The sequence below is a fragment of the Cyclopterus lumpus genome, chromosome 12 (genome assembly GCF_009769545.1).
Source record: "Cyclopterus lumpus isolate fCycLum1 chromosome 12, fCycLum1.pri, whole genome shotgun sequence".
NCBI lineage: Eukaryota > Metazoa > Chordata > Actinopteri > Perciformes > Cyclopteridae > Cyclopterus > Cyclopterus lumpus.
In genome coordinates, this window is record NC_046977.1 from 19,011,141 (window position 1) to 19,153,890 (window position 142,750).

At 40.7% G+C, this 142,750-nt stretch overlaps 4 protein-coding genes across 10 annotated transcripts; 3 read left to right on the top strand and 1 right to left on the bottom strand.

Moving 5' to 3' along the window:
* The first annotated feature begins 6,973 nt into the window (after positions 1-6,973).
* On the top strand, positions 6,974-46,127 carry nrg1 (neuregulin 1). 5 transcript variants are annotated; one of them, XM_034547689.1, is made up of 9 exons: positions 6,974-7,202; positions 7,327-8,281; positions 20,171-20,309; positions 25,135-25,193; positions 33,813-33,915; positions 34,863-35,016; positions 35,118-35,239; positions 37,013-37,208; positions 43,547-43,628. In XM_034547689.1, exons 2-8 carry the CDS (start codon positions 7,591-7,593, stop codon positions 37,170-37,172), a joined length of 1,428 nt encoding a protein of 475 aa, XP_034403580.1. In that variant the 5' UTR covers positions 6,974-7,202; positions 7,327-7,590; the 3' UTR covers positions 37,173-37,208; positions 43,547-43,628. The 5 variants fall into 5 exon arrangements, with proteins under 5 accessions (XP_034403580.1, XP_034403576.1, XP_034403579.1 ...); XM_034547685.1 differs by lacking the exon at positions 37,013-37,208 and having other exon boundaries at positions 43,547-46,127; XM_034547688.1 differs by lacking the exon at positions 37,013-37,208 and having other exon boundaries at positions 33,816-33,915; positions 43,547-46,127.
* A 5,931-nt stretch (positions 46,128-52,058) lies between these two features.
* LOC117740850 (thyrotropin receptor-like) lies at positions 52,059-67,636 on the top strand. Of its 2 annotated transcripts, XM_034547476.1 has the most exons (12): positions 52,059-52,244; positions 52,327-52,398; positions 53,919-53,993; positions 56,616-56,690; positions 56,823-56,897; positions 57,062-57,139; positions 60,843-60,911; positions 61,183-61,260; positions 61,457-61,645; positions 65,019-65,224; positions 65,336-66,108; positions 66,186-67,636. In XM_034547476.1, exons 1-12 carry the CDS (start codon positions 52,084-52,086, stop codon positions 66,420-66,422), a joined length of 2,088 nt encoding a protein of 695 aa, XP_034403367.1. In that variant the 5' UTR covers positions 52,059-52,083; the 3' UTR covers positions 66,423-67,636. The 2 variants fall into 2 exon arrangements, with proteins under 2 accessions (XP_034403367.1, XP_034403366.1); XM_034547475.1 differs by having other exon boundaries at positions 65,019-66,108.
* Positions 67,637-73,499: 5,863 nt separating this feature from the next.
* reep5 (receptor accessory protein 5) lies at positions 73,500-83,748 on the top strand. The gene is made up of 5 exons (XM_034547110.1): positions 73,500-73,706; positions 73,933-74,026; positions 77,323-77,461; positions 82,410-82,578; positions 83,468-83,748. The coding sequence occupies exons 1-5, from the start codon at positions 73,589-73,591 to the stop codon at positions 83,515-83,517; spliced, it is 570 nt and encodes a 189-aa protein (XP_034403001.1). The 5' UTR covers positions 73,500-73,588; the 3' UTR covers positions 83,518-83,748.
* A 35,384-nt stretch (positions 83,749-119,132) lies between these two features.
* On the bottom strand, positions 119,133-141,829 carry chd1 (chromodomain helicase DNA binding protein 1). 2 transcript variants are annotated; one of them, XM_034546303.1, is made up of 36 exons: positions 141,454-141,829; positions 139,895-140,010; positions 139,048-139,255; positions 138,138-138,257; positions 137,797-137,993; positions 136,705-136,976; positions 136,192-136,417; positions 134,881-134,981; positions 134,611-134,789; positions 134,348-134,472; positions 133,933-134,149; positions 133,670-133,759; positions 133,327-133,517; positions 132,603-132,791; positions 131,806-131,965; positions 131,034-131,186; positions 130,826-130,897; positions 130,578-130,727; positions 128,585-128,733; positions 128,286-128,382; positions 128,095-128,190; positions 127,828-128,004; positions 127,538-127,698; positions 127,423-127,464; positions 127,206-127,339; positions 125,698-125,836; positions 125,386-125,536; positions 124,943-125,065; positions 124,666-124,809; positions 124,289-124,561; positions 123,997-124,128; positions 123,639-123,817; positions 122,726-122,825; positions 122,585-122,636; positions 122,253-122,499; positions 119,133-120,657 (listed from the first exon to the last, which is right to left on the bottom strand). In XM_034546303.1, the coding sequence occupies exons 2-36, from the start codon at positions 139,945-139,947 to the stop codon at positions 120,375-120,377; spliced, it is 5,382 nt and encodes a 1,793-aa protein (XP_034402194.1). In that variant the 5' UTR covers positions 139,948-140,010; positions 141,454-141,829; the 3' UTR covers positions 119,133-120,374. The 2 variants fall into 2 exon arrangements, with proteins under 2 accessions (XP_034402194.1, XP_034402195.1); XM_034546304.1 differs by having other exon boundaries at positions 120,375-120,657; positions 141,434-141,821.
* Between the last annotated feature and the right edge of the window lie 921 nt (positions 141,830-142,750).

Genomic DNA, 142,750 nt, shown 5'->3' on the forward strand with positions numbered 1-142,750 from the left:
AATGTCATCGTTGATCCATTTATTCTCCTATGAGTGATTGTCCAATAAATATTGCATTTATAAATAACTTGATTATTTGATCTGTGTGTGTATATTCAATAATACGTCACTGTACACCATGAGAAGAACTTAGTAGCAATCCTGATTCTGAGACTTGAGATCAAAGTATTCAAGTATTTTCTGTTTTTCCCAACAATTGGTTGGTGTCCTAAATTTGATCTAATGTTTAAATCGGTCACCTAAAGTAATTGTGTCGTATGTCTGAGTGCCATCACTCTTAATACTAGTTCAGGGGTTTGTTTTTCATAATTGAGATCATGCTTTGGGTGAATGACATCCCACCAGCTATTTTCTGACAATAATTTAGTTTTCTTTATTGGTTTAAATTTATTCTGATGAAAGTCCAGTTATTCTCAGTAAACTCAGTAAGAAGGAGGTTACCCAGATGCATGAGTCATGGTTCCTTCCACATTCAACATAACACACAACAGTGACTAGTGTTTAACTAGTTTTTTTTCTACCAGGGATTCCCCCTCTATGCCCAGCGCACTCCAGGTCCAGCACTTCCTGGGGTTGAGGTTCAGAGAGTACCCTGTGGCAGTGAGTGGGATCAAACCCCTTGTGCATTTTGCCTGGAAAAACCTGAAACTGAATGAGCCAATGGAAATCCTGCCATTTGGAGTAGCCACTAGCCCCTGGTGAGCAACCTTTGCACTGCAGAAACGTGTGAGGGTTCATGTAGCAGGGAATGAGGATGTTGAAGAGTCATTCATGTTGACAATGGTCTCTGGCGCTGCTAAGCGCTAGTTGGACCAGATGTGCAACCTGCTGGCAACTGGTGGGTTCAAGATCTGTCACTGGGCACGTAACTATGGTTATTTCTCATATCTCAGTTGAAGTCAAATACAAAACCACAGAGCTCTGGCTTCTGGGAAAGCACTCTGACCCACAATAACCCACTTTGGGACTGAGCTGGCACTGCTTTTCTGAAAGGCTTGGCTCCAAAATCCGACCGCTGGAGACATTTGTGCCTACCATGTACCATGTGGCCACCCGGCATTAGGTGTGCTCATCCCATACACTACACGTTTGAGGACGTTGTGAGCAAAAAAGAGCTTGGATGATCCCAACCTTTTACCCAATCTCACGTTGGGGATCAAGCTGGGAGAAGGAACTACCAGAATTGGTTAACATAAGATTGCCTAGATATGCACATCGATAGTTGGACCCAGCAGACTCAAAATAAAACCTGCATGAGTTTTTGCCGCATCTAAGCAGGCCTATGGATCTGTGGCCTACCTGGTGATGGAGAGTGCAGGCAAAGTTCATGTCACTTCTCTGGTGCCCGGCTCACGTGTCGCACTAAAGTAGCCACTGTCAATGCCATATCATGAACTTTGTGCAGCATTAACAGGGCTTTCATTCTGCATGAGGAACTCCCAATACCCATCAAGTAAACCTATCTCTGGTCTGATTCGACCACAGTCTTATTTTGGCTGAAACGGCACACTGTATCAGAACGTGTCTCCCCTTTACCGGCCTTGCGTAATGTTTCAAGGCTAGCCACTCTCTCCAGCTCAAGAGCATTGATGTGGCAGAGCTTGTGTTCTCCCCAACGTCCTCCAACTGTTCGAACCTCACAGAACGCTCCCCAACCATAGAGGGAGGCATCAGTTTTCATCACTTTTATTGAGGTGATTCAGCCAGAACAAGAGTGTCTCTCGACACTTATTTCCCAGTTCTGCGGAAACCCCAACCTGAGAAGGTGATTGACCAGTAACAGGTGCTGGTCGGTGTGTTAACATTTGAAAATGAAGTTTCCGTTATGTATTGTTTACTGTCCTCAGATCCAATATTGGACGCCGAGTACAGCGGTCTTTCATGGCAACAAGGAAATACCTGGAATAAAATCCGCAATTCATCTCCTCGCCTACCGGATGGCGCCCTTTTCCAACCAAGAGAGAATTGTTTAAAACTATTGTTTGCATGACACAAATTAAATTGAATTAAATTAAATTCGTATAGCCCAAAATCACAAATTACAAATTTGCCTCCAAGGGCTTTACAATCTGTACACATACGACATCCTTGGTCCCGGGACTTCACATCGGATCAGGAAAAACTGCCCCCTTTAACAGGCATTTGTGAGTCTAATTTATTTGTAAATCCTTCTGTGTCAAAAAAAAACCGTTGACTCATTAGTAAACAAATAATTAAGGCTATGACAAAACAATATATATATATTTATAAATCAAACATATTTGTAAATTGTTCTGTGCACATTTGTAAATCTTTGTATTTGCATTTTTAAGTCTCTCTTTGTGCATTTGCAATTATTGAGACTGATCTGACCCCATAGTGGTGTATATGTGGTTGGTGTACTTGTCGTGCGGCTTTCGATGGCACAAAGAAATATTGTCATGGTGGACTTTTACTCTAAATTAATCTAAACGTGGGTGAAAAAACTAATTAAAAATGGCAATAAATAGCATTAAATTAAAATATATGAACAAATAAAGTGCTGATTTAATACACATTATACAACTATTTTGCATGCGACATCCTCTATCCCAGCACCCTCGTCATCACAAAGAATATCCTAAATTTCTATCTCCAGAAAACAGTATATTCACACCCTCCTAAATTAGTTATTTTTTGTACATAATCAATAGGATGCATTATACACTGATTGTGTCATTAGAAAATCAAATCAGAACTGTCAAATACATCAAAGCTATTTCCCCCTAATTATTTTTCTCTACTTTCCTTCCATTGACATTCAGATCCATTCCAATGGATTGATGTTTTGGAAAATATCTTGTTTATAATATATTGATATGTATATGCAGTATAAAATCTCATGTTTATTTTAAACACAGTTCAAATACAAATGATGTACTTTAACTATGATCAAATGTGCCTCAAACACTCTTTTGCCTCACAGCTGGCCATGTTTGCTTAAAAGTGACTGTGATTCTAATGCAGTGCACTTAAGATAATGTGAAATGCTAATTGGCTTAAAGACATTCAATCCAATTAGTAATCGTCCGTGCATTTGGGATAACAATAATCATAGAAAAGTTCTGTCGATTTGACTGATCGTGGGTATCTGAACAGTTTAACACCAGCATTGATGTATTTTATCACAGTACAGTCATTTGACTTAGTTTACAGCACCAACATATATGTTTGAGGATGCAATAGCCCTATAAATGATTAAAGACCAGTGATCATCACCTCAGTTGTAATAAGAGCATTAATTCCTGTGGCAATATCCCAATTTGATAAGCCAAAGTAGGGTAACGTGTAATATAATAACCCATTTTAACAAACTGTGGAAGGGTGATTTGCAAAATAGGTTCAGAAGGATGTTAAGTTAATTCAGAAACTGGTGCGGACATGCAATACATGTACATATGTGTGTGTTGTTGTCTCTGTTGTTCTGTGTTTTAGTTGTGTCTATATTACATGTATTGTTTACTGTGCCTTGCCACAAATTGCCCCTTCTGGGACATTAAAGTTGTCTAAGTCTCAATTTGTTTGTCTTATGTTCAACTGATGAAACTCAAGCAAATTTCTGGTTGTCTTACTGATATCTGCACACTACCTGAAGCTCAGCCTAATAAAGACTGATCTGATCCATTCATGACCTCTCCACTACTATTGATAACTCTGTGGTCTCCCCAACTCAGATTGCAAAGAAGCTGGGTGTGACATCGGACATCGGATGACTAGCTGTCCTTCACTGTCAACATCACAACAACAGCAAACTCCTGGATTTATTCTCCGCAACATCAGGAACATACATCTATTCCTCACCCGGGATGCTGAGCCAGTTCTGGTCCAGGCGCGAATCATCTCATGCCTAGACTTCTGCAAGTTGCTCCTGGCTGGTGTTGCTACATGGGACATTCGACCTCTGAAGCTTATCCAGAATGCAGCCAGTTCTCTCACACTACACCGCTCATCCACACCCTGCACTGGCTCCCGGTGACTGCTTGAACCGCCCACGTTGCTTTGAAAGGCTCAGGCCCATCCTTCATCCAGTACATGGTGAAACCATACACCCCAGCCCGTCCTCTACGCTCTGCTACTGTGGTATTCCCTCACTGCCAGGGGGGCCCAGCTACTGCTCAACAAAATCGCCACTGTTTGCTATCCTGGCTCCACAAGAATGACATGAACTCCCCATTGACATCAGGAAAAGCAGACACTCTATCATCTGCCCTTGCAGACTGCAACACAAGACTGCACCTTGACTTATAAAATAAAAAAATAAAACAAATATTTACAAATCTCTTATTGTTTCTAATTGTAGCACTTTAAATAGATCAGCATATTTAATGAAGTTGGAAGACTTTCCTGATTCTTGCACTTTTTGAGATGTACCCAGATGGATGAATGCACTTATTGTAGTTCCTTTGGGATAAAAGCGTCAGCTAAATAATATATAAATGTAATGTAATGTATTACACACATGACTGCTCCTCTTGACTTATGACAAGTTAAACTTCATTTGAACCCAAAGAGATCAGCATACACTTGGAGATTAGTGGAAATAGTTAAGACTGCATCTAAAAATATATATTTTTATTTATAGAGTTTGAAAAAGTAAATTTAGCTTTGTTTTGTATTTTGATACACCTCCATATTTCATTTCTATCTGTTAAGCATGTATAAAACATTGGTGCATGTGCTTTGTTTGCTCTTGTGGAAAGTGATTTCTCTTAAGACTCAGGGTCCCAGAAGTGGCAGGAAATTGATAAATGAGCATGATTACTTTTTGTTTGTGCAAATTGCATAGATCAATGGGCAATATAAAGCAAATTAAAGAATATTACGTATTTATTTTCATCACTCATGCTGCATTGATGTATAACACAACAGCATCTAGTGTTTGTGTGTGTGTGTGTGTGTGTGTGTGTGTGTGTGTGTGCGTGCGTGTGTGTGTGTGTGCGTGTGTGCGTGCGTGTGTGTGTGTGTGCGTGCGTGTGTGTGTGCATGTGTGTGTGCGTGTGTGTGTGTGTGTGCGTGTGTGGGTGCGTGTGTGTGCGTGTGTGTGCGTGCGTGTGTGTGTGTGTGCATGTGTGTGTGCGTGTGTGTGCGTGCGTGTGTGTGTGCGTGTGTGTGTGTGTCTGTGTGTGTGTGTGTCTGTGTGTGTGTGTCTGTGTGTGTGTGTCTGTGTGTGTCTGTGTGTGTGTCTGTGTGTGTGTGTTTGTGTGTGTCTGTGTGTGTGAGTCTGTATGCGTGTGTGTGTGTGTCTGTGCGTGTGTGTGTGTGCGTGTGTGTGGCTGTCTCTCAATACCTTCTGTTGTCAAATGAATACAGCAAACAGTTCAATGTTCATTCTCGTCCTATTGTATTTCTATAAGTTCCATTCAGAATTGTGAGCTTCTTGGCTTACAAAGAATACTTTTTGAGAAATCATTTTTTTCCCTTTTCCAACCCAGACACCACTTGGCAAGGCCAATGAGAGCCAGGGGAGATCATACATACATACATATATACATGTGGAAATAAATATATGAATAAATAAATGTGGAAATACACAAATTAATTAATTAACACTTTATTTTGTATATATTTATATAGTCGATCAATTCATTTATTCATTGTTTAATCTCTCATGCTCATTTATTTAGTGATCTATTTCTTCTGTCACTGTTTAAGCCTCCATACAGGATGAAAATGCTGAGAAGATAATCAATGCAGGTCCCTAATTCAGGGCCTGACAGGAAGTCCTCTGCCTCAGATACCATTACTGGTATTAATTCTATCCGCGGATGGGAAAGGGTCACAGCAGTGTCAGTGTTCAGTGTGGCGGTGACCTGACCTCTGTGACTGTCTTCATCTTGTTTAAGCCCTGACTCCTCAAGAAGACTTTAGATTGTCCTGCTAGCCTATTAGCCCGCGTGGTGGGGGGTTGGGCAGTTTATTGGCGGTCTGGGGGATTTCTGTCACACTCGCATGCTATTAAAGGAAGTGTTAGTTTTGTGATCAATATCCCCAGTTTATGTCTGATCAAACTGGACACCAAAATAAATGTTGTAGAATGATCTGGCATATTCTGTGTGTTTATATTTTGATATTTTATGTTATGTTTTAATAACGGAAATGACTAGGCCTGATTTGTATTTTAGTTATTTTTAGCAATTTCTTGGTATTCAGAATATTACAAAAAAAAGTTTATTTACAAATAAAGCACCCTCTCTGATAGTGATTTTGCACTCCAGAAATGTCCTCCTAGCAATGATAATCGAGTATTGAGAGTTATAACAAAACCACGGTACGTTATTTCTACCTTTATCCACGACCATGTGCTCTGTTGCAACCATCTTGATTACTATAGGCTGGGTTCATAGCAGACATTTTGACTTAGAACAGTAGGTCAGGCACAGGTGTTGCTAATATATATATATATATATATATATATATATATATATATATATATATGTGTGTGTGTGTGTGTATCTATTATTTTTCCTCATTATTATCATCTGTGTTATTATGTTATTACACTAATGAATATATATACTTTAGAAGAGTAGAACACAATGGCTGTATCCTCTTGGGGTGGATCATATGTCTGCTTCACCGGCTCCTTCCCCTTGACAAGAAACACACCCTTTAGTATCAGCATGATCAACGGGGAGTGGTGCTGGGGAGGGGGTGTGGGGGGGTGGGGGGTGGGGGGTGGCTACAACAGTTTGCCTCTCTGGGATTCGCTGACATGCACTCTAATTGGATCAAGTATGAACTTGCTTAGCTGGATGCTTTGTGCTGGGATTGGGAGCAGCCTGCAAAGAGAGCACGGACACCACCAGACAGGAAGAGAGGCAGAGAGGGAGGAGACCAAAGACTGCCCTGCTCGCCACTTGGGAAGGAAAGACTGAGAGAGGAGGGGTGAGAGAAGAAAAAGGGGAGTATCCCGTCTTCTCTGCCCTTCTCTGCTACTGCAGCCCTCCCCCTCTCTATGCTTCTCTTTCTCTCTCTTTCCCCTTACTCATCTGTTTCTGTGGCTGTGCTGAGAGGAAGGGCACCTGCCGCTCCCTGATGATTCAGCCTTTCAGCTACTTGGAGCTCCACAGACGAGACAGCATGTCCCTCCTGCCACTGCAGTGCCTGTCCGTCCTGTCCTCTGCACTACAGCTACTGCAGCTGGCCCGTCACATCCACACCGCCTCTTCTGCCCAAGTGCTCAGGTGAGTGAGTGCTACTGTTCCACCGCTGCTCTCTCGTAGACCATGCCGAACATTTAAGGAATCAAATTCTCTGGCAATCTTTTTTTGTTTTTGTCTGCAGCCAATTTGACAGTTCTATTTTTAGGCTGATTGCGTTTCCTGTGAGGGAGCATGAGTAAGGAGCTCTTTTCCCTCTTGCGCAGAAGGCGGTCTACATCCTTTCCAGACTGTTAAAACGGTTCAACTCACTCTGAAGAGCATTTGTACCTTCCTCTAAAATCCCAGCTCTGACTCTGCAGCCTCATGATGGAGAACATACTCGAGGAGACTGGTGGCAGACAGCCACTGTGTGATGCTCTGAGTTAAGCGCTGAGGTACTCAGAGATCCTTCATCCAGCAGTTGGAAAGGATGACTGAGGGAATGGAGGACATCTCTTCTGGGCCAGCTCCCCCTCCTGGATCAGTCTCCCCCGCAAGGTCTACTCTGGACACTGGACAAGTCCCAGAGGAGAAACCAGAGGAGACAGAAGCAGCTGTCCGGGAGAGTGGGGAGGAGGGTGCAGAAGGAGGTGGTGTTGGTGATGGGGAACATTTGGGGGCTTTGGGAATAGTGGCTTTGCCAGGGACCTGCTGCGTGTGCATAGAGATGGAACAGATTAACAATTGCCTGCACTCTGAGAAAATCTGCATTCTGCCCATCCTGGCCTGTCTGCTTAGCTTAGCCCTCTGCACAGCTGGCCTCAAATGGGTCTTCGTGGATAAGATCTTCCAGTACGAACCACCAACACACTTAGATCCCAAACGCATTGGACAGGACCCAATTATAATATCAGTTACACCCACACTGGGACTAACTATGTCCATTCCTCATTCAAGTCCGTCGTTTGCCTCCTTGACCACCGTCACTACTCCAGGACATCCTGATGTTTTAATGGAAGAGAAATCTACCCAAAGTCCGCCCATGCCTGAGCCTCCACGAGTGACTCAGTCTGATCCCTCTGTTACACTGAAATACAACGCGGAACGTCCCACCGTCCCAAAACAGACTCCCCGCCCTCAGACAACACAGGCATTAAACGACATCATCATCCCAACAATATGTAAGTACCCAACACTAAACTGTGAAAGCTCTTTCAGACAATAGGATATATTTATGGGCTATAAGCTGGAGTCCTATATAACCTTGGACTATTTGCATCATTGTTGAGACGAGCTCAGCGTGTTTATGAAAAGGATTCAAATGTTTTGTCTGCTTTATCACTGAGTTTGTCAAATGTGCGTTCTATCAACTGTGCCAGGAAGTGTCAGGACTTTGCCTGAATGCAGACACATTGTGACTTGCAGAGTGCAGCATAGAGGCCCATGACTAAGCCTCTGAAATTGTGCTACACAGATAGGCGTGCTGGAAATAATAGTTTTATTCAAATCTACCTTACCCATACAGTGGTTGAATGTATCATTTCTAATATTCACTCCTTCCTCTTAAAGTATTATCCATCCATTAATGTTCTTACGGTGTTATTTTGAATTTCTTAGCTGATAGGAAGCATAGAATATTAAAGATCCCTAAAATGTGTCAGTGCACATTTTCATTTGTATGAAAAAGTAAAAATCAATAAATGATGAGGGACACAAACTGGAACTGCAGGCTGTGGTACCGGGAGACTTCCTGTTTTCTGTCTGTGCTCCATTTCAAGGTCAGAGCTTGCTGGAGGCTAATTGATGCCCCCTCCATCCCTCCACCGCAGGGAAAAACAACCCACTAATACCGTCTGTCTGCAGCGGCTCGGCACTATGACATGTCTGCTGTAGACACGTCGACGTGTGCTCTTACGCTGTCTCTGGGTCAGCTCAACTAACATGAAAGTAGTGGACGGGGGTCTCTTGGTTTCCTCTGGGAAGGTGTGCTGCTTTCTTACTTTAATCAGCACCACAGAGAGATGATGGGCTAAGGGGTTTAAATGATTATGTTATTAGGGTGGGGGGGATCCTTCTCTTGGAAGAAAATGTGATAAACAAGCTTTATTGATGCTCTCTCACTCGTGCACCTTATTTCCAATGTCTTAATTATTGAAAACATTATATGTTTATGAATAATTAATAGTACTGATTAGAAACCAAAAACGTCCCAACTTTATTGTCTAGAGTTGGAAAACAGTTATACATTTATTTAATCTCACAACAGTGGAATGTAGATTGGTTCAAGTACTGTACTTTAGTCGACTACAATTTGGGGTACTTCATTACATCTTAGATTTACATATGGACAGATTCAAATTTGTACAAAATATACAAAATGTAATCAACTTACTTATCATGACAAAGCCAGAGAAAAATAAAAATAACACCCAGGTCTATAATGTATTATGGATATACTGATAATGCCTCATAATCTGCATATAACGCTGTATACTTATAGTTATAAGCACTCATAAATATCCATATTACTGTACAACAATAATAAGACATTATTTATTATTAGTACACACATCATTTTTTAATGACTTATTAGGTCATATAGCATAATACTTCATAATTGCTGGTCACTTACTAACATGTGTTTGACATATAGTATATTACACATCTCATAGTTGTATACATAATACTCTTTTTATATTAGAATAATTGTTATAATATGCCTAAACCTCAGGAATTTCTTACTTCACTTAAAGCACCACTAAGAGTAATTTATAATCATATTATAATGTATAACAGAGATTATAATGCATCAGATTATAATGTTTTAGAACTAAGAGAATTTTGAAGTATTAAAAAGCGTTTACTTTTAGTTTCACATAGTGAGCGAAAAGTGGTTGAATGTAATAAACGGGTCAAATTAAAAACTTTTCATGGCTGAAGCTTGCGAACAAAACTCATTCCTTCTTCAAGTTGAGCAAAAGGTGGACAAACTGAAAAGGGTCTACTTTTCTTCCTCTCACATTGTCAGTGAATTTGAAAGAGTTCTGTTCCTGGTCAACTTCAGCTTTAATGGGGCCTCAGTCCTCTTTCTGTTCTCACTATAGTCCTTCCTTCGTCATTGCTTTTTTTTGGTCAACCTCTGGTTCTGAAAACTGAAGCCAATGCGAAAATGCCTTAAACCTTTCTCTACTGGCCAGCAGGGGGCGACTCCTCTGTCTGCAAAAATAAATCTGATTGTATAGAAGTCTATAGAAAATGACTATTTCTCTCTTGATTTTATTCCCTCAGTAAACATTGTAAACATGAGTTTATGGTCTCAATCTCTAGTTTCAAGTATTCTTCAATACAGCATGATGTTCATTTAGTAAATGATGGCCCATTTTGAGTAAGATAGACCTTAAAGCAGGGAATGTTTTAGGGCGGGGCTACCTTGTGATTGACATGTCACTACCGCTACCAGAGCCCTACATGGCGTCTCTACATCACTCCTAAATACATGTCACAATACCAACAAAGGCATACAAAGAAAAACTATACATACATATCACTAAAGATACCTCTGTACTTCATGGAAGCCTTTCATGTGGTTGTCGACCATGTGACCATATGATGTGGACCCTTCAATGTTTCTCTTTCTTTAAGGACTATGTCTGTTATCTGCTCTACCACTGAGACATATAGACTGTAGCTCAGTGGTAGAGCAGGGTTGTCCTTCAATCAGAGTATCGTCAGTTCGATCCCCGGCTCCGCTGGTCCAAGTTCGATGTGTCCTTGGGCAAGGCACTTAACCCAAATTGCTCCCTGTGAGTGTGTATATATGATTAGTTAGAGTCCTGATGAGCAGGTGGCACCTTGCATGGTAGTGTTACAGCGCTTTGAGTGGTCCAGAGAATAGAAAAGTACACACCATTTACATAAGAGGCATAATCATTTATGTATCTATCTATATTAATTCATATTATATATACCTATACAGTATCTACATTTATCTATTGTGAGACTTTTTCTTGAGGGACTTAACATATTTATATTCGTTGACAGTCTGTACATATGTTCACTCACTCACACATTGACTCATTTATAGATCCATTGCAGATATCGTGGCCCGGCTGCTTAGTGTTTTACTTTATCTCTATTTTTTTATCATTATTATCTTTTGGTTTGGTCCTGTACTCATACCTGTACCTCTCCTGTGTTTCATTGGAATTGCTGCTATGATACCTGAATTATCTTATCTTGTCTTAAGTAGGCAGCACAGTAAAATCGGAATTGTGGAATTAACTCGTATAGTGTTAAAATTAACACTATACGCCAGTGTTTATATAATCCACTCGGGTTCAGTGTTAAAGTTACACTTTGGATAGTGTTAATATGTTAACTCTTTCATAGTGTTAAATATCTAACACTCACAGTGTTGTATTATGACACATAAAAGTGTATTTTTTACACTAAATTGTGTTGTTTCCTTTCACTAAATGTGTTAACATCCAACATTCACGGTGTTGCATTATGACACATAAAAGTGTATTTTTTACACTAAATTGTGTTGTTTCCTTTCACTAAATGTGTTAACATCCAACACTCACGTTGTTGCATTATGACACATTGTATGTGTATGTGTTTAGATTAGTTAAAATGTGACGTAGCAGTGAACAAATACAACAAATCATTTAAACAAATGTTTCCATTTCTTCAGAAAATGTATTCCAAGCACCATGGGCACAACTTAACTACATACCGTATGCACATTTACAAAGAAAATAAAAGGTACAACATATAGGCTCTCATCTTTACCATAACCACTTTGTAGGTCAAAGGGTTTGTATATTACAAGACTGTCTGCTTTGATTACATCTTTCTCATTACAGTTTGACAAATGAAACACTTTAACATATTTTTAAACTAGTTTAAGACTTTTGCTCTTAACTCATGGACTCTTGGAGACTCATCTGTTGTTGTAACATCGATGTTGTAGACAGTTGTCTGCACGAAGGTGAAGAGTGGGACAAGGGTTTCATCATAGAGGTTGAACACATAGTGGGATTTAAACAGTTCATCAAAAGCACCCAACGAGCTGGTGGCTTTGCACGGGATGAGCTGTTTGTCCACTACGATGTAGAAGGCATCAATTCGGTTTTGGGTTCGGCCAACAGCAAGGATGTATGGTTGTTCAGCCACTCTGCCCTGCAGGTGTTCAACGATGCTGCAGCATGACTAAACAAAACAGAACAAACACCTTAGAGTGGCACTTCAAATTATCAGCCACACATTGGTACTTGCTGTTCCTTGACAGTTTAATAGATCCACCAGTTTGACCAGTCATCTAGCCCCTTGTCTCACAAGCGTAAACTTTACTGGGAGTGTGTTCCTTCCAAAATTAACTGTGACTTCATTTGGGAGGAAAATACTCCCAGTTAAGCATGCGTAAGAATCTGAATTATCACTTCAAAGTAGCATAGAAAAAGGAAGAATTAGCACGTTTTCAAATGATCACTGCATACTTGGGTCTATAAGAGAAAAGAATAGTTGATTTGCTACTGTGTGTGTGTGTGTGTGTGTGTGTGTGTGTGTGTGTGTGTGTGTGTATGTATGTGCACAAAGTCCTTAATGTTTAGGAATTATTGTGAAGTTTGCAACATTGAGTTTCCTTTTTTGCAAACTTGAGTTAATGAAACTGAAAAACTGGCTTGTGGGATCAGATGAGACCGACGTACCTTGTGAAAGTGCAACATTTTGCCCGCTGCACCATTGGGACTTATTTTGATCCTCTTCCGTCCAGCTGTGGGTGGCAAGAGATGGAGAAGGAGCAGCAGAGAAGCCATGTTACTGTCCCAGTCTGCCAGGAGCAAAAACAAGACAACAAAAAGTCATTAGTATGTACTGGAATGCACACAGATAATATCACCAGCCATTTGGAATATAAACCATGCATTTCATGTAACTTACTGCTGTGATCGTTCTCTGCGAGGTTTTTATCTGCCGTCAGAAGTCGGCACAGTTCAGCTGTCTGAGTGAGGTATTACTATTATTATATTACAATATTATTATATTATTATCAATGCTTCCTATTTAGCATGTCAAAATAAACCAAAAGTGCCTGCAGCAAGAAGTATACTGCCTTCTTCTGACATCATAAGACAAATAGCACCAAGTAAAATGATACAAATAAATAAATAATGCACAGCACAGAAAATATCTTGGAAGAAAACTGCCACTTAAACAGTGTGCATGCAGGAGATGTTACTCACCTGCACTGATGAAATCCAAGTATGTGAACTATTGCTGTAATCTGATGTACTTCTTTATCCAGTGGTACTTCACCTTCAGCAGCATGATATCTTGCAGAAACTGCCAATGGTGGAAAAAACTAGCCTATGGTTATTAAAACCACTTGTTTCACTTGAATTCCTCTGTTGGACAGTGCATTTATTTCAACCAGGAGAGACTTGTTTAAAAGAAAAGAAAAGAAAGAAATGTACACTTTTATTGATCCCCGTGGGTAAATTCCTCTCTGCATTTGACCCATCCTCAGTTATTAAGGAGCAGTGGGCTGCAGTGAAGCACCCGGGGAGCAACTGGGGGTTCAGTGTCTTGCTCAAGGACACTTCAACATGAACTATGGGGAGAGCGGGGATCGAACCGGGTACCTTGTGGTACAGCCGACCCCAAAATGTTTAGAATCTAACAATAATTTATTACAATTGCATAACATTTGAATGGCGATTGGTCTCCATCCTGAATTTGGATAATCAAGGGGTAGTGATGTTGAAGTCTGATAAGGTAGAATTCCCCCGGAGTCCAGACACTGGTGGTGAAGAAGGGAGTTGCTGTAATTCGATGAAGAATGAGGAGCATGACTGATGCTGATTGGAGGTGCTTGGGTGGAGGTGGGTCACAACTGTTTTGAACTGAAATGACAACTGACAGCAGCAGAGAGGAGAACCTATTCAAAAGTGTTGACAACAATGTGATTGGCTAAAGGAAACTGCGCAGAAACTGGTTGGTTCATTAAAAGTGTACGCCCCCCAATCAGCTAATGGAGTAATCCAGGGAGAATTAGAGACTGAGAAGTGGCGGTAATGCACCAATAAGATGCATGCCAACCGCTGTTAAACCACAAGAAGAAGAGACTGAGGTTATGAATGAAAAGGAGTGTCGAGAGTGTCTCCCTGAATGAACTTCCGCTTAAGCTTCATGTGTTCAGGATTCGGATCATATTGGGCTCTTAGCTTTATTTTCTGTGCCTTCATTTTGGATGTGAGTGGGTACGTTTTCTCATTTCTGCTTTTAGTAATCGTCACTGTCTCTGATATATGAGACATCCTGGTTTTGAACTGTCCGTGGGAAGAATGACCATATGTGAGTCTGTCCATTCTTAGTTGAAGTCTCTGGTTAAACTGTCAACTTTTCTCTTGAACGCCATGTGAAATAACTTCTCTGACTCACGTATTAGTCGCCAACTACTCTCTCTCTCTCCCCCATGTGTGTAAATCTCACTCGAGTCGGGAAGCTTAGAACTCTGTTTGCATTGTTCTACCAAAGTGATTGCACATTGTATTTGTTTTTGTCTGATGGAGCAATCTGGTTTACTTGAAAGTGATTGCAATTTTATGTATTTTATTATTTGAAAAAGCACAGATGGAAGAGTCACTAAAAGTTATTTCAATAAAAATTCAGCACCTACCATTTTTGTTGAGGCGGTGGGGCGTGACAGAACAAGTTTGAGAACCACTGCTCTAGTGGTAGTTTCCACCATTCCAGATGTTGCACTTACCACACACAATTAATTAAAGATATAATAACAAGTTTTAAATTATATTGAATTGCCGCTTAACATTGAGTACCCAGATTTGCAATTTGAACATTTAAAAGATGATTATTTAATCACACAAAGTAAGGTCTTTAAAATATCATCGCCAATTAGCAAAATATGAGTGCTATAGTATACTGAATTTCAAAGGCTCACTGAAAGAAGATGAAATATAATAGAAAGGGTTGTTTTGTTAATTATCCTGGCAGTGAGATTAGGGCAATACTACTACTACTTGTCCAATGTGGGATTATTGGTATTTTTGTTCTGAGCTAAAGTGTGTCCACTCTGTGGCCACTATGTACTCGCTCTGTCCTTAGGATAGCTACAAAAGCACCTCTTTAACTCAAATGTGTAATGATAATAAAATGATGAATTGTTGTTCAATAAAAATAATGTCACGCATTTAAAACACAAAACGTGCAGACAAATGTCAGAGCCTATTTGGAGATGGATTGGATAATTTACAATAAAGATCTCCTTACCATTCAAATGAGATGATCATGAAACATGTGCAGGAAGTAATGAGAGAGTATCAACATTATTATTACTCATCCACATTAGCTTAGCACTAAGTCAAAAGAGCGAAACAGAAAACAATGTAGCTCATGCTGGTGAGAGAAAATGAATAAAGGTAAGCACAGAGGATTGCTGTGGTGCCGCTCCAGGAAAAATTGTCAAGTAACGATGGGTTCTCTTGTCTTCAGTTGCTAAAAATAAATACATAATACATAAATAAATATATGAATAGATAAAAATAAAAAAAATCCAAGATTATTTTAATTGGCAATCGAGCACAGATTGTCAAAATATCTTTAGAAATTGAGATCCAACAATTTAACAATGTTATTTAGGTAAACAGCTAAAGCTTCGGGTGTAAACTGATGTTAACTTTTTTTTATTTTAAAACCACACTTACAACTGACTGATTTTATTTAGTTTGAATTTGATTACGTTGTGTTCACAAAATGTATACATATAATACAGTATTTGATTCACATTAGATCATTTTTCACTTCCACTGTGATTCCAGTTAAACATGAAGAGAGATTTCTCTGCTGGTGCAGTGCATCATGGTTTGTCCTTGACCACACTTGACAGAAACACCATCCGCTGCAGTAAACTGATTGCCCTGCAAATAGCCTCCAACCAAGTTCTGCCCAAAGAGCCTGGACAGCAATGAAGTGAAGTGGCCTGGTGGCTAAGCTCCAGCCCTGTGTCACTGCCCACTGGTTTAATGTTTCTGATCCACAAGCAAAAACTAAGCAAAGAAATCTGCATGGATATCTGTACTTCATCAGGCATGATGAGGGTGGGAAAAGCTGCTCTGGTTTGAGCACTATAGACACACCATTATGTTGCCCATGCGTGGGCTTATTAACCCAGGGTGTGCATGGATTTACTGATTGACATTGATTTGAATGGCCTCCGAGTGGCATTGCCCTGGAGAGATAGTAGTGTAATAATAGTGTTCTATCTCTCCACACATATTCCATATGTATAGGACTTGGTAAGGCACCTTGTGAGAAGACCAAGTAGACTGATGCAGCTGCAGCTTCTCAAGACACTGGTAATCAAATGAGACGTCCCCACCACCAGAGTGCTCAAACAAACCCCTTATATACACTATACACACACACACACGACAAGGCCCAGGAGGTTGCTATGCCCCGTGTAAAGTGCATGGTCTGGCAGGAAATGACAGTAGCCCTCATGCGCTGAAAGACCCTGTAGCTTCCCCATTTTCTTAGCTGACATCACTATACGCAACCATGTAATGGGACTGGAAGGGCTCCTGTCATAGAGCTGCCAGAACATGGCCTAGGTCCTAAGTCTCTGATTGCCTTTCAGGATCTGAGTGATGAGGCTGCATTCGCCCTCAGCCAGCCTATTAGCCCCAAACCTAAGTATCCTTGATAGCTGCCATCATGCCTCTAAGGGCCGAAAGTGATTTAACAGCCTCAAGTAACCCCTACAGTTACTGGAGCACCTCCAGAGCTGTACAAGCCAGTGTGTCAACTCTGTTAGCTCCATGATACAAAGATTTCCCAGCAATACAAAATATGCCGCTCTTGTTAATGGTGCGAGAGCACTCTGCATGATCTGAACCATTGCAACCCCCACTGACCGGCCCTCTCAGGGACCAGGCCCAGAATTTGAGCCCCTGTGGAAAGGGATGAAACAGAGTCCCATGTGCCTAATTCAGAAGGTCTCGGCGACCCAGATGTTCCCATGGGCTCTCCCCTCCAAGAGAGGTGACAGAGGTCCCTCAGATGAAGCTGGTGGACTGAATGCCACCAACTAATGGATTGATTTACATGTGAGGGGGGCACTCTCTTTGGCAGGAAGGATGGATTTGGGAGGAGAGTAACCCCTGAATCATCCAGGTATCAACAGATGCACATCTGGCTCACTGGTAGGACGTAGAGTTCATTCACTCGCTTTGCTGACGTGATAGCAAGCAGAAATGTTTGTCTATTTGTCCTCAGTTCAAATTGGGGCAGACACAAATACAAATTCAAGTCCCATGATGGCACGACATTGACACTTGATGATCTAAGCCTCTGTGCGCCCTTTGAGAAATGAAACCATAGTGACCACACTGTCTTGTGCATGCCCTGCTGAAATGTCAGCTACATATACTTTCAAGGTTCATTCAGGAGAAGCTGTTGTGACACTTGTAGACCCTGCCTGGACATGGTGATGATTGATATGATATACTGTCGGTCCAGATGCGAACAGAGTGCCAGATACAGTATATTGCTCTGAGCTTGAGCACATTTATATGTTCTAAACTCTGCTGTACGCTCCATCAGCCTTTGATAGTCCTGTGCTGCCAGACTGCACTCCAGCCCAATAGAGAGGCGTCTCCACAACCTCTATATACAGTACCAAGGGGGTTTTCTCTTCCAAGGCTTCCATGTCTGGAATGAAAAGATGAACACCCTGAAGTTCCTTCCCCGTTGCCAATTGGAATCCAAGTGAAGCCTGTTGACCCAGATTTGAAGGGGATGTAAAGAAAGAAAACTCAGTCGGACGACCATGGACTCAGCTGTCAGCATGCCCAGCAGAAGGAAAAAGAGAAGCAAACTAAAGTTTGCTAAATAGTCTCCACTGTCTTTTGGAAAATGAAGGCTCTCATGTCATGGCCAGGAGGCAGAGGGCTGTGGCCGCGAGGATCTGGTCCCCTATTGTTAGGCTAGAGATGGAGCAGGAGATCTATAATCTGAGCAAACTCTGATGAAAAACTGCCAAAGTGTCAACCTTCCCTACTTCTTTTGGTTGGATCAGATGAGACTGCCCTGAGTCTCTTTGATATTGTTGGATCTGCAGCCATACTGGCAGGCGACAGCCCGGTATTGCCACTTCTCGTAGGGTCATCCTTTAATCCTTCAAGTATGAATGCATTATGAATGAGATAATCCCGAAGGACAGATCATTGATGGCACCTTGCATTTACCATATCTGCAATCTACTCCATTTACCATATCTGCAATCTAGCCATTGACTAGGGTCTAAGGTTCTAGGATACGCCTGCCCTGAGGTGTTCATTTCTCAGACAGGCAGGTCGCTGTTCATGGCCATCCTCTGTGTGGAGGGGGACCATACAAGAGTTACAGAGTTACATGTCATGAAGTGGGTCAATCCCAAAAGCCACCGGGCTACTCACCTGTCCAGCAGTAGTTCAGCACAAACTATAACGTCGAGATCACTGCTCCGTCCAAAAGAAAAGAAACGTTAATTAAGCTTGAAAAAACCCCATCAGCTATCAGTTTCCTAAATTGTGAGGAGATAGAAGGAACTGGTTGTGTTATGAAGTGCGGGATTTGTACTGGGTCGTGCCCCTGCGTTATCGCATGGTCACAGGGGACTTTGTTGGTCTAATGACCCGCACATATGCAAAATGGAGATATTGGGTGTAAAAAATAATTAATTAAAAATAAGTCAAATTAATGCAATCAATTTTCTCTTGAAGTAAAGTTTACACAGCAAACTTTATTCACATCTGTGAATGATTTATTGATGCTCCAGCATGAATTTTTATATTCTTATATAGACCCTATATGGAGGCAATATCCACTGTACCCAGTTCCCTTCTTGAGGCTCACTTCCCTTTCTCTTTGAGGAATAGATCTTCACTAATCACATGGTTAATCTGAATTCATGAAAGTGAGTTTATTTCAATGGTGAAGGAAAAGAGGGGCACAAACATAGACTGTTTATAAGAAGTGTAGCATCATTGTGATGTTACCCATCGGTTTGTGGTCTGCCGTTTTGAAGCCTCGAGTACCTCAATTTGTTCGTTGCCTTCAGTCGCCTTCTTGGCTTTTTGCAACCAGTGAACGGAAGTTACCATATTTGGAATGCAGAGGAGTGACGTAGAGACCCCATATATATATATATATATATATATATATATATATATATATATATATATATGTATATGTCTGTATATGTTTAGATATGTATCTATGTATATGTATGTATATATGTATGTATGAAACTTGCGTATTGGCTTCACTCGTCAGAACCAGAGGACACAACTTCCTTGGACACAACTCGTTGATGTATGGAATATTGCCCTTGATCTATGATAATGATTTATCAGGGAATAGGTTCAATACAGGGGAAATAAATAAAACTCTGCTGCCTCACCTCATGACATGAGTGTCAGATGTTGTTGATATCACCAACATGACAGATCTCAGTGCGCTGACTGTCTATTACTGCAGGTTAGGTGAACTGGATAAATAAATTCTCTAAATGAGAGTTCTGAGGTGAAAAAAACATTAATGCCCCCAGCCATTATTGTGTTCAAAGAAATTGAAATTAGAAAAACTCCTGACTGCCTTTTTGTTATATATATATATATATATATATACAAAAAAAAAAATATATATATATATATATATATAGGCTGGATTCACAGCTTAGTGGACTCCCAGAACAGTAAAACGTTTCAAAATATTGTTTACCCACTTCTGCAGCATAATGCAATACAACTACTCATGCTCAAAATACTCTTTTCACCATAATATTTCTGAATGGCTTTCATTTTACATTGGTTCTTGAATGTGGTGTTGAAAGAAAATGAAAAAAATGCTGGTGCACAATATGAGTGTTTTGAACATACTGAACATATGAATGTAGAGTTAGTGACAGTGTTTTGCAATGTTTCTATGGGTATTTTGATATTTTTCATTTGGAGTCACACTGAGTCTCGTTTTCTTGCTGCTCTAATTGCGGGTATCTTCTGCAGCTGCCACCAGCACCACCACTACAGCCAAGACCTCCAGTCATGTGACACGCTGCAGTGACAGACAGAGGAACTACTGTGTTAATGGAGGGAAGTGCTTCACCCTTGAAATCCTGCCAGGCACCACAAAGTTTCTTTGCAGGTATGATAGTAGGTTAAAATACTGACTTTGTTTGAAGTTTTCATCTCACTGAATATGCTATAAAACTGTTACTGTAATTAATGATATCCACTACATGTGGGGTAATGTAAACATAATGTAATCTTTAATCCATGCATAAAACATACTAATTCATTATAGGTATGTAACTTATGTGTTGTGATCAGGGATTTTGCGATTATTTGTCATCAGATAATACTTTAATCAGTGGCTAGCACACAGACATTATACAAACAGTCCAAACATAGATTGTTAGAATCATAAGCTAAAATAGACAGTAACTAGAAAGGTGCAGATCTCCTCCAGCTGTGTCTGCATCGACCACTGCTGTGTTTGTGATGGAATAAAAACAACCCACAATTGGCTATCTTTGCGTCTAGACACCAATGGGCTCTGAAGCTTTTTAAAATACACTTCATTCTCACCAACTCACCAACTCAAAAACAAGCACCAACGTTTGCAGACAATCGGTTCAAACCCATCCTTTAAGACAATCTGGCCAAAAAACTCAAAACTCATTAAGCTGCCGCTACATGTAGCAGCGACTGGTGGTGATGTACTCAGCAGTGTGGACTGTTAGTTAGTTAGTTTGTTAGTTAGACAAGCACTGTGTCTCTGTGTGTGTGAGTAATGCACTCAGCTGTGTGATCACTAGGGGCCCCTATTAACTGAGGGCTGGTTAAAAGTCGTGAGGGAGTCAGAAAGCAGTCAATGGCAGTATAAAACAGGCAATAAAAGGTTTTCAATTTGTAAAAAAAACATTTCAAATGTATTTGTATCACCTAAAATCCCAAATTGGCCTCATTGGGCTTTACAATCTTTACAAGATTTAAGGAGGAGTCTCATTCCCTGGGGAGTGGTGCTCAGTTGGGGGCTCACCAGTATCCCCACACCTTCCCAGGAACTTTCAACCTGGGCAACTCTAGAAAATACAACTCCAGCTCCTTTACAGGAGTTTGGTTTCAGAGCCAGTGCTACGCATCGAGGTGAGCCCAACTATATCTATATCTCCCCCTCCCACACCAGCTCCAGTCCCTTTCCCACCAGAGAGGTGACTATCCACGTCCCTAGATGTAGAGACACACGCTCAGTTCTCCACTGTTGCCTGCCAACCAATACACCCAACCCAAGAAGTGTTGGGCCCACAGGGCAGTGGCTCCATGTTGTCTTTTTGGGCTGTGCCCGGCATATTTGTGTTACAGCACTTACCTTGCACTGTACACAAGTAACAAGTCTTTGAGGAAATGTTCTCAATTAAACTAATATAAAAAGGTAATACCAAATAGGGGTATTGCAAATGCCTGCCACTGTAATCTTTGAGGACTGCTGAGGTGTAGATGAAGACAGACCTCGACACATAGTTGAGAGCCTAAATAAGCTGTTCAAAACATGGTCACGATTCCCAGTGTAAGAATGCTCTGTGATAATTGAGAATCATAGCACACACCTTTTTGACAGCCAATGCTATGAGGAGCACTGTTTTAGTTTTTCTAGAAGATAAAATAAAAGTTACTTTACGTCCAATGACTAAAAAAAAAACTGAAGATGATGTAATCTTTGGTTACAAAGAGCTCCGTCTTTGAAGGGTCGTGTGCTCTTTATCAAAAGCTGAAATCGTCTCTCTATTCTTGACAACAAAACTGCCAAAGAAATGGACAAATTGCTGTTTAATTGTTTGTGGAAGAATTGCATACACCCTAATAAGAAAATCTGTAGTTATCAATTTACATATCCACAAAAAGGTTTTGGAAATGAATATACAAGCACAATTTCTCGTTATTATTATTTGATATAATGGTGATATTACATGTAAAAATAAGTATTTTCAAGAAAATTGGTTTGTCAGAAACATTGTGAATAATCTGATTATGATGATTTACATTTACATTTCAACTTTCCTTCAAGGGAATTTGCTTTGGCAATGGCATCTATTTCTAATGGGTCTGTGACTTTGTGTCAGGGATTATTATGTCAAACTGATGTTTCTTTGGTAAATACAGTGGGCACACCTTGTGGAAAAATGTGTTTCTCACCACCCTGTAAGAAAAATAACTGAGGTATTCAATTATACAAATATAATTTGTGGCTTCCATGTCCATTTTTTTCTTTTCTTTTGATTATTTATTCACGTTTTTCTATTTTATTAACATGTGTTTTTTTTATTTTTTATCTTCTGCGGTTGCCCCCCTGGCATGTTAAGTTTGAATGTATATATTTTGCTTTGGGTTGTTTTGGGCATCCGTACAGACTTATCTGCCTATGTTTGGTTGTTTCTAAACCTGAGTATGATGTAAGTTATACCCCTCGCTCATATCAAAATGACATTTGAGACATTGGACTGGCTACTGATTATTCCCTGTTAAAGATAGTGCATTTGTGAATCGTCGGGGAGAAGACATTTTCAAATACATGTCGTTGTGGATTTAATTTACATTTATTTAAAATTTGCCCACAATATTTTGCCCACAATATTTGTGTGGGCATCAGGAATATATTTGTGATTTTTTTTTATATGTGGATTTTTATTTTATTTAACTAGTTTGTGTGCTATTTCAACTATTTGTATTTATATATACGAATCACAAAATACATTTGTCAATCCTTCTTTGTGCATTTCTTAATACTGGGACTGATCTGACCCTATCCTATCCTTTTGAATTTGTATCAGAGAACATTACAGGACTCTTGAATGTGTGGGGTGGTCAGCAAACCTCCACCAACTGTTTGAAAAGCCTCACTTGATAATGAGGAAGTCAAAGCAAAAGTGGGAATGGAATGGCATTGTGTTGAAAATACAACAAACTTAATTTTGAATAACGTTTAATTTTATAAAATTACATTGAGTAAAACAAATAGTGTGGCTATTTTAGGTGTCCAAAGGAATTAACTTTTAAATTGGACAATACTGCACCTCATGATTGAGCTACAATACCATCTTCAGTGCCAATGCGGGAAGTAGTGTACCCTTTAGCGAGGTGGAAGTACAGTAAGGGCATGGCGGTCAGGTGGTGGATCAGTATGAAGCACATCTGTGTAGCACATCTGACTCCAGCAGTAAGCCAGGAGTTTTTGGCTAACAATTGAAATTTGCTGTTTTAGTCAATGTAGCCACAATATTTTTCTAACCGTAAGTGGGTTAGTTGACAACATTTAAGGTAAGGACCTTAAATGTTGTTAATTTTCCATGATGGCAATTTTTGCTTTACCTTCCATGTGCCACTTGTCACTCGTGACCCTGCGACTGGAAGGTAAAAAAGGATTCCCAAAAGGCAAAAAAAATCAGGAAGCTATGCTAGTCACATTAATACTTAATTTAAACACACATACTGTAAAAGGCATTAATTTAAAAAAACATTAGAATTGGATATTAAAAAACTTAGTTGACAGCATTGTTGGTTAGCAATAAGGTTATATTGTGGATCCTTCCGTGTTTTGTGAATGAATGGATGTCTTTGTGTTTGTGCATGTGTTCTCATGTCTTTTATGTAAAATGTCAGTACTGTTTATCTCTTTCCTTTCTACCCACCAACCAGGTGCTTGGCTGGATTCACTGGGCACCGATGTGAACAAGCTGTGCTTAAGAAAGTCTCTGACCCAAAACGTATGTGAATACAGCTGTAATCAATCCCACATGTCATTGCTGGTGTTTCACCCGTGCCATGTTTTCTCCAAGAATTGGTGGAGAATTCCATTTTTTTTATCTGATGATAAGCTAGGCATTATACCTGCAATTCTATTTCTTTGAGCTCAGGGGAAGCCCTCTAAATGGGTCTAAAGTCTAGCACACTCATGTGGAGTAGTGCACTACAATATGCATGTACTTCACATCTCATCACACCCCATCCATGCTGTTCAGGGCAGAAAACTGCCTTCATCTATGGTTGAAGTAGCCTTTCTTGTCAGAAGGTATGACATACTATCTACTGTTCTTCCCATTCAGCCCCACCACTTAGCCCAAGAGAACACTCTCATAACAGGTATTCCCTGCATCCCCACGTTTTCTCAATGGTCCAGTGCTAGACTGACCACTATGTGGTTGGTAAGGCAGTGATGATTTTAATTGTTAATACTTGCTTGGTCATTGCCCCTTGGCATTGGAGAGAGATGTATGGAGGCCCGCTCTAGCGACTGTCTGCATTGCGCTGAGCTCGCCCCGGGAGTAGCTTTTCATGTGAGTTGTCAGTCACTCTTAGTGACAGTTGCTGGTGAGTCAAATTAACGTCAACCACACTTGTTTCCTAAGTGCTTGTATTGCCTAAACCTAACTTCCTTTGAAGACGGAAGCCTATTTTGAAAGGACACCATGCATGTAATGCCGTCCTGACATGTTTAAAACTAATGCTAGAGGGGTACCTGGCGCGTTGATCTCTGATGCCAAGGTTGGGCTGCTGGCACATCATGACTAACAGATTGCCATCCTGTATGACTGCCATGCATCTTGGTCTATGTTGCTATTTTGGATATCGGATTATGTTACAGGCAAGACTAGACTTGTCCTGAATGGCCGCATTAGTACATGCACATTTCAGTCTGCTCCTAAGACAGTATTCAAACCTATAGAGTTTGATGGAGGGCCTGTGCAAAATAGAACTGTTTATCTATATGACACCCTGAACTGGAGACTATAATCCAACGTACTTGTGTATGAAGGTCTGCGATTATTGATAGACTCACAGACTACAGCTACACATATTGGTCAAGCTGGCCCTTCCTGCCAACACCAGTGATGACTGTCGTGGGTTTTGCACAGCTCTATGAACTAACTCCTCTCTTCTCTTCTTGTTTCTTTCTTTTGTTTCCTGCTTAGGTGTCCAAATGAATTTACTGGGGATCGCTGCCAAAAATATGTAATGGCCAGCTTTTACAGTAAGTCTCTTTCCTAATATATTTGTTCTTGGATTGGAGCATGCTCAATTAACAGTTCTTATGCTGTGTATCTGTTCTTGAGATCTGTGATTTATGCAGCCCAAAATATTTTGCATGGTGAAGTTTGTTTCACAACATGTTGTTTATGTTAAAGCTGCATGTGGTATTGTAAAAGTTGTAGACATTTTATGTCCATTTCAAAATACAAGGAAGAGTATTGCAGATTTACATTGTTAAACTGAAAGATTTGTTTACTGTCTGTATGTTTAAATACATATATGTAGTTATATATACAAAATACCTGATTTATTTATATTAGAACACAGTCAAACTTGCCTGGGTCAAGACATTTGAATGAGCGCACTCCACCGAGTTTGAGTATTCTGATTCGTCTGGCATCGTGACATGAAATAGCGGTTTCTCCAATAAAAAGTAATCAACAAATCAGGGCAGTAGTGGGACTAAAGATGAGCCAATCAGCACCAGGGGTGGGACTAACTTTGTTGTCAAGCTGTCGTGAAGTTGTTGTCAATCCGTTGTCAAGCTTTGTTAGCTGTGCGTTGGAACCGAGGAGTAATAATAACAACAATGGAGACCACAACAGGCGGCACTGACGCTGCTATCGTGGCTGTTCTAAATCAATAATGCTGACCCAGCAGCACTCTGCTTTGATGTCTGCGAACAATTATAATGTACCTCTATCACGCTGCTACTAGATGACGGGTTGAGACTGCAGCGCTTTTATTTCTGTAGTGTTTGTTTGCGTATCACGGCCCCTCTTCTTTACTCTTCTCAAGCCTTCCTCATTTGTGACTATAACCATAACGTCACTCCAGCTGCTAATACATTGATACAATACATCAATACATTGTGAAATTCTAACCCTAACAAGTAATCTAAATTAAATAGTCGGTGAGCATTTATTCTAGTATTTATCCTAGCAGTATTGAAGGGTGCTTATGTAATAGTTCTGGCTCACCAATAACACAATAGTGAGATTAATGCCTTTTAATCCAGAGAACACCGATAAATGGGATATGTTCTGAACGTGAAGGAAGTTTTAAACATGAACAGAAGTCCTCCTGAAACCCATATGAGATATTAAAGTCCAGAGGTTTCTTAATTCATTAATTAATCTTTGAGGTTAACAGGTGCCACTTGCACAGAGGAAGGCACCTGAATTTAGTGTTTTTCTCTACATTGACATTTTTTATCATAAATTAATGCAGAACGATTCACCAGAATGCAGAGAACAAGTGTGTTTGACACTTCCCCCAACAATGTAGAAACCAACCTACACCCTTGCCACAATCAAACCAGTTTCCAGATCCGTAGTTCAAATGTATTCCGATAAACAGGTGGGGAAGCAGGTCTTGCAGTGTTCCAACTATGTCAAGTACTTAAGTAATTGTGTCTTTTACGTAAATCAAACAAGGATAAATAGTGTCTTTGATACAAAGCACTTGTAGAACTGCAGTGCCATCTGCTTCAGACCTGCATTCCTGGACATTCATTTCCAGTCCCAGCTATCAACCAATAGCAGCAGTTTAGAACTGCAAGTTTAGACATGCATAAAGTTGGAAATAAGGTCAGTGTGTTGGTAATGTGGGTAAGTTGAGTACACCTGAACCTTTCAGTCAGCTGTAAGTCCCCAAAAACAAACAACCACACAAATAAATGAATGAATTATTACAATATCAAGAGAAACTTTAACTATATATGACAAATCAAGCCATGTATATTGTTATAGTTGCTTTGTTTTAATCAAGTCCCTAGCAGTAAGTGATGAAACCAGGTTCTTTATTTACATTTTCTGAAAGTTTAGCTGTGGTTTTACTGAACCTGTGCTCATTATGAACATTATGAACTTCTAAACTCAGTTTAGAATTGAGAAGAATAGGCAACTGGTCACCAGTTAAGCCTGAACATTATGCCAGTTAACTATCCGTCAACATGAACTAAGGGGCTATAACAGATTGGCGATGATGAAACTGACGTGGATGTGGTCATGTTTGTCTTTAGTCTGAAGGTAGGCAACAGCACCAAACACAAACGCTCAGAAGAATCCCAGAATGTTGAAGATGACACTGATCTGCCTCCATCTGCCTTGTCTGTGAAGCACTTCCATTGTAGGTATCAGCTGTTTGTGCGTTTTGAGAGCCACAGATTCACTGGTAGTGAGAGATGGTTGATCACGGCTGAATCATTACTAACCTGTTGTCTGATGAAACAGAGTTCTCAATTATTCAATGAGGGACATGGCTCTTTGAGAAGAAGTGAAACTTTGGAGGCAGTTATCAACATAAACTGTTTTCAGTGATCTTGGAGATGTTTGTGGTACATGTTCCAAATAGCAAGACTTGCCATTCATGATTACTAAGCTTGTGGTACAGCTGCGGTTGATCTACTTGTTCATTGGGATTCCTTTCAACATGACTGTACAAGCTTAATCCGTTCCTCTTGGTATCGGTATAAGACTTTTTACTGATAACATGCCTTTCACTTGGCTGGTTCATAGAAGAAAGTTCAAAAGATAAAGGTGTTTTGTTTATTGCACGCAATTCTGTCTCACTGTGCATAATGAGATGGTTTCAGGCCGAGTTGTAAAGACACTGAACAGCTTTTGGGAGCACCATCATCAAGGACTGCATGTCTTTCCAGGGTCCTTTTTCCAATGTAGAGACATACATTGACAACTTTCTACATGGCTTTATAGGTGCAATACGATGTAAACATCACTGTGGCTGATATGTTTGCAAATTGTCTTCATGGAGGATAGTCAGGTGAAGTTCTTAAAACTCAGTTTCACTGTGTGGATGATACTGCTGTGACTATTTTTAATCAGTCCCAGTGCTTTGGATGTTTTGTTGCTGAGAATGTTGAATTTGTCCCTTTTTATTACAAAGAATGTGCACGTTTTCTTTTCCTGTCCAAACCCCACTGACCGGCAATGGAACTTTGGAGCGGAAAGGGTAGATCTTGGTGCTGGTGGGGCTGGACGTGGCATCAGTTTCTCGAAACTTATTTTTACTACACAGTTTGCTGAGGCTCCTGAATCAATTTAAACTAGCATGCTACTGCAATTTATCTTGATGTGTGGCTGTGGCAGCTCTGAGATCTTGTCAGCATCAACTACAAACACATAGGCGTCATCACTGCTGGAAGAGTTGTGTTTTCCGTTTCTTCACCCAGTTAGGTGGACCTTTTTAGGGTGTTGGTTAGCCTTTACTGTGGTCGTTTTGTGTTAATGTCCTTAGTTTTAGAACAACATTGTTTAGCAAAATGGTATAGCTTACCACAGACTCTGCATTGTTTGCTTCTAGCGGGTTAGGGTTAGGGATAGGGGTTCACCCTCATGAGGATATTTACCTCCACAGTTCCTGCAGCTGTTGTCGGAATGTTTTTTTTTTTTTCGATGCCTCTGCAGTCTTTTGACTGTTGCTGTTAGGTAGAGCAGAAACATTGCTCCATATATATCTAATGAAATATTCAACTTTAATCCATATTCGTTGCCGTTTCGACGGGGCGTTCAGGCAATTCAGAAAGCTCAAGCTTAGTTCGAAAATAACATTCAGAACAGTCCTTTCAACGGACTTAATTTCAATGTACTTTTGAAAAAGTCTAATTTAACAAATAATAGGCTACAGTAAACCACAGCCACAATCTGATCCTTTGTAGCCCGGGGAGAAAACGTTGCGGTTGGTTTTAGCCAGGACCCAAGTGCAGACACGTAGACGGCAGGGTAGGTGAAGGAATGGGTTTTATTGAAAATGCTGGGCATTTTGTAGAGCGGGAGGTAAACGCAGGTCGGGAGGTGGGTGAGGTGGCGTGAGCGGCGGTGGCTGGGCTGCGGGGGCACACACACACACACACACACACACACACACACACACACACACAGACAACTGACAAATGACACCAGGGACAAAGGGAGGTGAAAGGAAATCTCCAATCTCACTGTTTTGTTAGTTGTTGAGTTCAAAGAAACTTGATCAACTTTGGCATTGGTACTGGTTCCCTAATTTCCCCTAATATAACAAAACCCAACCCTAGACAAAAGTGATTGCAGAATCATTCTTGGCCAGATTCTGTGTTAAACATGAGCTATGTTTAAAAGATAACATAAAAACAAAGACAGATAAACAAATAAGATCCCTAAAAGATTATAAAACAAGAATGTCTTTAGTCCAATGGCTCTTGACAGAATGTTCCAGGTGAGTATCGTTAATCTTTTTCGCAGTGAAGTTGTAGCCTCCTTTAACACATTTGAAAGAGTAAAAATGTAATACATTTACACACCTGACAAATGACATACACATGCCAGTGTCACTGTAGCAGATGGTAATGAACTGATAAATTGTCAATAATGAGTCCTATGTATTCGTTGGGAATTTTGCATGATCGTCATAGCATGCTAAGTTTAGAGTGTTGACTGTTGAGTGTATCCTTCTTTTCCCACTAACTTATTGTCTGTTGACTGTTTGGCATGGTGTCAAGAAATGCAAGCACACTGATGGAGGTGCATGCACCAAGCCACACTATTGCAGTAGTTCTGCCTTTATAGGTGGAAACATAATGTATGATTGTATTCAGTTCATTATAGGCACCTTATTACAGGACACAATAATTTGTATGAAAATGCATTCTTTCACCAGTATTTTAAAGGTACAGGAAACAACAATTTTCAATTTTGTAATTAACTAGGTATCAAGCACTGAAATAAATGCATTAATTGCTTTTAACATTCTTATATGTTGTTGTTTTATTTAAACTTGATCATCTTCATTTCCTGGTTCATTCTCTGGGATTTATAACGGTTTGGCAGTGTTCATCACACACCCCAAAAAGGTCCAGGGTGTCTCCTTTAAAGTGTAATTGATGGTCATTAGTGTTGAGAGACGCTCCCTTCTCTGAAGGGTTGGCCAGTGAAGGATGATTACATGTGAAACATTAGGCAGATCAAACATTAGGTAGATCTTTCACCATAGCATTTGTAGTGAGATAATTCCAAGTTCAAGAGAAAAAGTATTATTTGTGTGCAGAGTGAATTTCAGTCAGAACTGGCTACAAAACAAACTGAGCTGATCATTTAGTGCAGAAAATGGGAGCTCTGTTGTTGGAATATGTCTGACAAAAAGAAAGATCTTTCTCCAAATGAAAAATGAAACGGATATGAATTAGCTCCCCACACATTTTTCAGATACAGCTGTAGCTTTGAGCAGACTTGAGCAGCTGGTTGTACATGTATTAATGTATTTCTCTGCCAGAGTCAGTGTGTGGGGAGGTTAGTGTGGTGGATGGCTGTGTAGCACTACTGACATTTATGCAAGAGCAACACGTTCTCATTCCAACTTGTCACATTCAATGTCAGACCCCCTGGCCTCACCTTTGTAACACAATGGGTAGCCCAGCGCACGGTCGCAGTAAAACTCTAGCTTAGATTTAGATAAAAACACACTTTTAGGTTTAGGAAAAACATTATAGTTGGGTTTAAAATAAGTAGTTACCTGCAATTAACATCCAATATTGTATAAAACATTCATTAAAAAAGGCTGGCATTTGATTCAAAATGATTAAAGTTGTCCATTATGAACTTTTTTGGGGATGCATTAATTTGGTTGTTTACTTATGATGTATTGGTATATCAGGTGTGTATGTTTAGTTGTTGTCATTCCTGAGGTGCAGCGTGTTCATACTAAATGAGTGTTTAGCAACTCTCTATTTGGTTTCGTGTGAACTGTAGTATTTTTGGTTCAGGTTGCCAAATGTTTATCTGCCTTAAACTTACAGTTTATTACTGTAAGATATTACCTTTACAATGTGTGCCATGTTTATGCCAAAGCCACCTACGCCATGTGGTTTTGTCGGTTTTTTTTGCACATACCATGTTAGGAAATCTTTGAGAAAAGTTTGTAGAAACTCTGTTGATTTTTAGGTCTTAATTGTTTCCTGTACCTTTAGGATAGATTTAAGCTAATTAATGGTCAAGTTCATATAGAAAGTCTAAAGTGTATAATGTGTGTATAATGACTGTTTTACCCATTCCGTCAAGCTAAATCTGACTACATCTCTTTTACCATAAATACTGTGACAACTACAAATATTATCATCTCATCTGAAAAATCAAATTTTCTTTTTGTGTCACCTTTCTGCACTGACAGAACATCTTGGGATTGAATTTATGGGTATGGATTATTCCTTCCTCCTAGTTTGCAGATGTAAGACTGTAAGCTAAAACCCTCTAGTAGAGCTAGTTTTCTCTTGCCAGGTGAACGGATCATACAGCCTTGACCATCAGCATAAATAACATATAACATTGAATACATATTATAGCAATCAAAATGAACAACAACACATCAACATTATTGAAGATAAAGCACTATGATGCAGCTACAAGCTGTCATTTTGATGCCAAATGTGTACGTGTTTTGATTCCAGTAAACAGTCCAAATGCTGCTGATTTATTTGAGTACATAACGAAAGCCAAAAATGGCTGTATATTTCTAATGCTGTATGTTCACACCCCTTCAACTATCCATTCCTGCATTTTCTGTTGCCACTAGTGTTCAGCATGAGACAATAGAACAGCATCACTGTCCTCCTAACTTTACGCATCTCCTTCCATCTGCCTTCCTGTTTCCACAACATGGTTTCACTCCCAACTTGTCAAATACTGGTGCCTGAACAGTGCCCCTCGGCGGCAAGGTACAGAGGCACCCTTCTGTATGCGACGCACCAGGCTTTCAACTTAGTCCAATGTAAACTATTCCACGTTATAATTAGATGCTCAGAGCAACTGACGCAGTATAAAGTGCACAATAAACCGCAAAGGTGCGGCTGTGGCTCAGAGGTGTAAATGGTCATCTTTAAATTGGAAGATTGGGGCTTCAATACCCAATTCCTTCTGTCAGCATGTCAACATGTCCTTGGGCAAGACACTTTTTAAATCCTAATTTTTCTAACTTAGTTTCTAACTTGGTTATGTTTCCGAAACAATTATTCTGATGAAGTTTATTGTGAAAAGACATTTAACAAGAGTTTTTTGACACTTCCAAAACTAACGCTAGACATCATAGTTTGAAGCTTAGGCCTTCTGATCAAGTGTTGGTATTTGACGAATTGGGAATGAGAACGTGGTGGTTTCCAACTTTCTTATATTCCCTCTACAGCTCTCTAGTTTCTGCCTCTTATTATCACAGGGTCAGATTAATGTTATAACTTAAATTATGTAAAAATGCACTTAAGTGGGTTATATCAACCTGCCCAAAGAAAACAAATGACAATTTGCCTGCAGGGTCCTTTCAGGTTCTCCATCATGGCTGACCGGACTAATTAACCGACACGTTCATCAAACCGTTATAGGCACAAGCACAAATTTAAACAATCCTCTCTTCGGCTGCTTAATGAAATACTGATGTCATAAATGGGCAGTTTATTATTTGATTGCACTTTGGTAAATTGCATGCAGCTGTGTAAAAAAATGTAGCCACACCCAATTTCCTACTTTACGGATGATTTAAGTGGGTGTGTTAAATCTTAATTAATTCATCAAAAGGCATTGGGCTTCACCATAATTACTGGCTGACATGAAACAGTTAGCTGGTGTTCCTCCATTAAGACCCTAAGAGGTCAATGGAATTTCCAATATGTATTGAATGTTGTATTTTGAAAATATCACTTGGTATGGAATGTGGAAATGCACTTTTATTGTGTGTTTGTCACTATGTAGAACTCTCTTAATATTAGCCTGCTAAAATACAGTTGGAAAACATAACTTCCCAGGCCCAGAGAAAATCAACAGAGAAATGTAAACTTACTTCAAAAACGTTTATTTGAGCTTCTGATTTGACAGAGTAAAGACATAATTTACAGAAATATGCATATATGGGATTCAAGCTCAGCGCTACAGAGTCAGCATTGATGAACAATGGAGGACAATTATAGAAATTAAGAAAGGTGGAGAGAAAAACAAGGAGTTCACCTTCGAGAGATCAACATAACCAAAGTGTTAAACATTATACTTTGTTGTTCCTTTAATATAATGCACCACTGTCTCCTACATTTTAAGATATGAGCACTTCCCTATCATGGTTGAGCGCTGGATTTTGGTGAATTCCATGTTAGAGTCATTTGTTTTTGATTGCTGACTGGAGCCCTATAGATTAATTAAGCCAATACCGGTATCAATATTTAAGAGTTACAAATAACTTATGTCACAATGTTACATCTCCGGATAATCCAATTTAAACATAAAGACAAACTTAAACAAACATGTTTGATGTGATCCCCCCAAAATAATTTGTTTTAATAATTGTGACCATCATCTAAAGAGAAACACTGTTTCTAAATGGTCTCAAACATATCTTTGACATTTCTGTGCTGACTGTTACTTGACGACAATGAAACAAATGCACCTGCATAAGCTTAAACAGGGCAATGTATTGGTTGGGCTGTCAGTGTTATGAAAGCTTAATAGAAGGAAACATTTGGACTGTTGATTGCTTTAAATGTAAAAAAAACGTTCTTATTGTTTGGGTTCATTGCTGGAATGTTCTTAATGTATGTGTATGTGTGTATTGTACACCTGAAGTTTTAAGATTGTACTGTCCTCTTTTTCAGAAGCTGAGGAGCTGTATCAGAAACGCATTTTAACAATAACAGGAATCTGCATTGCACTCCTAGTCGTTGGAATCATGTGTGTGGTTGCCTACTGCAAAACAAAGTAATTAATGTCACATTTTATTAATGACTTAAAGGTACACTCCACCATTTTCTTTTAGTACCCAATAAGTCCCCAAATCTCCTCAACTATGAACTGTGTTGTCTTTCAAAAAGCAAAATGAATTGTCTGCAAACATGTTGAGTTGAGTATTAGAGATAGGGAGAGTGTTCAATAACCTGTGAGTCAGGACAGCAATAGCAAAAGGTCAGCAACCTGAACTTTTAACTTTTAACTTGAACTGAGGGTTGACTGAACATTTTAAAACACAATTTAAATGACAAAAAGGTCTTATTATGATGTATACACTGATCTTTGTCTTAGTTAGTCCTTGTGCTTGGACTTCTTACCTTGAACTTGATCTACAAGACATTACAATAGTCAAGATTACATTAAATAAAATAACCAGTGGTTTTTGGAAACAAACTTTGAGTTAGTAGCCAGATATGGAGTGAAATTCATCTTAAATTGGTTTAAAATGTGTATTACATGATCTACAAACAAATTTGTAACTCATATTTTTTGTTTGTAGACTCATGTAAAACACATTTGTGAACATTTTGAGATCAATTTCACTCGAAATTGTCGAATGTAACATTTCAAATGTCTAATTAGGGTGGGGGTTGTGATCTAGCTGCAGAAGACTAAGATACAGTACATCAAGGTCATTGACCTTTTTCAGACAAATTATGTAAAGTAACCAGATTAGAACATTTCCAGGGATTTACAAATAGATAAGAGATACAGACAACCTAATGAGGTGATACCTTTGAGGATGTTGAAGTACTATTGGAGGCAATAATGTGATGTGTATTTTGTACTGACCTTAATATGTAAAAATCTATTACTATTACTAAAGTCAAGCTATAATAACATTAGATGAAATTGGGGTAAAGGTATCTCTTTAACTACATTTGGAACTTTCCCGTCTCCTGTTTCTTCACAAACAGAAAGCAGAGGAAGAAGCTCCATGACCATCTGAGGCAGAGTCTGAGGAAAAAGAGGAACAACAATTCCAATACTGGTATTGGCCCCAACCTGACAAACTCAGCCAGAGGACGTCAGGTTTCTAACCTGCCTCTTCAAGATTTGCAGCTCATCAATGTATGCTGTTACTTGTTGCTATCAAATAAAAGGCGTCAAAACCTGTTACATCTGTACACGCAAGTCAATTGTCAATGTGTTTTCTCCTCCTCTTTTCATAGCATTGTAATGGGACAACTATGCTGCATGCAGCTGAGGGGGAGACAGAAACAAACTTCTCCACAAGCAAAAAGGCTTTATTGGTGCATGAACCTTCCACATTAGCTGACATGTCCAGCAAGAGGTAAGGAATAACTTAAACGTATTTTGTCAGTTTGGTACACTTGGTTTAGTTTTAAGCAGATACACCACATTTTAGGTCATAGTTTTAGTGGTGAGAACCAACCCGTTCTGAATCCAAATTCATCAAACACGGATACTTGATCAAAGCCCCCCAGCAGTCATCTGATGCGGAGTTGGTATAATGGCATAATAAGGGTTACTTACACACAAAACTCATATAAAGTGAAAAAAAGAAGAAGAACAAACACAAAGTAGACACAGTAATACATTTAAACAGGATGGCTTACTTACTGTCCTGAATATACTCTATGATTTGTGCATATGTCATATATAAATAATGCTTGTGGCATCCGCCGTGGTGTCCATAGCCCTTGTTTATTGTCAGAATAATTGTCTGAGTTTTGTCCTCTTTACTGGATAGCTAAGGCTATACTGAGGGAGACGGTTATATATTTATAACTGATAAGCAGTTTTTTGTTTAGGCTTCTGTAGAAGAGGATTTTACTGTTGGTTTGGTTATAAGGGATTCTGGTGCAGTTCAAACCCAGCGATGCTGCAATGCTGTTCCATTGTATACATTGACACTGTAATGCCCTTTATTTTCTAGCCTAGAGGTGGTCTTTGATTTAATAGTTCTATCATATCACATTATCACATTACCCCTGCACCCCCCTTTACTGAAAACAAATATTTAAAGTAACATGACTTTTAACTGGTTAATATTATCTACTACATCAAGGTACAATGCCTACTAAACAGCACTATCTCTAACAGACAAATTATTTATTTTCTTAAAATCTGCAAAAATGTCACAAACTTGAAATATGCGAAAGAGCTTGCTACAACAAAGCAGCAACATGTCATTGCAAGTGACAGTGGCATGGACCAGCATGCTGCCAAACGCTTTAACTATTTAATCTCATTAGCAGCAAGTTCAACACACTAAACACGACACGCTGTGAACGGATATTGAAGAGAAGACAGACAACATATTTTAAGAAACCATGAAGGTTATATTTCCTTACTGCTTTAAAACTACATGGCATAAAACTAAATATTGCTTTCCTTAATTTCACACAAGCCTAAAATATGTTGAAAAATGAAGGTAATAATTAAGGAAAAATTGCCAGGGCAGTAATATGATAATGCCTCTTACTGAGGCTTTATTGCACTGTAAGTACAGATATGAGACTGTGATATGAGATAGTGGGGTGTTGAACAGTCAAAAACAGTCTTTATGGATACTCAGGAACCTTCATAATATGACAATCACATGGATATTAAAAATACTGATTGCCAAGTCAGTGGCATACTATCATCGAGCCACAACCTCAGCGTTTTAATGCTTTCATTACCTGGAATGTTTCAGCCTCCGGTTGTGCAAGTTGTGTATCTTAGTCCTGTCACAGAAAAACTCCAATGAGACAAGTTCTGGAAATAGACTGATATCTGTTAACATGAAAAATCCAACATGGTCTATCGACCCAAAAAGCCGACAATTATCTGTGCTTTTCACCGGAATGTCTGTATCTAGAATCCCATCCTCTGGGTGTTTGCTAATACTGATTGGCTGTACTTGCACATTTGAAAGGAGTTCCAGTAGCTATAATGAGCTGCTGTATCAGTAAATAAGAATTAAGAACTGTGAGAGCTAGATTGAAATACACTAAAAGACTAAGGTACACAAATTTGACCCACAATATATTTATGTCACGGTCTAGAGGCCTGTCTGAAATCTGTCTCCATCTAAACGACCCCCTCCCTGTCTCTGCAGCTGGACTAATGACCTGAGCAACAGTCTTCTGTCTGACACTGAGTCTGTCTCTGTGATGTCATTGCCGGAGAATAGCCAACGTGCCACACAGGGCACCCGAGGTCGTCTGTATGCCACTGGTGGCAGCAGAGACTTAATTGCTCATTCAAAGAAGTGCTGAGACACAGCCACCTCCAACAGGGACTTAAAGTACAAGGTAATTGGTTGATACATTTGAACTTTGCTTCATAAATAGAGAACCAAGAGGCTCATTAAACTGACAACAATGTAGCAAATACTCTCAGTAAGTACATATACAGAAATTAAAATTAAATCTAAAAACATGTCGAAGGCTAGATATTTATATTTAATAGTATATGCCACAATATACTGCACAATTCTACACTATTGGGCAAAACATGTTATGATGAATAACTTAACTTATAAATAAGTAGATATGTTGGTAATAAGCATGTGTAAAATTAGAATTACATGAAAATACATCAAGAAGAATCTGATCTCCATAAATAATATTCCCCTCAATTCAGATATTTCATTTTACAACTCAACACAGTGGTGTCTGAATTATTGTTAACAACAACAAACCATCCACACATCAATAATAGACCCAGGAGGGTGATATAGGACTTTAATGTGGTTATCAACAATACCGACTAAACACTTGCTAATTTGGCCCAAATAAATAAATCCTTATTCATTATTCATTGCTTTCTCTCACACAATAGGTGGCGTCATTAATCTCAGTTAGGACACATCTGATAATATATGTATATTATCAAATTGCAACTTTTACAATCTTCAAATATAGTCAAACATGAATGACTGGGGCTTCTGCAATACTATATAAGTGGGGTTGACACGTCAACTTATACTGTTAAAGTAAGGCAAACACTAGCTTTGATTATAACCAACTCACGGATCGCGAACTACAGACAAATATCCATCGAAACGTGTTTCTCATCAAGCCATGATATTTCCCCAGCAGTCTGACGGGAAGTCAGGCAGAGCCGCTTGTGCTCCGTGGGGCACACACCTCAGATTTGACGGCTCCTCCATTCCATCTGCCCAAACAAGATCTCTCGAACGCTCTATCAATCTCAGGCTTCCTCGTGATTGTCACATGTGATGTCACTGGGACCCAATCCCTTCCAGGGCCACAGCAGATCATGCTGGTTGCATTTCCAGTTTACTTTGACATTATTTTCACCTCTGTGTTCACTGACTTCACAATATGACCATGTCTTCATCCCTACACACCTTCCTCTACCCTTCCTTCATCCGTACACATCACTTCCTTTTCATAAAGTGTGTCTCTTGACAACCATCCAAAAGCCCCACCCAACCACTGGCTAACTAAATTGCTGCTTCCTCCTCCATTCATTCATTCTATTTGAATTCAATCCTATACTATACTGGAGAACCCGGTGTGTGAGAGTGCCTTCCTGAGACACAAGACAAACGTGTTGCCAGAGTGATAACATTCCATGATTAGATGGAGAGTTAGGATACAGAGTGAAAGTTTCAGCTGCTCACCGCAAGCAGAATCTATTGCTAGCTAGCATCAGCATTCTTAACCAGAGTAGTGATCTGGCTAAAGGGCTGCTAGATCACCAAAACCATCCTCTAAGTGGACAACTTTACAACCTTCTACAACAGAACAACTCTCTTTAAACATCATTGCCTCCATCCAAGTCATGAATGATCTGGTCTCCTTCCTATTATCATTTAACTCACACTAAAGGCCTGCTAACCCTTCACCAGTAATAAGCAAATCAGACAATCCCAGAGATTTATTAGTGGACTTATACTAACTCCTCTCTGTCTGTACCTGCAAATACTGATATTCTGAAACTTCCACTGCACTGTTAGATCTCTCAATACATTACATACATTACATATCATTTAGCTGACGCTTTTATCCAAAGCGACCATGAGTACAAACTCAAAACAACAAGAATCAAGAAAGTAACGTTTCTTCAAGAAAGCCAAACTACAAAATGCTATAAGTAAGTGCCATTTAAGTGCTACTGAAGTGCTAATCTGTTTTTATTCAAGGTATAGTCTTCCGGCAGAAGATGTAGAGACTTTCTGCTGTCCTGATGTCAATGGGGAGCTCGTTCCACCAATGAGGAACCAGGACAGCAAACAGTCTTGATTATGTTGAGTGATTAGCTCGAAGTGACGGAGTCACAAGTCGAATGGTAAATGCCGAGCGGAGTGAACGGGCTGGGGTCTAAGGTTGGACCACGTCCTGGATGTAGACGGGACCCGATCCGTTCGCAGCACAGTACGCAAGAATATGGAGCCAAATTTGAACCTGAATATTCAAGTTTTGGTCTTGAACATTGAAAAATTCAACAATGTATTCGAAATAAAAATAACTGTATGAGCTCATGGGGAGCTCATTCCACCAATGAGGAGCCAGCACAGCAAACAGTCGTGACTTTGTTGAGTGTTTAGCTCGTAGTGACGGAGCTACAAGCCGATTGGCAGAAGCCGAGCGAAGTGAACGAGCTGGGGTGTACAAGCTGGGGTGTACGGTTTTACCATGTCCTGGATGTAGACTGGACCTGATCTGTTCGCAGCACGGTACCAATGTTTTGAAGCGGATGCGGGCGGCCACCGGTAACCAGTGAAGGTCGTGGAGTAGTGTGGGTAAATTTCGGGAGGTTGAAGACCAGTCAGCAGCTGCATTCTGAATGAGCTGTAGCAGTCGAATGGCATTAGCAGGTATACCTGCCAGGAGGGAGTTACAGTCGTCTAGCCATGAGATGACCAGAGCCTGGACCAGAGCCTGGACCAGAAGCTGTGCCGCCTTCTGAGTGAGAAGAGGTCGTATTCTCCTGATGTTGTACAGCGTGTACCTACAGGAGCGTGTTGTTGCGGTAATGTTGGCAGTCAGGGAGAGTTGACTGTCGAGTGTCACACCGAGGTTCCTGGCAGTCGGAGTCGGGGCCAACACTGAGTTGTTGAAGGTAATAGTCACGTCGTGGGTGCAAGAGCCTTTTCCTGGAAGGAAGAGAAGTTCAGTCTTGTCCGGGTTAATTTCCAGGTGGTGTGCGGACATCCACTGAGAGATGTCAGTCAGACAGGCAGAGATTCGTGTTGCTACCCGTATTTGAGATTGGGGCAACGAGAGGATCAATTGGGTGTCGTCAGCGTAGCTATGGTAGGAGAAGCCATGCAAGCGAATGACAGCCGAGAGAGTTGGTGTACAGAGAGAAGAGAAGAGGACCAAGGACTGAGCCCTGAGGGACCCCAGTAGTGGCAAGGCTCTGACACAGATCCTCTCCAGGTTACCCGGTAAGAGCGGTTGGTGAGGTAGGATGAGAAGAGTGAGAGTGCGGTGCCTGAGATACCAGGTCCTGGAGGGAGGAAATAAGGATCTGGTGGTTCACTGTGTCAAAGGCAGCGGAAAGGTCTAGAAGGATAAGGACAGATGAGAGAGAGGCTGCTCTAGCAGTGTGAAGTTGGTCAGAGACAGCAAGGAGGGCAGTCTCTGTTGAGGCCTTGAATCCAGACTGGTGAGGGTCAAGAAGGTTGTTACTTTGGAGATAGAAGGACATTTGGTTAAAGATAGCTCGCTCAAGAGTTTTGGAAAGAAAAGGAAGAAGAGAGACAGGTCTGTAGTTGTTGACTTCAGACGGGTCGAGAGTGGGTTTCTTCAGGAGAGGATTAACTCTCGCCTCCTTCAGAGAGTTAGGGAAACAGCCAGTTGAGAGGGAGGTGTTAATAAGATGGGTGAGAAAGGGAAGAAGGTCAGGAGTAATAGACTGGAGAATGTGAGACGGGATGGGGTCAAGGGGGCAGGTGGTCAGGCGGTCAGAGGTTACCAAGGTAAGAACTTGATTAGGAGACAGGGGGGTGAAAGAGGAAAGGGATGAAGAAGAAGTTGATGGAAGTGTAGTGATAGAAGATGGATTAGTAAAGGAGGAGCCGAATGTCATCTATCTTGTTTGTAAAGTAGTTGATGAAGTGGCTTGATAGAAGGGTGGAAGGAGGTCAAGGAGGTTGGAAAAGATAGAGAAGAGTTTTTTGGGGTTAGAGAAAGAAGATTGAATTTTGGTTGCTAAAAAGACTTTCATTGTTAATGACAGCTACTGTATATCTCCAGGTTTTACCCTGCCTTCAGCCTGTCGGCTGGAATTGGCTCCAGACCCCCATGAATAGGATAAACGGTTACAGATAATGGATGGATGTTTATTCAATTCAATTCAGTTTATTTTGTATAGCCCAATATCACAAATTACAAATTTGCCTCAGAGGGCTTTACAATCTGTACACATACGACATCCCTGACCTTTGACCTCACATCGGATCAGGAAAAACTCCCCAAAAATAACATTTCACATGGAAAAAAGGGAAGAAACCTTCAGGAGAGCAAAAGACGAGGATCCCTCTCCCCGGATGGACAGATGCAATAGATGTCATGTGTACAGAATGAACAGCAGCAGTGTTTATGACACCATTACTACTCACAAACTAGCGTTTTCTAACTAAAATGTAGCTTAATCAAACTGTTAATACTCATAAATTCATACACTGCACTGGGACTGATATACTATTTTTAGCTGTAAATCTGGCAATTACCTGACTTTTGAATATATAGATCTAGGTATTAATTCCAGATATCCTGTTGCACCAACTATTGCTCTTTTATCATCCTCAACTGAGACAGGGTTTCCTGAAGGAAAGGAAATGCTAAATGGATTGTACTTGTATGCCGCTCTTTTAGTTTTCCAACCACTGAGAGCGTTTTAACACATTTCATCATTCACTCATTCACACACTGATGACAGGGGCCACCATGCAAGATCCCACCTGTCCATCAGGACTAACTAACATTCATACACCATAGGCACAGCTACCAGAGCAATTTGAGGTTAAGTGTCTGGCCCAAGGACACATCAACATAAACTAGCGGAGCCGGGGATCGAATCACCGATCCTCTAATTTGAAGACAACCCTGCTTTTCCATTGAACCACAGTGAAAGTGGTGCGCTTTTATCTAAAATCGTAATAGATATAAAAATGTTGGGTTAGGGGTAAGGTACATTTTGATGAAGGCAACAGCTCATATACAAAATATTGCATCAGTTCACTAGAATAACAAGCCAGGCTGGTATGGAGGGAGAATAGTCTGCAAAAAATAAACACAGCAAGGTCCCATGCAGCACATTTTCTAGTTTTCCGACCACTCAAAGTGCTTTACACTTGCCCTCAGCACATTGCTGCCAAGCCAGGTGCTGAGGGCCCTGTTACCTAACATAGCATCCACAGATTCCAATTCTGACAGTGCACATCAGCTCCATCCAACCTCTGATGAACTCTTTAAAGGTGAACTCTGTCCTGCAAGTCAACAGGGGCTGGCTGGAGATTGATGGAAAACAGAAAACACATTATTGACTTTGTCTGAGAGGTGGCTTCAGTAGAAGTACATTTTGAATGAATTGTAAATTGGCCACTATGTCATGAATCCATATTTTAGGAGCCATGATGGTTCAGTGTTCTGCACGTCACCTCAGCAGGGCTCAAATCCATCAACCAGTTTGGCCTTTTCTGTGTGGAGTTCTTTTGTTGTGGTATAGGTTTCCTCTGGGTGCTCTGATTTTCTTCACAGTCCAAAGGCATGCAGGTTAGCTTAATCTATACTTGTGCATTAAGGTTAACAGCATAGCTATCGACCCTAGATACACAGTTGCCGTAGCTATGCGATAGCTGATGTGTGTTATGCGATTATGATGCTATGGTATTTACGAAGCTACTGTACCATGTGGGGACAACAATAACAGTGATTGGGGTTTCTGATTGCAATGGAGATTGTTGTGGCATCAAGACAACATGAAGCACTTTTTAAAATGCCTTAGTTATTGTCTCGTTTTCCTGAAGACACATCTAACAAAGCAGTTTCCACTTTACACCCTCGGCTCAACGTGATGACACTGTATTAATTTAAACTCTGCAATTTCATGTAAATTAAAATTGCAATGAATGATAGTAGAAATTAAAGCATGATATCGCCAGATAACTGATTCTGTCTGAGTGGTAGTGTTAACTGGGGGAATACACAGTAGGTGTCTAGTCAACCCCTCATGTCAAGTATACATTAAGATTTAGGTGACATTAGTTACTCTAAATTGCACATAGATTTGAAAGTTTAATAACTTTCTTCCCTTCTGCTATAAGGGCTCTGGCTCCTCAGTCTTGAAAGAAGATAAAAGTTTCCCTACATCTATGCACAATATGCTCATATACATGCTTCTTTCACTGTCCACTGAGTAATACTGTGGTTATAAATGTGTGTGATTGGGTAAATTGATGTCATTGAGGCAAACTAATCTGACTGGCAAACCTTTCTAGTTTCTAGTTTTTTTACGGTACACATGCAATGAAAGTTTGAAACCACTGACCTTCAACACAGAGTAAGTCGGTCAGAAAATGAATTGATTGACTTATTGTCCACAGCCTTGTGGGCATTTCTTTTCCTTGAGAATCTTTTAACAAAAAAGTGTTGTAATTGTACTTCTGTTGTAGGGGTGTACCTGCCATGACAACCCAGAATCCGCTGTCTCTCGTGTCCCAGACCTCTCCTGCAACTCCAGGGTCTCCTCCATCAGAGATGTCTGCCCCCCTGTCCAGCCTGGCCATCTCTGTCCCGTCTTTGGCTTTAAGCCCCTCTGGTGAGGAGGAGCGCCCCTTGCTGTTGTCAAACACACGTCGGCCATGCAGGTCTGTGAGCCGAGATGAACAGAAGAGGGGCTCTGCCCACTACAACCATGGCCATGTGGCAGATAGCTTACCACCTAGCCCACTGTTTCCTATGGAGAATGGTTACTACATAGATGACCATGACAACGCAGATGGCAGCCATATGTTCTCAGCATTACCTGAGAAGCTACTAAATACGAACAACAACATCAACAGCTGCAGCACCAAAAGAGTCACCAATGGCCATGTGCAGCATATTGTGGAGTCCTGTGGTGACAACATGCGAGTGAGGGAAAAAGAGGTGCGTCAGGGTACTGATAGCACTACAACCCTGCTGCTCAGGGCTATGGACAGCAGCAGGACTAACCCAGCATCACCAACTAATGACGTGCAAGACAAGTCATCCAGTTCCCCCACCAAACAAGATCCAGTTGCTGTGTAAAGTCAAAAGAAATGGCTGAGAATCCTTTATGCTGAGGGAAACCAAATGAATAGTCACTATTAAACCTTTATTTTCTATAAACTATTTGCTTTATAAAGACTTTTAAAGATAAATAAAAATGAAACTTTTATTTTAGTGATGTAGTAAATAAAGAGTTTTATAAAAAAAAAAAACATTTACAAATGTGTTCATGTCTTGTAGGTAAAGTGCCATACTTATGTATGTAGCAACGGATGACAGTATATTTCAGTGCAGAAAAATATCAATGGTGCCTTTCTATTTAGTGTGCATAAGGGAACTGCAACATTGCATACTGGGATACTGGGACATATATTCACCATCTTAACAATCCAAAATAACTTGCTGGCTGCTTTTGATGTCCTGCAGTTGGAAGTGCCCACTGACACAACAGTTTGTGGTTATATTCATACGAGGTGCATGCTACGTCCTTGAATGCTGTGACGGAATACACAGTTCATGTGTTTTCCTCTCTAACCATTTGACCTGGTACTAAACTTCAACACTTTGACTGATGTTTATGAATAAAACAATCAATCAGCTTATAACCTGCATTTGATGAGAGATGGAAAAGATGGTTCAAATCATAATGGTTTAATTGATCATCCTCTTCTCTGGAATCCTGCTGGTGAACAATTCTCAGAGCTGATAGATAAAGGTGCCATTACTAAAGTCTGGCTCTGTAGTGTAATACTAATACTGTCACTTATATGCTTAACGTAATCTTGTAGATATTTAATTTAATTTAATTCTATATTGTGATTTGATTTACACATTTCAAGTTTACTATTAATATTAAATGGGTACTGCACTGATGTAGTATTGCACTTACATAATGTTTAGTTACTGACAAGATAGATAAATAAAATGAATACAAATACAGAAAGAATGGTTATTGAGACATCAGAGGTCTAATATCCTGACTTACGCAAAATGCTGGATCCTACATTTCCCATAATGCTTGAACGGATCATTATGAAACTTAAGTTTCATGTCTTTCTTTGCTGGCATGTATCCACATCTTCACAGAGTGCAAACTGACTCAGATAAGGTGGTGCCATCAAGAAAATGATTAGCATGAAGACCAGCAATGCTCTTTTTCGAGAACACTCCAGTTGCTTGTGTCCTCCATCACCAGTATGATATTGCTGATGGCATCTTTAAATGTAAGAATAGCTACATAGTGTGTACTGAATGGAAAATTGAATATATGACTCATTTTTTCCTTTGTAAAGAAATCCATGTGTTTCTAATGCATTTTGGGGATTCAATTCAATTGCTAAATATATACATGTTTAACTGCTGTAATTTTTTCAGTCTTATCTATGGTATGATAGACATTGTTTTCCAAAATTGTTACAATTCTGAAGAAAATAAATGCATATGCATGAATGCGTATGCACTTATTTTTATGTTACTGCCCCAACTTGTGTTCACATATGCAGTCTCATTGTATGTGTGATTTAGAAAAAGGTTTTATAATGTCGGGTAACATAAGCATATTTTATGAAAATCTGCCAAAGACTGTCTCCACTTCTAGACTTTAGAGAAGAAAAATAAATGTAGCAAAAGTAAATCACCATTATTGGGCTCTGTAATTAACCATAGTTTCTTAAAAATGTATGTATGTAGAATCAGCGGTGAGCCTAGTATATGAGTAAGTACTATGACATGTGCTGCTCAATGATTAGTGTTTTAATGGTGGCCATACTTCTGTGTATTAAGTTATTTTAAGATTATTTATCCTTTATTTAGAAATGTGTGATCAATTACAGATTTTAGTGTATACATTTATATTTTAACAAAGTGGAGTTTAGGATGTAAAATATATATAGCCATTTGTCACATGGTTATTAGTCCAAAATAGAACTTGCATATTTTGTCACTTGTATGCTAAACATAACTCACAATGCATTGCTTTTAGGTGTAGGAGTCTTTAAATTATGTAAATACACCATTAAAACCTTCAACCCTGTTGATTCTTATTAAATATTAAATATTTTTTGTTTTTTTGTGCCTCAAAGTGTCAACATATTTCAACTTTAAAAGTGCTTTTGGCTTTCTTTACCACTGAAGAATGCAATGAAAACGATTATTTTGAGAGACAATTTATGAAGTTTCAGATTTCCTTATAAATGCAAACATTTAAAAAAGAACATTTTGTGAAATCATATTCCCGTAGATCATCCACAGACTGAATAGAGTTGCAGTTGAATAGAGATCTAAGGCAGGCACAGGTTGGCTCATGTCAGTCTGAGTCTTACATGCCACATGAACTTTGCCCGCAGGGATGGCTTCATTTCTTTTTAGGCTGGCCCTAACTCTTGTGGGAAATCAGCCAATATAGATGTAGGACAATCTACGTGGAGTCAAAGATTAGCAAGATTAGTCGGGGATGTGTCCAAATACATATGGTGTAGGATGGTTGAGTTAGGCTTTGTAGTGGAATAGTTAAAGGTTATGAGATTGGATTCTATTGCCTTTTTTCCTGCGGTTAGGAATAAAGAGACAGGGGTTGGGATTATCCATTCCGGATGGTTCAACAGCGGCGGGTCTCTAAGGCAGGCAATGCCAAGTCGACCCAGGTCTAACACATACAGTACACAGGCTTGTTAGGGGGTTTGGGGATTGAATGCTGGCACGGTGAAACGGCAATGAAAAGTGACTCTGAACCTGGGAATGAAACAGCCTAACCCAAAATGGGGCTTCCCTTTTTCCAATTCTCAGACTTTAAAGGCTCGACAAGCACAACCACACAATAATCGCGAGCCTCTTCGAGCTGGGCGGACATGATGGATGCTGAGTGCCCGGAAATGCCTACACATTTCGAGGAGCTCCTCGAACTGGAGCCGGGTTGGGAGGACGCAGAGGGCAATGCCGACTCTGACCTCCTCGACATGGACATGGAAGAGGAGGAGGAAGACTCCACATTTCCTGTCCAGCTGCCCAGACCCCCTAGTGCATCCGACATTGTCCCCCCCAGTGGACAGCGACTTATATGTGGTCTGCAAACGAGCTGCGTCCAGATTGGGCATACAATATCTTAAACAAAGTCCGTTTAAGAGCAAGCTTCCCACCAAGGGCTACTCTAAACTTGAAGTGGAGGGGATGGGAGAGCTGGTTCTGGCTGGGCCACCAGGAGTGAAGCCGTCACTGGCTTATCACCTCCACCCAGACCGGTGCTCTCTCTCGGCTTCCTCAATCTCTCTGCCTAATAAAATGGAGCGCCTCACTGCCTCTGCAGCACAGTCAGTGTGCTCACTAAATGCGATGACTCTGCTGTCCGCGTACTAGGGGGAAATCCTGGAAGAGATGGGCAAGCAGCTGGACTCAGGGTCACCTAACCCAGTCCTATGGGATGAGATATTTGTGTGGTTAACGATCTCATCCTACGCTCATCTCTCAGTGCAGTACAAGGCTGTGGCCGTGTAATGGGCCTTGCTGTCTCAGGTGAGAGGGCCCTGTGGCTAAATCTCTCAGGCCTCAGTGAGACGCAGAAGGCAGAGGTAATGGATGCGGCATATGACCCAGCCAAAGGTCTATTCGGTCCTGCTCTGGAAAAAATGAGGGAAACCAGCACCCTCAGGAAAGAGGAAAGCGAAGCCTTTAACCTCTGCTTAACCCGGAAGCACATCCCTCGTACCCCACAGGTACCCAGGGCTGGCTTTGCAGCTACAGCCGCAGCTGCAAGGGGGAAACAGGGAGGGGCCAGACCTCACAGACAGGCAGCGAGTCAGCAGACTAACCAGCAGCCTGGGACGGGGAACCCTAAGACATGGGGCAAACACTCCTTTGCGTCCACGGCAGCAAGGAACCGCCCGTCCCACCCCTGGGAAGGGAAGAAGAAGCGCACGACCTAACCGGCCTCACTTCTCCCCCTCCATTCCATCTTCAAAAAAAAAAAGGAAGGTGGAGGTGTGACTGAACTTTACTCTTGCTGCTTCCTCATTCCAAAAAAGGGGAGCGCATCCCTGCGCCCCATTTTAGATCTCCGTGTGTTAAACAGACACCTACGCAAATACACGTTCGGGATGTTAACACACAAAGGGCTCTGTCGTTCGATTCGTCCGGGGGATTGCTTTACAACAATCGATCTCGCGGACACTTATTTTCATATCGCCATTTATCCAGCACACCGGAAGTTTCTCAGGTTTGCTTATCAGGGCAAAGCCTACGAGTACCAAGCCATCCCATTCAGACTCTCGTTAGCCCCGAGTGTGTGGAAGCCGCTGTCTCCGTTACGGAACTAGCGCTGCCGCCTCCGTGCCGCAGCCCACGTCAGTTCCCGCTCTCTCCACTGTGCCGCAGCTCAGAACAGTTCTCGCTGCAGCCTCCATGCAGCAGCCCATTTCTGAACCATCCAAAAAAACACCACCACTTGCCAGCGTACGCGACAACAAGGGAAAACCCAGGACCCTGAGGTGCTCATGCTGTGGACCTCATCATGCCTGGACCAATGAGGTGCTCATGCTGTGGTCCCGCTCTTGTTTGGAGGAACTATTTGGATTATAAGGGACCCTGTAGACCGCCCTGGGTGTCCACAAGGCGGTCTATTTCCAGTTCCCTCTGCCAGTGAGCTGATCATTTAGAAATTGAAGGTGGAGGTGTCTGGTCTTAAAAAGAGGCATGTTGAGGTAGTGGATCCTTGTCTTAACACAAGCTCAATGATTACCCCATAACAATTATAGTTGAATACGAGGGACTTGTCTGGGTTTTCCCTTGTTGTCGCATGCACCGGCAAGTGGATGTTCTCATACTGGATTTGTGTGTAAGAATTAAAGATTTCATTTAAAATCTCCTCTACGTTCAAAAATTATGCCATTCTTGTCATCTCACCCAATCACAGGAACACAGGCTTAAATGGGCTACTACACGGAGGCGGCAGCAGGAGAGCATCCACCAGCTGTTTTGCTATGGTAAGTGGGGGACAGAAAGAGACATGGAGACTGTGAGATATTGTGTGGACACGTAAACAGAGACAGGTACAAACAAAACATGTAAGCTTCTTACTTTAGCTTCATTCAAAGGCAGGGAATAATCTCTTGAGTTGATGAAGTCTACTAGGTCTTGCTGGCTCTTTCAAGACTCTCCTCAGACTTCCTCTTGGAGGTCTTCCCTCTTCCATGTGAGATGATGGGGTCAGTGTGGCGCCCTGCAAGGACAGAAAAAGATCATTTAGTTTGCTGCATGTGCTGATATGATCTACTATATGATCTACTGTCTGTGCTACTAAAGGAAGAACCAACATCAGTGATCAATAGCTGCTAAATCAGATGTATCGTCAGCCCAGATTCACCAAGTGATGTAAGTGTATGGTTGTCTGTCTCTATATGTGCCCTGTTATGGATGGGTGACCTGTCCAGGTGAAACCTGTCCAGTTGAACCCCGCCTTCATTCAATGTCAGCTGGCATCGGCTCCAGCGTCCTGCAACCCTAAATAGGATAAGCAGTTCAGATAAAGGAATGTTCAATGACATTGCAGATTTATGCATATAAATAAATTTTAAACACGTGTTTTTATTCTTTTAAGTATTGCACTTAAAGGTCTTCTTTTTAAACCTGAGCACTTATTTAAAGTTCTACATTTTTGTTACAATTCTCAGTGTATAGTTTATATAGTATTGTGTCTCCGATTCAGATCTTCTCGCTTAAGACAGAAACCATTCAAATGTATCAATTTTTACGAGTGCATTCACAAATGTAGGGACCTTCATAAATGTCCTTCCTTCGGTCAAAATGGCTGAAGGGATTCTGAGTGACATGCTCTTGCACTTGCCTTGCCTGAACTATACACACTATATCCCATGGGACAGAGATCCAGTGCCCTCCATCTGGTCACCACCTCTTCCAGCCCTGTTATTGGACAATACCTTGTCCTGTTGTTCCTTATCACTCTCTCCATGTTAAGTGTTGGTCAACCCAACCCTCGTCCGCAGAAACAACAGTCCTCTGGCCTTAGGCCAAGCAACCTTCTACACATTCCCTGTCATCCTGCTCCATTCTTTGGGACAGGCTGTGTCCTTGAATTACTCGCATACGATAACTTATTTTGTGGGGGCTTGATATTTTCTGGATTCCTTCCACAATCACTTAATCCATCCCATAATTCTAATTGATATATTTGCATAATAAAATCAGTCCTACTCATTTGATATAATTGCATAATACATAGAGTTATTTATCTGACTTCACCCTTCAACATGTGATCACATTATAATACACATTCGCTATCCCTAGGAGCGCTATTAAGCATAGTTTTCTTACAATCCTACTGTAAATAATTGTTGCTGTAAATCACATTACAGTAAATTTGAGCTGGATTTTGTTTCAGCAGTATAAACATGTATCAGTTTTAATTATCTTTAGCATTATTTCTAATACAAATGTTAGTTTTTGCTATGATGGACACTTCTCTCAACACAACCAGAATCCACACTTTGACTTCAGCAAGGTAACGAAGCTCATTATTATTATTTCTTTGTAATTCATTTTTGCCAGGCCTTTTGCAAATGTACGTTAATTGTGTAACATTCAGGGGGAAACATTAATTTGCAGAAATGGAGTATAATATGCATCATTTGGTTTTCATTGCCATTTATATCTAAATCAGGAGTGAGTTCTCTTCCACGGAGTCGCACCGCCATGTTTCTACAGGTAAATTTGATGGGAAGATAATATGGCCTGCATCTTAGCATTACACATTTGACATCAAGTAACATTATTGATCAACTTTGATTAGGTTTGAGCACCAAGCATCATTGATGTAAACACAGAGTCCTTCTTACTGGAGTCTTGCGGTTTTTTTCGGACAGTACACTGTCCGCCCGTTTCAGCAGTTAGTTGGACCCAAAAGTAGACCAGTAAAATGATTGAGGGAATGTATTGTCAAAAAGGAGGAGGAGAGAGCGAAGCTAAAGGGAAGTTGATGGAGATTGGTAGATGTTGGGGACTGGCAGAATGGTTGGGGAATATGGCATGGCAGGCAGTTTCTGGAACACAGGGAAACAAATAATTACTCAAGATCAACAATGCGAGGAAGTAACAACACCGACTGAATCAGAGCTTGGTCAGGAGCACATATTACCACTGAAGCAGACTAAATAATCTGGCAATGAGTGACTGGAGAACCAAGGTAGATATACAGAGTCTGGCGAGAGGGATGAGATAGATGTATGGTGTCAGCAAGCAACCAGGAGGTAAGGGGGGAAAAGCAGCCACTTCCACAGGGAGACAGACCAATAATGGAACAGACGGAGAGGGAAAACACTGTGAAGGCCGTGGCCATGGCGAGATGGAGCCAGGTTTCTGGAAAGATGTGTGCACAACAATCTCGGATTTCCCGTTGCTGGGTCAGCCTGACTCCTATTTTATCCATCTTATTTTCCAGCGACCCAACGTTAGCTGAGAGCAGGCTAATTTCTTATACATATACACACACACACACACACACACACACACTCACGTATGGTGTTGGCAGCTCTGGACACACAGACACCTTTGCAGGTGTCCCGACAGGCTGTGGCCTATGGGCTTCTTTTTTATATATCTAGCACTGATGTGTGTGTTGAAACAGAATGTTCAGTACAACCACTTTGTTGGACACAGCTGATCAACTAATCATGTATACATTGCATAATGACTATGATGACTGTACTTTTTTGGGAGAAAAGCCCATGGTGGATAGATAACTAGCAAATGTTATGTCACTTTTGCTTACATTATTTGTATTACTCATGTTCATCAATTAGGTTTTTATTTTGAAGGTCTTGACCAGAAGTACCAGTGTGTAAGCTTGCTTTACTTCCGGTATTGGCAAAAATCCAAGACAGCCCAGCCTCTTCCTAAACCGCCCTCACTTTGCAGCGTAACCTGGGAATCTCCACCACTGAATACCACTTTTACAATGAAGCCTGATTTGAATCTAGTTTTTTTCATTTTCAGTACTTTCGAGGTCACTCTCCTGGAATATTGTCCGACTCGTTGCCAGTGTGACTGGGAGATCTACAGTGTGTCATGTGTTGGAGCTGAGGTCATGCCTGTATTCCATTCTAGCACACAGGAGGTGTAAGTAACCACATCTTTCAATTCAATTTTAGCTTGTGACATTTTGATGAAAACTGAACAATAAGGTTTATTTCGGTTTTAGGTGGCTTGTGGGGACCAAACTTTCTTCTCTTCCTCAAAATGCATTCTCCAACTTGGCCAACATTGTTCACATGTAAGATTCTCTTTTTTCCCTTACACTTTTCTTTCAAACCAGCAACATGGGCAAGAACTCTCACTTACCAAAAAGAACAACTATACACAAAATTATAAAATTAAACCAGGTGAAACTAGCAAAGAAAACACCTACACCAACACAGTTAATCATCACAGTGGAGTATTGACAGACTGTAGTAAAAAACAATGAATCATAATAATTTGGGGTCTCCTTCTAATTCCACCGTCACGCTTTGCTTGCTGTCATATCATTTGTTAAAATTACAATAGCTGCATTTTAATTTTGGCAATCCATCCAATAGTTGACATAAGACATTTCACTAAAAACCACAAATGTCAACATAATAGTAGCACTGTAAGAAAAGTCTGAGAATCACCAAAGTCAATAAGCATGAATGTCTCTCACAAAATGTGTGCAAATCCATAAGTAAATGTTAAGACATTTGCAAACAGTTGAAACATTTTTGATTACTCCAAATTAACTGCTGAGATAAAGACATAGCTAAAGATAGATCCAACAAACACAAGTAGTACATGATGATGATACAGGTTGAAACACACTCCCAGGTCAGTAAAAAAAATTAATGTTAACGTGCAACTTCCACTGTATAGTTAGGAAGTGTTTGCAATTAAATTCTACATCCATCTGTTAGTTTTGTCGATGCTTGTTGGGTTTTATATTTGGATAGAAACATGTGGTTTTCTAATTTGTAATTAATCACAAATAATGTACTATAACAATGGGCAAGACTGGTTTTCTTTATTTACTGTTTACTGAAAAACATAATTGGCCCCATCCAAAATATTTTTTTTTGAGAAAGACATAGTTTGCTTTAGACTTGCAAGGTAGGCCTGAATTATTAGTATACTTTGTTCATATGTAAGAGAATGAGAAAAATGCACCCTTCACTAAGTTCCGCCCCTTGGAAGCAAACTAATTAATTTATAGCTTAGCACAGGCCAGCTCCCACCAGGATCCTTCAAATATCTTGCTGTGCTGCATAGACGTATAATTGTTTCATATTTATTTCATATTCAGACTTTTCACACTTGTGACGGAAGAGGATTTACGTTTCTAAAACATTACGTTTCAACATAAAACCCTGTGAACATTAGCAGAAACATTAGCACATCATTAACTAGCGTTAGCACTCCTATGCTATGCAAGCTTCTGATACTGAACGTTTACACCTGCTGCTTTTGTTTTTTAATGATTTGAACAATGACTAAAGATCTATCCAGCTTTACAGGAACAGTGTTTAATGTCATTGTCTTCTATCGCCATCACCAGGTGATGTGGTGGTGAACTTTTACACTGTGATCTGTGGTGGTAGCTTGACATCTTGATGGAGTAGCAGCAGGGGGCAGGGTCAATTGGTGAAAGTGACAAACTCTTAAATCCGCCAAAGAACACATTTGTTTGTACCAGTTGTTGCATGAGGCCCAATAAGAGCAAACCACTGCAAATCCAAATATAGTATTAGTCTCCTGATTGTATTTTGTCTGTGTTTTTTTCAGAGACATCTCTGATGATGATACTATAAGATATCTTGAGAGGCATTCTTTCCACAACCTGCCCATGGTAACTCACATGTATGTAACCTTTGAGCAGTGCGACTTGACTTTGATTAAAATGACGCCTCCCAAGTATGCCACAATGAATACACATTGGGGTGAATATCAACTTGGCAGCTGTGATGATAATAATAGCCATGTTTGTTTCATTATGATGTTTACTTTCATAAGCATCATTTGGAGGGGGTGGTTTGGAGAGAGGCCTGAAGGGATGGGCTGTCGGTGTTGCCGACTTTGCTACTTTCTTGGTAGATTAGAGACTTTTGCAGCCAGTGTTGCTTGCTACTATCACTGGAAAAGAGTGGGCAACACTGGGCAGGGTTTTTCCTGTTGGGTCATTTTTAAACTTGAAAGTACAATTTCTAGTTTCTCAGCATTACCAACCCCAGCTTTCATATGTGATGAATGGCAAGTCTGAACGTGACACCCCTTACACATTTGATTCAGACCCCCACCTCTCTGAAGACAGCAATAATTCCACTGTAACTGTGTATGACGATTAGCGCTAATACTTTTGCAATGAGGGTCATTTGCATAAGAAGGGGCCAATTTTGCACCTAATGTATGCACACAAATAGCACAGGAGCACCCAGGCAATTCATGCTTGGCAGTGTAGTTGGGGATCCATTGGCTTTGTGAATTAGACGGTTTATGTTGTTTCATATATTAGTAGATTTAGTCACTAAAGCCACATCCTTTTCTGGATTAGTCTTTCTGTGTAATCTTTATAGAAGGGTCATATCATGCCGCCTGGTTTCTGGAGAAGCACCATTGTTATACGTTCCAAAAGTGGACCTTCAAGGAATCAGTCCGTCAGAGAGGTTTCCACCTATTAGCAAGGGAGGCACAAAATAACTCACCTACGGCCTAGGGTGTTGTACTAATGGTACGAAGGTATGTTTTATTTAGGTTAAAGGTTTGGAGGTGTACTACATGAAGCTAGATTGCTGTGTATGTTTGGGTTTGGTACCATCTAATTCCCTAAAAAAGAGTAATTCAGCAAGGTGGAGGGGTAGTGGTTTGGAGAATGCCATAGGTGGACTCCAATCAAGCTTTAGCTACATGTCAAGGATAATTAAAGTAATCATAATTCACCAGATCACAATTTAGAGTGCCACAGCAAAGGGTCTGAATGTGTAAATTAGTTTTAGAAGACATTTAGAAGAGTTTTAAGTGAAGACTAACAGGGGCAAAACTGGCAATTTTATCCACTTAGAATTATACCTGAAACACAATAGTGTGCAAAAGGTGAAGGGCTCTAAATATTATCTTAAGCCATTATATATGGAGTCAGGACAGTGACAGTATATTTGGCATTGAAAATCAAATTTTCCATTTAAAATGAGGAAACAGGAAAACAGAAGGCAATACAATACTGAAACAAATATTGTCACTGAAAAATGGTCCACTGGAGAAGAAAACAGGCATTACATTTCTTTATGTATTATTTTTTTTGTAACATACTGATTCTGTTTACTACTCTCATTATATGAATCATGTATATCATATGCATTGAATGTGTTGTAACTCTTATGTTGTTCATTCTGTACAAATGACATACCTCACACTTCTGTCCATTTAAAAAAAAAAATCAGAATGAAAGAAAAAGATTCAATAATTATAAAAGATTATAGTTTTATTTTATTTTTCTGTGGAACATTTTCAGTGTCAATACTAGTTGCCGAGTGTATCATATAAGGTAGTGCTAGCACCAGCTTGGTAAGCGAGGTGCATCAGAATCAGAACCTTTTATTGCCATGTATGTTTTCACATACAAGGAATTTGTCATGGCGGGTGGTGCAACAATAGACTATAACATTAACAACAATCAACAACAATCAACACAGTGCAAGGATTAAGAATATAACATATCAAATAAAGTGCACAGACAGGCAGGTAACAGTACTTTAAACAGTGTAAATAAGTGTAGGTTTAAAATGACATGTGTATTTAAAGTGAAGAGTTAATTCAATTCAATTCAATTCAGTTTATTTTGTATAGCCCAATATCACAAATTACAAATTTGCCTCAGAGGGCTTTACAATCTGTACACATACGACATCCCTGACCTTTGACCTCACATCGGATCAGGAAAAACTCCCCAAAAATAACCTCTGACAGGGAAAAGAGGTAAGAAACCTTCAGGAGAGCAACAGAGGAGGATCCCTCTCCCCGGATGGACAGATGAATAGATGTCATGTGTACAGAATGAACAGCAATCACAGTTAAGTGATCGGTAGGAAATTATCCTGGGGAGTCATTCATTATAATTAACTGTGATATTAATTGGGATGCTAATTTGGCTTGTGAAAAACAGGTTTAGAACTAAATGTGCCCTCTGGAAACAATGGACAGCTGACTCTTGAGAGTGTCTTTTAGTAAATGTTGCACAATGCCATGGTAGCAATGTTATGGTAGCATCTTGAATGTTGACAAACATTCAAAAAATTGAACATTGTACGGGAGATGTGGTCAGAACACATGTTTTGACCAAAATACATATTAAACTATTATGAGCTTTTTCCTTCAAGATAAAAAAGCAAATGTTGACATAAGAATTGTGTGTGTGTGTGTGTGTGTGTGTGTGTGTGTGTGTGTGTGTGTGTGTGTGTGTTTGTGTGTGTCTTGTGTGTCCAATAGACAACTAACTGGTATCAAAACACTGTCATACATCAACCAAGAGGCATTTAAAAATCTGCCTAATTTAAAGTACCTGTAAGTAAAATTACATTTTTCCAATTTTCTATTCCTTGTGTATCATCATATTTTCACTAGGAAACATTGTATAATTTCTATGTGCCCCATTAACTGTTAACTGGCTGCTGACTGAGATTTATCTCCATACAGTGGGATCACCAACACCGGTCTCACCTCCTTTCCTGGGCTGCAATATATTCAGTCCAGCAAAGATGATTTTATTTTGTATGTACCATTTAAATATACATATATATATATATATATATATATATATATATATATATATATATATATATATATATATATATATATATAATGTCAATTGTTTTGCTAACATTTATGATTTTTTAACTGGTGTAAAATATGTTATGTTCATACCTTTCTGACAGGGAGATAGTGGAAAATGCCTTCCTACAAGTTATACCTGCTAATTCTTTCATTGGAATATCTGAGAAAACGTTGACCATGTAAGTATGATTTATAGTTTAACAACGACTCAAATGTCAGACCCACAGGAATTAAAATTGCAATTCTATAGTTGTTTTTGCTCATTTTTTCCGACAGCTTTAACGTATGATTTGATCTCTTGTCATCTGATAGTGCTTTCTTTGTTTATTAGTTACTTACTTAGAATTACTTCTTTTAAACAAATATTTAAAACAAAGTTATGACAATGTCAAGGTATAATTCTAAAATGTTTATTTGCTTCAGTCAAGTCAGACAGCATAGACCTTTAGTCAATGCGGTGTCCAAAAGGTTTGTTGTGACAAATAATAATCTATGAAATAATAAACAATGAAAATAATTTGAATCTGAAGCTATTTATGGTAAAAGGCAAATGTTAAGACAAAGGCCATTACCTGCTGCATCTCCCAATGTTGCCAATTTGCTCTGCAGTTATCATTGGCAGAGACCTGGCAACTTTAGTCTGTATATATATGCCGTAGGCACAGCTATGGGAGCAATATGGGGTTAAGTGTTTTACCCAAAGACACATCGACATGAAATAGCAGCAGCAGGGATTGAACCCCTGATCCTCTGATTGAAGAACGACCCGCTCCACCACTGAGAGGTAGCAGCAAGTTCATCTTCCCTAAATAAAAACTCGGGAAGGCTACAGACATACTCACAGAGATAAGAACCTATGAAACATGGCCAATTGATAACGGCTGAAAGATACATTTGTTGCAAGATCTGCAAAAAAAAACGGGGCTGGAGAGTACTCTGCAGAGCACAGGATCCATTGCTGGTAAAACTTATGAAGAGCCAGGCTGGGAGTCACCACAGTGCCCATAACCTTTAATCCCCAGAAGCTCTGCAACCAAAGTAGTTCAACAGTGCCAGGTAGAGTGGTTTCAGTCTGATATAACTGAAACACTATCTCAGACAAGTTTGGCTGGAATATTTAGACTTTTACAGTTTGTACATTTTTATTTGCATTAAAGAAATGGCTTACTTATTCAGCCTACAATAAATACATTTTAAAATTGAATCACAAAATTCCTTTTGAATTCAACTTTTTCTGTTTTATTTATTTGGCAAATTTGCCTCTCTCATCTGGCAGTGAGAGTTATTACACAAAGACTGTGCATGCATTTTGAACGGGCGCTGCATTAGTATCTTACAAGTACTAACCATCCTTATTTGCCCTCAGTCTCTTCTTTCAGAGCTTTCTAACAAGGAAAAGCTACACTAACCATATCTTTCTTTACTGTCCATCCGTTTCTTTGTTTTACTTTAATCCCTTTTCTTTTTTATCTGGAACATCATCACCAGATACCACAACTCCGGTATACTGTGAAATAGAGAGCTGTACGTGGTGTTGGAAGGCTTGAAAAGCATTGTGTGAACTTGTTTTGGCAAAGGCTTGATTGTATGTAAGTCCTTCCAAAGTAATCAAAATCCTCAGTCAGTTGAAAAATAATTTAATTCCCTCTTGATTAACGCGGGGAAAATATTTATAACAGATGAGACGGACCATAAATACTCTGCAAGTATGTCTCTAGTACTGATCGAGTACATCAGGATACATAGTTGTATTTTAACTCCACACAGCAAGTATGTAGCAACTGATAATGTAACTGCGAAGCATACAATATAATTATACGATATATTAAAATACAAAGGGGGCCCTTTGCGTACTCATGATTGGAGAAGAGTATTTCCAATAAAGTCCAGTAGAGGGCTCTGTCTGTGCTTATAGAACTGTGAATACAATCTTTTTAACTCCGCCCTCTACTGGACTCTATGGGTGGTGCCTGATGAATGCAAGAAGATGAATACCAAGGAATAACAAGATGAAGAATATTGAAACGTGATAATGTGGATGATGACCATCTTAATTCTTAAAACGTCTTCCAGTCCGTCCCCATGGCGCTGAGGGACAAACCCTCAATTTACTACATGGCCTGGATAAAATCACAGAGGAGAGATGACACATCTGATTGTCAATCTTAAACCCAAACCATTTATGACGTATAGACCAAGTTAAGGGCTAAACCTCCAAGGTTTATGACCCTATCTTTCTCTTTTTTACAACCATCTTCAATCCTGAGAGATAAGCAGAAAATAAACTAAGTTGTGAATAAATAACCAAAGGAAACCATGAGTTAACATGTTTAATAATGTGAGTGCTTCGAACCTTCCTTTGACCACTTTCCCATAGACTCATTTGTTCAGATTTAATACACATTTTTAATTAAATGTGTTTTCAATTTCAATTTAAATGAAAATGACTGTGAGGAAGTAAACGACTATCAGTGAGAAGATTGTCTATGCTATATATTGATCAGTTATTCTCTGAACTTAGCCTTCGAGGTCTTCAAGATAAAAAGAGACCAATGTCCACACATCTGCTGAAGTGCAGGTGACCAGGACATAGCCGGATGCCAGTCTATTGCACACAAATGCTAACCTGTTGGATGGCGAGACTCACAAGTAACCATGGTTTCAAAGCCACCTCAACCTGAAAGTAAGCACCTTTAAGTTGATAGTGGTGAACCAATTGCACAGTAGAACCAGTTCTGGTACCCGCTTGATGGTTAACCAGTTTAAGATGCGGAGATCCAAAATGGGTTTGAAATCTGCTGTCTTCTTGGGTACCAGGGAGTTCGCAGAGTAAAACTGTTTGTCGTGAGTGGGGACAACAGACTGTTTCTGTCACAGGTCTTAGATCTGTACTGAGAGATGATCCATCTCCTTCTGGGGGGATAGAGTCGCCTCTTTGACGTCCATAAAGGGAAGAGCAACCACGTAGAACTTGAGAACAACCCAGTCAGTCTCCTGTCCATCCATTCCATAACGACGCAGTTGTGTGGCCACTCATAGTAAAACTGTGTTCAAGGACAATCGACCAGCTGTGGTATCCTGTTTGTATCACAGGTGACTTAGTGGTAGAGTGGGTCGTCCTTCAAACAGAGGATTCGTGGTTTGGACCCCTGCTCCGCTAGTCAAACACAACAATAACTCACACATTGCTGTCTGAATGTGAGCTAGTTTTGATGGGCAGGTGGCACCTTGCGTGTTAGCCCTGCCATCAGGGTGTGAATGAGTGAATGACAGTGTAAAGTGCTATGCATCGCCACAAGCCTGCGTTTTATGTCTGTACCATTAAAAGCCATATTAAAGGAACTGGAATAATTATGGATGGAATTACCCAGTATATTAGATTCAGCTTTATCTCCTTAAAGGCTAATTTTTCCAAGTCACTGCATATTGTGTACTCCTGGATTTGTTCACACATTCACCATTGAGAATGTCTAGAATGTCCTCTTGACCAAACAGACAAAATCAAGGTGCTTTCATTTTAGGACTCCTCCACTTAAGTCAAACTAGGAGGGTTCGATGTTTAAAGAAGACAAGGAGAGTACTCCTTTTAAAACAAATATTACACTATGTGCTGAACTGATTCATATTTGACTTTATTCATAATTTAACTTTTCTCATAAGGTTAAACATTATGCACAAAATTGTTATGAGGTTGCGCTCATGGATTTCTTACATTATGTGCTGTTTTTTATATTATGAGCCATTATTCCATTTAACTTATTCCATTATGTGCAGTTATCACATAATGCACAGTTATTAAGTTTCTACATTGTTCACAAATAGACATAAAAAAGGAATGAATGGAAGTTTCACGAGATATTCTCTTTTTCTCCCCTTTTTTAGCATGCTGAATGGCAATGGTGTGAAAGAGATCCAGCAATATGCCTTCAATGGGAGCAGACTGGAGGAAGTGTATGCCATCTTGAATAGTTGCAGTGAACCAAAAACAAAAGCTCAAAGTCAACACAGAGGATAGATCTGACCAATATTTAACAACTTTCTTTTTTGGTCTCTTTATCCATGTGTGTCAAGCTTTAACAACATGGCTGGCTGACATGTTGAACTACTATTGAGTTAAATTAAATATTTTGAGAAAGTAAAAAAGTGGTGTATGTCTGTAAAAAAAAACTGAAACATTTTGGCCACATTACATTGCGCCTATAATCTATTCTCAATTCGACAGGTATCTCCACAGGAATATGGATCTGGAACGTATAGATGAATTTGCATTTGATGGCGTTATTCAAGGACCGACACGCTTGTGAGTGAATGTAGAGAATTGGTGTTCTTCTTTGAAAAAAAAGAACAAATAACTTTACTTGTTGTTTGTTTTCTTGTCAAATAATATTCAAACATCAAATCTTCTTTTTTGGAACTGCCGTACATGCTGAGGTTGAATACAGGAACTGCCTCAGCTTTGTATCCAAATGAATAATCTGAACTATTTGTCTTTTCAGAGACCTTTCAGAAACCAAAGTTAGCTCTCTTCCTTCAATGGGTATGGAGACCATTGAAAAACTCCAAGCTAAAAACACTTGGACCCTCAAAGTACTGCCCCCCTTTAGGGCCTTTCTCCATTTACAAAGTGCTGAATTGACCTTCCCATGCCATTGTTGCGGTCTCAAAAGGTTGAAAAGGTGGAGAGGGTAAGTAAGAGAATTGAAAGTGTTGGGAAATATTTTCCCACTGTAATTCTTTCTGTTAAGCATTTGTCCTTAACATACCAAATGGCTGGCCCTCAGACCCACGGTATAGTGGATGTATTGGGGTACTCGAACAATATGGGTCAATCTAGAGTGATTTCAATTCATTCAGTTACTGGGAAAAGATCATGTGCACTTTATCAACAATGTTACAGCACTCAAACTAACGAGAGAGTGCCAGCAGCATCTCTAGGCAACCATACAAATAAAAGTTAATGAGCTCCTTCAACTGTAATAATCAAACCCACATGAGATCAAAAAGAATACATCTTATGTTGTACACATTGTGATATTTTTGTGATTGCTGATCTTTGACCATTGTGATAATTATGATCTTGGATTATTCTTTTTTTATTTTATTTTAGACAATATTGGCCTGTTTCCATGTTTTTCAACCTAAAGTAAAAAACTTTTCATAATAATGTGTGCCTTGCGATAAACTGGTGAACTGTCCGGGGTGAACCCTGCTTCCGCCCAATGTCAGCTGGGATCGGCGCCAGCGCTCCGAGACCCTAAATAGAATAAGCGGTTTGGATAATGGAATATCAAAAGTATCTGCCTTTTAATTAACTTATTATTTATTATATATATATATATTCATCTTTGTATTATACTTTGTAATCGTATCATCTGATCTGCGGCCGTATGTCTTGGACACTCGGGTGAAGAGAGGAGCAGAGCTGTCAACTGATCACCACCTGGTGGTGAGTTGGATCAGATGGCGGGGGACTCGGCTAGAGAGACCTGGCAAGCCCAAACGTGTAGTGAGGGTGAACTGGGAACGTCTGGCAGAGGATCCTGTCCGGGAGGTCTTCAACTCCCACCTCCGGAAGAACTTCTCACAAATCCCGAGGGAGGCTGGGGACATGGAATCCGAGTGGACCTTGTTCAAAGCCTCTATTGTGGACGCGGCTGCTCGGGGCTGTGGCCGGAAGGTCATCGGTGCCTGTCGTGGCGGCAACCCTAGAACCCGGTGGTGGACACCGGGGGTGAGGGTAGCCGTCAAACTGAAGAAGGAGGCCTTTCGGGACTGGCTGGCCCAGGGGTCTCCTGAAGCAGCTGACGGGTACCGGCGGGCCAAAAGGGCTGCAGCGACGATGGTCGCGGAGGCTAAAACTCGGGCATGGGAGGAGTTCGGGGAGGCCATGGAGAAGGACTTTCGGTTGGCCTCAAGGAAGTTCTGGCAAACCATCCGACGGCTCAGGAAGGGAAAGCAGGGTCTACCCCAGGCTGTTCTCAGCAGGGGGGGGGAACTGCTGACCCGGACTGGGGACATCGTCGGGCGGTGGAAAGAGCACTTTGAGGAACTCCTAAACCCGGCCAACATGTCCCCCGGAGAGGGGGCAGCGCCGGAAGACTTTGGGGTGGATTCACCCATATCCCTGGCAGAGGTCGCTAAGGTAGTCAAAAAGCTCCTTGGTGGCAAGGCGCCAGGGGTGGATGAGATCCGCCCTGAGATGCTGAAAGCGCTGGACATTGTTGGGCTGTCTTGGTTGACACGCCTTTTCAGTGTCGCATGGGGGTCGGGAACAGTGCCCATGGACTGGCAGACCGGGGTGGTGGTTCCCATCTTCAAGAAGGGGGACCGGAGAGTGTGCTCGAACTATCGTGGTATCACACTGCTCAGCCTCCCGGGAAAAGCTTATGCCAGGGTGCTGGAGAGGAGGCTCCGACCGCTTGTCGAACCTCAGATTCAGGACGAACAGTGCGGATTCCGTCCCGGTCGTGGAACAGTGGACCAGCTCTTTACCCTCGCAAGATTACTGGAGGGGTCCTGGGAGTTTGCCCAACCAGTTTACATGTGCTTTGTAGACCTGGAGAAGGCTTTCGACCGGGTCCCTCGGGGGTTTTTGTGGGGGGTGCTGCGGGAGTATGGGGTGCCGGACCCGTTGGCACGGGCCATCCGGTCTCTGTATGCCTGCAGTAGGAGCTGTGTTCGTCTCCTCGGTAGTAAGTCAGACACGTTCCCGGTGGGTGTTGGCCTCCGCCAGGGCTGCCCTTTATCACCGGTCCTGTTCGTGACCTTCATGGACAGGATATCTAGGCACAGCCAGGGGGCCGAGAGGATCCGGTTCGGGAGTCTCGGGATCGCCTCTCTGCTGTTTGCGGATGATGTGGTCCTGTTTGCCTCCTCGGACCGTGACCTCCAGCATTCACTGGGGCGTTTTGCAGCCGAGTGCGAAGCGGCAGGGATGAGAGTTAGCACCTCCAAATCTGAGGCCATGGTGCTCTGCCGGAAACCGGCGGATTGCTCCCTCCAGGTGGGGGCAAACTGCCTACCCCAAGCGAAGGAGTTCAAGTATCTCGGGGTCTTGTTCACGAGTGAGGGTAAGGTGGAGCGGGAGATCGATAGGCGGATCGGTGCGGCTGCAGCAGTAAAACAGGCGCTGTACCGGTCCGTCTTAGTGAAGAGGGAGCTGAGCCGGAAGGCAAAGCTCTCCATTTACTGGTCGGTCTACGTTCCAACCCTCACCTATGGTCACGAACTCTGGGTCGTGACCGAAAGAACGAGATCTCGGATACAAGCGGCCGAAATGAGCTTCCTCCGTAGGGTGGCCGGGCTCAGCCTTAGAGATAGGGTAAGGAGCTCGGACATCAGGGGGGAGCTTGGAGTCGAGTCGCTGCTCCTTCGTGTCGAAAGGAGTCAGCTGAGGTGGTTCGGGCATCTAGTTAGGATGCCTCCTGGACGCCTCCCATTAGAGGTTTTCCGGGCACGTCCAACTGGTAGGAGGCCCGGGGAAGACCGAGGACACGCTGGAGGGATTATATCTCCCGGCTGGCCTTGGATGAGCTGGAAAGTGCTGCGGGTGAGAGGGAAGCCTGGGTCGGCCTGCTGAACCTGCTGCCACCGCGACCCGACCCCGGATAAGCGGGTGATAATGGATGGATGGATGGATATTCATCTTTTATCTATTGACATTGAAATTCTGTATCGTATGTGTTCCTGGTTCTCCCTTGTAAACCGGATTATTCTGTCAGATTAAGTACCTAGTTTATTTTTTGATCTGTGTAAACGTACTATGCTTGTTAACAATTGGAAGAGCCCTTCACTAGTTTGTCAGGGAGTTGCTGCTGGTGGCCTCTGACAGGTGTTTTTTCTTCATTAATAAAGTTATTACAAGTTAGCGGTAAATGCATTTTTGCTTTTTTCCCCAGTCTGGAGGTTTTGATCCTGTAGAAACTTTATGGTGTCAAAACAATTTTGTAATATAATATTTCAACATTTGAATGCATCTAAAAATGCATTCAAATGCATTTTAATGCATACCCAAAAAAAATAATTTCTGATTACTAATCCATATCATCTGTTTTCAAGAAACTCTGAAGCAGTTATTTGCAACCTGACCCGGACTGCTTTGGGAAAGCTGCAGGAATCCTCCAAAGTTCTCTCTCAGAGGTGTCATGGACACACATTCGACCATCATCTGAACGACAGCTTCGGTCTCCAAACTGCCGAAGGCCGAAATCTCAATAATTGCTATCACAGCCCCATTTGCCCAACTGAACAGTCTCAAAATGAGGGTTTGTTTTATGTGGAGTTACCAACAGAGCATCCCAATGAAGGTTTCGACTTTGCTCTGTGTGATGAACCTCACATAGATAATCATGAACTATTGTGCACCCCTCTGCCAGATGCCCTGAACCCCTGTGAGGATGTGATGAGTCAAGGCTTCCTGAGGGTGTTGGTCTGGGTGGTCAGTCCGTTGGCCATTTCAGCCAACTTCCTGGTGATGTTCATCCTGCTGACAAGCCAACAGAAGTTCTCCGTTACCCGTTTCCTCATGGGTCACCTGGCATTTGCAGACTTTTGTATGGGGATATACTTACTGCTCGTTGCGTCTGTCGACCTCTACACACGCTCCCATTATTACCACTATGCTATCGCCTGGCAAACAGGAGGTGGCTGCAATCTAGCAGGGACAATATCAGTGTTTGCCAGCGAGCTATCTGTGTACACATTAACTTTAATCAGTCTTCAGCGCTGGCATGCTATCTTCTACGCTATGAGGGCAGACCGAAAAATCCGCTTACGCCATGCAGCTGTGCTGATGCTCGTCGGCTGGTTGCTGTGTGTGATACTAGCAGTGCTTCCATTGGTTGGTGTGAGCAGCTACCAGAAAGTGAGCATTTGCTTACCCATGGACACTGAGACACCTGCTGCTCAGGCCTATGTGGTCTCTGTGCTGATGCTTAATGTCATTGCTTTTATAGTGGTATGTTTATGTTACCTCCACATCTACTGTATGGTGCACAATCCCCAGCACCAGTTCAGCAGATGCGATACCAGCATGGCCAAACGCATGGCTGTTCTAATTTTCACCAACTTTCTGTGTCTGGCTCCCATTTGCTTCTATGGCTTGTCTGCGGCTCTTCATCAACCATTGATAACCATCACAGATTCCAAGGTGTGACTCTCTCTTGAGGTTCAATCCAATTCCTTTTCTTTTCAAAATAAAGACTAATCTAATGTTTGTCTCCATAGGTGCTGCTGGTGCTTTTCTATCCTCTCAACTCTTGTGCACACCCATTTGTTTATGCTATCCTGACAAAGGCATTTCACAGAGACATCCTGATGTTGCTGAGCCGGATGGGGCTGTGCCAGCGGCAAGCACACCTCTATCGAAGCCAACTTGTCAGTATTCCGCCCTACAGCCCAGCCCCCATATCCCAAAATGTACAGGAATTGCCAGGCTACAAGATGTCCCCAAATTGCTTCTAATTATTAATTGATGATTAGTATTTTTTCTTGGAGTCATAGATTTAAAAAACTATAATTTAGTCTTTATACATACTAATTCACCGAATTTAACCATTACACAATATACCGTGGCCTCTTAAAATTTGTGATCCATGAATTTCTTGTATCAGTTTGCATAGTCTAATCTGCTGGTTTTCTCTTCCAAAATAATGTTAAATAATAATCTTTAGGTAATGACAGCAAATGTTTAGGCTTCATCTGTGGGGGAAAGATGAGTGGAAATGTGTCTAAAACTGTAAAGATGAGAAGAACTCAGAGATAAGAGCATAAAAAAGTAAAGGCGTCAGTGTCCTTCAAATGAAAAGGTTTTAATAGCAGCGTCTGAAAACCCCTCAGCCCCCTGAACATTCCAAATAAGCACTATCATATTTTTACCCACTTTACTATTTTGTTTGGTCACATGTTTGAAGGTAGACGTGGTCACTTTTTGATGGTACAACCAAGTGCAACACCATGAATATATAATTATTTATGTTCATAAAAGAACATAAAAGAAAACATGTATGTATCTTTCAGGGTCTTTGCTTTGCTCAGAGACCAACCATCATTATCGTAATAACACTACTTATGGGCAACGGAATTCAGACGGTTATATATCAATGTATGTAATGTTGCTTATATTTTAGAATATTACCCCCTCCCAGGCTCCTTACTTATTTTCTTTAACCTACAATGACCCTAATATAGTACTGTGCACACTTAAGGCCTGAATTAAAATTAGTAAAAGAAAATGTTGATGTTGTTTTACACCTTAATAACTCTACTTTAAGTGAATATTGCATTCTTGTTTCCTTTAATATTCTCTATATTGTCCTCAGAGAGAGAATTTTCGTTTTCTTTTTGTGTGACTTCTCTCACTCAGAACTTGTGTTTTAATCGGAGAACAGTAGGGCATAGAGCTCCCTTTGCAGGTGAAAACATTTAGGTTTGACCAGTGATGAGTTAGCTAGTCAAAATGCCTGGATTTGCCTCAGTTTCTTTAATTCCAGAGGAAATATCCCGGTTTCATGGTTTTCACGATAATTAACCAGAATATTTGGAATAGGCCTACAGCTGTCATTGTCAACTACTATAGCCTTTTACTTTGTTATTAGTTATCTACAGTGGTTATTTGCATTAAAACACTATGGAGAACTAGGCAGAAACTGTGCAAATACATTGTCTACTAAACTTGAACTGTGTTCAACTTTTGCATTTGAATTATGCTGTAATAAAAAATGTAAACAATGATGGACAAACGCCCCACTGTAGTTTATTGCACAGTACTGTGCTTACTTTTATGGTAAGCATACTGTGATTAATTTTACAGTATGCTAAACATGTGTTAGTTTATAGTAACTTCACTGTGGTGTGGGCAGAACCCAGGAGCAGCTTCAGACACAGCCAGGTCCAATGGACTCTGTGAGGCGAGAAGGCACAAAGACTCCAGGGAAGAAGTAGAGTTAGTAATGTGGAATGAAGAGACGTAAATTCTCCATAAAAAGAGAGAGAAGAGGAGATAGGTGCTCAGTGTATCCTAAAACATCCCCCAGCAGCCTATAAGCCTATAGCAGCATATCAAGGGGCTGGACCAGGGCAAACCTGATTCAGCCCTAACTATAAGCACTATTGAAGGATGGAACCAGCTTCCACTTTCAGTCCGGGAGGCAGACACAGTCACCTCATTTAAGAGTAGACTTAAGACTTTCCTCTTTAATAGTGCTTATAGTTAGGGGTCCAGCCCCTAGATATGCTGCTATAGGCTTATAGGCTGCTGGGGGACGTTTTGGGATACACTGATCACCTATCTCCTCTTCTCACTCTCTCCTTTACATCTCATCATTGCACATTACTTACTAACTCTACTTCTTCTCCAGAGTCTTTGTGCCTTTTCGCCTCATATTGGACCTGGCTGTGTCTGAAGCCGGTTCTGGCTCCTGGTTCCTGCATCTAGCTCCTGGCCTGGACCTGGCCTCCTTCCCAATGGCCCTGCCTCCTTCTCTGCCTCAATGGTCTGGCCTCCTTCGCGATGCCTCATGCCTGGTGGGCCGGCCTCCTGCCTCCGTTGCCCTGCCTCCTGCCATGGCACTGCTGATGCCCCACCTCATGGATTGTGGAAATCTGAATCGTGGTCCATGCCTACTAATTATTCATACATTTCTGTCATATTCATTGAACACTGTTCATTCTGTACACATGACGCTTCTGTCCATCCGGGGAGAGGGATCCTCCTCTGTTGCTCTCCTGAAGGTTTCTTCCCTTTTTTCACGTTTTTTGGGGAGTTAAAGAATTATGTCATTGAGCAACTGTTAAGAGCATGAGAGGGAGGGGGGAATGACACTCCGCTGGAAGATAAACAGAGAAGACTCAAAGCAACAAGAGGAGATTCTGCTTATTGCCTGACACTCAGCCGAGGGCATTGTCCAGCACAAGCATGGAAGGACTCTGTCACTGGTCGCGGCTCAGAGGATACCGATCGTGGCTGACGGAGGTTCTCATATTCCCCCCTGCCAAAATTATAAGGATTGGAGGGATTCTATTTTCTGTGACTCTGTACGGAGTCTGGAGGATCGCAGACGGTACTTCTATTCCTGGCAGGAGGAGTTGGGTGTCCCGCTAAGACCGGACGGGTCAGTTCCTCCTTGACCACAACCAAAAGGACTCTTCCATCCAGCCTCAGTAGTGAGCAAAGCAGTGATATACGCCGTTACGTTTTATTTCATACACACAGTGTGTCTTATTTCTCTGTTAAATAACCATGAATCGTAAGTCTCGCATGACGTAACCACTTTACGTGACTACGTACGCCATCTTGCTCTTTCTCCCTCCCTCTTCTACAAACACACACGAGCACTCCCCTCATCACGTGATTGCCTGATGCTTTTAGGATATATATTTGTATTTGTATAATAGATGTTTGTTGATTCATAATATGATATCAGTATTGTTGAAGATAAATAAACTGTTACATTTTAAAGAGCAGTTTCCTGTGATTATCTAGTGTATATGTGTTGTGATCGTTATCGTCAGTTCTCGGATTCAAACCATCACTGTTAATAAATGTGGAATAGTACTTTAAATGGTAATTGGTGCTTTTCTAATCTCCACCACTCAAAGCTCTTAAACACTACATGTCATCATTCACCCAAACACTGATGGGAGGAGCTACGGAGCCACCTCATCTTCCCATCAGGACTATCTAACATTCATACAACGTTCACACACCGTAAGCACAGCTACGGGAGCAATTTGGTGTGTGCCTTGCCCAAGGACACATCGACATGGACAAGCGGCTCGAACTGCAGATCCTCTGAATGAAGGACGACCCTTCTCACCACTGATCCAGTCACCTTTGACTATTGACATTTTGAGTGAACACCACTTTTGAGACTTGATTCACAGTTTGGTTATTGGTCCCTGTTCCCAGGGTGCTGCCCCATTTTTTAATAATATATGTTAACTATCCTATTGATATAAATAAACGTGTCATTCTCAATTTAATTTTCATAAGCAAACCCGGTCCTGCCGGATCCCAAAATGGATGATGTTGAATTAAACTATTCTTTCCTCTTTGTAATACACCTTGATGTTATGATATGACAGTGAATCTGTAATGTTTTACAGCTGATCTGAGTGACCGTTGCTGCTCGGTCCTGAAAAAAAACCTTCAGTCACATAATCTGGACAGTTCACATTCAAGTTAATACTTTTTGAATTATGTGTACCCAATTTATATTTCAATGCAACTTAACTATGAATAAAGAGTGTCTTAGTTAAGTAGGGTTTATGTCATTTAAGAAATTACAATTAATGATCCTGTGGTATTAGACACATATAATATGTTCAATTCAATTCAGTTTATTTTGTATAGCCCAATATCACAAATTACTAATTATCCTCAGAGGGCTTTACAATCTGTACACATACGACATCCCTGTCCCAGGACCTCACATCGGATCAGGAAAAACTCCCCCAAAAAAGTTCTGTCTCCAAGGTTGAATGTAATTACTCTATTTAAACAGGTGATATGAAAAATGTATTTGATTTAAAGCATTCAGAAGACGGTCCATTTAATATCCTGACTGTAATAAATGTAATCCTTAATCCTTTGCTACAAGTAGTAACACATGTATCTGTTTCAGTCAGACAGATGCCAATATGAATTATAGCATAAATAAGGCAATAACTGACTACTGTTTCACATCTATGTTCCACCACCAGTCTGTTTATGATTCATAGAGCCTGCTTACGTGTTCCTCTGTATCTCACATGGATGCACAAAGATATTGTATTTCCCCACATCAAATACTTTCTTCTTCACTGAGCTTTCAAAATGTGTCTTTTCACATTAAACATGCATAACGGAAATCCTGAGCTACGACAGAGAGACGAGCAGCGTTATTTAGAGGAAGAGCTTGCTGTGTTTAGTTTTTGATGAATGCTTTTTATGATGTTATTATTCACGGTAGAAGTGCTCCTGAACCTCCGTGTCTACAGGGGAGCTGCTCCGAGAGGGAGCCCAGCATGTCCGGGTCCTAATCAGAGCCGCCGGGGCGTTTCCGGTAAGGGTCTTAAAGAGACAGGCCAGAATAAGAGGGTACATGCAGGCATGTCATATGCAGGCAGACAATATGAAAGGAATAAAGTGTTTTTTTTAAAAACATAACTGCATGCACACTAGTAGAAAATACAAGTATGAACGTGAAAATTAGAATAATTTGAAGGAGCCATCTTTAAAGACTGCTCTTTATTGCTCCTAACTTTAGGCCCTTTGCTATCTGGGCCCTGGACCTGAAGAGAAGAGGCTCTGCCTCAGACCTCTACTCAACACCCTGATATCAGAATCAGAAAGTGCCATCATAGTCAAGCTGCTGCTGGTCTCTGTGGGTCTTCAGCCTTTAGGATCCACTGATTATTTAGACTTTGCAATGAAATAAAATATAATGGAGTACACAAAACAGCAGTCTTCTGAACCTGACTTAACTGTGTAGAGAAAATTAACATTAAAAATGCACTATAGATTATCAAATGGACAATTATTAAACCACTAAAAGGTACTCATCAGAGTTCTTCTCCCCCTTACAAAATGTCAGAGAAGCAGATGGCGGTAGATCAAACGCAGCAGTGTGTTTTGAAATAATGGCATCTGATGCCAGCAGTTGTATTTGCAATGTCATCAAAGGAAGGAAGGGTGTGGCTGCAGTGGGCTCAATGTTATTGGAACCTAAAAATGCCCTGACTTTAATCTCTCAGGAGTTATTCCTCTACGGTACTCAGTCAGTTCTTCAGCAGCCTTGAGGTTCCCTAACCTGACCATGAGGTTGTCTAATCCCCAAACCCATGAGCTAAAGGATGCGATTGTTTGTAAAAGCACTCAGTTTGGGCGTATACAAGCCTGTGAGATCAGAGTCAGGGAGCTAAACCCACTCTCTCGATATAATGATTGAGCACAAGAGGCATCAAGCTGCCCACAGTTACTATCGATGTATGAGCACACATTTACTTCCACTTACCTTCAAAGTAAATTCTCACACAACACTTATTTGGGGTGGGATTTCCAAAATGCAATGAAAAGTAAAGTCGGAAGGCCAGACAGATGAAACCACATCAAGAATGTTTTTCTTCTTGCTACGTGAGTCATGTAGGGTAAACATCCATGACGGGAATTTTTTTTATAAAAAAGTAGCACAGCCAAAGACCAAAAATATCTACTGAGATACTGGGGTCTGTTCCTGAATATCTGGGCCTTGTGCATGAACAGTGAGCCGTATTCCTCTTATATAATACAACCTAGGCTCGTGAAGAAACATGGAGGACCCACTCCGGATGTAGACAGCTCATTCATTAGGAAACATCATATTTAATTTCTGCCAATATGTGGGGTGTTTTTATCGCACTACATTAGCAAGCCTGTGTGTATTGTATCGTATGGCTTTATTCACGTAATATAACTTTTTTCTCAAAACAATTCAAACTCAGAGAACACAGGTATGCGGTTATATTTTGAATGTCGAGAAAGTTTTGAATATGAGCAGAAATCTTCCGCGACACATTATATATTGAATCAAATTAATTCAAGTGAATTGGTGGCCCATGAACATTGAAAAACAAACAAAAGACACAAAATGAGAAAAACTAAATAAATATTTGTCAACCTTACATTACACTTTGCTTCTGTCCATCCGGGGAGAGGGATCCTCCTCTGTTGCTCTCCTGAAGGTTTCTTCCTTTTTTCCCTGTCAAAGGTTATTTTTGGGGAGTTTTTCCTGATCCGATGTGAGGTCAAAGGTCAGGGATGTCGTAAGTGTACAGATTGTAAAGCCCTCTGAGGCAAATTTTTAATTTGTGATATTGGGCTACAAAATAAACTGAATTGAATTACAGAGAGCCTTGTTGCATATTGTTATCTTGTAAATTGTCCCCTGCCACCATACTCCAAGACATTTCCACCTTAAATGAAAGCAGAAAAATCCCCCAGAATACGGGAAATTAACTATTTGGTGCTTGAAATTTCCTGGCGCTTAATATGTGCCAAATGTACACCATTGGTAAGTATAATCCTGGTCATTCAGAAAAACAGAGCTAAAGTGAATGAACTACGCTTCCGTAAAATACATCCCAATGAACTGGATGAACTCCATCTGCTGAGGTATGTGATATGCGGTTCAAAGATCTTGAAAAAGTCGACCTTGAGTTAAGATTTAGTGTCAAACTACTGTTTCCAAGATGAACACAATAAATTAATTAATTCATAAAAATATGTTGTTTACTCAAACATATACCTACAACTCTGCGACAGGTAAATATAGTACAAACATAGCACTTTCCATGTCTGTGCCCTGGTTAGTTAAATTAGCTTAAAGTTATCTTAAATTACATAAGGAACTATCCTTATGTAATCTAAGCCATGTATGCAGTCCTATTGCCAAGTATTTGCCAAATGTGGGACAAACACAATTTTAAGATTTGTTTTCATTGACTAAAATGTACAGAATCAAAAAGAGCCCGTGCTTTTATTTCGAAGCTCGCGGTCGGAGGCGATGCTGCACATCCTGTCTGCCGGACTTGACGCCTCGCAGGACGGCGATGTGTTCGGTCTACGCGGTTGTCGCAGTTTGATCAGCATCGCTGAAGAAGGAAGTGCAGCCATGGCGCAGGGGCTCAAAGTGAGATTCGATAAGTTCCTCCACGAGAAGAACCGCATGACGGACTGTCTGGGAAAGCTCGAGGAGAAGACCGGAGTGAACAGGACGTACATAGCTCTCGGTGAGTGTGTGCAGGGGCGAGGATGGGAGAAGAGACCGCATTACACCGACAGAAGGACGCAGTCACAGCGCGTGGCAGAGCGCCGTCACGCTTTAGCTACTGAAGGAAAAGGCTGTCGCAGTAACCCGCTGGTTGTACGGAGCGGCGACGTGTACCGTGTGTTTGTGTACCGTGTGTTTGTGGACAAAGAGCGTGACATAACAACATGTGGTGTGATCTGTTGCAGCTGTCATCGGTGTCATCGCGGTGTACTTGGTCATCGGCTACGGAGCCTCCCTACTGTGTAACCTCATCGGCTTCCTTTACCCAGCCTACATATCGTAAGTGTCGTATTCTTGGAGCACTTCTAAGGAGGGGCCTGCGCAGCAACCCCACCCAACACACACACACACACACACACACACACACACACTCGATGGAAAATTTAGGAGTTTAAATTATTTATTTTTTTACCATGATTGAATTTTTAGCTAGTCATAACCACAGTTTAAGATTTATAAAGAGAAAATACCATTTTAGTTATCTTGTTAACCAAAACGGGTATCTTTTTTTTTCTTCCCACTTTATTTTGGGAAAACCAAAACCTATATATATATAAAAAAAAGAAGAAGCATGAAACGAATGTAAATATGAAACCAGTCATGATGTTATTATCTCAGCTACTGGTGCTCCATGTAGGCTTGGCTTGTTTTCCTCTTGGACGCCTCTTTGTCTCAAGGCTGCCAGGAGCGACTCCATGATGAGACCATATAGAGTGACCAGGATTATCTACAGCTGATGACACTTAGTATGATACTTTGATGGCAACACAAATAAAGCGTTGGCTATCTTTAGTTCATGTTATATTCAGATATTTATTTTGGGAAGTTGAGTTAAACATGTTATTAATATAATATAACAAAAACCTTTTTGTCTTCTTGAGTTATGATCTCAAAAGAAATTCAGTCTAATGAGCACAATCATGAGTGTTTTATGTGATCAAAAATCTTTGTTGTTAAGAACCTAATGCTGCTGTGTCATGTGACTACATGACACAGCAGCAGTGGCATTAGGTTCTTAACAACAAAAAATGGTTTCAAAATTAGCAAAAGTAACTTATCCTCAACTCATCTCATACATACATATCCTGTGATTAGTAGTGGGTTGGATAGAAGAGCTTTTCTAGCTTTTTATATAGTTTTATTTTTGATCCCTGCTGAGGAATAACTAAAGTCTAGAACTGAGTAGAGCCTGGAAGATGCCAACATTTAGATGATATAAGAACAAAATCCAAATAATAAATCTGTTAACTGCTATTTGACGGTCTGAAATACAGTTTTTAGTTTGGCTTTCTAGCTGAAACTAACTCAGTTAGTTACACTGTTTGAAGCCTTCAGGGCGGTTCTGACATATTTGTCCAAACTCTTTTGGTTTGGTGTGCTGTTAAACTGTATTATGTTATACTGAGAGGTGTTTCTAATGTTCTTTAGAGATGGGCCAATAGTTTAATGACAGGAAACTCGCTGTGAAGGTTGATACCAACTAGTTCCTGTTTAGTTTTTTTTCTGCTGAATAATTTAGCACATGTCCTGCAGCCTGCTTACACATTCTTTTGCTATAATCAATAACAAGTGGCACATTTATGCTTGTTGTTCGTAATCACACGAAACTGGAAGTAGTTTCATAAGCCCACTTAATAAACTGAGACACTGTCGTAAACATATCTGATTATTCTCAGCTGATGCAGTGTCTGTCCCCAGATGTCAGCAGCTGGAGGTAAATGTTAGCTGACAGAAACTTTGACAAGGTTCATGGTGTCCGCAGCCGAGATGTCTGGTAGAGGGACGGCCGTGTTACCACAGAGGCTGCAGTATTTATTCACTGAACATGTTCCGACATCTTTTCCAGACTTTGCCATATAACTAGTAAAGCCCAGGCAGCTCGATATTTCCTCCCGCTGTGTTGAGGTGTTTGTCAGCATTGCTGTAGAACACCAGGTTATCCATGTGACTGAAACACAGAACAGCTTTCATACTGAGAAAAACAGGCCTCAGGGAGAATCAATCAATGACAAAGACTTCTATTGGAAACAAACTTCAAGAGAAAACTAATAACCGCTCACCAATCATAATTCTTTTTTTTTCTCCAATGCTGTTGCACACACCCTTTTATTGCGTCTGTGTGTTTGACAAGAGGGAAGATTAACCAACAGGAACAAGAGAACAGGAAACCACCGTGTGTCTCTGTAACCCTCCACGATAAGGCCCAGAATCATGGCATTCACAAACTGCCCTCGCTCAGCACAAATATATTGCCAATGGAATGTCAATTAAGAGCTTTTAGTTGTGTGATTTGACACGCAAATGAAATGCATTCACATGACTAAGCAGCAGTCAGAGCATGTAACTTACTTTCTAATATCCAAAAGGCATGTATTGTTGTGCGCGAGGGGAGGTGGATGGTCCAACAAGCAGTTTTCCTCAGTGTAGTTACATGGTTTTATTGTTACCTAAACTTAAATGTTGGTGGTTCTCTTTCATAGCATTTGTTTTGTGTCTCACATTGGGACCAGGGCTGCCACTTATGTCCCTTTTAGAGCAGATGAGAACACGTGGGCACGAGCCTACCCTTGCGGGGTTAAAATATCGATCTTGGATACTCATCAGATGTATGTGATGTGTCTTGGCCTGAAACATGCCCAACACTGTGGCCAATTCTCCCTCAAAGTGCTACCTTGCCGTCTGGCTTCCACCGCAGCAACTCAAGAGCTGATGGCGCTAGTGGAGTTGATGGCCCCCAAAGCTGGGGCTGGACTGAGCTGGAGGGGGTCAACTGACATTGCAGACCTGCTGACCCAAGAATTTGCCAAATTTGAACTTTTTAAACTCTCTACCGAGGAGGCTGCCTCCCACTTTCAGAATCCCTTGGAGGCCACCTCCCACTTTCAGAATCCCTTGGAGGCCGCCTCCCACTTTCAGAATCCCTTGGCTGCTGAAACCTCAAGCAGCCCCTCAGGCTCCGTCGATGGCATCAGTTCCTGAAGAGCCCGTGGCAGAAAAAGTCTTTTCCCTCAAGAAGGGACCCGGTCTGACCTTAAGGAGGAAGAAATGGCTAGCCTGATAGCCACCGTGGATGTGATGAGCGAGGCGGCTCTCGCCCACCCTCTGGCTTCACTCACTCCAGCAGCCCTGTTCACAATAGTCACAAAGTGCCCTGTTGGTCCTTTGCATATCTCGAGGACCGCTTATCAGATCAAACTAGGCGGGTCTATTGCTGGGTACCCTATGGAGGGTCGTGTCCATTTTGTGCAATGTGGACACAAGACAAATTTAATCTATTTGTATAGTTCAATTTCCTAAATCATGAATGTGCCTCAGAACAGAAGGCTTTACAATCTGTACAACATCCAACAACCTTCTTCCTTGGACCGTTGCATCGGTATTTTGAATTTTGGTTCCCTTTTCTCTCAAGATGGTCCTCTTTTATCCATGGCTAACGCTCACTCACTGGCCCCTTCACTTTAGAGATGACGGATCAGCACACACTCGAAAACAAAGGATAGAAAAGATGGGACGAGTAATGTTAACTTTACATATGAATCTTTTCTCTTACATGTTGGTCCTCTCTCTCTCTCCAGGATTAAGGCCATTGAAAGTGCCACCAAGGACGATGATACTAAATGGCTGACCTACTGGGTGGTGTATGGACTCTTCAGTGTGGCCGAGTTTTTTGCCGATATCTTCCTCTCCTGGTTCCCATTCTACTATATCGGAAAGGTAATCCAGCCGGTGTCTGTTGTGCTTGTTTGTTTTTTAATCAATGTTCTGTGCTGAAAAAATTAGGAAAAAAAAGAATAAGATGAGTTAAGTGTGCAGCTTTCCCCTCCGGACTTAGATATCTTACCAGTGAGAGCCAGCTCCTCAGTAGAGTCAAGCATCACTCTCCCATCCTCTCCCAAAGATATTTATTAGCCTTACTCTGCCTCTGATCCGCCCTAAACTGCATCTGCTTACCCAGGTATTCTTACCTCGGCAATCTCACAAAGGCAACGAGTACAAGCCAATCAGAGGCGGAGAAGGGCGAGTCATGCCTCCGCCATAGTAGGATTCTTAATTTGGTGTCCCGTCACAACCTGTCCCATTAATTTAATTCAATTCAGTTTATTTTGTATAGCCCAAAATCCCAAATTACAAATTTGCCTCAATCTGTACACCTACGACATCTCTGCATGAGAATCACCTGTAGCAGTAAAGCCATATTTTAAGTAGGGCTCCTGATATCGTCTTTTAAATATATCTTTCTTCTTGGAAGCCATATGGTGCGTTCACACCAAACCTCTTGTGATTTTTTTTCGCGCGACCCGATCCCATGCAAAGTCAATGCACAGATGCGTTTAGACGCCGAAAAATTCGCCTCGGTTTGCGGACTCCCCAAGCTCTTTAATACGACTACAGGTTAGCCTGAAGTAGCGCTGGAAGCCGCAGTTCCTGGAGAAGACGGTGAAATTCACCGAGCGGTGTGCGGCGACGGATAATGTTATGAACCCAAATACGAGGACGTCTGATGTTCTGACGTTTGTGGTATTTCCAGAACAAGTATAGAGTAGAAATAGTTGTTATTTCCTTAAAGGTGGATGGTGGAAGTTATAACTGTTTTTACGGAGACAAGCCACGGAGATAAGCCACGCCCCCTTTTCACGTCTAACCGTCTGTGCATTGACTTTACATGGGATCCACTTGTGTGTTTGGTGCGAACACAGCACAACTTGTCAGGCGAGTAAAGCGTTGCGAATATTCGCAACGCTTTTGGTGTGAACGCAGCATTAGGTTCTTCTCCTCTTTGGGCCTTATCCTCTTTCTAAAGAAGCTTCCTAAAGACATTTGTTTTTTACTCATTTTTGCTTGCGGGCTTATTTTTGTGGTAACTATCAGCTGCTTTACAGTCAGATTATTGCCGGTGTTACAGAGACCATGGCTATTAAATGATTAGCACATCACAATCTCGTTTTTTTTAACTAAATTAAAATAAACACGAAAAGAGCACCCATAGTCTGTACGTTTCAGGCAGCTTCTTTCACACTGTCTTACTCTCTCCCTGCCTGTCAGTCCTCTGTGAGGGAACATATATATATATATATATATATATACACACACACACACACACACACACACACACACACGTTCCTTAAAGCAAACACAGGCTCTCGGCATCATAACTGGTTGCTGGTGAACTTGATGACACAGTTGTCATCACTCAGATACTAATTATCATCATTGCATTGTGCTGCACCCTATATGGTCCATTGTTTGACTCCACCCACATTTAGCAGCTCCCTTAGCCATAGACTGTATATAAGAAGTGGGCGGAGTCAATGTGATGTCACCCATTGAATATGGTTTTGAAGCCTCGAGATTGTCATTTTGGCTGTCGCTATCTTGGTTTTTTGGAACCAGAAGTGACACAAGATGGATTTAAGTACCACCAAACTTTCATGAAGTGAAAACACACTAAAAGGGATCCAGGTTTTTAGACGAAAACATGGAAAACTCTGGTTGTGACCTTTCAATAAACACACTCTTGACATTTTTTTGCAGTTTTAATTATGAATGTATAAGCTGCTTAGAGCTAGTATTAGGAAGTTAAAAAGGTAATAGTTTCCTCTCTAAAATCTATTTTATATTGCTGTGAAATCTGTACACCGTTCAACTACGGTCCGTTACACCAGTGGACTTAACTACAGAAAGAATGAAGGGAAAAAATATTTGATTGATTTATGAAGGTCTGAAAGATGTTTATATTTTAAAAAATGACCGGATACATTCTTCTCTGCATCTCGTCTCAGTGGTCCACCACAGGTACACTGTCAGACCTCATTAAATCTGTGACTATTGTTCCCCGTGTCTGGTGGACAACGAGGTGTTTGAGTTTATTCATCCATAAGGAGAGAGAGAGAAGATAGGAGCTCAGTGTATCCTAAAACATCCCCCAGCAGACTATAAGCCTATAGCAGCATATCAAGGGGCTGGACCAGAGCAAACCTGATTCAGCCCTAACTATAAGCACTATTAAAGAGGAAAGTCTTAAGTCTATTCTTGAATGAGGTGACTGTGTCTGCCTCCCGGACTGAAAGTGGAAGCTGGTTCCATAAAAGAGGAGCTTGATAACTGAAGGCTCTTGCTCCCATCCTACTTTTTAGGACTCTAGGAACCACAAGTAGCCCCGCATTTAGTGAGCGCAGCTCTCTAGTGGGGCAATATGGTACTACAAGCTCCTTAAGATATGATGGTGCATCACCAATCAAGGCTTTGTAGGTGAGGAGAAGAATTTTAAATGTGATTCTTGATTTTACAGGGAGCCAGTGCAGAGCAGCTAATACAGGAGTAATGTGATCTCTTTTCTTAGTTTGTGTGAGTACACAAGCTGCAGCATTCTGGATCAACTGGAGGGATTTAAGAGACTTATAAGAGCAGCCTGATAATAAGGAGTTGCAGTAATCTAGTCTGGAAGTAACAAACACGTGAACCAGCTTTTCTGCATTGCTTTGAGAGAAGATGTGCCTGATTTCTTTTAAATACTTCTGAAGTTGGCTGCAAAGACGCTGGCACTGCGCCACCCTTTATGAATCGCCCAGATAACCTGATATGGAGAGGGCAGAAAATTGTACCAGCAGCTTGTGAGAAGTGCCTATGTGCATGAAAAGGCCCGGTATGCCAAAGAGTACAAGGAAGAAGTGAGTACCAGTATTGGACTTTTACCTTCACTACATTCATAATATTAGGCTACTTTGCAGATTCTGATTCTTAATACAAGATATCATTCAGCTAATAAACTATGATGTATAATTATGTCCTATATAACCTAACTTTTACGTATGTAAAGTAATAAATTAGCTTCACCTTTTGCAACATCAAAGTGCCTTCTGTAGCTCAGTGGGTTCATCCCTGCGTCCCTCAGTCTGCTTTTGCGAGTGATGGATAGATAGATAGATAGATAGATAGATAGATAGATAGATGGAGCCATAGATACCTTATTAATCCTGCAATGGGAAATATGTTTGCTATAATATAAGCAATAAAATGAAAAATGCACAATATATAAAAAAATAATACTAATATTAAATGAACCAAACAAACCGTGCCCTGAGCCCTAAAGCGCTAAATGCTAAAGATGGGTTGAATGCAGGGTCAGATTTCATCTACATGTGCATTGGAATAACATTTTAAGCTTAAATATAATCAAATACATTATTTGAATTGAGCCATTCTGAATAATAAGTATACTTTCGCTTTTGGTACTTGAAGTATATTTTGCTGATACTTTTGTACTTTTACAGAAGTACTATTTTGTATGCAGGACCTTTACTTGTAACAGATCATTTTTACACTGCGCTCTACTTTATGATTTATTCATAAACATTGTATAAATGGGAATGGTGTTGGCAAAATAGGCCTACTCGTAGAAAATTGTGAACAAAATGGAATCCCATTTTTTCTGTTAATGTCGGCACAGAATGGTTATTCAGGGGGCACAAATGAAGTGAGCAAGAACAGGCGTGAGTAAATCATACGCAGAATGCACAACAGGGGTTTCCACCTGCCGGGTTGTTGTTGTTGTTGTTGGACCTCGGAGGGTTGTAAGAACTTTGATGTAAGGAGCCGCAAGAAATATCCTTATGTCTGCTGATTATAGGTAATATCAGACTGATAATTTGGGTTACGGTGAGATCACAAAGTAGTTATTCTATGACCATAAAAACTAAATAAAAAGAACATTTTCCTTTTGCTGTTTGGAAAAGAATTGTGATAATATGGTGATGCCATTTCTAAGCATGCATCTTCATCTCTTTTGAAAAATGACTTTAAAGTGTGTCATGCTGCCCTGTGGCGTGTCACTGGTGCAAGCTTCCAGACACGCCCTTATTGATAAATGGATTTCACAGACCCATATGTTCATTGTCATTACATATATGCAGTTTACCGTCATGTTATTCCAGTAGCTATAACACTATATATGTTATATAACAGTATCAGGGGAAATGCTCCTCATGGTTCCACTCACACAAACAGCGCCGCATGGTCAAGCTGCCTTTTCCTTGCAAACTTGGGACGATATATATGTTATCTTAATTGGACTTAAATACAGGATGATTAAAAAATAAATACAAAACCGTAATCAATATTTACGCCTATGATTCCTCTGGCCTTTTATGGTATACCACGATTCAGTCCCATCTGTTCTCTGATGAGTGGAATAAAGACGTTGGTGAATTGTCTACTCGTCTGTGTAAAGGTGCACACTTTCTGTGGACTTATGTGTACTTAAACATACATTGTAGTAATGACAATGAAATACAATATTTCCGTTGCACCAACAATTAAATACAATTTCTTTTCAACTGGATATGCAATGAAACACTGTTTTGTAGTTTCATCATAGCAGCGCAGTTCAAAGATAGTTCTGGCAATAATGTGACGGAAGAGTCAACTTACATGAGGTTCTTTCTTTTTGTTCATTGTTACAGGTTCTTCCTTTTTTTTACGATTTGAGGGGGAAAAGACTATCAGGCAAATTTGTGATTTTTGATATTGGCTATACAAATGTATAAATAAGAAATGACAATGTAGTAGATTTTTCTTATAAAGTGGAGCATTTGACGGCTTTAAAATGAGACCTTGATAGTTTGTACAGCCTGTAAATAACTGTTGACGTTCTCTTTTCCCCCAGTGTGCCTTCTTGGTGTGGTGCATGGCTCCGACTTCCTCCAACGGATCAGTCCTGATTTATAACCGCATCATTCGGCCATTTTTCCTCAAGAATGAAACCAGGATTGATGATGCGGTGAAGACGCTCCAGGATAAGGCGTCAGAAGCTGCTGACAAGATCAAAGATGAGGGTGAGTGGATCAACATGTCTGTGTAGTTTACTGTCAGTAGAGTCGACCAATACTGGAATTATCAGCCAATATTCCAAAATAAACAAATCCTTGAATAAACATAAATGTAATCATTTCTAAATGTAAAATAAATGTTCCGGTAAGGAAATACTCGGCTTCAATCCCCATTTGTCGGCGTTTAGCCTTTCAAGAACGTTTTCACAGCAGAAAACCGCTCACTTTTTTGCCAGCTGCAGGCGCATCTAATTTTAAAAGGGAATGGGAGACAACACTATGATGGGTTTAATTCATGTTACACCCAAAACACACCTATGATTAATTAAGGGACTACATACCCCTTGCGCTTTATTTATTCTCCCAGATTACGTGCCATTTAACTAGTTGGCCTTGCGATGCTTTTTAGATAATTTAAATGAGGCCAATAGCCACGTTGGTCTACTTTACTAACTTGCGTCAAATGGAGCAGAAAGCAAAGTATGGCCCCTCTAGATGAAGCCCAAATACACGTTGGCTCATTTAAAGCGGCAGTCAGGATTTAGTGGCATCTAGTGGTGAGGTTGCAGATTGCATCCAACTGAATACTCTGCGCTCGTCTCCCGTTGCAAGCGTGTAGAGAACTGCGGAGGCCTTCGTGTAACTTTAAAAGATAAAGGCTCTCACTAGAGCCAGTGGTTGGTTTGAATCATGGTGGTGCGACGCGGCGGACTCTGTGAAGGAGCTCATTCTAAGCTACCGAAAACACACGATTCTAAGTTTCAAGTGATTATACAAAGTTAGTTGTGAAGATTTTTATCCCATTTCTGCCAAAAAGTATGGGATTGGGATGTTCGTAGCTATTGCACTCTAGATACCGAACAAGAGATGTGACGTTTGTGTACTTTGTCCACAGCCAAGAGAGCCACAGCAAACATCATGTTCGAGGAGAAGAAGAGCTCTTAGGAGGCTTCCTGCCCACAGCGTCGCTCGGGAGCTGTACGAGAAGAAACACCGCCTTGAAAATGTTTGTTTAAAAAGATCCTGTTACGTAGGTAGTCCTCATCTCGCTGTAATAGATGTCACACGTGTCACATGCATCAATCAAGCAGTTTTTCCAGGTCAGCGTTTTACTTAAGATAACTGCACGCTGGCCCTGATGACCTTTATGAACCAAATAAAACCAACCCTCCTGAAGTGGTCTCTTGTGATTAATCTGAGAATAATTGGTAGATTAAGTTTTCATTTCTTAAGAAAATAAACGGGTCCATGTGGAGCATTTCACACTTTGGAGTTGGGTTTGACTGTAAGAAGCATTTGCAATTGAAAGCCATGATTGAAGGTTATTTCTACACTTTATAATCATTTATCATAGGTTTTAGAGAACAAGCTGTTAACCATATTTAGGACAAAAGAGAAAACCGTAGACTTAAGGAGGAGACCCATAAACCACTTCATCTCTGAAGCACTGTATCCTCTGCATTATTACCAGAAGCTTGTTTTCATGACTGGTTGGGATTGTTACCAAATCTAGTTTCATCAGCATGATATTACATTTCATGTTATCAGAGTGTGTAACAATCATGTTACATTCATACGCCGTAGACACAGCTACACGGAGCAATTCAGGGTTAAGTGTCTTGCTCAAGGACACATCGACTAGGGCGGGGATTGGCGGTTCAACCCCCGCCCTAGTCGATGTGTCCTTGGGCAAGATACTTAACCCTGAATTGCTCCCCGTAGCTGCGTTGTATGAATGTAACATGAATGTAAGTCGCTTTGGATAAAAGTTGAATGTAATAATAGTGCAAACATTTGTATTGAGTGTTCAAGTTGAACATGGGTGTGTAGACAACACGCACATACTCACTTGCATGTATATAACTATACATAGATATATACACAAGGTATATATTATTTGATTTACCATTAAATATATATATATATATATATATATATATATATATATCTTTTTTTTATTTAAAAAAACAAAAACACATACAATATCTTCCCTGTGATGCTTTGGAAGCATCACAGGGATCTCATTGTTGACCGGTATCGGTCAGGAGAAGGGTACCAAAGGACTTCCAAGGCATTAGATATGGAACACATTGAAGACAGTAATCATCAAGTGGACATTAGTGACATTACTAACAACTGGACGTCCTTCCTAAATGGATGAAAAGATGAGAAGAAAAATGTTCAAGGAGGCTTCCAAGAGGCCTACAGCGAGATTATGGCAAGTAGACTACTGGCTGTGTGTCAACAATCTCACGTATTCTTCAATTAAGTGTGTGTGTGTGTGTGTGTGTGTGTGTGTGTCCCTGTCTTATATTTTAGTTTTCCAGCTAATTCAATCATGATTTTTTATAAATGATGTATTCAATTATTCGTTAATATCTTTCTATGTAATGTATTTATTGTTTTGTGTTTTCATGAACCCCTTTTTTAATTTGTTCTATTTCTCAATTATCTAACATATTCATTTGTAAATTTTGATCATAATAATACCCCTTTGTGTCAATTTAAATAAAACTAATTAATTTTCTTTATTGAATTATTACATTTTCTTATATGTAATATTTTACTGTATTGTATATATTGTAACCTTGTTTGATGCTGCTACAAACAAATTTCCCCCTGGGGATGAATAAAGTATCTATCTAAATCAGCCAATGCCATACTTGGTAATATACACAGTTTCTTTATGGATTGCACATGAATTAATTGAGCGAATGGTGGAGATGGTTCTAAGGTTGTTTTTTTATTCCCCGTGAAATGTTTTTTTTTTCTTCTGTTCTGTTGTTGTGAGGTCCTAGAAGAGGGATGTCATATGTTTACAGATTGTAAAGCCCTCTGAGAGGAGTTTGTGATTTTGTCCTGTATAAAATCCAGAATCAAATTCTTCTCCTCACCTACAAAGCCTTGATTGGTGATGCACCATCATATCCTAAGGAGCTTGTAGTACCATATTGCCCCACTAGAGAGCTGCGCTCACTAAATGCGGGGCTACTTGTGGTTCCTAGAGTCCTAAAAAGTAGGATGGGAGCCAGAGCCTTCAGTTATCAAGCTCCTCTTTTATGGAACCAGCTTCCACTTTCAGTCCGGGAGGCAGACACAGTCACCTCATTTAAGAATAGACTTAAGACTTTCCTCTTTAATAGTGCTTATAGTCAGTTATAGTTAGTGGAGGTCTAGGTCGTGGTCAATGCCTACTCATTATTCATACATTTCTGTCATATTCATTGAATTTGTTGTAACTCTGTAACGCTGTTCATCTACACATGACATCTATGGCTTCTGTCCATCCTGATATAGGCTCAATGTGTTGTATCTGAAAATATCTAAAACTGTGCAAAACTAAACTCTGTTCAAATAGTCATTACTTATTAACTCACTTATCTTTTGTTTTGATTTCATTATCTTCCTTTTCTGCTTTTTATTGCACTTTTTTGTGAAGGACTGTAATATTGAATGTGAAAGGGGGTGTGCATCATTTATTTTGGGGGTGATCTGAATCTGTCGCCTCTGATCTACAAGTTTATACTTTGAAACAACTTAATTACCAATGGCCTGGGATCGAACCGGGGCCCTGTGCAGGAAGGAATTATTATTATTATTATTATTATTATTGTAGTCGTCCTAACCTGTCAAAGGAATCGATAAAGCACTGATCTTATAGAATATATGAATCTATGAGACACATCCTGTAAAAAGCCAGAAGGAAGAGCGGGTTATGGAACAGTTATTGAAATGAAACCTTCTCAGATGTTTAGAGGGGAAATTTGTTCTAATAACTCATTAATATCAATAATATCAATTACTTTATTGTAAGAGCTCATGGTTACATATTATTAACTATGTGTAAGTCTGTAACAAATATAAAAGCAGTTTATTTGAAAGGAACCGTACAGGAAGCCAGCCAGATGAAACAGATGTTGCTGCGCTGCCAGGTGGAAAGTATGTGCAACAAGTACACATACAAGTACACATACAAGTACACATACAAGTACACATCAGCTGAGAACTTCAATACTTGAGAATTCTGTCCGTAGCGACTTCCTTGAGTCTCGTCATAATTGCTGAGCAACTAGCAGGAAGAAATACTGATCCTCTCGCCTCACTCTCGATAATAAAATGATTAAGCATTTCCATGATGTCCAACTATTCCTTTAATGATGGCTTTGGTTACAGCAATCAATTGATGTATTTGATGAAATGGTATGTCGCTGCTGCTTATCTGGGGGCCGGGTCGGAGTTATTAAAAGTGCATTGCTGAAATTTAGATGATTGCTCAAATACCTATTTCTTCTAAAATTGTAATTATGTCAGTATTTCTGTTTGTGCCTCTCAGGAAAATAAATATTTTTATTCTTTAGTTTTTATCATCAAAGATGCAAAGGCAGAGATAAAGACCAATAAATCAGATGACAAATTAGATTACCACGAGCACATAATGGATTATTGTTTTCAAAACTGTGTGAAATCTCCAAACTATTCCTAATTTGCGCACTAAACATGGGTTTCCTGTGACTTTCAGGCAGATTTCAGAGCAAGAATATAATTATCTTCCGTTGTTCCTGTGATGCATCGAGTCGGCGTGTGACCAAAATCTGTTCCGTTTGAACGGCATCACTCAGACATGTTCATCAACATGCTGTCTTTGTAAAGCCGCATATGTCATTACTTTGCAAACAAAAATGTTGCTGAAATCAGTTCAAATTGTCTAATGTATTTTTTTATTTAGCACAAAAGTGCAGGTCATTGCAGGAGTTATAGTCCGGTAGCACGCAGTGGACATGGACAGTGAAAGGAAGACCGCCAGAAAACAGCTGCTTTGGTCAGCGAGTTCCTGTCAATCACATGATTGACCCTGTAGAGTTGAAGTGTTCTTTGAGGTGAATCTGTAGAGAGTTGAAGTGTTCTTTAAGGTGACCCTGTAGAGAGTTGAAGTGTTCTTTGAGGTGACTGTAGAGAGTTGAAGTGTTCTTTAAGGTGACCCTGTAGAGAGTTGAAATGTTCTTTAAGGTGACCCTGTAGAGAGTTGAAGTGTTCTTTGAGGTGACTCTGTAGAGAGTTGAAGTGTTCTTTGAGATGACTCTGTAGAGAGTTGAAATGTTCTTTAAGGTGACCCTGTAGAGTTGAAGTGTTCTTTGAGATGACCCTGTAGAGAGTTGAAGTGTTCTTTAAGGTGACCCTGTAGAGAGTTGAAATGTTCTTTAAGGTGACCCTGTAGAGAGTTGAAATGTTCTTTAAGGTGACCCTGTAGAGAGTTGAAGTGTTCTTTGAGGTGACTATAGAGAGTTGAAGTGTTCTTTAAGATGACTCTGTAGAGTTGAAGTGTTCTTTGAGGTGACCCTGTAGAGAGTTGAAATGTTCTTTAAGGTGACTCTAGAGAGTTGAAATGTTCTTTAAGGTGACCCTGTAGAGTTGAAGTGTTCGTTGATGTGACCCTGTAGAGAGTTGAAGTGTTCTTTGAGGTGACCCTGTAGAGTTGAAGTGTTCTTTAAGATGACTCTGTAGAGAGTTGAAGTGTTCTTTGAGGTGACCCTGTAGAGAGTTGAAGTGTTCTTTGAGGTGACTCTGTAGAGAGTTGAAGTGTTCTTTGAGGTGACTCTGTAGAGAGTTGAAGTGTTCTTTGAGGTGACTCTGTAGAGAGTTGAAGTGTTCTTTAAGATGACCCTGTAGAGTTGAAGTGTTCTTTGAGGTGACCCTGTAGAGAGTTGAAGTGTTCTTTAAGATGACTCTGTAGAGTTGAAGTGTTCTTTAAGATGACTGTAGAGTTGAAGTGTTCTTTAAGATGACTCTGTAGAGTTGAAGTGTTCTTTAAGGTGACTCTGTAGAGAGTTGAAGTGTTCTTTGATGTGACTCTGTAGAGAGTTGAAGTGTTCTTTGAGGTGACTCTTTAGAGAGTTGAAGTGTTCTTTAAGGTGACTCTAGAGAGAGTTGAAATGTTCTTTAAGGTGACTCTAGAGAGTTGAAATGTTCTTTAAGGTGACCCTGTAGAGAGTTGAAGTGTTCTTTAAAGTGACTATAGAGAGTTGAAGTGTTCTTTAAGATGACTCTGTAGAGTTGAAGTGTTCTTTAAGGTGACCCTGTAGAGTTGAAGTGTTCTTTGAGGTGACCCTGTAGAGAGTTGAAGTGTTCTTTGAGGTGACCCTGTAGAGAGTTGAAGTGTTCTTTAAGGTGACTCTGTAGAGAGTTGAAGTGTTCTTTGAGGTGACTCTGTAGAGAGTTGAAGTGTTCTTTAAGATGACTCTGTAGAGAGTTAAAGTGTTCTTTGAGGTGACTCTGTAGAGAGTTGAAGTGTTCTTTAAGATGACTCTGTAGAGAGTTGAAGTGTTCTTTGAGGTGACCCTGTAGAGAGTTGAAGTGTTCTTTGAGGTGACTCTGTAGAGAGTTGAAATGTTCTTTAAGGTGACCCTGTAGAGTTGAAGTGTTCTTTGAGGTGACCCTGTAGAGAGTTGAAGTGTTCTTTAAGATGACCCTGTAGATAGTTGAAGTGTTCTTTAAGATGACTCTGTAGAGTTGAAGTGTTCTTTAAGATGACTGTAGAGTTGAAGTGTTCTTTAAGATGACTCTGTAGAGTTGAAGTGTTCTTTAAGATGACTGTAGAGTTGAAGTGTTCTTTAAGATGACTCTGTAGAGTTGAAGTGTTCTTTAAGGTGACTCTGTAGAGTTGAAGTGTTCTTTGAGGTGACTCTTTAGAGAGTTGAAGTGTTCTTTAAGGTGACTCTAGAGAGAGTTGAAATGTTCTTTAAGGTGACCCTGTAGAGTTGAAGTGTTCTTTGAGGTGACCCTGTAGAGTTGACCAGTTCTTTGAGGTGACCCTGTAGAGAGTTGAAATGTTCTTTAAGGTGACCCTGTAGAGAGTTGAAATGTTCTTTAAGGTGACTCTGTAGAGAGTTGAAGTGTTCTTTAAGGTGACCCTGTAGAGATTTGAAGTGTTCTTTAAGGTGACCCTGTAGAGAGTTGAAGTGTTCTTTAAGGTGACTCTGTAGAGAGTTGAAGTGTTCTTTGAGGTGACTCTGTAGAGAGTTGAAGTGTTCTTTGAGGTGACTGTAGAGAGTTGAAGTGTTCTTTAAGATGACTCCGTAGAGTTGAAGTGTTCTTTGAGGTGACTCTGTAGAGAGTTGAAGTGTTCTTTGAGGTGACTCTGTAGAGAGTTGAAGTGTTCTTTAAGGTGACTCTGTAGAGAGTTGAAGTGTTCTTTAAGGTGACCCTGTAGAGTTGAAGTGTTCTTTAAGGTGACCCTGTAGAGTTGAAGTGTTCTTTGAGGTGACCCTGTAGAGTTGACCAGTTCTTTGAGGTGACCCTGTAGAGAGTTGAAATGTTCTTTAAGGTGACCCTGTAGAGAGTTGAAATGTTCTTTAAGGTGACTCTGTAGAGAGTTGAAGTGTTCTTTAAGGTGACCCTGTAGAGTTGAAGTGTTCTTTGAGGTGACCCTGTAGAGAGTTGAAGTGTTCTTTGAGATGACCCTGTAGAGTTGAAGTGTTCTTTGAGGTGACTCTGTAGAGAGTTGAAGTGTTCTTTGAGGTGACTCTGTAGAGTTGAAGTGTTCTTTAAGGTGACTCTGTAGAGAGTTGAAGTGTTCTTTAAGATGACTGTAGAGTTGAAGTGTTCTTTGAGGTGACCCTGTAGAGAGTTGAAGTGTTCTTTAAGATGACTGTAGAGTTGAAGTGTTCTTTGAGGTGACCCTGTAGAGAGTTGAAATGTTCTTTAAGGTGACTCTAGAGAGTTGAAATGTTCTTTAAGGTGACCCTGTAGAGAGTTGAAGTGTTCTTTGAGGTGACTATAGAGAGTTGAAGTGTTCTTTGAGGTGACTCTGTAGAGTTGAAGTGTTCTTTAAGGTGACTCTGTAGAGAGTTGAAGTGTTCTTTAAGATGACTCTGTAGAGTTGAAGTGTTCTTTGAGGTGACTCTGTAGAGTTGAAGTGTTCTTTAAGAAGACTGTAGAGTTGAAATGTTCTTTAAGATGACTCTGTAGAGTTGAAGTGTTCTTTAAGGTGACTCTGTAGAGAGTTGAAGTGTTCTTTGAGGTGACTCTTTAGAGAGTTGAAGTGTTCTTTAAGGTGACTCTAGAGAGAGTTGAAATGTTCTTTAAGGTGACCCTGTAGAGTTGAAGTGTTCTTTGAGGTGACCCTGTAGAGTTGACCAGTTCTTTGAGGTGACCCTGTAGAGAGTTGAAATGTTCTTTAAGGTGACCCTGTAGAGAGTTGAAATGTTCTTTAAGGTGACTCTGTAGAGAGTTGAAGTGTTCTTTAAGGTGACCCTGTAGAGTTGAAGTGTTCTTTGAGGTGACTCTGTAGAGAGTTGAAGTGTTCTTTGAGGTGACTCTGTAGAGTTGAAGTGTTCTTTAAGGTGACTCTGTAGAGAGTTGAAGTGTTCTTTGAGGTGACTCTGTAGAGAGTTGAAGTGTTCTTTGAGGTGACCCTGTAGAGTTGAAGTGTTCTTTGAGGTGACTCTGTAGAGAGTTGAAGTGTTCTTTAAGATGACTCTGTAGAGTTGAAGTGTTCTTTGAGGTGACCCTGTAGAGAGTTGAAGTGTTCTTTAAGATGACTGTAGAGTTGAAGTGTTCTTTGAGGTGACCCTGTAGAGAGTTGAAATGTTCTTTAAGGTGACTCTAGAGAGTTGAAATGTTCTTTAAGGTGACTCTAGAGAGTTGAAATGTTCTTTAAGGTGACCCTGTAGAGAGTTGAAGTGTTCTTTGAGGTGACTATAGAGAGTTGAAGTGTTCTTTGAGGAGACTCTGTAGAGTTGAAGTGTTCTTTAAGGTGACTCTGTAGAGAGTTGAAGTGTTCTTTAAGATGACTCTGTAGAGTTGAAGTGTTCTTTGAGGTGACCCTGTAGAGAGTTGAAGTGTTCTTTAAGGTGACTCTGTAGAGAGTTGAAGTGTTCTTTGAGGTGACTCTGTAGAGAGTTGAAGTGTTCTTTAAGATGACTCTGTAGAGTTGAAGTGTTCTTTGAGGTGACCCTATAGAGAGTTGAAATGTTCTTTAAGGTGACTCTAGAGAGTTGAAATGTTCTTTAAGGTGACCCTGTAGAGAGTTGAAGTGTTCTTTGAGGTGACTATAGAGAGTTGAAGTGTTCTTTGAGGTGACTCTGTAGAGTTGAAGTGTTCTTTAAGGTGACTCTGTAGAGTTGAAGTGTTCTTTAAGGTGACCCTGTAGAGAGTTGAAATGTTCTTTAAGGTGACTCTGTAGAGAGTTGAAGTGTTCTTTAAGGTGACCCTGTAGAGTTGAAGTGTTCTTTGAGGTGACCCTGTAGAGAGTTGAAGTGTTCTTTAAGGTGACTCTGTAGAGAGTTGAAGTGTTCTTTGAGGTGACTCTGTAGAGAGTTGAAGTGTTCTTTAAGATGACTCTGTAGAGTTGAAGTGTTCTTTGAGGTGACCCTATAGAGAGTTGAAATGTTCTTTAAGGTGACTCTAGAGAGTTGAAATGTTCTTTGAGGTGACCCTATAGAGTTGAAGTGTTCTTTGAGGTGACCCTGCAGAGAGTTGAAGTGTTCTTTAAGATGACTCTGTAGAGAGTTGAAGTGTTCTTTGAGATGACCCTGTAGAGTTGAAGTGTTCTTTAAGGTGACTCTGTAGAGAGTTATAGTGTTCTTTGAGGTGACCCTGTAGAGTTGAAGTGTTCTTTAAGGTGACTCTGTAGAGAGTTGAAGTGTTCTTTAAGATGACTCTGTAGAGTTGAAGTGTTCTTTGAGGTGACTCTGTAGAGTTGAAGTGTTCTTTAAGGTGACTCTGTAGAGTTGAAGTGTTCTTTAAGATGACTCTGTAGAGTTGAAGTGTTCTTTAAGGTGACTCTGTAGAGAGTTGAAGTGTTCTTTAAGGTGACCCTGTAGAGAGTTGAAATGTTCTTTAAGGTGACCCTGTAGAGAGTTGAAGTGTTCTTTGAGATGACTCTGTAGAGAGTTGAAGTGTTCTTTAAGGTGACTCTGTAGAGTTTAAGTGTTCTTTAAGATGACTCTGTAGAGTTGAAGTGTTCTTTAAGATGACTCTGTAGAGTTGAAGTGTTCTTTGAGGTGACCCTGTAGAGAGTTGAAGTGTTCTTTGAGGTGACTCTGTAGAGAGTTGAAGTGTTCTTTGAGGTGACTCTTTAGAGAGTTGAAGTGTTCTTTGAGGTGACTCTGTAGAGAGTTGAAGTGTTCTTTAAGGTGACTCTGTAGAGAGTTGAAGTGTTCTTTGAGGTGACTCTGTAGAGAGTTGAAGTGTTCTTTGAGGTGATTCTGTAGAGAGTTGAAGTGTTCTTTAAGATGACTGTAGAGTTGAAGTGTTCTTTGAGGTGACCCTGTAGAGAGTTGAAGTGTTCTTTGAGGTGACTCTGTAGAGTTGAAGTGTTCTTTGAGGTGATTCTGTAGAGAGTTGAAGTGTTCTTTGAGGTGACTCTAGAGAGAGTTGAAGTGTTCTTTGAGGTGACCCTGTAGAGTTGAAGTGTTCTTTGAGGTGACTCTGTAGAGAGTTGAAGTGTTCTTTGAGGTGACTCTGTAGAGTTGAAGTGTTCTTTAAGGTGACTCTGTAGAGAGTTGAAGTGTTCTTTAAGGTGACTCTGTAGAGAGTTGAAGTGTTCTTTGAGGTGACTCTGTAGAGTTGAAGTGTTCTTTAAGGTGACTCTGTAGAGAGTTGAAGTGTTCTTTAAGATGACTCTGTAGAGTTGAAGTGTTCTTTGAGGTGACCCTGTAGAGAGTTGAAGTGTTCTTTAAGATGACTGTAGAGTTGAAGTGTTCTTTGAGGTGACCCTGTAGAGAGTTGAAATGTTCTTTAAGGTGACTCTAGAGAGTTGAAATGTTCTTTAAGGTGACTCTAGAGAGTTGAAATGTTCTTTAAGGTGACCCTGTAGAGAGTTGAAGTGTTCTTTGAGGTGACTATAGAGAGTTGAAGTGTTCTTTGAGGTGACTCTGTAGAGTTGAAGTGTTCTTTAAGGTGACTCTGTAGAGAGTTGAAGTGTTCTTTAAGATGACTCTGTAGAGTTGAAGTGTTCTTTAAGATGACTCTGTAGAGTTGAAGTGTTCTTTAAGGTGACTCTGTAGAGAGTTGAAGTGTTCTTTGAGGTGACTCTGTAGAGAGTTGAAGTGTTCTTTAAGGTGACTCTGTAGAGAGTTGAAGTGTTCTTTAAGATGACTCTGTAGAGTTGAAGTGTTCTTTGAGGTGACTCTGTAGAGTTGAAGTGTTCTTTAAGGTGACTCTGTAGAGTTGAAGTGTTCTTTAAGATGACTCTGTAGAGTTGAAGTGTTCTTTGAGGTGACTCTGTAGAGTTGAAGTGTTCTTTAAGATGACTCTGTAGAGTTGAAGTGTTCTTTAAGGTGACTCTGTAGAGAGTTGAAGTGTTCTTTAAGGTGACCCTGTAGAGTTGAAGTGTTCTTTAAGGTGACCCTGTAGAGTTGAAATGTTCTTTAAGATGACTCTGTAGAGTTGAAGTGTTCTTTAAGATGACTCTGTAGAGAGTTGAAGTGTTCTTTAAGGTGACCCTGTAGAGTTGAAGTGTTCTTTAAGGTGACCCTGTAGAGAGTTGAAGTGTTCTTTAAGGTGACTCTGTAGAGTTGAAGTGTTCTTTGAGGTGACCCTGTAGAGAGTTGAAGTGTTCTTTGAGATGACTCTGTAGAGAGTTGAAGTGTTCTTTGAGGTGACTCTGTAGAGAGTTGAAGTGTTCTTTGAGGTGACCCTGTAGAGTTGAAGTGTTCTTTGAGGTGACTCTGTAGAGAGTTGAAGTGTTCTTTAAGGTGACTCTGTAGAGAGTTGAAGTGTTCTTTGAGGTGACTGTAGAGAGTTGAAGTGTTCTTTAAGGTGACTCTGTAGAGAGTTGAAGTGTTCTTTAAGATGACTCTGTAGAGTTGAAGTGTTCTTTGAGGTGACCCTGTAGAGAGTTGAAATGTTCTTTAAGGTGACTCTAGAGAGTTGAAATGTTCTTTAAGGTGACCCTGTAGAGAGTTGAAGTGTTCTTTGAGGTGACTATAGAGAGTTGAAGTGTGTTCTTTGAGGTGACTCTGTAGAGAGTTGAAATGTTCTTTAAGGTGACCCTGTAGAGTTGAAGTGTTCTTTGAGGTGACTCTGTAGAGAATTGAAGTGTTCTTTGAGGTGACCCTGTAGAGAGTTGAAGTGTTCTTTGAGGTGACTCTGTAGAGTTTAAGTGTTCTTTAAGATGACTCTGTAGAGTTGAAGTGTTCTTTAAGGTGACTCTGTAGAGTTGAAGTGTTCTTTAAGATGACTCTGTAGAGTTGAAGTGTTCTTTAAGATGACTCTGTAGAGTTGAAGTGTTCTTTGAGGTGACTGTAGAGAGTTGAAGTGTTCTTTGAGGTGACTCTGTAGAGTTGAAGTGTTCTTTGAGGTGACTCTGTAGAGAGTTGAAGTGTTCTTTAAGGTGACCCTGTAGAGTTGAAGTGTTCTTTGAGGTGACTCTGTAGAGAGTTGAAGTGTTCTTTGAGGTGACTCTGTAGAGAGTTGAAGTGTTCTTTGAGGTGACTCTTTAGAGAGTTGAAGTGTTCTTTGAGGTGACCCTGTAGAGAGTTGAAGTGTTCTTTGAGGTGACTCTGTAGAGTTGAAGTGTTCTTTGAGGTGACTCTGTAGAGAGTTGAAGTGTTCTTTGAGGTGACTCTGTAGAGAGTTGAAGTGTTCTTTGAGGTGACTCTGTAGAGAGTTGAAGTGTTCTTTAAGATGACTGTAGAGTTGAAGTGTTCTTTGAGGTGACCCTGTAGAGAGTTGAAGTGTTCTTTGAGGTGACTCTGTAGAGTTGAAGTGTTCTTTGAGGTGACTCTAGAGAGAGTTGAAATGTTCTTTAAGGTGACCCTGTAGAGTTGAAGTGTTCTTTGAGGTGACCCTGTAGAGTTGACCAGTTCTTTGAGGTGACCCTGTAGAGTTGACCAGTTCTTTGAGGTGACCCTGTAGAGTTGAAGTGTTCTTTGAGGTGACTCTGTAGAGTTGAAGTGTTCTTTGAGGTGACTCTGTAGAGAGTTGAAGTGTTCTTTGAGGTGACTCTAGAGAGAGTTGAAGTGTTCTTTGAGGTGACCCTGTAGAGTTGAAGTGTTCTTTGAGGTGACTCTGTAGAGAGTTGAAGTGTTCTTTGAGGTGACTCTGTAGAGTTGAAGTGTTCTTTAAGGTGACTCTGTAGAGAGTTGAAGTGTTCTTTAAGGTGACTCTGTAGAGAGTTGAAGTGTTCTTTGAGGTGACTCTGTAGAGTTGAAGTGTTCTTTAAGGTGACTCTGTAGAGAGTTGAAGTGTTCTTTAAGATGACTCTGTAGAGTTGAAGTGTTCTTTGAGGTGACCCTGTAGAGAGTTGAAGTGTTCCTTAAGATGACTGTAGAGTTGAAGTGTTCTTTGAGGTGACCCTGTAGAGAGTTGAAATGTTCTTTAAGGTGACTCTAGAGAGTTGAAATGTTCTTTAAGGTGACTCTAGAGAGTTGAAATGTTCTTTAAGGTGACCCTGTAGAGAGTTGAAGTGTTCTTTGAGGTGACTATAGAGAGTTGAAGTGTTCTTTGAGGTGACTCTGTAGAGTTGAAGTGTTCTTTAAGGTGACTCTGTAGAGAGTTGAAGTGTTCTTTAAGATGACTCTGTAGAGTTGAAGTGTTCTTTAAGATGACTCTGTAGAGTTGAAGTGTTCTTTAAGGTGACTCTGTAGAGAGTTGAAGTGTTCTTTGAGGTGACTCTGTAGAGAGTTGAAGTGTTCTTTAAGGTGACTCTGTAGAGAGTTGAAGTGTTCTTTGAGGTGACTCTGTAGAGAGTTGAAGTGTTCTTTGAGGTGACCCTGTAGAGAGTTGAAGTGTTCTTTAAGATGACTCTGTAGAGTTGAAGTGTTCTTTGAGGTGACCCTGTAGAGAGTTGAAGTGTTCTTTAAGATGACTCTGTAGAGTTGAAGTGTTCTTTGAGGTGACCCTGTAGAGAGTTGAAGTGTTCTTTAAGATGACTCTGTAGAGTTGAAATGTTCTTTAAGGTGACTCTAGAGAGTTGAAATGTTCTTTAAGGTGACCCTGTAGAGAGTTGAAGTGTTCTTTGAGGTGACTATAGAGAGTTGAAGTGTTCTTTGAGGTGACTCTGTAGAGAGTTGAAGTGTTTTTTAAGATGACTCTGTAGAGTTGAAGTGTTCTTTAAGGTGACCCTGTAGAGAGTTGAAATGTTCTTTAAGGTGACTCTGTAGAGAGTTGAAGTGTTCTTTAAGGTGACCCTGTAGAGTTGAAGTGTTCTTTAAGGTGACCCTGTAGAGAGTTGAAGTGTTCTTTAAGGTGACTCTGTAGAGAGTTGAAGTGTTCTTTGAGGTGACTCTGTAGAGAGTTGAAGTGTTCTTTAAGATGACTCTGTAGAGTTGAAGTGTTCTTTGAGGTGACCCTATAGAGAGTTGAAATGTTCTTTAAGGTGACTCTAGAGAGTTGAAATGTTCTTTAAGGTGACCCTGTAGAGTTGAAGTGTTCTTTGAGGTGACCCTGTAGAGAGTTGAAGTGTTCTTTAAGATGACTCTGTAGAGAGTTGAAGTGTTCTTTGAGATGACCCTGTAGAGTTGAAGTGTTCTTTGAGGTGACCCTGTAGAGAGTTGAAGTGTTCTTTAAGGTGACTCTGTAGAGAGTTGAAGTGTTCTTTAAGATGACTCTGTAGAGTTGAAGTGTTCTTTGAGGTGACTCTGTAGAGTTGAAGTGTTCTTTAAGGTGACTCTGTAGAGTTGAAGTGTTCTTTAAGATGACTCTGTAGAGTTGAAGTGTTCTTTGAGGTGACTCTGTAGAGTTGAAGTGTTCTTTAAGATGACTCTGTAGAGTTGAAGTGTTCTTTAAGGTGACTCTGTAGAGAGTTGAAGTGTTCTTTAAGGTGACCCTGTAGAGTTGAAGTGTTCTTTAAGGTGACCCTGTAGAGTTGAAATGTTCTTTAAGATGACTCTGTAGAGTTGAAGTGTTCTTTAAGATGACTCTGTAGAGAGTTGAAGTGTTCTTTAAGGTGACCCTGTAGAGTTGAAGTGTTCTTTAAGGTGACCCTGTAGAGAGTTGAAATGTTCTTTAAGGTGACCCTGTAGAGTTGAAGTGTTCTTTGAGGTGACCCTGTAGAGAGTTGAAGTGTTCTTTGAGATGACTCTGTAGAGAGTTGAAGTGTTCTTTGAGGTGACTCTGTAGAGAGTTGAAGTGTTCTTTGAGGTGACCCTGTAGAGTTGAAGTGTTCTTTGAGGTGACTCTGTAGAGAGTTGAAGTGTTCTTTAAGGTGACTCTGTAGAGAGTTGAAGTGTTCTTTGAGGTGACTGTAGAGAGTTGAAGTGTTCTTTAAGGTGACTCTGTAGAGAGTTGAAGTGTTCTTTAAGATGACTATAGAGAGTTGAAGTGTTCTTTGAGGAGACTCTGTAGAGTTGAAGTGTTCTTTAAGGTGACTCTGTAGAGAGTTGAAGTGTTCTTTAAGATGACTCTGTAGAGTTGAAGTGTTCTTTGAGGTGACCCTGTAGAGAGTTGAAGTGTTCTTTTAGATGACTCTGTAGAGTTGAAATGTTCTTTAAGGTGACTCTAGAGAGTTGAAATGTTCTTTAAGGTGACCCTGTAGAGAGTTGAAGTGTTCTTTGAGGTGACTATAGAGAGTTGAAGTGTTCTTTGAGGTGACTCTGTAGAGTTGAAGTGTTCTTTAAGGTGACTCTGTAGAGTTGAAGTGTTCTTTAAGGTGACCCTGTAGAGAGTTGAAATGTTCTTTAAGGTGACTCTGTAGAGAGTTGAAGTGTTCTTTAAGGTGACCCTGTAGAGTTGAAGTGTTCTTTGAGGTGACCCTGTAGAGAGTTGAAGTGTTCTTTAAGGTGACTCTGTAGAGAGTTGAAGTGTTCTTTGAGGTGACTCTGTAGAGAGTTGAAGTGTTCTTTAAGATGACTCTGTAGAGTTGAAGTGTTCTTTGAGGTGACCCTATAGAGAGTTGAAATGTTCTTTAAGGTGACTCTAGAGAGTTGAAATGTTCTTTAAGGTGACCCTGTAGAGTTGAAGTGTTCTTTGAGGTGACCCTGTAGAGAGTTGAAGTGTTCTTTAAGATGACTCTGTAGAGAGTTGAAGTGTTCTTTGAGATGACCCTGTAGAGTTGAAGTGTTCTTTAAGGTGACTCTGTAGAGAGTTGAAGTGTTCTTTGAGGTGACCCTGTAGAGTTGAAGTGTTCTTTAAGGTGACTCTGTAGAGAGTTGAAGTGTTCTTTGAGGTGACTCTGTAGAGTTGAAGTGTTCTTTAAGGTGACTCTGTAGAGTTGAAGTGTTCTTTAAGATGACTCTGTAGAGTTGAAGTGTTCTTTAAGGTGACTCTGTAGAGAGTTGAAGTGTTCTTTAAGGTGACCCTGTAGAGTTGAAGTGTTCTTTAAGGTGACCCTGTAGAGTTGAAATGTTCTTTAAGATGACTCTGTAGAGTTGAAGTGTTCTTTAAGATGACTCTGTAGAGAGTTGAAGTGTTCTTTAAGGTGACCCTGTAGAGTTGAAGTGTTCTTTAAGGTGACCCTGTAGAGAGTTGAAATGTTCTTTAAGGTGACCCTGTAGAGTTGAAGTGTTCTTTGAGGTGACCCTGTAGAGAGTTGAAGTGTTCTTTGAGATGACTCTGTAGAGAGTTGAAGTGTTCTTTAAGGTGACTCTGTAGAGTTTAAGTGTTCTTTAAGATGACTCTGTAGAGTTGAAGTGTTCTTTAAGATGACTCTGTAGAGTTGAAGTGTTCTTTGAGGTGACCCTGTAGAGAGTTGAAGTGTTCTTTGAGGTGACTCTGTAGAGAGTTGAAGTGTTCTTTGAGGTGACTCTTTAGAGAGTTGAAGTGTTCTTTGAGGTGACTCTGTAGAGAGTTGAAGTGTTCTTTAAGGTGACTCTGTAGAGAGTTGAAGTGTTCTTTGAGGTGACTCTGTAGAGAGTTGAAGTGTTCTTTGAGGTGATTCTGTAGAGAGTTGAAGTGTTCTTTAAGATGACTGTAGAGTTGAAGTGTTCTTTGAGGTGACCCTGTAGAGAGTTGAAGTGTTCTTTGAGGTGACTCTGTAGAGTTGAAGTGTTCTTTGAGGTGACTCTGTAGAGAGTTGAAGTGTTCTTTGAGGTGACTCTAGAGAGAGTTGAAGTGTTCTTTGAGGTGACCCTGTAGAGTTGAAGTGTTCTTTGAGGTGACTCTGTAGAGAGTTGAAGTGTTCTTTGAGGTGACTCTGTAGAGTTGAAGTGTTCTTTAAGGTGACTCTGTAGAGAGTTGAAGTGTTCTTTAAGGTGACTCTGTAGAGAGTTGAAGTGTTCTTTGAGGTGACTCTGTAGAGTTGAAGTGTTCTTTAAGGTGACTCTGTAGAGAGTTGAAGTGTTCTTTAAGATGACTCTGTAGAGTTGAAGTGTTCTTTGAGGTGACCCTGTAGAGAGTTGAAGTGTTCTTTAAGATGACTGTAGAGTTGAAGTGTTCTTTGAGGTGACCCTGTAGAGAGTTGAAATGTTCTTTAAGGTGACTCTAGAGAGTTGAAATGTTCTTTAAGGTGACTCTAGAGAGTTGAAATGTTCTTTAAGGTGACCCTGTAGAGAGTTGAAGTGTTCTTTGAGGTGACTATAGAGAGTTGAAGTGTTCTTTGAGGTGACTCTGTAGAGTTGAAGTGTTCTTTAAGGTGACTCTGTAGAGAGTTGAAGTGTTCTTTAAGATGACTCTGTAGAGTTGAAGTGTTCTTTAAGATGACTCTGTAGAGTTGAAGTGTTCTTTAAGGTGACTCTGTAGAGAGTTGAAGTGTTCTTTGAGGTGACTCTGTAGAGAGTTGAAGTGTTCTTTAAGGTGACTCTGTAGAGAGTTGAAGTGTTCTTTAAGATGACTCTGTAGAGTTGAAGTGTTCTTTGAGGTGACTCTGTAGAGTTGAAGTGTTCTTTAAGGTGACTCTGTAGAGTTGAAGTGTTCTTTAAGATGACTCTGTAGAGTTGAAGTGTTCTTTAAGATGACTCTGTAGAGTTGAAGTGTTCTTTAAGATGACTCTGTAGAGTTGAAGTGTTCTTTAAGGTGACTCTGTAGAGAGTTGAAGTGTTCTTTGAGGTGACCCTGTAGAGTTGAAGTGTTCTTTAAGGTGACCCTGTAGAGTTGAAATGTTCTTTAAGATGACTCTGTAGAGTTGAAGTGTTCTTTAAGATGACTCTGTAGAGAGTTGAAGTGTTCTTTAAGGTGACCCTGTAGAGTTGAAGTGTTCTTTAAGGTGACCCTGTAGAGAGTTGAAATGTTCTTTAAGGTGACCCTGTAGAGTTGAAGTGTTCTTTGAGGTGACCCTGTAGAGAGTTGAAGTGTTCTTTGAGATGACTCTGTAGAGAGTTGAAGTGTTCTTTGAGGTGACTCTGTAGAGAGTTGAAGTGTTCTTTGAGGTGACCCTGTAGAGTTGAAGTGTTCTTTGAGGTGACTCTGTAGAGAGTTGAAGTGTTCTTTAAGGTGACTCTGTAGAGAGTTGAAGTGTTCTTTGAGGTGACTGTAGAGAGTTGAAGTGTTCTTTAAGGTGACTCTGTAGAGAGTTGAAGTGTTCTTTAAGATGACTCTGTAGAGTTGAAGTGTTCTTTGAGGTGACCCTGTAGAGAGTTGAAATGTTCTTTAAGGTGACTCTAGAGAGTTGAAATGTTCTTTAAGGTGACCCTGTAGAGAGTTGAAGTGTTCTTTGAGGTGACTATAGAGAGTTGAAGTGTGTTCTTTGAGGTGACTCTGTAGAGAGTTGAAATGTTCTTTAAGGTGACCCTGTAGAGTTGAAGTGTTCTTTGAGGTGACTCTGTAGAGAATTGAAGTGTTCTTTGAGGTGACCCTGTAGAGAGTTGAAGTGTTCTTTGAGGTGACTCTGTAGAGTTTAAGTGTTCTTTAAGATGACTCTGTAGAGTTGAAGTGTTCTTTAAGGTGACTCTGTAGAGTTGAAGTGTTCTTTAAGATGACTCTGTAGAGTTGAAGTGTTCTTTAAGATGACTCTGTAGAGTTGAAGTGTTCTTTGAGGTGACTGTAGAGAGTTGAAGTGTTCTTTGAGGTGACTCTGTAGAGTTGAAGTGTTCTTTGAGGTGACTCTGTAGAGAGTTGAAGTGTTCTTTAAGGTGACCCTGTAGAGTTGAAGTGTTCTTTGAGGTGACTCTGTAGAGAGTTGAAGTGTTCTTTGAGGTGACTCTGTAGAGAGTTGAAGTGTTCTTTGAGGTGACTCTTTAGAGAGTTGAAGTGTTCTTTGAGGTGACCCTGTAGAGAGTTGAAGTGTTCTTTGAGGTGACTCTGTAGAGTTGAAGTGTTCTTTGAGGTGACTCTGTAGAGAGTTGAAGTGTTCTTTAAGGTGACTCTGTAGAGAGTTGAAGTGTTCTTTGAGGTGACTCTGTAGAGAGTTGAAGTGTTCTTTAAGATGACTGTAGAGTTGAAGTGTTCTTTGAGGTGACCCTGTAGAGAGTTGAAGTGTTCTTTGAGGTGACTCTGTAGAGTTGAAGTGTTCTTTGAGGTGACTCTAGAGAGAGTTGAAATGTTCTTTAAGGTGACCCTGTAGAGTTGAAGTGTTCTTTGAGGTGACCCTGTAGAGTTGACCAGTTCTTTGAGGTGACCCTGTAGAGTTGACCAGTTCTTTGAGGTGACCCTGTAGAGTTGAAGTGTTCTTTGAGGTGACTCTGTAGAGTTGAAGTGTTCTTTGAGGTGACTCTGTAGAGAGTTGAAGTGTTCTTTGAGGTGACTCTAGAGAGAGTTGAAGTGTTCTTTGAGGTGACCCTGTAGAGTTGAAGTGTTCTTTGAGGTGACTCTGTAGAGAGTTGAAGTGTTCTTTGAGGTGACTCTGTAGAGTTGAAGTGTTCTTTAAGGTGACTCTGTAGAGAGTTGAAGTGTTCTTTAAGGTGACTCTGTAGAGAGTTGAAGTGTTCTTTGAGGTGACTCTGTAGAGTTGAAGTGTTCTTTAAGGTGACTCTGTAGAGAGTTGAAGTGTTCTTTAAGATGACTCTGTAGAGAGTTGAAGTGTTCTTTAAGGTGACTCTGTAGAGAGTTGAAGTGTTCTTTGAGGTGACTCTGTAGAGTTGAAGTGTTCTTTGAGGTGACCCTGTAGAGAGTTGAAGTGTTCTTTAAGATGACTGTAGAGTTGAAGTGTTCTTTGAGGTGACCCTGTAGAGAGTTGAAATGTTCTTTAAGGTGACTCTAGAGAGTTGAAATGTTCTTTAAGGTGACTCTAGAGAGTTGAAATGTTCTTTAAGGTGACCCTGTAGAGAGTTGAAGTGTTCTTTGAGGTGACTATAGAGAGTTGAAGTGTTCTTTGAGGTGACTCTGTAGAGTTGAAGTGTTCTTTAAGGTGACTCTGTAGAGAGTTGAAGTGTTCTTTAAGATGACTCTGTAGAGTTGAAGTGTTCTTTAAGATGACTCTGTAGAGTTGAAGTGTTCTTTAAGGTGACTCTGTAGAGAGTTGAAGTGTTCTTTGAGGTGACTCTGTAGAGAGTTGAAGTGTTCTTTAAGGTGACTCTGTAGAGAGTTGAAGTGTTCTTTGAGGTGACTCTGTAGAGAGTTGAAGTGTTCTTTGAGGTGACCCTGTAGAGAGTTGAAGTGTTCTTTAAGATGACTCTGTAGAGTTGAAGTGTTCTTTGAGGTGACCCTGTAGAGAGTTGAAGTGTTCTTTAAGATGACTCTGTAGAGTTGAAGTGTTCTTTGAGGTGACCCTGTAGAGAGTTGAAGTGTTCTTTAAGATGACTCTGTAGAGTTGAAATGTTCTTTAAGGTGACTCTAGAGAGTTGAAATGTTCTTTAAGGTGACCCTGTAGAGAGTTGAAGTGTTCTTTGAGGTGACTATAGAGAGTTGAAGTGTTCTTTGAGGTGACTCTGTAGAGAGTTGAAGTGTTTTTTAAGATGACTCTGTAGAGTTGAAGTGTTCTTTAAGGTGACCCTGTAGAGAGTTGAAATGTTCTTTAAGGTGACTCTGTAGAGAGTTGAAGTGTTCTTTAAGGTGACCCTGTAGAGTTGAAGTGTTCTTTGAGGTGACCCTGTAGAGAGTTGAAGTGTTCTTTAAGGTGACTCTGTAGAGAGTTGAAGTGTTCTTTGAGGTGACTCTGTAGAGAGTTGAAGTGTTCTTTAAGATGACTCTGTAGAGTTGAAGTGTTCTTTGAGGTGACCCTATAGAGAGTTGAAATGTTCTTTAAGGTGACTCTAGAGAGTTGAAATGTTCTTTAAGGTGACCCTGTAGAGTTGAAGTGTTCTTTGAGGTGACCCTGTAGAGAGTTGAAGTGTTCTTTAAGATGACTCTGTAGAGAGTTGAAGTGTTCTTTGAGGTGACCCTGTAGAGTTGAAGTGTTCTTTGAGGTGACCCTGTAGAGAGTTGAAGTGTTCTTTAAGGTGACTCTGTAGAGAGTTGAAGTGTTCTTTAAGATGACTCTGTAGAGTTGAAGTGTTCTTTGAGGTGACTCTGTAGAGTTGAAGTGTTCTTTAAGGTGACTCTGTAGAGTTGAAGTGTTCTTTAAGATGACTCTGTAGAGTTGAAGTGTTCTTTGAGGTGACTCTGTAGAGTTGAAGTGTTCTTTAAGATGACTCTGTAGAGTTGAAGTGTTCTTTAAGGTGACTCTGTAGAGAGTTGAAGTGTTCTTTAAGGTGACCCTGTAGAGTTGAAGTGTTCTTTAAGGTGACCCTGTAGAGTTGAAATGTTCTTTAAGATGACTCTGTAGAGTTGAAGTGTTCTTTAAGATGACTCTGTAGAGAGTTGAAGTGTTCTTTAAGGTGACCCTGTAGAGTTGAAGTGTTCTTTAAGGTGACCCTGTAGAGAGTTGAAATGTTCTTTAAGGTGACCCTGTAGAGTTGAAGTGTTCTTTGAGGTGACCCTGTAGAGAGTTGAAGTGTTCTTTGAGATGACTCTGTAGAGAGTTGAAGTGTTCTTTGAGGTGACTCTGTAGAGAGTTGAAGTGTTCTTTGAGGTGACCCTGTAGAGTTGAAGTGTTCTTTGAGGTGACTCTGTAGAGAGTTGAAGTGTTCTTTAAGGTGACTCTGTAGAGAGTTGAAGTGTTCTTTGAGGTGACTGTAGAGAGTTGAAGTGTTCTTTAAGGTGACTCTGTAGAGAGTTGAAGTGTTCTTTAAGATGACTCTGTAGAGTTGAAGTGTTCTTTGAGGTGACCCTGTAGAGAGTTGAAATGTTCTTTAAGGTGACTCTAGAGAGTTGAAATGTTCTTTAAGGTGACCCTGTAGAGAGTTGAAGTGTTCTTTGAGGTGACTATAGAGAGTTGAAGTGTGTTCTTTGAGGTGACTCTTTAGAGAGTTGAAATGTTCTTTAAGGTGACCCTGTAGAGTTGAAGTGTTCTTTGAGGTGACTCTGTAGAGAATTGAAGTGTTCTTTGAGGTGACCCTGTAGAGAGTTGAAGTGTTCTTTGAGGTGACTCTGTAGAGTTTAAGTGTTCTTTAAGATGACTCTGTAGAGTTGAAGTGTTCTTTAAGGTGACTCTGTAGAGTTGAAGTGTTCTTTAAGATGACTCTGTAGAGTTGAAGTGTTCTTTAAGATGACTCTGTAGAGTTGAAGTGTTCTTTGAGGTGACTGTAGAGAGTTGAAGTGTTCTTTGAGGTGACTCTGTAGAGTTGAAGTGTTCTTTGAGGTGACTCTGTAGAGAGTTGAAGTGTTCTTTAAGGTGACCCTGTAGAGTTGAAGTGTTCTTTGAGGTGACTCTGTAGAGAGTTGAAGTGTTCTTTGAGGTGACTCTGTAGAGAGTTGAAGTGTTCTTTGAGGTGACTCTTTAGAGAGTTGAAGTGTTCTTTGAGGTGACCCTGTAGAGAGTTGAAGTGTTCTTTGAGGTGACTCTGTAGAGTTGAAGTGTTCTTTGAGGTGACTCTGTAGAGAGTTGAAGTGTTCTTTAAGGTGACTCTGTAGAGAGTTGAAGTGTTCTTTGAGGTGACTCTGTAGAGAGTTGAAGTGTTCTTTAAGATGACTGTAGAGTTGAAGTGTTCTTTGAGGTGACCCTGTAGAGAGTTGAAGTGTTCTTTGAGGTGACTCTGTAGAGTTGAAGTGTTCTTTGAGGTGACTCTAGAGAGAGTTGAAATGTTCTTTAAGGTGACCCTGTAGAGTTGAAGTGTTCTTTGAGGTGACCCTGTAGAGTTGACCAGTTCTTTGAGGTGACCCTGTAGAGTTGAAGTGTTCTTTGAGGTGACTCTGTAGAGTTGAAGTGTTCTTTGAGGTGACTCTGTAGAGAGTTGAAGTGTTCTTTGAGGTGACTCTAGAGAGAGTTGAAGTGTTCTTTGAGGTGACCCTGTAGAGTTGAAGTGTTCTTTGAGGTGACTCTGTAGAGAGTTGAAGTGTTCTTTGAGGTGACTCTGTAGAGTTGAAGTGTTCTTTAAGGTGACTCTGTAGAGAGTTGAAGTGTTCTTTAAGGTGACTCTGTAGAGAGTTGAAGTGTTCTTTGAGGTGACTCTGTAGAGTTGAAGTGTTCTTTAAGGTGACTCTGTAGAGAGTTGAAGTGTTCTTTAAGATGACTCTGTAGAGTTGAAGTGTTCTTTGAGGTGACCCTGTAGAGAGTTGAAGTGTTCTTTAAGATGACTGTAGAGTTGAAGTGTTCTTTGAGGTGACCCTGTAGAGAGTTGAAATGTTCTTTAAGGTGACTCTAGAGAGTTGAAATGTTCTTTAAGGTGACTCTAGAGAGTTGAAATGTTCTTTAAGGTGACCCTGTAGAGAGTTGAAGTGTTCTTTGAGGTGACTATAGAGAGTTGAAGTGTTCTTTGAGGTGACTCTGTAGAGTTGAAGTGTTCTTTAAGGTGACTCTGTAGAGAGTTGAAGTGTTCTTTAAGATGACTCTGTAGAGTTGAAGTGTTCTTTAAGATGACTCTGTAGAGTTGAAGTGTTCTTTAAGGTGACTCTGTAGAGAGTTGAAGTGTTCTTTGAGGTGACTCTGTAGAGAGTTGAAGTGTTCTTTAAGGTGACTCTGTAGAGAGTTGAAGTGTTCTTTGAGGTGACTCTGTAGAGAGTTGAAGTGTTCTTTAAGGTGACTCTGTAGAGAGTTGAAGTGTTCTTTAAGATGACTCTGTAGAGTTGAAGTGTTCTTTGAGGTGACCCTGTAGAGAGTTGAAGTGTTCTTTAAGATGACTCTGTAGAGTTGAAATGTTCTTTAAGGTGACTCTAGAGAGTTGAAATGTTCTTTAAGGTGACCCTGTAGAGAGTTGAAGTGTTCTTTGAGGTGACTATAGAGAGTTGAAGTGTTCTTTGAGGAGACTCTGTAGAGTTGAAGTGTTCTTTAAGGTGACTCTGTAGAGAGTTGAAGTGTTCTTTAAGATGACTCTGTAGAGTTGAAGTGTTCTTTGAGGTGACCCTGTAGAGAGTTGAAGTGTTCTTTTAGATGACTCTGTAGAGTTGAAATGTTCTTTAAGGTGACTCTAGAGAGTTGAAATGTTCTTTAAGGTGACCCTGTAGAGAGTTGAAGTGTTCTTTGAGGTGACTATAGAGAGTTGAAGTGTTCTTTGAGGTGACTCTGTAGAGTTGAAGTGTTCTTTAAGGTGACTCTGTAGAGTTGAAGTGTTCTTTAAGGTGACCCTGTAGAGAGTTGAAATGTTCTTTAAGGTGACTCTGTAGAGAGTTGAAGTGTTCTTTAAGGTGACCCTGTAGAGTTGAAGTGTTCTTTGAGGTGACTCTGTAGAGAGTTGAAGTGTTCTTTAAGGTGACTCTGTAGAGAGTTGAAGTGTTCTTTGAGGTGACTCTGTAGAGAGTTGAAGTGTTCTTTAAGATGACTCTGTAGAGTTGAAGTGTTCTTTGAGGTGACCCTATAGAGAGTTGAAATGTTCTTTAAGGTGACTCTAGAGAGTTGAAATGTTCTTTAAGGTGACCCTGTAGAGTTGAAGTGTTCTTTGAGGTGACCCTGTAGAGAGTTGAAGTGTTCTTTAAGATGACTCTGTAGAGAGTTGAAGTGTTCTTTGAGATGACCCTGTAGAGTTGAAGTGTTCTTTAAGGTGACTCTGTAGAGTTGAAGTGTTCTTTAAGGTGACTCTGTAGAGAGTTGAAGTGTTCTTTAAGGTGACCCTGTAGAGTTGAAGTGTTCTTTAAGGTGACCCTGTAGAGTTGAAATGTTCTTTAAGATGACTCTGTAGAGTTGAAGTGTTCTTTAAGATGACTCTGTAGAGAGTTGAAGTGTTCTTTAAGGTGACCCTGTAGAGTTGAAGTGTTCTTTAAGGTGACCCTGTAGAGAGTTGAAATGTTCTTTAAGGTGACCCTGTAGAGTTGAAGTGTTCTTTGAGGTGACCCTGTAGAGAGTTGAAGTGTTCTTTGAGATGACTCTGTAGGGAGTTGAAGTGTTCTTTAAGGTGACTCTGTAGAGTTTAAGTGTTCTTTAAGATGACTCTGTAGAGTTGAAGTGTTCTTTAAGATGACTCTGTAGAGTTGAAGTGTTCTTTGAGGTGACCCTGTAGAGAGTTGAAGTGTTCTTTGAGGTGACTCTGTAGAGAGTTGAAGTGTTCTTTGAGGTGACTCTTTAGAGAGTTGAAGTGTTCTTTGAGGTGACTCTGTAGAGAGTTGAAGTGTTCTTTAAGGTGACTCTGTAGAGAGTTGAAGTGTTCTTTGAGGTGACTCTGTAGAGAGTTGAAGTGTTCTTTGAGGTGATTCTGTAGAGAGTTGAAGTGTTCTTTAAGATGACTGTAGAGTTGAAGTGTTCTTTGAGGTGACCCTGTAGAGAGTTGAAGTGTTCTTTGAGGTGACTCTGTAGAGTTGAAGTGTTCTTTGAGGTGACTCTGTAGAGAGTTGAAGTGTTCTTTGAGGTGACTCTAGAGAGAGTTGAAGTGTTCTTTGAGGTGACCCTGTAGAGTTGAAGTGTTCTTTGAGGTGACTCTGTAGAGAGTTGAAGTGTTCTTTGAGGTGACTCTGTAGAGTTGAAGTGTTCTTTAAGGTGACTCTGTAGAGAGTTGAAGTGTTCTTTAAGGTGACTCTGTAGAGAGTTGAAGTGTTCTTTGAGGTGACTCTGTAGAGTTGAAGTGTTCTTTAAGGTGACTCTGTAGAGAGTTGAAGTGTTCTTTAAGATGACTCTGTAGAGTTGAAGTGTTCTTTGAGGTGACCCTGTAGAGAGTTGAAGTGTTCTTTAAGATGACTGTAGAGTTGAAGTGTTCTTTGAGGTGACCCTGTAGAGAGTTGAAATGTTCTTTAAGGTGACTCTAGAGAGTTGAAATGTTCTTTAAGGTGACTCTAGAGAGTTGAAATGTTCTTTAAGGTGACCCTGTAGAGAGTTGAAGTGTTCTTTGAGGTGACTATAGAGAGTTGAAGTGTTCTTTGAGGTGATTCTGTAGAGTTGAAGTGTTCTTTAAGGTGACTCTGTAGAGAGTTGAAGTGTTCTTTAAGATGACTCTGTAGAGTTGAAGTGTTCTTTAAGATGACTCTGTAGAGTTGAAGTGTTCTTTAAGGTGACTCTGTAGAGAGTTGAAGTGTTCTTTGAGGTGACTCTGTAGAGAGTTGAAGTGTTCTTTAAGGTGACTCTGTAGAGAGTTGAAGTGTTCTTTGAGGTGACCCTGTAGAGAGTTGAAGTGTTCTTTAAGATGACTCTGTAGAGTTGAAGTGTTCTTTGAGGTGACCCTGTAGAGAGTTGAAGTGTTCTTTAAGATGACTCTGTAGAGTTGAAGTGTTCTTTGAGGTGACCCTGTAGAGAGTTGAAGTGTTCTTTAAGATGACTCTGTAGAGTTGAAATGTTCTTTAAGGTGACTCTAGAGAGTTGAAATGTTCTTTAAGGTGACCCTGTAGAGAGTTGAAGTGTTCTTTGAGGTGACTATAGAGAGTTGAAGTGTTCTTTGAGGTGACCCTGTAGAGAGTTGAAGTTTTCTTTTAGGTGACTCTGTAGAGTTGAAGTGTTCTTTAAGGTGACCCTGTAGAGAGTTGAAATGTTCTTTAAGGTGACTCTGTAGAGAGTTGAAGTGTTCTTTAAGGTGACCCTGTAGAGTTGAAGTGTTCTTTAAGGTGACCCTGTAGAGAGTTGAAGTGTTCTTTAAGGTGACTCTGTAGAGAGTTGAAGTGTTCTTTGAGGTGACTCTGTAGAGAGTTGAAGTGTTCTTTAAGATGACTCTGTAGAGTTGAAGTGTTCTTTGAGGTGACCCTATAGAGAGTTGAAATGTTCTTTAAGGTGACTCTAGAGAGTTGAAATGTTCTTTAAGGTGACCCTGTAGAGTTGAAGTGTTCTTTGAGGTGACCCTGTAGAGAGTTGAAGTGTTCTTTAAGATGACTCTGTAGAGAGTTGAAGTGTTCTTTGAGATGACCCTGTAGAGTTGAAGTGTTCTTTGAGGTGACCCTGTAGAGAGTTGAAGTGTTCTTTAAGGTGACTCTGTAGAGAGTTGAAGTGTTCTTTAAGATGACTCTGTAGAGTTGAAGTGTTCTTTGAGGTGACTCTGTAGAGTTGAAGTGTTCTTTAAGGTGACTCTGTAGAGTTGAAGTGTTCTTTAAGATGACTCTGTAGAGTTGAAGTGTTCTTTGAGGTGACTCTGTAGAGTTGAAGTGTTCTTTAAGATGACTCTGTAGAGTTGAAGTGTTCTTTAAGGTGACTCTGTAGAGAGTTGAAGTGTTCTTTAAGGTGACCCTGTAGAGTTGAAGTGTTCTTTAAGGTGACCCTGTAGAGTTGAAATGTTCTTTAAGATGACTCTGTAGAGTTGAAGTGTTCTTTAAGATGACTCTGTAGAGAGTTGAAGTGTTCTTTGAGGTGACCCTGTAGAGAGTTGAAGTGTTCTTTAAGATGACTCTGTAGAGTTGAAATGTTCTTTAAGGTGACTCTAGAGAGTTGAAATGTTCTTTAAGGTGACCCTGTAGAGAGTTGAAGTGTTCTTTGAGGTGACTATAGAGAGTTGAAGTGTTCTTTGAGGAGACTCTGTAGAGTTGAAGTGTTCTTTAAGGTGACTCTGTAGAGAGTTGAAGTGTTCTTTAAGATGACTCTGTAGAGTTGAAGTGTTCTTTGAGGTGACCCTGTAGAGAGTTGAAGTGTTCTTTTAGATGACTCTGTAGAGTTGAAATGTTCTTTAAGGTGACTCTAGAGAGTTGAAATGTTCTTTAAGGTGACTCTGTAGAGAGTTGAAGTGTTCTTTGAGGTGACTCTGTAGAGAGTTGAAGTGTTCTTTAAGATGACTCTGTAGAGTTGAAGTGTTCTTTGAGGTGACCCTATAGAGAGTTGAAATGTTCTTTAAGGTGACTCTAGAGAGTTGAAATGTTCTTTAAGGTGACCCTGTAGAGTTGAAGTGTTCTTTGAGGTGACCCTGTAGAGAGTTGAAGTGTTCTTTAAGATGACTCTGTAGAGAGTTGAAGTGTTCTTTAAGATGACTCTGTAGAGTTGAAGTGTTCTTTGAGGTGACCCTGTAGAGAGTTGAAGTGTTCTTTTAGATGACTCTGTAGAGTTGAAATGTTCTTTAAGGTGACTCTAGAGAGTTGAAATGTTCTTTAAGGTGACCCTGTAGAGAGTTGAAGTGTTCTTTGAGGTGACTATAGAGAGTTGAAGTGTTCTTTGAGGTGACTCTGTAGAGTTGAAGTGTTCTTTAAGGTGACTCTGTAGAGTTGAAGTGTTCTTTAAGGTGACCCTGTAGAGAGTTGAAATGTTCTTTAAGGTGACTCTGTAGAGAGTTGAAGTGTTCTTTAAGGTGACCCTGTAGAGTTGAAGTGTTCTTTGAGGTGACCCTGTAGAGAGTTGAAGTGTTCTTTAAGGTGACTCTGTAGAGAGTTGAAGTGTTCTTTGAGGTGACTCTGTAGAGAGTTGAAGTGTTCTTTAAGATGACTCTGTAGAGTTGAAGTGTTCTTTGAGGTGACCCTATAGAGAGTTGAAATGTTCTTTAAGGTGACTCTAGAGAGTTGAAATGTTCTTTAAGGTGACCCTGTAGAGTTGAAGTGTTCTTTGAGGTGACCCTGTAGAGAGTTGAAGTGTTCTTTAAGATGACTCTGTAGAGAGTTGAAGTGTTCTTTGAGATGACCCTGTAGAGTTGAAGTGTTCTTTAAGGTGACTCTGTAGAGTTGAAGTGTTCTTTAAGGTGACTCTGTAGAGAGTTGAAGTGTTCTTTAAGGTGACCCTGTAGAGTTGAAGTGTTCTTTAAGGTGACCCTGTAGAGTTGAAATGTTCTTTAAGATGACTCTGTAGAGTTGAAGTGTTCTTTAAGATGACTCTGTAGAGAGTTGAAGTGTTCTTTAAGGTGACCCTGTAGAGTTGAAGTGTTCTTTAAGGTGACCCTGTAGAGAGTTGAAATGTTCTTTAAGGTGACCCTGTAGAGTTGAAGTGTTCTTTGAGGTGACCCTGTAGAGAGTTGAAGTGTTCTTTGAGATGACTCTGTAGAGAGTTGAAGTGTTCTTTAAGGTGACTCTGTAGAGTTTAAGTGTTCTTTAAGATGACTCTGTAGAGTTGAAGTGTTCTTTAAGATGACTCTGTAGAGTTGAAGTGTTCTTTGAGGTGACCCTGTAGAGAGTTGAAGTGTTCTTTGAGGTGACTCTGTAGAGAGTTGAAGTGTTCTTTGAGGTGACTCTTTAGAGAGTTGAAGTGTTCTTTGAGGTGACTCTGTAGAGAGTTGAAGTGTTCTTTAAGGTGACTCTGTAGAGAGTTGAAGTGTTCTTTGAGGTGACTCTGTAGAGAGTTGAAGTGTTCTTTGAGGTGATTCTGTAGAGAGTTGAAGTGTTCTTTAAGATGACTGTAGAGTTGAAGTGTTCTTTGAGGTGACCCTGTAGAGAGTTGAAGTGTTCTTTGAGGTGACTCTGTAGAGTTGAAGTGTTCTTTGAGGTGACTCTGTAGAGAGTTGAAGTGTTCTTTGAGGTGACTCTAGAGAGAGTTGAAGTGTTCTTTGAGGTGACCCTGTAGAGTTGAAGTGTTCTTTGAGGTGACTCTGTAGAGAGTTGAAGTGTTCTTTGAGGTGACTCTGTAGAGTTGAAGTGTTCTTTAAGGTGACTCTGTAGAGAGTTGAAGTGTTCTTTAAGGTGACTCTGTAGAGAGTTGAAGTGTTCTTTGAGGTGACTCTGTAGAGTTGAAGTGTTCTTTAAGGTGACTCTGTAGAGAGTTGAAGTGTTCTTTAAGATGACTCTGTAGAGTTGAAGTGTTCTTTGAGGTGACCCTGTAGAGAGTTGAAGTGTTCTTTAAGATGACTGTAGAGTTGAAGTGTTCTTTGAGGTGACCCTGTAGAGAGTTGAAATGTTCTTTAAGGTGACTCTAGAGAGTTGAAATGTTCTTTAAGGTGACTCTAGAGAGTTGAAGTGTTCTTTAAGGTGACCCTGTAGAGAGTTGAAGTGTTCTTTGAGGTGACTATAGAGAGTTGAAGTGTTCTTTGAGGTGATTCTGTAGAGTTGAAGTGTTCTTTAAGGTGACTCTGTAGAGAGTTGAAGTGTTCTTTAAGATGACTCTGTAGAGTTGAAGTGTTCTTTAAGATGACTCTGTAGAGTTGAAGTGTTCTTTAAGGTGACTCTGTAGAGAGTTGAAGTGTTCTTTGAGGTGACTCTGTAGAGAGTTGAAGTGTTCTTTAAGGTGACTCTGTAGAGAGTTGAAGTGTTCTTTGAGGTGACCCTGTAGAGAGTTGAAGTGTTCTTTAAGATGACTCTGTAGAGTTGAAGTGTTCTTTGAGGTGACCCTGTAGAGAGTTGAAGTGTTCTTTAAGATGACTCTGTAGAGTTGAAGTGTTCTTTGAGGTGACCCTGTAGAGAGTTGAAGTGTTCTTTAAGATGACTCTGTAGAGTTGAAATGTTCTTTAAGGTGACTCTAGAGAGTTGAAATGTTCTTTAAGGTGACCCTGTAGAGAGTTGAAGTGTTCTTTGAGGTGACTATAGAGAGTTGAAGTGTTCTTTGAGGTGACTCTGTAGAGAGTTGAAGTGTTTTTTAAGATGACTCTGTAGAGTTGAAGTGTTCTTTAAGGTGACCCTGTAGAGAGTTGAAATGTTCTTTAAGGTGACTCTGTAGAGAGTTGAAGTGTTCTTTAAGGTGACCCTGTAGAGTTGAAGTGTTCTTTGAGGTGACCCTGTAGAGAGTTGAAGTGTTCTTTAAGGTGACTCTGTAGAGAGTTGAAGTGTTCTTTGAGGTGACTCTGTAGAGAGTTGAAGTGTTCTTTAAGATGACTCTGTAGAGTTGAAGTGTTCTTTGAGGTGACCCTATAGAGAGTTGAAATGTTCTTTAAGGTGACTCTAGAGAGTTGAAGTGTTCTTTAAGGTGACTCTGTAGAGTTGAAGTGTTCTTTGAGGTGACCCTGTAGAGAGTTGAAGTGTTCTTTAAGATGACTCTGTAGAGAGTTGAAGTGTTCTTTGAGATGACCCTGTAGAGTTGAAGTGTTCTTTGAGGTGACCCTGTAGAGAGTTGAAGTGTTCTTTAAGGTGACTCTGTAGAGAGTTGAAGTGTTCTTTAAGATGACTCTGTAGAGTTGAAGTGTTCTTTGAGGTGACTCTGTAGAGTTGAAGTGTTCTTTAAGGTGACTCTGTAGAGTTGAAGTGTTCTTTAAGATGACTCTGTAGAGTTGAAGTGTTCTTTGAGGTGACTCTGTAGAGTTGAAGTGTTCTTTAAGATGACTCTGTAGAGTTGAAGTGTTCTTTAAGGTGACTCTGTAGAGAGTTGAAGTGTTCTTTAAGGTGACCCTGTAGAGTTGAAGTGTTCTTTAAGGTGACCCTGTAGAGTTGAAATGTTCTTTAAGATGACTCTGTAGAGTTGAAGTGTTCTTTAAGATGACTCTGTAGAGAGTTGAAGTGTTCTTTGAGGTGACCCTGTAGAGAGTTGAAGTGTTCTTTAAGATGACTCTGTAGAGTTGAAATGTTCTTTAAGGTGACTCTAGAGAGTTGAAATGTTCTTTAAGGTGACCCTGTAGAGAGTTGAAGTGTTCTTTGAGGTGACTATAGAGAGTTGAAGTGTTCTTTGAGGAGACTCTGTAGAGTTGAAGTGTTCTTTAAGGTGACTCTGTAGAGAGTTGAAGTGTTCTTTAAGATGACTCTGTAGAGTTGAAGTGTTCTTTGAGGTGACCCTGTAGAGAGTTGAAGTGTTCTTTTAGATGACTCTGTAGAGTTGAAATGTTCTTTAAGGTGACTCTAGAGAGTTGAAATGTTCTTTAAGGTGACTCTGTAGAGAGTTGAAGTGTTCTTTGAGGTGACTCTGTAGAGAGTTGAAGTGTTCTTTAAGATGACTCTGTAGAGTTGAAGTGTTCTTTGAGGTGACCCTATAGAGAGTTGAAATGTTCTTTAAGGTGACTCTAGAGAGTTGAAATGTTCTTTAAGGTGACCCTGTAGAGTTGAAGTGTTCTTTGAGGTGACCCTGTAGAGAGTTGAAGTGTTCTTTAAGATGACTGTAGAGTTGAAGTGTTCTTTGAGGTGACCCTGTAGAGAGTTGAAGTGTTCTTTGAGGTGACTCTGTAGAGTTTAAGTGTTCTTTAAGATGACTCTGTAGAGTTGAAGTGTTCTTTAAGGTGACTCTGTAGAGTTGAAGTGTTCTTTAAGATGACTCTGTAGAGTTGAAGTGTTCTTTAAGATGACTCTGTAGAGTTGAAGTGTTCTTTGAGGTGACTGTAGAGAGTTGAAGTGTTCTTTGAGGTGACTCTGTAGAGTTGAAGTGTTCTTTGAGGTGACTCTGTAGAGAGTTGAAGTGTTCTTTAAGGTGACCCTGTAGAGTTGAAGTGTTCTTTGAGGTGACTCTGTAGAAAGTTGAAGTGTTCTTTGAGGTGACTCTGTAGAGAGTTGAAGTGTTCTTTGAGGTGACTCTTTAGAGAGTTGAAGTGTTCTTTGAGGTGACCCTGTAGAGAGTTGAAGTGTTCTTTGAGGTGACTCTGTAGAGTTGAAGTGTTCTTTGAGGTGACTCTGTAGAGAGTTGAAGTGTTCTTTAAGGTGACTCTGTAGAGAGTTGAAGTGTTCTTTGAGGTGACTCTGTAGAGAGTTGAAGTGTTCTTTAAGATGACTGTAGAGTTGAAGTGTTCTTTGAGGTGACCCTGTAGAGAGTTGAAGTGTTCTTTGAGGTGACTCTGTAGAGTTGAAGTGTTCTTTGAGGTGACTCTAGAGAGAGTTGAAATGTTCTTTAAGGTGACGCTGTAGAGTTGAAGTGTTCTTTGAGGTGACCCTGTAGAGTTGACCAGTTCTTTGAGGTGACCCTGTAGAGTTGAAGTGTTCTTTGAGGTGACTCTGTAGAGTTGAAGTGTTCTTTGAGGTGACTCTGTAGAGAGTTGAAGTGTTCTTTGAGGTGACTCTAGAGAGAGTTGAAGTGTTCTTTGAGGTGACCCTGTAGAGTTGAAGTGTTCTTTGAGGTGACTCTGTAGAGAGTTGAAGTGTTCTTTGAGGTGACTCTGTAGAGTTGAAGTGTTCTTTAAGGTGACTCTGTAGAGAGTTGAAGTGTTCTTTAAGGTGACTCTGTAGAGAGTTGAAGTGTTCTTTGAGGTGACTCTGTAGAGTTGAAGTGTTCTTTAAGGTGACTCTGTAGAAAGTTGAAGTGTTCTTTAAGATGACTCTGTAGAGTTGAAGTGTTCTTTGAGGTGACCCTGTAGAGAGTTGAAGTGTTCTTTAAGATGACTGTAGAGTTGAAGTGTTCTTTGAGGTGACCCTGTAGAGAGTTGAAATGTTCTTTAAGGTGACTCTAGAGAGTTGAAATGTTCTTTAAGGTGACTCTAGAGAGTTGAAATGTTCTTTAAGGTGACCCTGTAGAGAGTTGAAGTGTTCTTTGAGGTGACTATAGAGAGTTGAAGTGTTCTTTGAGGTGACTCTGTAGAGTTGAAGTGTTCTTTAAGGTGACTCTGTAGAGAGTTGAAGTGTTCTTTAAGATGACTCTGTAGAGTTGAAGTGTTCTTTAAGATGACTCTGTAGAGTTGAAGTGTTCTTTAAGGTGACCCTGTAGAGAGTTGAAGTGTTCTTTAAGGTGACTCTGTAGAGAGTTGAAGTGTTCTTTGAGGTGACTCTGTAGAGAGTTGAAGTGTTCTTTAAGGTGACTCTGTAGAGAGTTGAAGTGTTCTTTAAGATGACTCTGTAGAGTTGAAGTTTTCTTTGAGGTGACCCTGTAGAGTTGAAATGTTCTTTAAGGTGACTCTAGAGAGTTGAAATGTTCTTTAAGGTGACCCTGTAGAGAGTTGAAGTGTTCTTTGAGGTGACTATAGAGAGTTGAAGTGTTCTTTGAGGTGACTCTGTAGAGAGTTGAAGTGTTTTTTAAGATGACTCTGTAGAGTTGAAGTGTTCTTTAAGGTGACCCTGTAGAGAGTTGAAATGTTCTTTAAGGTGACTCTGTAGAGAGTTGAAGTGTTCTTTAAGGTGACCCTGTAGAGTTGAAGTGTTCTTTGAGGTGACCCTGTAGAGAGTTGAAGTGTTCTTTAAGGTGACTCTGTAGAGAGTTGAAGTGTTCTTTAAGGTGACTCTGTAGAGTTGAAGTGTTCTTTGAGGTGACCCTATAGAGAGTTGAAATGTTCTTTAAGGTGACTCTAGAGAGTTGAAATGTTCTTTAAGGTGACCCTGTAGAGTTGAAGTGTTCTTTGAGGTGACCCTGTAGAGAGTTGAAGTGTTCTTTAAGATGACTCTGTAGAGAGTTGAAGTGTTCTTTGAGATGACCCTGTAGAGTTGAAGTGTTCTTTGAGGTGACTCTGTAGAGAGTTGAAGTGTTCTTTAAGGTGACTCTGTAGAGAGTTGAAGTGTTCTTTAAGATGACTCTGTAGAGTTGAAGTGTTCTTTGAGGTGACTCTGTAGAGTTGAAGTGTTCTTTAAGGTGACTCTGTAGAGTTGAAGTGTTCTTTAAGATGACTCTGTAGAGTTGAAGTGTTCTTTGAGGTGACTCTGTAGAGTTGAAGTGTTCTTTAAGATGACTCTGTAGAGTTGAAGTGTTCTTTAAGGTGACTCTGTAGAGAGTTGAAGTGTTCTTTAAGGTGACCCTGTAGAGTTGAAGTGTTCTTTAAGGTGACCCTGTAGAGTTGAAATGTTCTTTAAGATGACTCTGTAGAGTTGAAGTGTTCTTTAAGATGACTCTGTAGAGAGTTGAAGTGTTCTTTAAGGTGACCCTGTAGAGTTGAAGTGTTCTTTAAGGTGACCCTGTAGAGAGTTGAAATGTTCTTTAAGGTGACCCTGTAGAGTTGAAGTGTTCTTTGAGGTGACCCTGTAGAGAGTTGAAGTGTTCTTTGAGGTGACTCTGTAGAGAGTTGAAGTGTTCTTTAAGGTGACCCTGTAGAGTTGAAGTGTTCTTTGAGGTGACTGTAGAGAGTTGAAGTGTTCTTTAAGGTGACTCTGTAGAGAGTTGAAGTGTTCTTTAAGATGACTCTGTAGAGTTGAAGTGTTCTTTAAGATGACTCTGTAGAGTTGAAGTGTTCTTTGAGGTGACCCTGTAGAGAGTTGAAATGTTCTTTAAGGTGACTCTAGAGAGTTGAAATGTTCTTTAAGGTGACCCTGTAGAGTTGAAGTGTTCTTTAAGATGACTCTGTAGAGTTGAAGTGTTCTTTGAGGTGACCCTGTAGAGAGTTGAAATGTTCTTTAAGGTGACTCTAGAGAGTTGAAATGTTCTTTAAGGTGACCCTGTAGAGAGTTGAAGTGTTCTTTGAGGTGACTATAGAGAGTTGAAGTGTGTTCTTTGAGGTGACTCTGTAGAGAGTTGAAATGTTCTTTAAGGTGACCCTGTAGAGTTGAAGTGTTCTTTAAGATGACTCTGTAGAGTTGAAGTGTTCTTTGAGGTGACCCTGTAGAGAGTTGAAATGTTCTTTAAGGTGACTCTAGAGAGTTGAAATGTTCTTTAAGGTGACCCTGTAGAGAGTTGAAGTGTTCTTTGAGGTGACTATAGAGAGTTGAAGTGTGTTCTTTGAGGTGACTCTGTAGAGAGTTGAAATGTTCTTTAAGGTGACCCTGTAGAGTTGAAGTGTTCTTTAAGATGACTCTGTAGAGTTGAAGTGTTCTTTGAGGTGACTCTGTAGAGAGTTGAAGTGTTCTTTGAGGTGACTCTGTAGAGTTTAAGTGTTCTTTAAGATGACTCTGTAGAGTTGAAGTGTTCTTTAAGGTGACTCTGTAGAGTTGAAGTGTTCTTTAAGATGACTCTGTAGAGTTGAAGTGTTCTTTGAGGTGACTCTGTAGAGTTGAAGTGTTCTTTGAGGTGACTGTAGAGAGTTGAAGTGTTCTTTGAGGTGACTCTGTAGAGTTGAAGTGTTCTTTGAGGTGACTCTGTAGAGAGTTGAAGTGTTCTTTAAGGTGACCCTGTAGAGAGTTGAAGTGTTCTTTAAGATGACTCTGTAGAGAGTTGAAGTGTTCTTTGAGGTGACTCTTTAGAGAGTTGAAGTGTTCTTTGAGGTGACCCTGTAGAGAGTTGAAGTGTTCTTTGAGGTGACTCTGTAGAGTTGAAGTGTTCTTTGAGGTGACTCTGTAGAGAGTTGAAGTGTTCTTTAAGGTGACTCTGTAGAGAGTTGAAGTGTTCTTTGAGGTGACTCTGTAGAGAGTTGAAGTGTTCTTTAAGATGACTGTAGAGTTGAAGTGTTCTTTGAGGTGACTCTGTAGAGAGTTGAAGTGTTCTTTAAGGTGACCCTGTAGAGAGTTGAAGTGTTCTTTGAGGTGACTCTGTAGAGTTGAAGTGTTCTTTGAGGTGACTCTAGAGAGAGTTGAAATGTTCTTTAAGGTGACCCTGTAGAGTTGAAGTGTTCTTTGAGGTGACCCTGTAGAGTTGACCAGTTCTTTGAGGTGACCCTGTAGAGTTGAAGTGTTCTTTGAGGTGACCCTGTAGAGTTGACCAGTTCTTTGAGGTGACCCTGTAGAGCACCACAAACAATCCGACCAGGCCTCCTCATTAGTGGACCAACAACAATAAACCTCCATGTGTCCCCCAAACCAGCAGACTCAAGAACTTGACAGTGTTTAAAAGAGTTGGTACGAGTGAGTACAGTGATTGATTTTAATGGCTTCATAAACAACTATATAAAACAGTTCATAAAAATTCATGCACTTTCAGTGTAAATTCATTTTGAAATATAGAGAAGATTTATATACAACAGTGTGAACCGTAACAGTGACTTCATTCAGTTGGGTGGTTCACCACAAATATACTTGGCTGCATAGAAACATCGACATTATTGCCTACGTAGAAAAGAAAAAAAGCGTAAAAAGTCGAGCTCAAGATCCATCAGGTGCTTCTATTGGAAGACGACCGTCTTCCAACTTACTGATTTCGACACACTGAGGCAAAAGAGCGAAGCACTGCAGGATAAAACTGAGTCATTAAAGAACTTTCCCTTTACCGAAAGTGATATTCTGAAAGTATTATCATGAAATAACTATTATACAGGAACTCACTTATAGAACGACAAAAAAGCCTGAGTTGATGGGGAAAGAGTCATAATAAATCCAAAAAGCCTGAGGGAAAAAGACCACCGATTTACTATTTTACAAAAATTTACAACAGTGTAACCTCGCTCTCCTAAAATCAACAATCCAGGTTATTTCTTTTTACAACTAAGATATGTTATTAAATAATTCACGCCTGGTGGAAAATAGAAAACCTGCTGAGGAAAATGAGAAATGCTGTAAATGAGGTACTTCAGGTGGTGAGCCTGAGTCCGGACTGGAGTCAACCAGACACCTTTACATCAACGTGTAATGCAATTTATGACAACCGACTTCTCATCGGGTCAACACTTAAATAAGGTAGATAATTACATTAAGCATGATAGAGAAACAGAGACAGACGGACAAACATAGAGAACAGTCATTTACAGGATCCAGTGTCATTGGTTGGTGGGAATATGAGGCAGCACTCAGGGTCAATTGAGTTTCCAGAGTTAAAAAAAAGTTTATAAAAATAACAGAAAAATGCCGCTCGCTGTTGAACACAACGACGCAGCGTTAAACTCTTTAATACAAAAATATGCTTTGAATTTTGTCATTTTATTATTTTCTTCTGCCTGGTTTGAGGCGCCCCCCGGCGTTCATCTCCCGGGTTACCGAGAAGAGCTGCAGCTGAAGCGAGGAGAGGACAGCCATGCTGAACTGACTGGTACACAGTGCTTCAGACAGCTTCCGGTCGGAGTCCACAGTCCCTGTAAGGCATCTGCTGTGTTGATGAGTCTATGGCTGCTACTGGCAGACCCGGGCAGCTCCTGTTATGTCTTGCGGCTGCTCCAGATCTGCTCCGGTGTGCTCTTGTGGTCCGACGAGTAGTCGAAAGGCGAGCGGTGTCCCATGGGCGAGCGGGAGTCGTAGGGCGATCGCTGGTCCCGGGGGGAGCGGGGCCCGCTGGCCGAGGCTCGCTGCTCGGCCTGCCAGTCGGAGTGGTAGCGGTAGGAAGAGCGGTGCTCTGAATGGGAATGATCCTTAACGTCCAGCCGGTGGTCTCTGCTGGAGCGGAACTCCTCCAGCTTCCTGTGCTTACTGTCGTTGTGGTATCTGCACAGACACAAAGCAAGGGTCATTGAGGCAACACAACTAACAGCTGGACTACACTGTATACATTGTTTTGATATGCTCAAAGATTTTGTTGCTGTATTTTTTGAGACAGCAAATGGAGAGATAGATGGATGATAGATACATTGTAAATGGTCTGTACTTGTATTTCTCTTTTCTAGTCTTCCGACCACTCAAAGCTCTTTAACACTACTTTTCGTCATTCACCCATTCACACACTGATGGGAGGAGCTACCACGCAAGGTGCCCATCAGGACTATCTAACATTCACTAGGAACAGCTACGGGACCAATTTGGGGTTAAATGTCTTACCCAACTCCGAAAGGGTATGCCAGGCACACTGCTGACAACCCAGTGGGGACCTACTGGGAAAGTGGCAGCATGCGTACACCTTCCTCCCCAACAGACCCCAGGGAGCTCAGAATGGCAGCTAAAACTCCTCCACGATAGTGGTGTGTGCTCAACCCCCTCCTGTTCAGACTGTTACCCCAAACATGAAGAGAACTACCGTCATCGGGCCAGATTTCAAACAATGAGATTCATATAGAGAGGAAATCATATCACAGTGGAGCTCAGAGAACAACCTGCTGCTCAATGTCAGTAAAACCAAGGGGCTGATTGTTGAGTTTAAATAAGGAGTCAAAGACACACACCCCTGTCGACATCAGTGGAGCAAGTTAACAGCTTTAAGTTCCTGGGAATCAGCATCACAAACAACCTGATATGATCCTCACATCTCCTTCCTGGTGAAGAAAGCTCATAAACAGCTGTATTTCTTAAGGAAACTTAAGAAGGATACATTAAATTAAAACCAACTGGTGTGTACGGTCCAGGACAGGGGGGCTCTACAGCAGTGATGAAAACCACCCGGAACATCATTGATACCATCTAGTGATCATCATGATGTTGATGAGAAGAGGAGCCTGAGAAGAGCTGAAATATATTAAAACCTGTTCACCGGCTGCTATCTGGAGAGATACTGAATGGTAGTCTTCTGACCACTCTAAGCTCTTCAACTTGTCATCATTTAGGAGGGGCTAACATGAAAGGTACCACCTGCACATCAGGGCTCACCCCCAATTTGCCCAGCAGGCTGTTCCTGCGGTGTGTGAATGTTAAAGTGTCTCGGGACACATCGGAATGGACTAGCGGAGCCGTGGATCGAACCGCCGATCCTTTGATTGAAGGACGACCCTGCTCGTCTCCCCAGAAGTATCAGCTGCAGTAATCCATCCTCCACATATAAAATCATTTTTGTTTGTTTGTGTCGCAAAATGGCACTGCAATCCGCATGTCGCTGTTGTACACCGGCCAAAGAGATAACCATGAAGGAAACTTTTAAATATTCAGGTCTGCGGTGGGAACCAACCGGCTTTTGGCTCAGATAGTATGAAGAGAATTCCAAACACATTCTTTGACACTTTTCATTTGTTTACAAATATATGAAACAATGACATTTTAATCTTTTTAACTTAATGGTCTTAACGGGCTTGAGTTTGGTTTCCTGACAGCAGCGGGTCGAACATGTGACAATTACAAAGTCCCTATTGTTTCAGGAAGAGGCACCGGTCCCTCACCTGTCCTGTCTGTCTCTGTCCCTGCTGTCTGGTCTGTAGTGGTCTCTGTGGTCTTTGCCGTTGCTAAAGGAGTACGGTCTTTTCCTGGACTCCCCGGCGGAGGTCTTCCTGTGGGAGTCTGAGCTGTGTCTCTCTTTACTGCTGCTGCTGCTCTCGTGGTATCGACCCGAAGGCGGATGCCTGTCTGAGCTGTAGCTGTCCCTGCTGCTGTCGTCCTGGTGAGAGTTGTCCTTCAGCCTTTCGATGTCTGAGGATGAAGACCACAAATCATCAGTTCTGTGTCAACGTACTCATTATATTGTCCATGTACAACAGAGGGAAACGGGATGTACCTGCATGCTTATAGCCGTGGGTGTTTATACTTCTAGTGTTCTGCTCCATTGCCTGAAGAAAGAATAGTTGTCATGATGAATGTCATTAAGGGATGTCACACTGTACTAAAGAGTAAGAGTTGCTACAGGGCTTTCACATACCTGGGCGTTCTCCTGTCTCTTCTTGATTGCATGCTTATACAGTTTATGTAGCTTCCTGGCGTCAAACTCCGTGAATTTGGAAACAAATATCCACAGGTTTCTGTGAAAGACAAACACCACCAGCTTAACATATGGAAAATATAATAATAATAACTTATTTATATAGTATAAATATCAACCAAGTTTTAGAGCTCATTCAAGACATTGACTCGTGGTGCAACGGATCATTGAAGTCAAGGTTCGCATCAGATCACAGATCAGTTTGATGATCCATATTAACAGATACAGATCCCTTTGTTGTTTGATTATAGCAGCTGGTCTACAAGGATCCAGACCACCATCCAAATAATAACTTTTACTTTGTTATGGTCATTTATAGTATTTTCTATTTATATGAAAACACACAATTCAAATGGTAAGTAAATTAAAATATATATTTTTATGAAATAAACCAAATCTTGTTTTTATGATCTATTTTAAATTCAAACTGAATTTATTCATGTTTCATACTAACAATACATTTTACTAGATTACATGTGAACACATCATAATCACGTTATAATTTACCTACAGCCAGTACTACTTTTCACTGAACAGAGCCTGAACGCATCATAATGTAACGCCAGTGATGCTGCTAACGTTACCAGCTCTGTCAATGTACACTGATTGGTTGTTTACAATGTAACATGAACAGAGACTAGAAAAACATAAATGATGTCCTGATCACATGTTTTACTGAATATTGGAGGATAACGATAGTCAGTAAAACTACATTTCGCACTGTGACGGTTAATGTTAAACTGTGTCATTAATCCTCGGTTTACATGTGCGAAGAACCGACAGTCTGTGACATCACCAACATAAATCTCTGTTGATGGACAGTGTGTGTGTGTGTGTATATGTGTCTACTAACTTTCTCCACTGTTTGATCTGGTCAGGATTGGAATACTCCTTCAGACACTCTGTGATGTGGTCCCCGATCTTGATGAGGCACTGTCTCGTGTGTTCCAGCTGCTCGCGCTCCGACAGCCCTTTCTCCGGTCTGTCCAGCTGCTTCAGGGCCGCTTTCACCGGCCGCATCCTCTCTTTACACTGCAACGTTCAAACTAGTTAACTCCAGCTACAGGATCTTATCTTAGTGATTAAAGTCTGTTTTTATATTCTGGCAATGACAACATTATATGTCAAGGCAATCATTTTGTACATATATAATATACAATAAGAGGCTGTATTTGCCATTAACTGAAGACGTCGTTATCAGTGAAACGTACCACACTGAAGGTCCTCTGGTCCAGTTCCTCAGACTCCTCCGATATTGGCACATTCTCCCCACCTGCTGTAATATGGACCGGCACATCGGAGGCTTTCTTGGTTCGTTCTCGTACCTCAGTCTTTACTTCAATCTGATGAAAAGGATTGAGCATACATTTCAAGCCAATCACTCATCCTTTGTCCTTCACTTCTTTACATTGGCAGACGGCATGATTATGAATGACTTTAATTAATCTAGACTATGGTCCATAGTCGTAAAGGAATAAATCACATATAGAATTATTATTTCACCTTTTCTATGCTCTCCTCCTGTTTATGTACCGCTTCCAGAGGCTTTGTTTCTTTTTTCTCTTTTGGCTCCTTTGTCTCTTTAATGTCCCAACTGTCCTCCCTCTTCTCCTTTTTGCCATCTTTTTTGATATCTTTATCTATGACCTCCCTCTCCCCTGATGAAGAAACGTCCTCCTGTTCAAGCTCCTCATCTTCGTCGTCGTCGTCCTCCTTTACCGCCACCACCCTGTCTGCTCGGCTCCGTCTGCACGGCGCCTTCACTGGTACCACCTCCTAAAAAGGGCCGAGACGCATTACACATCTATTCCAAAGTGAAAAGAGGAATGATCCAGTACATGCCACAGCATGTGAGCTCTGCGAGTGCTATGAAAACGTACCTTTTCCTCCTCGATTTCATCCTCATCATCTGACCTCTTGTCCGACGGGGGATCTGACGAAGTGCTCTTTAGCACTTCGTCGGTCTTAGTTGGCTTCAGAGTTTTGCTCTTTTTACTCCGTGGTTTCCTTTTCCGTGAATTGGCCTACAGACAAACAAAGAGGCATGGTAGACTCTGGTAGACATACATTTGAATCTATCCATATTCAATTTGAAAAAGCCTTGTATATAAGCATCCTAGTTTGTGATGCAGGGGAAATGAGCCATGTCAGACTTACTGTCCCTGCTTGTTTCTGGGCTTCTCTTTTGGCCAGGTCCTTGCTTAGCAACTTGATGAGGTAGTCTGCTCTTGTCTGGAGCTGTTTGGCCTGTGGCTTCTTGTCAGGGTCGTCTGGTAGGAGCTGATCAACAATGGAAACAGTGCAAAAAATTATAATCACCAAACACAAATACATCACACTTTTAAATTACTTTGCTTCTGTACTGACATTTGAATATATATATATATATATATAATAAAAATACAATTATTATTTGTCTGGACCCCACAAATAAACAGGTGAATATGGAGAAACACTTATAATTGTAAATAAAACAAAAAAAGAAAACTAGAGAAGTTGAGGCCTAACAAAGAAAGTCATCCACAGTATACATCATATTCAAAACAATATGCATGACCCTCTACACAAAGACAATAGATATATTTAATGACGGCTCTCACCTTGTGTGTGAGATTGAGGTCTGGATCCATCTTGATCATCTCCCAGCTGCCGTAACCATACTCATAGATTCCTATAAGGAGGCTGGAGTCGTCCTCCTTCCCCCAATCAATGTCAAAGTGTGCTGCCTTTGAATGGCATGGAATCATATACCTATTCCAAAACACACAGAATAAAGATTTAGATATTCAAATATATTTGGTCATTTTTAGCAACATGGTCGCTTGATATATGAGAGTATGTGCCATTAACTTATTGGATATTACACTGAGCAATACAAACACAGACGTCCAATAGTTTATCGGGAACCTTACTTCTTTCTCTCCTCGGGGTCCGCAGGAATGGCCTTGTGGAGTGGCGCCAACTCTTCCTCATGGGAGATGACAAGCTTAGCATTCACTTGGACTCCAGAGATCCTGAACGTTGGGCCCTTCACCTTCCCTCTTCTGCCTCCTGGTGGTCAAATAGCAAAGCACTTTAATGGTGTGTGCTTTATGAGCCATTTAATCATGCGAAAGACGACCAGCTAAATAGATTATTCACAGTACCAATAAACCATAGTTTATTTGCCGTTTTGGAAAATTGCATCCCTGACCTTTGATCAGCTGATGTGTGTGATATGATTCACCTAAAGCATAAAAAAAAACTCTATGAGGCTTGTTTTCCCAAGCTGTATTCTTGAAAAAGCTTCTTCAATGTGAAACACTAGGTCTTTCTGTTGTATATCATTGTCAATTAAATATATTCAACATGTAACATATGGTGAGTCTAGGCTGAATGCAAGTTATATACATTTTTTTCTTCAATGTTTACAGGATATGCAATCTGTGTTCCTTTATAAATGTAGTATAGTAGACCATAAATATATGATATCCGTGGCCTTGTGTGGTGTGGTTTGGTTTATGGCGTCTTGCTTCTTCACAGTACATTTTGTTTGTACGCCCTCTGCCATTTGAGATTAATACAAAGCGAAGGAGGGACGCCGTAGTAGAGACCCTGTATATCACAGTAGCCCCTAAAGCATTCTCCTCTTTATGGTCTGTTCGACTCTAAATTACCATCATTTACTAAATGAACATCATGCTGTATTGAAGAAGACTTGAAACTGGAGATTAAGACCATAAACTAATATTTACAATGCTTACTGATGGAATAAATCGAGAGAAGTAGAGTCATTTATATTGACTTCTATACAACCCCCTGGTGGTCAGTAGAGATAATGCAGCTTTAACACATGAAGCATAGACTTCTATACAACCAGAGTCACCGCCCCCTGATGGTCAGTAGAGAGAATGCAGCTTTAACACATGACGCATAGACTTCTATACAACCAGAGGAATCGCCCCCTGGTGGTCAGGAGACAGTATGCAGCTTTAACACATGAAGCATAGACTTCTATACAACCAGAGGAGTTGCAAAAGACGAACACAACTTGTCTGGCGAGTAAACTGTCGCGAGTAAAGCGTTTGGTGTGAACGCACCATAAGAGAAATGCAGAACAGCAGCATGACGAGGCTTTAACTTGTACAAGCCGGGTCTTGTCTCAAAACTAATTAACTACAAAACTGTGATAGAAACTGAGCGGAAGAACTGTTTTTGTTGGCAGCTTCAACGCTCTACCTCGATCAATGGGAAGTGTGACTGACTCTTCAACTGACAAAGGTTTCAGCAATCTATTTTAATATCCCAGGCGATGAACAAAGGCATTAAAGAGCATTATCACTGATGATTAATCAACTAACTGTTGCAGCTCTGATAAAAATGACACACGCGACCTTCCCATCACGGGCCGATTAATCGGTAGAAAGATCCGCTTTGTTACCTGACGTCTTCTCTGGTCCACATGGGTTTTCGCGTAGTGTTCTCACACAGCCATTGTGAACCGTCTCTGCCAGGCGTTTCAGATCCTGTTCAGACTTATCCACAAGTTCGGCATCACGAGCAATAGCATCCAACCTGAGTGACCAAGACACTTGTTGAGCAGACTGTCTGGAATGTTGTTTCTTTAAATGTTAAAAACAAAATCAGACGTGGCTTACCTTTCCAGTGGTCCTCCAAATTTTTTGTAGCTCTTGACAAACCTGTAAAAAGTCAGAGATGTAAACAGGAAAACGTAGAAAGGAGGAGGAGATTAATAAGAGTTGTTATAATCACCTCCGAATCTCAGCATCGCTGAAGCCCTTGATATTTTCTCGTGGAATGGTCCGAGGCCGCCCTCGTTTCTTTGGCCTTTTTCGGTCTGAGGGGGAGTCGCTGTCAGACCCAGAGTACCTCCTGTTCCTGCTCTGCCGGCCCGAACTGGCGTTAAAGCTCGTCTGTTAACACAAACCAAGAAAATCGCTTGGAAGTTTATTAAGAACCCAAAACTCACAATACCACTGAGCAGCACACAAATTCTTTAAAAAATCTATCATACGTTATATTTGCCATGACTGCTTGTGTACCTGTTTGGCACAATTCCTCATGCGTGGCAGCAAGTAGATTTCCTCTAGCTCCTTCTGTCTCTCCTCTTCCTCCATCCTCCTCCTCTGTTCCTCAGGAATGATGTCGTCCCAACTCCGATGACTACGCTCAGAGTCTATGTCTATTTCCTCCTCGTCCATCATGGAGAAGTTGGCCACCTGCACAGGTAAAGACAAAACTGTGAATGTTACATTTCCGAAGAGCATCCCAACTTTGTGTGGATGTACTTTATTTTTATTTTGACATACCTTGAACTGAGACAGCAGTTGTTCTCCCACTGTGGAGGGTCCAGGATCATTTTCCCTGGTCTCAGCTCTTTTGAGGATCTCGTCGATGTCCATTTCCTACAGAGCAGAAAAGGCCATGACTTGCTGCTCCGAAAGATTTTAGAGAGAAGTTGTGATTATGCACACACATCCTTAAGTATACAACTACATACCTGAGGCTCCTGCTCCTCGCCCTCTGGCTCTTTGAAAAGCTCCTCAGCACCAAACTTCAGGATGGAAGACAGCTCCTCTTTGTTGAATGGTGCTGAGCTGTATGTCATAAAACACACTAAAGTCAGATAACTGCAAAGTGTAGCAGTAACGTTTGAGAGAAGTACAAACAATACAGAATAAATCATGTGACTTCGGGTAGATAAGTAAATTGCACTCATTAATGACATGACTTGTCGTGGGCAAAAGGAGGAAAGGCAGTCAAGCAGCAGAATATGGTATGCGGGTAAGCTGTGCTTGCCTGGAGGGAGCAGCACCGGTATGGAGGACAGTTTTCCCTGTGGTGTCCATCCTCTGGATAACAAGGTGATCCAGCACCATTTTCTTCTTCGCCCTCTCAATGATTTCCTCCTCCACTGAGCTCTTCGTCACCAGACGGTAGATATTCACCTGCAAGTACATAAGCAAACAGTGAAATATATATATTTAAACACATTTTAGGAGAGTATTTGGTTACGGTTGATCAATTATTTCCATGCATGCTATAGATTATGCGAGTAGGTCCAGACAGGCCAATTACAGTGGTGAAATGTAATTAAATATTGTACTTGAAGCTACTATGAGGAACTTTATTGAGTGTGGATTTTGGCGATCTTTGTGGACAAAAGCAGTAATATTTACAATCACCAGAATTTCTTTAGAAAAACTCTCAATTTACTGCCACAGGGTGTGAAGGTCTGCCCCTGGTTTTCCCGTGCCCCCCTTCCCTTCAGCATGCCCAGCATTAGGACCTGGGTCTCAAGCAGCGAGGTGTCGGTGTTTGCTCCCAGTGGGGACCGGCGGAGGAAAGAGGCGAAGCTCTTCTCTTGGCAGGACGAGGAGGCGTTGGTGTCGGGTGCAGAGCTCTCCTCCTCCTCCGCTACCGGAGGCCCCCCTAGAGTCTAAGCTAAAAGGAGTTTCTGGTGAACCTGCAGGATTTGGTCGTGCCAAATCTGATCCGGTGGCACTGATAAATAAAAATTACGATACAGAAATAGCCAATTTTCTTGCTGATGGTTTCGTTGACTTTTGTATGCAAAACATCACAGCCCTATTTAGTTATGTCAATTTACTTTTTCTCTTTAACTCAAAGAACTGACAAGTTTTGGATTTTTAACTCTTAAAAGTTAAAACATACAGTAATGCCTTGTTTACAGTTTTTTTTTATTTGTTTGTGTTAATTGAACTTGGCTCTTTAAGTTATCAGTAAAAAAGAAAAAAGAAAAAGTGCCTTCATTTTGGATGTGAGTCGGTCCGTTTGCTCAAAAGATCTGAACTTCGTCTCGTAGTGGCGCTTCACATCGCTGCTTTTTATATCGCTGAACATGAGACATCTTTGTGAGACATTTACAACGCGTGTTGGTCGGTGTGTTTCCTGGACCGCTGAACGAGAGCCGTAAAGGCTAGAAAAGCTGTGCCGGTTAAATAGAAGTGATCCATGAAAATTTTATAATTCTCAATTATGTATCGGTTTTCGGTTCAGAGACAACGGCGTCTGGGTCCGGACCCAGTCTGTGGACCACCTGTTTGTGACCCTTGGTGTAGGTCATATAGAGGCATCGGTATGACAGTGAGACTATTTCAAATCCAGTATAAAAGTTCCTCACAGTAACTTTAAGTACTACAATATTTGGGTACTTGTGTAATTGCTACTTTAAACTCCACTACATTTCATTACTGTACATTCTACTCTACTCGTTACTTTAGATTTTATTTGTCAAACAAAACATTCACTCATAAATGTGATGTCAGAGATGAAAATGCCCATCACGTAGGTATAATGTGTGTTTATTAATATATATCTTTTAAATTAGCCAGTCTGGCTAATGAGTACTTTCTATGCCAGTACATTTTGTTGAAAATACTTCTGTACTTTTACTCAATTTGAAACCAAATGTGTGATTTTGGAATATATATATAAATGGAATCGAACTGAATAATTTTAAAATTAAATATAATTAAAATATGAATTGTGGCATTGCTACTTTTGCTTAAGTAAAAAAACACTGCCTACTATCCCACAACTTTGCTTCCGGCGGTCAACACCTTTTTAAGCAATCTTGACCCAACATTACTTTCCATCATTTAATAATGACACTACATATAATAATCTCAGTGGGCTCAGCTGAGAGGAGCTGCACTTTTTGTTAATGCCAACATAACATTTCTTTTCGCTGCTTCACACTTTCTGTGTTCTTGTTGCCACCGGTAACCAACTCCATAGTGTAGTGAGGTTTACGGCAGCTGTGACTTACCTGTCTTTTCTGTCCGATCCTGTGGGCTCTGGCCTGTGCCTGCAGATCATTCTGGGGGTTCCAGTCGGAGTCAAAAATCACTACTGTGTCAGCTGATGCCAGATTGATACCAAGACCTCCAGCACGCGTTGATAACAAGAAGCAAAAATCCTGGGCACACAAATGGAGGTTGGTTATACATGTTCCAGTCCTGGCTAATTTAAATGAAGTACAAAGTATATTTAATGGATACAATGCATACAACTTACCTCTGAGCCCTCTGCATTAAAATGATCCAACGCCTGCTTCCTCATCTCCCCCTTGATGGAGCCATCTAATCTCTACGCAAATGTACAACATTTAACATTCAGAAATGTGTAACAGAAATATGTAGATGAAAATTCATACTTCTGCTGAGCTGGTCTGCATACTGTATCTCTGTAAGTATGTCTGATTGTGAACAATTTAAGTAACTACCTGAAAGAGGAACTGCCGGCTCCTCAGATAATCAGCCAGGATATCCAGCATTCGTACCATCTGGGAGAAGATGAGGACTCGGTGGCCTCGCTCCTTCAAGCGCACCAGCAGTTTGTCCAACAGGACCAGTTTCCCACTGCTGCGGATCAGTTGCTGTCGGAGGAAAAGAGGCGCAAACAATTACTGGTCCATCCTCTCCAATTAATGAGGAAATCAATATGCACTCAACTGTGTTAATTTGGTAATAATCTGTGCAAGCAACAATTCATCGGAATAAAAGCATACAGTTTGAGCAAAAAACATGAGACGGCTGGTCGAAAGCTGATCGGCCCTTAGTTTGGACCTTTTGAAGAAAATCTTCTGTGTACTTGTGATATTTAATGATCCAATAGAAGATATTATTCTCATGCTGTACAATTAAGGATTTTATCTGTTAAACAGTTTATGTGGTTGGTTATTTCTATAGCATTTATCAAAATGAACAATGAAAAAGTGCTTTACAAAGTATACATGAAAATACAAGATATAACCCAATAGCTAATAAACACATTTCAACTTCAATATATTTACAACACAAAGATAAATAAATCCTAACATGGTCTGCAAACAGCTGGCCGACAAATGGAGTTTACAGGATGTTAATATTTTCTAACTTTTTATATTATGCTGGAAACTGCCCGACTTGACAGCAGCTATTTTATTTTATTTTATTTCGATAAATAAGAAACAAATATTAACTACCTGATGTAACCAAATTATAAAATAAACAGACCTGTAAGGCTTCAGCTCTGTTGAGGAACTCGATATCCTCTGGGTGCTTGATAAGGTAACAGTGGTTACAACACTTCTTCAGCTCCATCATGATGTTCAGGAAGCCTGACGTGCTGCCTTTGCCCTTACTCAGAGCCTTATAGTTCCTGGTCAGGATCCATCTGATCACAAAACAAATTATAGTTGATTAATCAGCAGCCAATCAAAACCAACCTCATACTTCAGATTTATCGCCCCTTACATACATGTGGCACATGTTAGTTTTACCGACCGTTACATCACAGCCACTAGCACCACATGTCGTTAGTGTGTCACAATTGAGAGTCCAAAATAAGCCTAACATCAGTAAAGTTGTTATATTGTAAATCTTTCCCATGTATGCTGCACAGAGAACCTGCAGTGACTGGCTTGTCCGCTTACAGCACAACCGCTAATATAAAGCAAGGTTGAACTGACTTGGTAAACAATTAGTATTTGGTGAAGGCAAATGATAACACTATCACGATGTGTTCAACTATGATCCGTTTACTTTCCCAACGCTAGCTCTAAGCAGCAAATAACATATTAGAACTACTAATGCCAAGATTTTTTTTAAATGCAAATAACCATTGTTGATGAAACGTGAATCAGCCAAGAAAATTGCAAACTGTGTAGCTCTATTTAGCAGCAACATTTGATTAACTAAAAATCATAATCCATAATGACAAACTCTTCTCAAGCAGGAGGTGAAAACTGATCAACTGAGCTTAAGCAGATGTAAAATCTACATGTTTTGGATTGAAAGGGCCCAGCTCTTACTTGTAATACTGTTTCTGGATAGCACTCATCTCCACTCTGAGGATCTGTTCCACTTTGGCAGGAAGAGATTTCTCCACATCCTTCTTGACTCGGCGCAGTAAAAAAGGCTCCAGCTCTTTGTGCAGACTTGTGTAGCCCGAGTCCCTGCCTTTACCATGCGCCTCCTCGAACAGCTCCCAAGAGTGAAACCTTGAGGAACAAGACATACAAAACACATGAGTGGTGGTGTGGCAATCCAGTCAAATCATTGGACAAGAAAAATACAATCCTTGATTTAGTCCCCCTGAGAACAAAAGGTACCAAACTGATTTAGTGTCAACAATTCTTACTTTGTACAACTTGTCTCATTGGTTTGTTTGTATCATAAAAGTTTCTTGATACATTGCTATACCACTACTGTACATCGCAACCTTTTCAGCCCCAACTGACACCACTTGAGGCAATTCATCAGACTTTACACAGCTCTCTTTGGAGACACAAAGGGCTACATCCCCGTTTGCTTTGAATATGCAGCAGTACTCCCCAAGACCTGTAAACACACCATTGGTATACAAAATCATTCTTAAACACCAAGCTGAAGGACCAGCTCTTTTGCACCCGACAGCGGCATCAAGGAGTACTGCGACGATATCCCCAAATTTGGGGGAAATACCGTGTTATAAAAGCGAGTTGAGTCTAATTTGGCACAAGTTAGTATCGAAGCATAACAATTGACATGTCCTACTTCTCGGGCATAATGAAGTGCAGCAGGGACCAGAGCTCCTTCAGGGAGTTCTGCAGTGGCGTTCCTGTGATCAGAAGCCTGTGATTGGATTTGAAGTCCATCATGGTCTTGTAGAGGAGGGAGTCATCATTCTTTAGTCGGTGCGCCTCATCCACACCAATGAAGGCCCAGTTGACATTGCCCAAAAATGACTGGCGAAACAAAAATGTTACAGGTTTTTACATATACTAATATCATACTGCACAGCTTTAGAGATGAACATTTAATGTGTCATAAATGAAGACAATTACGTGATCAACAACAGCAAGCCCAAATGCTATGAATAAGTGAAGTAGCTGCTGACCTTGTCTTTGAGAAGAATCTCATATGTTGTGAGAAGGATGTTGAATTTCAGTCTCTTGCTATGGCCATGGATCCACTCATGTGTCCTGATCTATTAAATGAAAACACGAGAAAACATGGAAAACATGAAGACGGTCACGAACAAACTGGTGTTTTTGCTGCTGTTATCCATTCATCTTAACCTTCCATTCCTGTATAAGTGGATGAGGTATCAATAGAGTTGAAGAAAGTGTGTTTGTGTAACAGGTGTTTGAACCAGCGTACCATATTCCTGCTGCTGATGTCTCCCAGATAGACCACAAAATTCATGTTGGGGGCCCAGAGTTGGATTTCTCTCTGCCAGGAGGTAAGTGTAGAGAGAGGCACAACCAGCAAGAAGGGTCCGTACAGTTGATGATCATTGAACAGGCAGTTGAGGAAAGAGATTGTCTGGATGGTCTTGCCTAACCCCATCTCATCAGCAAGGATGCAACTGTTGCCTCTATGAATGAAGACAAAGCCAAGGAGAGAAACAGTGTCAACTCATATTGTTGACCTGATTCACACTGCCGAAGGATGGTGCATCCAGCATATGATGATGGAATATATTACATTTATAGCCCCCCTCCCCCGCAAAATAATTACAGAATGGACATTCAGACGATGAAAGTTGAGAATTAAGGATTTCTTAAAATCGTACTTGCACCAGGAGTGGGCCATCCAGTTCAAACTGTCCAACTGGTAGTCTCGGAGCTCCAGTCCATCACCTCCTATGTAACTTGGCTGCTTCTTCATAGGCATAAACCTGGGTCTCTGTTTGAGCACCTACAGGAAAGAACATCAGTTAGCGATAGTCCGTGTTTTAGTCAAAACTCAGTTTAGTTCAGTCTGGATACTGACCCAGAAGACGTTACACCAAGATAAACTAAATTAAAATCACTCTCTCAAGACATAATGCATTACCTTGCAGTCCCTTGATGGAATGAACTTGGACTGGTTTCTGCTCATGTAGTTGTCGATGCATTTCTGGAACTTTCTGCCGATCAGAGCTCCATCTTCCCAGCTACACTCGGAGTATGGTAAACCCTGCCACTTGCACAGGTAGTCTGGGTAACCAGCCGCTGACTTCTGGTTTGAATGTCCTGCTCAAAAGGAATTCAGAGACCTATTTAGTTACACAAATCCGACAGCATCAAATGCATTCAGAGGAAAGAAAACTTGTAGAAAGTGCACCTATGATTCGCTCTACAAGCTGGTACTGAGAGTGAAGGTCATCCATCATTTCTTCCTGACAATTGACGTACTCGATATCCTCTGGTGAAGCCGCCTTTAACCTGGGGAAAGGACCAAAAGCATTAGAAAATAAGCAACGGCCCTGCATTCCGTTTCTTATCTGCGCCAAACCAACAATTTTTCCGAAATTAGGAAATTGTTGATGCCGACAGCGCTGAAGCAAAAGACGAACCAAGCTGACCCACTAATGTTTCTATAATCAAACAAATAAATGTTTCTCAGGAGAGACTCCAGGGACAAATGTGATTAAAATCATAACCAATGGAGATGACCAAAATAGTCAGTCACATGGAGCAGATGGTTGCATGGAGTCATGTGGGGCGGCTGTGGATCAGTGGAGAGCAGGGTCGTCCTTCAATCAGAGGATCGGCGGTTTGATCCCCGGCTCTGCTAGCCCATGCCGATGTGTCCTTGGACCAGACACTTAACCCCAAAATTGCTCCTGTAGCTGTGCCTACGGTGTGTGAAATGTTAGCTACTGCTGATGTGGAGCTGAGGAGAGGGATCCACCTCTGTTGCTCTCCTGAAGGGGTTTCTCTCTATTTTTTGGCATTTTTTCCTGATCCGATGTGAGGTCAAAGTTCAGGGATGCCGTATGTATACAAATTGTAAAGCCCTCTGAGGGGAGTTTGTAATTTGTGATATTGGGCTATACAAAATAAACTGACTTGACTATGCAGGTGGAACCATAGCTCCTCCCATCAGTGTATAAATGGGTGAATTATGTAATCTAGTGTTAAAGCACTGAGTGGTCGGAAGACTAGAAAAGCACTGTACATGTACAGGTCCATGTGGCATTAGTCACATGCCAGTCACACTGAACCCAGGTTCAACAGGATCAAATCGGTTTTGTTTAATTAGGCAAGTTTATGTTTAAAAGGAACAAAAATCTGTCAATAACAGTAATAACTGTAATCTGTCAATAACAGTTACATCGGACAGGTTAGAGATGGTGACATTTGGTCTATAATACAGTCTTACTTTTATTTAAAATGTATGCATTAGGATGAAAATGGTTTTAAGTATGGGTTTAGCATGAGTGAGGTCATGGGAGGACAGCAGGCCACTGAGACTGATTACTTTTGTCATGTGGTTGTCATCATGTGTCCTTATAGTCTTTCCTGCTGCTCAGTAAGTAGTAGAAGGCTGTGCAGATTTCACTGACGGTGTGTTAAATGTGTGGTTTACCAGTTTTAACATTGTAATAAAGCTTAATAAAGCTCTTGGTTTATTAAATAAACAAGCTCTCACCATCTCTTTTTCTCCTGGTCCTTCTTCTTGAAGTTGTCCAGTTTCTTCATGCCCTTGACGTTCTGTAACTTGAGTGTCTCCTCTGTCTCCCAAGTGTTGTGGATATGGGCCCAGTTCTTCCACTTTATCAAATACTGGATCTCACCAGGCTCTTTGTTGTTATTGAAGTTGGTATTGGGGTCCCCGTCTGCTTCTACAGCGTATACAGTGGTTACACTTCCTGTTGCTGTTAGGAAAGAAATAAAAAAATACTGTAAAACATTTCTATACTCATCCTTAGAACTGGGCTGGACCTTGTATTTTTATGTTAAAGAGAAACAGGAAGTTCAAGCTGTTTTGTCAAGCTGACAACTTTCTGGCATCTCTTAACTTCCTCTAAAAATAATAATTCCAAATCTCTTCATTCTCCCTACAACTCTTACAATGTTATGACAATCCTTAAATTCCATACCTGGCTAAATATCTGTCCAGAGCTACAGTTTAAATCATCAATTGTAGCACTCTGTCCTTTACCTCTTTTCCTTCCTATCCTGCTGTCCATCACTCTCTCCAGTGTTTCGAACTCATCTTCCTCCGGTTGCGGAACATCTTCACCTAGAACTTCCACCAGGTCGTCTGAATCGGTCTTCAGCTCCTCGTCCTCCTTGTAGCTGACGTTGACTGTGGCCTGCCGCCGTTGCCCCGCAGACGTCTTCTTGTAGTTGTCATCCTCATCCTCAGAGGAAGAACACTTCTGGGATTTCTTCTTCTGTTTGCTGCTTTTCTTCCCATTCCGATAATTCATCCTGAGACATATCCAAAAATACATGTGCAGCGTTAAACTCATGCCACCCTTTGTATGCCTTTAAACGGTCACATGATCCAAGACCTAAATGATAAGTGACCACTACAAAGGGAAATAGTTAAGAGAATAATGTAACCTTGCGTTGAGTTTTAACTGAATGAGATTCCACAGTACAATAACCATTACAGAAAATGCCACGCTTTCATGGTATAGGTATTGTTCTTATTATCATCATTATAATTTGTTGTGTTTGTGTGTAGTTGGAGGAGCTCAGCCCAGACAGAGAGAGCAGAAGAGATGTGCGCTGCAGCGCGGTAAAATTACAGATTAAAAATCCCCAGTAACATTGAAGCATATCAATACTCCGGTCTTTAATAATTTAGCTTTGGGGCCCGTTTGATTTGAAAACACACGAAGAGCTTCCACAAAGAACCAGTATGTGGTTTGTCCGTTCTGGGCTGCTGTAGAAACATGGCGGTACAAGATGGCGGACTCCATGGAAGAGGACCCGCTCCCCATGTACATATAAAAAGGCCTTTTTAAGCTAATGAAAACACAATGATTCTTAGTGACAGGTTGTTATACACTAATGTAAATAGTTATGAATCCAATATTCCATTGCTGCCAATAAATCCCCCTAAACTGTTCCTTTAAAAAAGGATTTGAAAACAGAGCATGCTAGTTACATTTCAGCAGCACGATAGCATGTGAAAATAAACACTGAATAAGCAAATGCACAAAGTATTATAATTGCCAATTCTAATACCAGTATAACATTACAACCGTACCAGAAATCCATTAAAGGGCAACTGTCCACTTACTTTGTTGGAGGCTTTCTGCTTTTGATTTTGTGACTAGGCTCATAGTCCGATGCCGTTTCGTCACTGTTGGCCTCCGCTGATGAGTCTGATCCAGAACCACTCCCAGATCCAGAACCCGATCCAGAGTCAGAGGAGGCAGAATTTCTTCTTCGTTTGGATCCACTTGATGAGTCAGATCCATCGCTACTTGACGAGTCCTAAAGACAAAAAGTTCACGTACATTTATTGGGCACCTCCAATTACAGAAATTCTAGCTAAGTAGATGAATGAAGCCTCCAAAAGGTTTTAATTAGTTCCCATTGATTCCCAGTCAAGTGTATTGGGGATCAATTTAAACAAACCTCATCAGAGCCACTATTTGAGGAGCTTTGTCTCTTCTGCTGCTGCTGCTGCTGAAGTTGCTGTTTTCTGAGCATAGCCGATCTCTGCACTGCTAGGATACTTGGGTTGGACTTCCAGAACTGTAATCAATGTGTTTAGTGGAAAGTTAGCAAAAATACAGGACCAGGTTAACAAGCATTCACTTGACAAGAGTCAGGCACTGTGTTAAACACCCAAAAAGAAACTGTGTGCCACTAATGGTGCTCCAAAAATGTGTCATGTGACTAAAGCCCCTTTCACACAGCATGTTGAAGGCGGGACTGTAGTGCCGTTATTCCGCCTCGTCTTCTGTATGAGAGGACAGAGTTGTTTCGGCGCTGAGTCGGCAGCGGCGGAAGTCAGAGCCGAGCCACAGCTGTGTGAAAAGGGACAGCCGACACAGCGGGCCGCAGAGGCTGTTGTGTTAGACGTCCCGCCTCTTTTGTTCCTGTGATGTGGAATTGCTATCTGAAATCGCGCGGTGGGGCAGCATTAGGCCACCATTACTTAATTCTGAGCGAAAAAGGAAAGCCTGCATAGCGGAGCTTCTTTAAGGCAGTATTGAGGAATCTCCGTGTGAAAGGGTCGACGGTCAAACCATCTGAAATCTTGAGTATTGCAACTCTACATGACAAGCTATTAGAACGTAATGTTGCCATAAAGATGCAAGAAAATGTTACGTTTCTTTTGACAAAAAGTTCCAAACAGAGTTAAACACTTTGATGCCGAATATATAACGGCAACTTTATAGTTAACACGCAATGATCAACTCATTCCATTTTCTCCACATGTCAAGTTAAATTAATAATAAATAAAGCAAATGTTGGAGTGTCATTTTACAAATTATTTAACTATTATCGTGCTAATTTCATTGAAGTAACATTTCTTTACCTCAGCTCCATCAATGTTTGACTTATTTGGCGGTTCCATCTTCTCCTTCGATTTCTCTGTGTCAGAATCTGACGGGCTGCCAGAGTCTGAGCCACTTCCTGAGTCACTGCTCCCTGATTGGCTGCTGCTGCTGGAGGAGCTGGAACTGGAGCCCGAGGCGGAGCCCGACGCTGAGCCCGATCCAGAACCGGATTCATCGTCAGAATTACTGTCACATTTAAAGAGAAAATATTTAAACATAAATGTGTGCATTAGTAATTAATAGATGAATAATTGACAGAGCAAATCAGTTCCTCATACTGTACTCATTCAAAATATGTTAATACCAGTGTCCTTATAATTCCTCCAACAAAAAAATTGACCCTTTTCTATATATGTTGGTCTTTATTAAACTTGACTGGTATCTATTCTGGCACTGATGAATGGTGCACGCTTCCAGCATATTTATTTTGCCAATGACGGGTGCCCCATCATTAATTTACATCAGTGTTAATGTAGCTAGATGGCACCATCGAGGCATGGATGTCTATGTGTGTGTGTCTGAGAAAGTGCAATTTAAATTGGATTAGCCGTCCGTGAGCTACATTCCATTAGAACATCTGTCTGTAACTTTCTAAGACACATCTCAGTGGAAAGAAACTGAAGATCTCAGTGTACGAGACAAAAGAAATGGGGTATGAAAGTATTCTTATCCAGTCTGTGTAAAAATAAGGGTCAGATACACAGTTGATATAATCAATAGATTATCACCTGTGTCATCCGAGATGGCACTTGTATAAAACAAAAGTGTGTCACTATCATCAAAGTACTATGATGTCCTGTTGTGAAATTGGATCAGTTAATTTACCTTGATTCTCCACTGCTGTTGCTTACACTTTCATCCTCAACTCGTCCAGCCATGTTGAAATCCAAAATATAGACCCCCCCCTGACAACCTGTAGTATTGTGTTCCACGTGGTTAACCTGTATGAGAAGATACACATCAAGAGCATTAGATATACTGTCTGGGAACAGCGGTGCCTTTATCAAAGCTATCCAATGGCATTAACATCATGCTTTCCCTGCAGTATGTGTGAAGAGAATGTGATGAAGCCATCAATGTGCACACTGCAGGAGCATCAGTACACTATCTCTGACCAACTACAGCCTCGTCCGTGTGGAGCTGTCAATACACTGAAGCACGAGATATTTTGAACTATTTGCGAGAGGTAGTTTATGCTCTCCGTTTTAGTTTTGAGGAACATTAACTGTCTCCGTAGCTCACAAAAACACTTTTTTATTTTTATTTTAATTAATAGAGCTAAAATAAGAGGGTGAGTGAATGGCAGCAGCTTCATGTAACGTTAACGTAACTGTTCACCTAAACCTTCGCTGTATTGGTTTTCCTCACCGCAGAGGCCTCTCGGGCCTGCGCAGCAGCAGCGTGTTTTCATATCTACACGAAGCTACACAGGCACTCCGGACCCGAAATAACCTCGTTAACCTCAGACAAGACCACACATAATAAACAGACTTATGCCAACCTTTATGTCATCAAGTCTTAGTGGGGCTAAAAGTTAGCATGAAGCTAACTAGCTAACACCGGCTAATGACGCCAACATTAGCTATTGGCGGGGTACGTTGGCAGTAATGTATGCAGACACTGCCAACGCGCCAGACAGTATTTTATCTCCAAATCACAAAGGAGAGCACTATCGCGAAAACAAAGTCGACATTATCGTATTGCTACCATCAGTGATTAATATTGGCTACTTTAATGCGACATTTGTATCACGTTAACTAATTGCTGTTTGCTAACGTTAGCTCTCATGTGTTGTGCTAGTATGATGATTTTCTGCGTTACACAATCATAACACTTAAAAATCACTAAAAGCAAAAGTTGCCGTTATAATCTCATAACATGTGCCGCAACCATGCGGGTCAAACGTTAAATGGCGTGCAATAGTTCTCATTTAACGCTAACGTGGGTTTGGTAAACATGAGAGGGATGAGAGTCCAGCGTTTACTGAGGTTGCCAAGGAAAGTAGCGTGAGCTAACGTTGTGAAGCACGAGGCTAGCAGGGAAGCTAACAAAATGACAAAACTTTGCGCTAGTTCATTTTAGCAGGGACCCGCTGGAATGTTCGCTTTCCGGTTGTAGTCGATACCCGGGGTTTAGCAGTAGACGACATTTAACTACGCAAAAGTCTGTGCAAGTAGTGGACCACTAGAGAGTACGGAACTTATTTAGTATGCATTAGTAAAAAAATTAGCTAACCTAACTTCACCCTCTTCCATCTTGTTTTCATTCGCCGCTCACTTCTCGCGGCTTTTACCACATCAACATGCAACGTTAGCTTTCTTTCTCACTGAACTAGGGGATAAGTAACTCCACGCTGTATGTTACCTGATGTTAATCACTGTTACCTGCCAACTCCAATGTAAGTGTTGTTTAAATCCGCCTTTCCGCTTCAGAGGTCCTTTCTTCTCTTATTTAACAGGCGAGCTAGCAGCTGCGATAGCTAACGCTACCTTACGCTAGCTAGCTAGCCAGCCAGCTAGCTATCTCCCAGTCAGGGAGATCAGCCCCGAACGATTCAGTTCGGAAGAACTGGTGCAGTGTTGGTTTTTACTCTCCTTTCAAAAACCAGAATAAGTCCCCCTTCCCGATTAAGATGTAAGCAAAGTCTAATGGTCGCTGGTCAACTGTGATTGTAGAAAGCTGGCATTTCAATCCAGGGTCTTCCGACAACCGGCCTCCGCCATGACGCCGTAGGGTTCACTTCACTAGGAAACCCCGGACAGTGACGTAACGACTGTGCGCCTCACTCCAACGCATCAGCAGCGAACATCTGGCAGAGAATGTTTTGAGAAAATAAATAGTTCCACAGAACAAATGTAACCAGGCACTGATATGTTTACAACAATGGAAATGGCTGCAAGTGGGCTACTGCATGAGGCAGGTAGACGGTGGAGGGTGTATGTATTTGAGTCCCGGAGCGGTGAATTTGAAAAGTGTTGGGTTTGTGGCTCGCAAGGAAGAATAATTCAGTATAAAGTCACAGTGAGAGCAAATATAAATTAAAAAAGTAAAAGGAAGGAAATGAGAGGGACGAGTGTAAAGTAATACTACCTAAAATGTCAAAGGATAGGGCATGTGGCAGATTAAGTGCAAAGTGTGGTGATGTGCCGGGCAACATAGGCAGCCGGTTGTTAGTTTATGTGTTGTAATTGTTTTTATGAGCGTATTGTCGATTATCAATGTCGTGAAGTACAAACAAAGTAAAGAAAAGAAAAAAGACATAAAGTTGAACAAAATAAAAGTAATATGCGCAAGATGATCGGCATGAATCTACCTCAAACACTGATTCTTGAAGATATTTCCATATAGGTCTACGGGAGCACGAGTAGAATTTGGAGTATAATTTGAGTTCCAGGAAATGTTTTATTAAATTACGTTACATTAATATACTATTATGTTGTAAATACAACCATACAGACTACACACAAGCTCAAAGTTTGGTTGATGCATCAGATGGGCAGGCCAACATGGATGGATAGAATTTGACTGTAATGTTGCATGTTTACTTGATGATGGCTTATCTCAGTGTTGTGATCAGTAGACTATCATGTTTTTTCTCATTATACAATGAAGTTTGATAAGCCGGAAGAACTTATTCAAGAATGTATCAGAAATATAAACAGTTAAATGATTAACCAGACA

Bases quoted from the DNA above. Each gene is read 5' to 3' on its own strand.
- nrg1 (XM_034547685.1), top strand. From the start codon at position 7,591: ATGACTGAGGGAATGGAGGACATCTCTTCTGGGCCAGCTCCCCCTCCT. The intron at 8,282-20,170 runs GTAAGTACCCAA...TATCTTCTGCAG, and splicing joins CATCATCATCCCAACAATAT to CTGCCACCAGCACCACCACT. The intron at 20,310-25,134 runs GTATGATAGTAG...TTTCCTGCTTAG, and splicing joins ACCACAAAGTTTCTTTGCAG to GTGTCCAAATGAATTTACTG.
- LOC117740850 (XM_034547475.1), top strand. From the start codon at position 52,084: ATGAAGCCTGATTTGAATCTAGTTTTTTTCATTTTCAGTACTTTCGAG. The intron at 52,245-52,326 runs GTAAGTAACCAC...TTTCGGTTTTAG, and splicing joins CATTCTAGCACACAGGAGGT to GTGGCTTGTGGGGACCAAAC. The intron at 52,399-53,918 runs GTAAGATTCTCT...TGTTTTTTTCAG, and splicing joins TTGGCCAACATTGTTCACAT to AGACATCTCTGATGATGATA.
- reep5 (XM_034547110.1), top strand. From the start codon at position 73,589: ATGGCGCAGGGGCTCAAAGTGAGATTCGATAAGTTCCTCCACGAGAAG. The intron at 73,707-73,932 runs GTGAGTGTGTGC...GATCTGTTGCAG, and splicing joins CAGGACGTACATAGCTCTCG to CTGTCATCGGTGTCATCGCG. The intron at 82,579-83,467 runs GTGAGTGGATCA...CTTTGTCCACAG, and splicing joins TGACAAGATCAAAGATGAGG to CCAAGAGAGCCACAGCAAAC.
- chd1 (XM_034546303.1), bottom strand. From the start codon at position 139,947: ATGGCTGGACGAGTTGAGGATGAAAGTGTAAGCAACAGCAGTGGAGAA. The intron at 134,150-134,347 runs GTACGATTTTAA...CTTCATTCATAG, and splicing joins ATGGCCCACTCCTGGTGCAA to AGGCAACAGTTGCATCCTTG. The intron at 120,658-122,252 runs GTGAGGGACCGG...GTGTCTGTGCAG, and splicing joins GACAGAGACAGACAGGACAG to ATACCACAACGACAGTAAGC.